This window comes from Ictalurus furcatus, chromosome 3, assembly GCF_023375685.1.
Source record: "Ictalurus furcatus strain D&B chromosome 3, Billie_1.0, whole genome shotgun sequence".
Taxonomy (NCBI): domain Eukaryota; kingdom Metazoa; phylum Chordata; class Actinopteri; order Siluriformes; family Ictaluridae; genus Ictalurus; species Ictalurus furcatus.
Genome location: NC_071257.1, coordinates 28718045 through 28862223, shown reverse-complemented (window position 1 = coordinate 28862223; position 144179 = coordinate 28718045). Strand labels below are relative to the sequence as shown.

General features: G+C 38.3%; 3 protein-coding genes and 1 pseudogene across 5 annotated transcripts in view; 1 reads left to right on the top strand and 3 right to left on the bottom strand.

The window, feature by feature from the left end:
* The first annotated feature begins 52551 nt into the window (after positions 1-52551).
* lrpap1 (low density lipoprotein receptor-related protein associated protein 1) lies at positions 52552-69525 on the top strand. The gene is made up of 8 exons (XM_053621931.1): positions 52552-53257; positions 56539-56683; positions 57921-58051; positions 58186-58306; positions 61698-61853; positions 62019-62101; positions 65699-65875; positions 66139-69525. The coding sequence occupies exons 1-8, from the start codon at positions 53096-53098 to the stop codon at positions 66205-66207; spliced, it is 1044 nt and encodes a 347-aa protein (XP_053477906.1). The 5' UTR covers positions 52552-53095; the 3' UTR covers positions 66208-69525.
* Positions 69526-69724: 199 nt separating this feature from the next.
* On the bottom strand, positions 69725-117331 carry dok7b (docking protein 7b). Its single transcript, XM_053621447.1, has 13 exons — positions 116735-117331; positions 116575-116620; positions 109353-109574; positions 105038-105238; positions 88964-89083; positions 80512-80619; positions 77807-78624; positions 74654-74705; positions 74481-74557; positions 72997-73066; positions 72839-72907; positions 71773-71940; positions 69725-70082 (listed from the first exon to the last, which is right to left on the bottom strand). Exons 1-13 carry the CDS (start codon positions 116786-116788, stop codon positions 69946-69948), a joined length of 2142 nt encoding a protein of 713 aa, XP_053477422.1. The 5' UTR covers positions 116789-117331; the 3' UTR covers positions 69725-69945.
* An 11722-nt stretch (positions 117332-129053) lies between these two features.
* LOC128605734 (embryonic polyadenylate-binding protein A-like) lies at positions 129054-130237 on the bottom strand (annotated as a pseudogene).
* A 494-nt stretch (positions 130238-130731) lies between these two features.
* The window catches only part of rgs12b (regulator of G protein signaling 12b), a 97346-nt gene continuing 83898 nt past the window's right edge, over positions 130732-144179 (bottom strand). Inside the window, exons 17-21 of one of the 3 annotated variants that reach the window (XM_053621930.1) lie at positions 143991-144087; positions 143165-143701; positions 140476-140482; positions 140150-140181; positions 130732-131660 (exon numbers count right to left, since the gene is read on the bottom strand). In XM_053621930.1, coding sequence (XP_053477905.1) covers positions 131248-131660; positions 140150-140181; positions 140476-140482; positions 143165-143701; positions 143991-144087 — 1086 coding nt within the window. In that variant the 3' untranslated portion in view covers positions 130732-131247. Of the gene's footprint in view, positions 131661-138764; positions 143702-143990; positions 144088-144179 lie in introns of those variants that run through there. The other 2 variants (XM_053621928.1, XM_053621929.1) reach the window with 2 other exon arrangements.

Genomic DNA, 144179 nt, shown 5'->3' with positions numbered 1-144179 from the left:
ATTGTTGACCATGTAAACGTACTTAGTGTAGTCAACTTAGATATGACTATTCCTACAGTAGCTAAAATTAAGTACCTCAGATTGTTTTCTTGATTGCAGCTGGATAGTACTAGAAATCCTTATGGAAAGTATAACAGAATTAACAGAATAACAGTACTGAATTGCACCAGTGTTCAAACTTTTAACAATATAGTGTATGTCTCATCCTTAGACCTTTATTGTTAGAAATAGCATGAATTTGCATTATGTATTCATGTATTTTAGACATTGATTATTGAATAGAAGCAGTGAATTATGGAATTATTCATATATGATTGTTACAATAATTTTACACATTATATACAGTATATATACACAGTCATAATGGAGGTATTGTTTTCTCATAGTGAATATTGTTAGCGCAATATCTAAACAACGATTGGTTGAATGTTGATAGGATTTACATTGACTTATTATTTTAACCAGCAGATAAACTGATATGATTTTGGAATTGATCAAAAGTAGGTCATCATCACAGCAAGGTCAAATATCTGAAATTCTTTTTCTTCAATAGCTTCCTCCATGTTTGAAATACACTTTAAAGACATTTGAGACAAATACAAATTAACAGCAAGAAGGACTAGGTGGAGGAGTCATCCTTGTCAGTGCTGTTGCCATCAAGTTCTACAGTACTTGGTTTTCAACAAGTAAGGCCTGGTAAAGACACACAGGCTCCATGCAACAACATGACCCTCCTCAGTACAGCAAAGTGCTTTCATTGGATATTTGACACATGTGGTATACCAGCCTTGCAGGGCATTTTCTTTTATAACAAAGGTAAACAGTTAAAAAATCTCCAATGCATTGAGGCATTTGGCACAACCTCATTCCTCCACTCCAGTTTAATCTATTTCCTAACTTTCAGGGTTCACCTTAGCAGATGTAGAAGCTGTTTCAGGGTCAATGTGAATGTTCCACTAACAGATTACTAACAAGCCCAATTCTGGCAGCACAAGCACATTTGGAGCATTTAGAGAAGGTTAGGTCATTTTCTTTAGACCTGAGGCTTCAGATCTGCCAAAAACAGCAGTGAGGCTTAAAGTGAATGATTGGGCAGTAATATTTAGTGTTCTGCAGAGAGATATACTTTCCAATAACCTGTAATTGAGCTTAATTTAGAGAGAATGATAGAGTAATAAGAACCCAATCAAAGTGGGGGTACCAATATCTGCAGTGGATGCAAAAGGTTCTTAAATGTTTCATTTATCTGGCATATATATATATATATATATATATATATATATATATATATATATATATATATATATATATATTTAAATTAATCAGTTTTGCAGTTTGTGTGAAGTGGTCAAATTATTCATAAAAAAATATTTGCGCAAGAAGGTGTGTCAGATGACAAGGATTGGGAGAATAGCTACACTTAACTGCCTATTTAGCTAGATTTAATTGAGAGAAAATTTTCGTGAACCCATTTCACAATGAAAAGAATGCCAAAATTAACCTTTTATTGCCAGACATCTTAACACATATAACGCATAACGCAGAAAAAGCACAGTGAAGCACCCTGTTAGCTATTTTAGGCTGGCAATTCAAAGAATATTCAATTTGTCAGGTTTTCTGAATAATTTTCAGGTTTTAAAGGAAAGTTTTTTTTTTTAATTTCAGAATATTTATAAACATTGATGCAACACAATGTTTGCATAATGTTAATTGTGTTGGAATTGGGATCTGGGAATGACGATCTAATAACGTTGTGAATAGAACCATTATTACAGAAGATAACACAACAACATGTATTTCTCAGGGTGCTGGCTCTGAGTGAGACCTGGATCTGAACAGAGAACACTGCAACACCAGCTGCCCTGGCCTCCAACTTCAACTTCTCCCACACCCTCTGCCCCACTGGTACAGGTTACCTGCTTCTCTCCAAAACATGGAAATTTACATCTCTCTCTCTACCCCTTGCTCCAACACTTACTTTGAATTTCATGCTGTTACCATTACTAACCCTGTCAAAATGCACTTTATTGTTATTTATCATCATCCAGGTCAACTGGGCAAGTTCAACAAAGAGCTTATCATGCTGTTGTCCACCATCTCAGATGATGGAACTCCTCTTGTGGTCCTTGGTGACTTAAACATCCACCTAGACAAGCCACATGCAGTTGATTTTCTTGCTTTTTCGCCCACATTTGACCTCAAGCAGCTCACCACCCCAGCAACTCACAAGACTGGCAAACAGCTTGACCTCATCCTCACACGTAACTGCACCACACAAAATCTTCTTATTACTTCTCTCCACACCTCTGATCATTTCTTTATCCAGTTTTCTATTTCTCTCCCCTCATCCCCCCCACTGCCTCCACCTTTAATCTCCTTTTGCTGCAATCTTCACTCCCTTTCACACATCTCCTCCATTCTTGCAACCTCACTTCCCTCTGATAGCCACTTCTCCTCATGGGACTTAAACACTGCAACAGACATGCTATGCTCTACTCTAAAATCTTGACAGCATCTACCCCAAAACATCCAGGCCAGCTTGTATGTCACCCCCTAGCCCTTGGCTCTCAGAAGCTCTTCATAACACCCAGACCAAGCTATGGGCAGCCAAAAGGAAATGGCATAAATCAAATGATCCAGCTGACCTAACCAATTACCAAACTGTTCTCTCCTCATTTTCACCCACAGTATCTCTACTGCTAAAGCCACACACTGCCACAAGAAGATTGGCAATTCTCCTAACATCCATACTCTCTTCACAACCGTTTCCTCTCTTCTCTGTCCCCCTCCTTACCTTTCCCTACCTCTCTGACTGCAGATGACTTTGCCACTATTTCACAGTGTTCTGAATTATTAAAGACTTTAAATCTGTTCAATGTCATTGAGAGGAAACAAAACATCATGGCAACTTGTCAGCAAACAAATAAACTGAGTCAGGTGAATGGTTTTCAACTTTGTTACTAATCTGCAGTGAAAATGTGCTGATGGTGTAGCACTGCTTAAATCCTGGGGTGAGCAAAATGGCAGTGTGTACCCAGCCTTGCGTTGAGTAAAGTGCAGAATGCTTATCACCTACAAGCAGCCTAGTTGTTAAAAGCTCTGTGGTTAAGATTCTGGACTTGTATCCAGATGATTGTAGGTTCAAATCCCATAACAGGCAACGGATTTAGCAAAGCCCATAACCTTCATCTACATTTAGATTGTGTTCAAGTCACTCTTAATGAAAGTAAATACCTGTAAATCAGTCCAAACTCCAAGTTAAAGGAAATGTCAGCTTCACTCTTACAGTGCTGTGAAGAAATATTTTTATAAGAAATATTCTGGTTTCTTCTGTTTTTGTGAATATCTCATACTAAATGGTTTTAGATCTTCAAATGAAATACGACATAACACAAAGCCTACCTGAGTTAACAGAAAATACAGGTTTTATTTATTTAGTTATTTTTATTGAAGCAAAAAAATTATCCAACATCTATCACCAATGTGAAAAACTAATTGCCCCCTTACATTTAAAATCTGGTTGTGCCACCTTTAGCAGCAATAACTGTAACCAAATGCTTCCAATAAAAGGAGATCAGTATTTCACTTACTTCTAGGACTAGGATTTACTCCTATGCTTTGGATCATTGTCTTGCTGCATAATGGACATTCTCTTTTAGGATTTTCTGGTAGAGAGCAGAATTCATGTTTCCCTCACTTATTGCAAGTTGTCCAGGTCCTGAAGCACCAAAGCATCCCCACACCATCACACTTCCACCACCATGAGTGACCGTAGGTATGATGTTCTTTTTTTGAAATTCTGTGTTTGATTTACGCCAGATGTAACAGGACTCCTGTCTTCCAAACAGTTCCACTTTCGACTCACCAATCCACAGAACATTCTCCCAAAAGGTTTGAGGGTCATCAAGGTCAACAAATTCAGATGAGCCTTAATGTTCTTCTGGGTTAGCAGTGGTTTTCGCCTCATCACTCTTCCATGGATGCCATTTTTGCCCCGTGTCTTTCTGATAGTGGAGTCATGAACAGTGACCTTTATTGATGTAAGAGAGACCTGTAGGTCCTTTGATGTTGTCCGTGGCTCTTTTGTGACTTGTTGGATGAGTCGTTGCTGTGCTGTTGGAGGAATTTTGGAAGGTCAGCCACTTCTGGGAAAGGTTCACTACTGTGCTAAGTTTTTCCATTTAGAGTAATGGCTCTCACTGTGATTCTTTGAAGTCCCAGAGCCTTTGGAATAGCTTTGTAACTCTTCCCAGTCTGATGTATTTCAATCACCTTCTTCTTCATAATATCTGGAATTTCTTTAAATTTTGGCATAGTGTGTTACTGGGTAAGATCTTTTAATTAACTTCATGCTGTGAAAAAGTTCTATGTAAGTTTTGATTTGATTGAACAGGGTTTGCAGTATTCAGGCCTGGTTGTGTCTAGTCCAGCTGAACCGCATTATGAATGCAGTTTCATAGATTTGGGGAATTAGTAACTACAGAGGCAAATACATTTTCACACAGGCCCAGTTGGGTATTGAATAACTTTTTTGCTTCAATAAATAACATTATCATTTTAAAAAATAAATAAATAAATAAATAAATAAATAAAAATAATAAAAACTGTATTTTGTATTTACTCAGGTTGCCCTTGCTTTATCTTAGATAAATTTATGAAACAATTTAGTATTATATATACACAAAAACAGAAGAAATCAGGAGAAACAGAAGAAAAATACTTTTTCAGAGCACTGTATCTCTTCTACAGCTTGGGCAACAAGTAACACAGAGGACTGAGTAAAAATGTCTTGGTCATATGGAGACATGTACACTATTTAGCTGACAAAGAAACATGATGAATCAAATTTGTTGAGAAGGTCCCCATGTTGTGTTTATTTAGCTAACAGACAGAGCAGTGTCTCATGCATGCAGCACTCAGCACTGTCTCACACATGCGGCACTGTGATCTTGTTAATATTTAATGTAACACCCACATAATCCCTATACAGCAGAAATGTATAATAGAACCATTAATTTGTTTATTGTACTCTTCCCTTCAACAGACATCAGTGTTAAATCATGTGAGATGTTTCAGGCTAAAAGGTTGCACCAGGCTGCAGTGAGGCTAATGAAGGGAGGAAAGAGAGGTTGAGAGCATAGATATGTGTGTGCTTGTATGAGACAGAGGCAAGGAATGAGAGAAAGAGACTGTTTCTGCTGTAGTATTTTAAATTTGCCACAAATTTTTTCCTCTTGCAGATGACATTTTTAATATATTGTGGCATTGTGAGGGAAGAAGCTTGACCAGGAAGCATCATAACAGCAATGTACTTGCTCTTTTATCTACAAACACACACTTAAAGTACAAAACAGTAGGTTTGGTGTCATCAATTTCCTGGTATGATTCCCAGCATTGCAAGTGGCTTTTGTTTATCCATCCATCCATCCATTTTCTATACCTTATCCTACAGTGTCACGGGGAACCTGGGGCCTATCCCAGGGAGCAGGGGCACCCAAAAAACCTGGGGGTGTGAGGTGAACATGCTACCCACTAAGCCACCGTGTGCCTGACTTTTGTTTATATTATGGCCATTATATTTGTTTTTTTATCCACTCGTGTCCTGTCATTGGTTTGTTTCCCAAATGTGGGCACCTGTTCTGTGTTCAACCCCAGAAAAACTGGCAGGAGGAACAAAACCCAGCAGGCTTAACAACCAAAGACAGACAACCAGACAATACATTTTTTCACTAACAATAACCAAAATGAGGTAAAATGTTCCTATTTCACACTGAGGAATATTATTCTGAAATTGTTCTACAAATTGTAGACAGTTTTTTGCAGATTGGTGAACTTCTGTCCATCTTTACTTCTGAAAGATTCTGCCTCTCTATGATACTCTTTTTGTACCCAATCATGTTACTGACCTGTTGACAATTAACCTCTAGCTGTTTCTTTTTAATAACACTTTCATTTCCAGCCTTTTGTTGCCCCCGTCCCACCTTTTTGAAGACCTGTTGCAGGCCATCAAATTCAAAATTACCTTATTCTTTTCTTACAATGGTACATTTCCTAAGTTTAAACATTTGATATGTTTTCTATGTTCTATTGTGAATAACATATGGGTTTATGAGATATGCAAATCATTGCATTCTGTTTTTATTTTACACATTTCAAATCTGATTGGTCAGAAAATTAGCTCTGAGAGTTTGGATGGTTTCTCACTAAAATGACTGGTTGTAGGTTTTTTATGTCTTACTAAATACTAAAGAATGAATAAAGAGAGGCTATGAGCAAACTGATGTTTATAGCTGCTGTAACATAAGTGATAATGGGAACTAACTTGTTTCATGGATGTTATATTAAATATATTTTTTTAAATGGATAAAAAGTACAATGTTATTCTTTAATTGATAATGTAATGTACACTTTGGCAAATTGCTGTCGTATAAGAGACATAAAACACTTCAGGAATTCAGAAAAATAATGTTATTGGAAAATAATAAAAATTCAGGGAGGGAATAGTCATGTTTCATTCCTTATATGTATTTACATATGTTAAGTATATATTTTTTTGGTTTAATTTCAGAGTCATTACTCAGCATAATGATTGTTCAGAAATTGGCAAAATCTTGAGCTGAGACTTTCCTACAGTTATTACATTGTATATTGACAGCAGGGTTGTTTTAGATATTATATGTCTATTAAAAACACTCCTTTGTTTGTGTATGGCTGTGTGTAACATTTGCATCAGAACTGCATGAAAACTTCTGCATAGCCACATTTGAAGATAAAAAAAAAAAAACAATCTGTAAAGCATCCTAATGAATATTCATTTCTCATTTGGCAATACACATGAAATTCTTTGTACTTATATATTTATTTTTTACCATTTGCTTGTGCATGAAATGTTTTTTTCTACAACAACAGAGAAGTCTAATTGGACTACAGATAGGGGACAAATTAAAGGAAACTTCAGCGTAATATGAGCTTCAGTGTACCTTGGCTTTGATGCCAGACAGCATTCTTCAAAAAAAAAAAAAAAAAACATTTCCCTCAGTTGGTGTTTTGATGAAGATGGACTTTCCCATATATCTTTAATTGGGATGAAACGGGGTGATTATGAAGGCCATGGAATATGATGTACATTATTTTCATCATCGTCATCATCATCATCAAACCGTTCAGTAGCCAATAATATAGAAATGTTTAAAGGTGATCAGTCAGAAGAAGTTTGATTTGATTTGCAGTAACACTTCGTTCTAGGATGAATGCAACTGGTCTGTAAGATTTTCAGCAATACAGGAAAAAAAAAATTATATATATATATATTTGATAGACATTTGACCTTCTTGTATATACATGTCTCGCTTGCTCTCTCTCTCTCTCTCTCTCTCTCTCTCTCTCTCAGTATAGTCTCTGTGAACTTTCTGTAAATTGATGTCTAATTTATTCACTACTGTACTGTCTGTTATACGTGAGCTTTAAAATTGATTATGTTTAAAAGTGATAATAACAAAAGAACTAAATGCAAAAAACACTGTTGCTGAAAGTTCTGATCATGATCATATATCTCAAAATGTATTTGCCTTTTGATCATTAATAAACTGTTATTAATTTGATAAAGGGTATTACATTTTTTATATTTACAGTTTTACTGAGAAGCAGACCTTCTTTTTTTTACAATAGTGAATAGATTCTTTAAACCTATTTGAAATGCTGAATCTAATATTTCTTGCATTTATGATGTGTCACTTAAATTATAAATGATACCTCATTAGATGATGTAACCGAGCTGCAATAGGTTTAATAATGACATTGAATTATTTAAAGATGAGTGATGCTGAGTACATTAATTTCATAGTCTCAATTTTTAAACTCAACATTAAAAAAATGTATAGAGTCATAAACTCTCCAGGTGCCTTGTCAAAGTCAGGAATAATGCTGTTTTTTTTAAAAAAGCTACATTTTAAGAAGAAGAAGACAGAAATAAGCTTTTATTGTCATATATACATGCACAGTACAGTGAAATTAAGAAGTTAAGAAGTTTATCAGAGAGCACAGTCAGCACTGATACAGGGTTAAAGGTACAACAGTTGCAGCTTTGCAGTGTCGAGGCTTGAACTCACAGAAAATGATATTTGTTTCTAAACCTAATATTAATTTCAACACTTAGTGAAGCTTGGATCATTTAATAAATCATTTCTTTGTCGTTCTTTGCAAGTGATTATAGTTCATAAGAAAAGAAAATGAGATGAATTATTCATCCTGATTATTTTGCAGTTCATCTATTTTATCATCTATTTTATCTATTTATTGTAAATTAAAAACCTGAGATGCTTTGCTTTGTATGTTATACACCATTTGCATAAACATCAAGCTGAAAATGAAAAATGAATTCTAGGAAAAAGATACTATGAACAGCAATTAATAATAAACTGTGTGCTTAAACTTTTTTGTGTGTTTATATCTTAAGTAAAACAAGTGCCTGGTTGTTACCTTGAAACCTTGCATATATATAGTCATGTGAAAAAATATATACACCCTATAGAAATTGTAGTCTTTTTTTCATATTTGGACAAGCAAACATTTTATCATCTTTGAAACAGTGCCTATGAATGAAGTTGATATACTTGAACAAAACCACAAGGAAAATTAGCTTTTTCAGTCATTTATTCAACAGAAATATCAATAGAAATGTTATTCTTCTGTGGAAAAAGCAAGTACACCCTTGGCCTCAGAAGCTAGTATGGCCCCCTTTAGCAGAAATAACTTCTTGTACACGTTTTCCATAATTGTGTACCAGACATGCTGGAATTTATGACCACTCACACACACACTCACTCTGGAGAGGATAGTTCTGCGACTGGGGACTGCCAGGGCAGTATCTTGATTTTGTGGTCAGTAAACACTTCCGTCAACCTTATAACAAGTGCAGTGGCTTAATGAAAACTTGAAAGAGCACATATGTTTAGAGGAATTTTGTACATTCCTTATGAATATGCATTGCCCACTTGTGCACTTCCCAGATGGTTTCTGACATTTCTGATGTCTAAAATAAAACCCCCATGTGGTAATTTGTTGTCTTGAGTGTACCTTCCCAGGCTGTATTTCTCAAATCTTACTGGAAATTAATCAAACTATATTCAGGTAAACAGCTGCATATCTTAATTCTGTTTATTTTTAATAGTCAGCTGTGTCAGTACCTCAATACAATACATCCCAGAAATTATCAAGGACAAGGAACTGTCACTCTACAATCAGCTTGGTCATGCAGATAAGTTGTTTTTCCTGTCCTAAATAAAAGTTCAGAGTATAAGCTCAGGAAATAAATCAAAGCCTAATCACAACAAAGTGCTCACCAGGAACAAAGTGGCCTTGAAAACTGTATAGCAAGTAGATCACTGCTTCCAATTTACACACTCAATTAAACTAATTAAATACTTCTCTGAACACAGTGAGTCAGCTTAAATCCACATTTATTATTGCTTTTGTGTTAAGAGTTAATGCAGTGACATTGATCAATATTGTGCAGAATAGTGTGCACTGCTAGTGCATTACATTACAATATACTGTTACTGTATTAAAAATTAGTTCACAGCATTCTCTCTTTATAGGAAAAATCCACCCAGACCAACTTGCCTACTGATCTTTATAACCTGTGATTTTTTTTCCGTAGCATGCAAGATTTATTTTGTAAAAAAAAATTCAGAGTTGACTTTTTTCTAGTTTAAACATTTTTCATTGCTGGCATATTTTCTTACATTACCATTCAGTGCCATTGAACTAGGTGTTAGTGGTGTCACTAAAATTTATCCCTTGTTTCATCTCTACTTAAAGAGAGCTCTCTCACCTCCTCAAAAGTACATTCTGCACAAATAGTTGAGCTTCCAAAGCTTCAACTTTCATAATAATACCACCATCAATGGCATCAACCTCATCCCTTAGGTAGCTAACTAGCCAAGCTGAGTCTCTGTCAAAACTCAAAGCAGATGCATTATATATGGTATCTGCAATGCATTCTGGGACTTTATCCCTTACTGTTAACCGTTATGTTTGAGATCACTTATAAGGATTTTTATTGTGTGAGTAAATGTGATATTCTCACCAGTTTGCTGGCAAAAACTGGCAAATGATTGGCCTGTGATGTGGGTCAGATGGCTTCTTCCTCTCAAAGTGGGCATTTCTTGGCCATGTGAGGAAATAGTACGAGCTACATTTCTTTTACCAGTTGGACTTGTATCACTGTCAGCTCTATGTTTGAATTGTATTTACACTTTAAAATACTTTTTAAAAGAATATGGCAAATAAATAAATACAACATATTAATGTGTAGTACTTGGCTGCAAATTTTTGTCTTTAACTGTGACCCAGAAATCACCAGACACAGAGTATCTTCTCAAGTGGTGCTTTTCCAGGGCTCAATGTTCACTTCCTGATTTTTAAGGGCTTTTTTGTCTCCACTCTTCTCTATACTAAGTGAAGTCATGCTTGTTTGGGTTCAGGTCAAGTGAATGGCTTGGGTAGTCAAGAACGTTCTGATTTTTAGACCAAAGTTGTTTCAGCACATCAGTGTTTTACTGTGAGATGTAGTGCAGTCCACTGTGTTTTGAGGCATTTGGTAATATCTTGGCAGTTCACCTCTACTGCACAGTGTTGCCTCCGGGATAAAGTAAACTTTTTAAACTCCCATGCCAGCTGTAATATTTATTTCATTATTTTTTTTATAAAAATCAAAACAATGGGAAAAGATCCTGAAGAGAAACTAAAGAAACTAAAGCTACAGCTTGATGCTCAGGAAAAATACAGCAAATTATGATGGAAGCAGTCAAGCTTCATTTGTTCATAACAAGGCAATGTATAACTATACAATAGGGTTGTTTTTTATTTTAGAAAATTTTCCAGAAAGGTAGCACCATTAACTATCCAAAGAACCTTTGATCAACTATTTTTTTATTTGAGCAATATGTTCAGGAAGCATAATTTTGTGGGCCCGTGGAGTGATCAAAAGTATGTTTAAACTGATAAAAGCTTGGCAAGGTTGCTCTAGGTTCCCCAATTCGGGTAGCCTCACTTAGTGAGCTTCACTTAGTGGTATGTTCCTCCTGAGCTCAGGTTACTTTCTGTATGGAGTTTAATCGAATGAGGTTTTTCTCCATGAGGTTTTCTTCCAGTTTCCTCCCAAACACATGCCAGTAGGTGGACTGACTATGTTAAATTGCACTTACAGTATCTCACAAAAGTGAGTACACCCCTCACATTTTTGTAAATATTTGATTATATCTTTTCATGTGACAACACTGAAGAAATGACACTTTGCTACAATGTAAAGTAGTGAGTGTACAGCTTGTATAACAGTGTAAATTTGCTGTCCCCTCAAAATAACTCAACACACAGCCATTAATGTCTAAACCGCTGGCAAAAAAAGTGAGTACACCCCTAAGTGAAAATGTCCAAATTGGGCCCAATTAGCCATTTTCCCTCCCTGGTGTCATGTGACTCGTTAGTGTTACAAGGTCTCAGGTGTGAATGGGGAGCAGGTGTGTTAAATTTGGTGTCATCGCTCTCACACTCCCTCATACTGGTCACTGGAAGTTCAACATGTCACCTCATTGCAAAGAACTCTCTGAGGATCTGAAAAAAAGAATTGTTGCTCTACATAAAGATGGCCTAGGCTATAAGAAGCTTGCCAAGACCCTGACACTGAGCTGCAGCACGGTGGCCAAGACCATACAGCGGTTTAACAGGACAGGTTCCACTCAGAACAGGCCTCGCCATGGTCGACCAAAGAAGTTGAGTGCATGTGCTCAGCGCCATATCCAGAGGTTGTCTTTGGGAAATAGACGTATGAGTGTTGCCAGCATTGCTGCAGAGGTTGAAGGGGTTGGTGGTCAGCCTGTCAGTGCTCAGACCATACGCCGCCAAGATGACCACTGCCTTGCTAAAGAAGCTGAGGGTGAAGGTGATGGACTGACCAAACATGTCTCCAGACCTAAACCCTATTGAGCATGAGTGGGGTATCCTCAAATGGAAAGTGGAGGAGCACAAGGTCTCTAACATCCACCAGCTCCGTGATGTCATCATGGAGGAGTGGAAGAGGACTCCAGTGGCAACCTGTGAAGCTCTGGTGAACTCCATGCCCAAGAGGGTTAAGGCAGTGCTGGAAAATAATGGTGGCCACACAAAATATTGACACTTTGGGCCCAATTTGGACATTTTCAGTTAAGGGTGTACTCACTTTTGTTGCCAGCGGTTTAGACATTAATGGCTGTGTGTTGAGTTATTTTGAGGGGACGGCAAATTTACACTGTTACACAAGCTGTACACTCACTACTTTACATTGTAGCAAAGTGTCATTTTTTCAGTGTTGTCACATGAAAAGATATAATCAAATATTTACAAAAATGTGAGGGGTGTACTCACTTTTGTGAGATACTGTAGCTGTGCATGAGTGTGCAAATATGGGCATGTGTGAGGTCCTATGATGAATTAGCATTCCATCTAGTTTGTATCCATGCCTCACACCCATTATTTCCAGGGTAGACTCCGGATCTTCCAACTCACAGCAATACTGTTCTGGAAGAAGTTCTTTTTCAAATAGAAAAATGATAAGTTCAGTGTTTTCAGTCAAGATATCAATTGCACTTTACAGAAAGTGGACATTAAAACCTCCTTTGGGGAAGAAAGATGATCCTGATTTTTTTTTTCTTTTCATTTTAGTCCAAACCATTTTTCCTTCTTAGAATAAGTAAAACACAAGGCCATTCCTAACACATACCACTTACCAGAGAGCAACCTGATGTCAGATGCAGACTTTAAAAAAACTGTTCATGATCCATCTCAAGAGGAAAATTGTGAAAAACACCCTGCTCCATCCAGTCAAGTGGCATAAAAATCATTCTGTGAGGCTCCTTAGTAATTTTTTTGAAGCATGTCCTGTTACTCAGGCTGTGAGACGAGAGGCGAAAAACTCTTCTATTGAGCGCCAGTCTCACTACAGATGGCATATGATTCTCTGAAAGCTCTCTACTTGTTCCTTGAAGTCAAATAAGTCATAACACTTATTTCCATCTTCGACTTCTCTTTAACAAAGTCAGATACACTGTACACACATACACTATATGGCCAAATGTTTGTGGACACCGGACCATCACACCCATACATGAGTCTTTCCCTATCTGTTGCCATGGGGTTGAAAGCACACATTTGTCAAGAATGTCTTTGTATGCTGTAACATTACAATTTCCCTTCACTGGAACTAAGAGGTCCAATCATGTTCCAGCATGAAAGCGAGATCCATGTTGACATGGTTTTCCAAGGTTGGAGTGGAAGATCTTGAACGGACTGCACAGAGCCCTGACCTCAACCCCAGTGAACAGGATGACCTGGAATACCGACTGCACCCCAGGCCTCCTCACCCAATGCTCTTGAGGCTGAAAGGACACAAATCCCCACAGCTATGCTCCAAAAAATAGTGGAAAGCCTTCCCAGAAGACTGGACGTTATTATAACATCAAAGGGCAAATAAATCTGGAATAGAATGTTCAAAAAACACATATAGTTGTGATGGTCAGGTTTCCACAAAGTTTTGGCTATATAGTGTAGATAAATATCGCATTATTAATATGTAAGGAATGAAACAAGACAGAGCATGCAGTTATAGGAAAGTAACCATTTGAAGTTAATTATTTTCCTATTACACCATGCCTATTAATTATTAATTAATTATCATTATTATGTCTCATCATTTTTATTGCACTTATACCATATCAATTTTCCAATTATTACAATTTTATTTATTTTTATAGTATAGTATTTGCCCCATCCTGATTTCTTCTGTTTTTATGTATATCGCATACTAAATAGTTTTAGATTATAACAAAATACAACATAAAACATAAAGTCAACTTGTTAACACACAATACAGTTTTTATTTATTTATTTTTTATTGAAGCAAAAAAAAGTTATTCAACACCTATCACCCATGTGAAAATTGCCCCCTTAATCTATGGTGTCAGTTTTTTGGTTAGGTATTACATTTGTCTGTATTATGTGTGGTAAGGCTGTACCTTAGCTATAAGTTGATGTACATCTATGGTCTCTATAGCCATAGTAAATTTCACTTTTTAATGTGTAAAGTGGGAGGAGGGGGGCACTTGAAGTGTGGTCACCCTAGGGCACCATACTGTGTTAATCCGGGCCTGAGCTAGTGGTGCCAGTTTTTATGCTAAAATGTCAGAAGACCTAGTACATGTGACAAACTATTTTGGAAAATTGGTGTTTTCTAATACAACAGGGTAGTTGAGACTATATTGCAGAGAAAATGTACTAGTCAAAGATGATGTTGACACTCTAACGTTACTATTATAGTATAGTATTTGGCCAATCTATCATTGTTTTTATAATTGTTGGAATTAACAATATTAACACAATACTGTCATAGTCTTTGTTACAAGAAAGATGTACAGAAGGAGTAATAAGGACATTTCAAGCTGAATGAGCCAAATGCTTTTTCTGGTATAATTTCGTGACATGTTTTCATGCCTTGGGGCAACTCTGTGCATGAGGGAACTAAAGCCTAAAGAAACCTCCTGAACTTTGGAAAAATGTATTTCCTGAAAAAAGGCAAGATTATCATATTAGAAAATCATCAAATGTCACAAACTGTTACCTAATAACGGATATTGAGTAGCTAAAGGACACTTTTAGATGTAATTTACTGTGTCAAGTTTAGTTCAGCTGTCAGTGTCATTGTGTTTGACCTTTCAAAAAGCATTTATTAGGTGAAAAAATGTGTGCCTTTCTAGTAGATGACCTTTGGTGTACTTGTACAATGAGGAACATTTCACCACCCATTCACATAATAAATCATGGCAATTTTGATTGAGTTTAAATCAGTGGAATTGTTTTTTGCCTCAGTCTTACAAGATCCCATCACTCTCTCACAGTTCAGGTTGTTGAACCTCAGCCACTGCTTCTCTGTGGACTTGGGGTTTAACAGACGCTCTAAATAAAACTGCCATTGGAGGAAAAATCCATTCAGGGGGCTTTCAAAGCCATGAAATGGATCTGGGGTGTCCATGAAAAGCCACTGGGGGAAGTGCACAGAATCCAATGCTGGCATGGTCATCCCAGCATAGTTCCCCTCTTGTCTTCTGCTGCATCCATGGCGAGGCACAGTATTCTGTCAGGTATCGGGCATGCAGGCAGATGCAAGTGCAATAAAAAGGCTTTTATTAATGAGGCAGACAGACAAATCCAAATCGTGATTCAAAACATTATCCACATAACACTTAACAAAACACACATGTCACAGTAAACAAAGTCAATGTAAAAAAATCCAGAAGTGCGTGCTGTCACGCTTTGGGCTGCTGAGCATGCTGAGCGGAGCATGTGTGAGGGGAGATCTCTGGCATGTATATCATTTCTGAGATGTGAAAGTATATAGTAAGAATCATTTTTGCCATATTATACGAAAGGATTATGAAGCTTTTGTACACTGCAGAATTCATCCTGCTGCTACTAGCTTTGGCAGTAACATCATTAAATAAAAACCAGTCAGACAGCTCCATGCACGGTCCACACCATGACACTACCACCATCCCATTTCACAGACAAGGTGCTGTGGCACTTCTCTGATCCAACTCTGATTTGTCTCATCTATCCATAAGAATGTCCCAAAACTCTACAGAATTCTTCATTTTTAGCATTGATCTCAGTGGTTTCCATCTTGTGGTGTGATGTTTTTTCTTCTGTTCACAGCAGTCCTGGTCACATCTTTGCCTACATGTTGGATATTGAGATTGATCAGTTTTATTTCAAGTCAAGTTGAGTCAAGTCAAGTGGGTTTTTATTATCATTCCTCTCTATAGCTTGTATACGTTGGAACAAAATGTCATTTCTTCAGGACCATGATGCAACACAACACAAGACTACAGTCACTGGTAGACTACAGTTAATCTAATGCTTAAACTATTTTTCGTCAGGCCCTACCATGGTTTTCAGTGGTCTACTAGGTTGTGTGCTGTTGCTAATTCATTTAGTTCGTAAATATGCCAGAGAGCAGATTTTGATATGCATTGTGTTTAGGTTATTTCTCTGATATTATACTGTATATATTTAATTTCTCAGCCTCTTTCACATTAAGACACAATAGTAACAGTTTTCCAGATGCAATTGCCATATCTGTAGTTAACACTAGACCTTTTGCATAAACTAAGCAGCTAATTGTCCAAAACCTTCATCCAGTCTTAACCCAATATAAATGTCATCTTAATTAAATATAACATTAATGTAATACCTGGGAAATTCTTTTTTTTTTTTTCCATGTTTACAATAATATCTGTATACTTTTGTATAATTAGTTTCCAGTATATTATTGCTAACTAAAACAGTATACCTGATTAACTGACACATCACTGTATATTCAGATGGACAACTAATTAAAGGAAAACTGGTGAGGTGGCTCTGTTATATTGTACACATTTTACATTACATTTACATTTACCTTTATTCACTTAGCAGACGCTTTTATCCAAAGCGACTTACAAATGAGAAAGATACAAGCAAAGCGATATCAAGCAGAGAACAATACAAGAAGTGCTACCATACCAGATCTATTAATTGAATTCCAGAAGAAGCAAAGTGCAGAGTAGAGGTGTAAGTGCATTTTTTTATTATTATTTATTTATTTTTATTATGAGTTGGTTAGGTGTTCATAGAAGAGGTGGGTCTTTAGCTGTTTTTTGAAGATGGTGAGAGATTCTGCGGTCCGGATTGAGATTGTAAGTGCATTTCACCACTGAGGAACAGTTAGTGTGAAGGTTCTGGAAAGGGACCTTGCGCCACACTGAGTTGGAACTGCTAAACGTCGGTCGCTAATCGATCGCAGATTGCGAGAGGGAACGTAGGCCTTCAGGAGAGAGTTGAGGTAGGAGGGTGCTGTTCCTGACAAGGTCTTGTAGGTGAGCATCAAGGCCTTGAACTTGATGCGGGCAGCTACAGGAAGCCAGTGGAGGGAGATGAAGAGGGGTGTGACATGGGTTCTTTTGGACTGGTTGAAGACGAGGCACGCTGCAGCATTCTGAATCATCTCAAGGGGATTGATGGAGCTGGCTGGGAGGCCTGAAAGCAGTGAATTGCAGTAGTCCAGTTTAGAGATAACAAGAGCCTGGACTAGAATCTGTGTAGCCTGTTTGGTGATGTAGGGTCGGATTTTCTTGATGTTGTAAAGGATGAACCTACAGGACCTTGCAGTTGCTGAGATATGGTCTGCAAAGGTCAAGCCGTCATCAAGAATCACTCCAAGGTTCCTGGCCGTCCTGGTTGGCATGAGTGTGAGTGAGCCGAGCTGTACAGTGAGGTTGTGGTTGATTGAGGGACAGGCTGGGATCACGAGAAGCTCAGATTTTGCCAGGTTAAGTTTAAGATGGTTTTCCTTCATCCAGACCGAGATGTCCAAAAGGCAAGCAGAGATGCGTGCAGAGACGGATGGATCGTCAGGCTGGAAGGACAAATGGAGCTGGGTGTCATCAGCATAGCAATGATATGAGAAGCCATGAGACTCAATCACCTGCCCTAGAGATGTAGTGTAGATAGAAAAGAGGAGTGGACCCAGAACTGACCCCTGTGGAACGCCAGTTGTGAGTTGCTGAGTTTCAGAAATACCTCCCCTCCATGATACCTTGAAGGATCTGTCAGAGAGATAGGATTCCACCCAGCGCAGAACCGTTCCAGTGATGCCCAGGCTGGAGAGAGTTGACAGGAGGATCTGATGGTTCACAGTGTCAAAAGCAGCAGAGAGGTCAAGTAGGATGAGGACAGATGATATTTTGTTGGCATGGTTTGGTTCCACTTGTCCCTTTAGCATCACTAATCACCTTTATTCTATGGTGATATCATCCACAGGGTGATTTATTAAACCTGAAGTCTGTTTCCACCAGATAAAATGATTCCATTCATTAATTTAATTTATCTTTATCAAGATTATACCTCATTATGTCAAAATGATGACAGTATAACCATAGCAGTTTGTGTTAAATGTGTTCAATTTAAATGCCAGCAGCATTAAAATAGAGACTGTAAAAAAAGGTTTTCATTCAGCCTACAGAATTGACAGGACATAGAAGCTTTTATTTTATGTTCATATTCTATTGTATAGTTTTCCAATGCAGCTCACAACAATTAAGTGGCACTATACTGGATGTGCAATAAATAACACAAAGTCATCATTTATATAGTGTCTTCTACCTATTCTAGCCATGATGGTCAGGCAGGCAGGTATGGATGCCAATGCAGGTATTCAAGGCTTTATTAAACTTAGCAATCTATATAAAGACATAATCTGAAAACAGAGTAAAGGTGCAGGCAATGGTCAGGCAATTAACAAACAACTTAGACTAGGGCAGGCAAGAGCAAGTCAAAGAAACCAGAAACAATATTGAGAACCAGGATAGCTATCAGAAAATCAAGGCTTGGTAATGACTGTGTCTGAATCATCCTACTACCCTACTAGGTGAAAAGCAGTACACCAAAGGGGTAGTATGCACAAATTCTCAGTATTCATAAAACAGTAGGCAAGAAATACCCAGATGACCTCTCCGCCGAGATTCTCCAGTATGGAAGCAATGGACACTGCTCTAGGACTGGCACAGAGGAGCTGTCAGAATCAAAAATGGCAAAAGGTAGTGCGACAGCTCTTTTTAAGTTAAAGGTTACATGACAGTGTCAACATGGTGGATGTAGTATGTCCAGATTGTATTCATGCTACACACATATACTGATCAGTATGTACTGTAACAATGGCCGAGTAACAGGTACTGTCACAGTATGCAGGCTGTGTCCATGAAGGATGGGAGTTGTAGTCACTGGTGGCCATGGTTGTAGGCCACGCTGTATTCTGGGAATTGGAGTTTGACACAGATTCTGGTATTGACATGACATTATTCACACAAATGTTTCTCCCTGTGCACATGCAAATTAGTACACATTATTTAGGATTAGTAAATCAGGACTTTAATACTTTTTATACTTTAATTTGGCATCCATCTGTATGTATATTAAGGATGTAAACCAATGCCATTATCTGTATCTGTGTAGTGATGAAAACATTTATATGAGTTTTCTTATTTGGATTTAATCTGGAAGTAGATGTGGTCTCTGGCGAAAAGAGGGTTTTTCTCGTATTGTTTTGTTTTGATTTTCGGAAACACTGGAAAACACTGAAAAATAAAACAGTGCTGCTGAAAAAAATGTCATTTTTCATTCACAAATTATAAAAGCAAAGATCTTCTGTCTAATGTTACTAAGTAGAAAACTAACTGTTTCAAAGCGGCAATGTCTTTCCTAAATTAAGAATCGGTTATTTATTTATAGCCACCTAGTAGTATTTTATTATATTTGCTTCAGTTTGTTGAATTCCAGAAAGATCAGAAAAGTTTGCTGTATGCTCTACATACTTCTTCATATCTGTATTCATATTCATGTAGGATCCATTAACTGTTCAATCTGAATAATGTATTTGTATTATCTACTGCACATCCATATTGTGTGCATATATTTGTGCAAAACTTTTTTGAGTTAATGTTATAAACAATTTATTTACATGACCCATAATATATGCAAGAAGTAAATAAGCAAAATATTGCTTATGTCACGAATTGAGGTTGAGCCAGAAGCAAGTGCAGATAATAACATTTATTTAAACAAACGTACTATGAGACAAAGACACTAAGACAACTTGGTATAACACTGTGGCATGAAACAAAACACCAAGACATAAACAACAAGAGTCTAGGACAAAGAAAGACCAGCAAACAGTGCAGACAAGGACTATATATACCCACACACACACACACACACACACACACACACACACACACACAGGAGTGCTCATTAACAAAACGTGAGTCAGGTGCAGGTGGTCATGTGACAGCTAGTGCAGTGCAGTGGCTGATGGGAAGTGGAGTCCAGAGTTTCTTGATACATGACAGCTTAAAAATACAAAATAATATAATTTAATAGAAAAGTTATATCTACTTTGACTTTGACTATTTCAAGTGATATTGCATGCATGCAAGGAGTTCCTTGTATAAATAATAGTTGAACAAATAGTGCACCATGTAGGGTCTAATGCCTTCATGGTATACTCTATTTATCACTCTGTCTGTGACAGTATAACATTAGATTAAATAAATATTTAATCATTTAAGAAATTGAAATTCAAATGCAGTTTAAGAATTAAATAGCCCTAGCATATAGAATTGCCAGTTTATTAAGTTTATTCTCATCTATTAAATAAACTGGCAAATCAGTGCAAGTTCAGTTGTGCATGAAACACACTCCCACACCTCTCCCACAGTTTAGTGTGAGCTGTCGTGCTGTCTGAGCCTTCTGCTCCTCTCTTGTTATATTAGCAGGTGGCCATTTCACCCACATGACGTGTGAACATGAGCCACAAGGTTCTGAAATGCCATATGACTTTGTAGCCAGGACAGTCTATCTATCTCCCTCTCTCTCTCTCTCTCTCTCTCTCTCTCTCTCTCACACACACACACACACACACACACACACACAACCACACATATTTCACATGTACTGCAGATCAGGGAACCGGTGCTTCATCTGAGTGTATACTGGACATCACACCCCACACTAGAGATGGAGCCAGAAAATTCTCTGTAACACTTTAGTTGCAGGGTAAATAAAAAGGTAAGGTGGTTATAACACAGTCCTGGGCATTCCATAGATCTTTTATGAAGCAGTTCTGGAAAATTTATGAAAAAGCTTAGTTCAAAACTCTTGAGGTGGCAAATCTTTACACGACAGACCGAAATGAGAAAAAGGCCTCAATTATCATTATGGATCAACTGAATGGGTTAAGATTTATGAGTTATTTCCATATTTTCATCCTTATCTTGCATGATATTTGTTTATTTTTACTAAAAGTACATTTGAGAAAGTGGTCAAATATACACATTACCCCATTACAGCATAAATGCTACAATTTGACTTGATTACCACTTTAAAAACAGGCAGCTCAACCACACGGATGCACACATATACAGTTGCAATCAAAATTATTCAACCCTCTTTGCAAATCAGGTTTATTGAGCAAATCAAACAAAAGCAATTGAAATAGTTCAACACAATGAATGCTTCAAGTGGTTTCCCCAAATTCAACTAAAAATGCGACTTATAATGATGAACATCTGTAAATCTTGACAATAAACCTGATTTGCAACTTTATCATTGTCATTTCAATATATAGTGCTCTCCAACTTTTCTAGTTATCTCACGGGATTACAATGAGTGTTTCATAATACATTCACAAGGGGCCACTTTCAGTTTTTGAAATACAGCTTTGAAATTGGGGTGAAAATCAGACATTGATATCACCAGTGCTATGCCTCAGTCCACAAGTTGCCAAACTAAAATGCTAAAAGTTAGTAAAAAGATATAACACATGTCTTGTTTTTGACTTTACAATCTCTACATAGTGAAAGTATAATATTACAGTCATGCCCCTGCAGTTCTGTATAAGTTGTAATAAAGCATGTGTTATCATCCTGTCACTAAGTCACTAAACTGAATTGACTTTGCAGGAGGTCACTGCCTGCTGTCAGGCAGCTGTGAGCTAGATAGAATAATGCATGAGAAAGGAAACACACATAATCATATCTGAAATGTATGTGATTCCTCCATACGGGCTGTTTGAAGGCCTGTGTGTGTGTGTGTGTGTGTGTGTGTGTGTGTGTGTGTGTGCGTGTTTGTCTCTCTCTTGGGTTCAGTCTGACCAGCCACTGTCACCATGTTATTATGTCTCACACTGACTCACAAACACCTGCGAGACCTTTGGAACACTACCAACACACACACACACACACACACACACACACATATCCACATGTACAGCTGACAGTGCAGAAAGAAAGGTGCTAAGCCCCAGGCTACACAGAAGACTGAAACACAGTGTACATGGCACATTGTCCCAGTCATGGGAAACATCTTTAAATTTTCAGTTTATATTGTTGTAGGAAATGTTCTCAGCATTGTGACGTCTGGCTGTCAGGATGGAAGCCTTTTCACTGAATGCATTATAAATGAGATATCTCAATTCACTCAAGGGCTTGCATCCCAAACATAGCCTTGTTCCTTTCGGCTTATGTAAACTTTTACTACTCAAGATTTTGACAATTTTTTAGAAGTTTCAACAGACTCATAGCATAGCGACCTCCACTGTACATCACGGATAAGCTCGCATCTCACTGCTAAAATGCTGGTTAAAATCAACACATATCTGCTGCAATCCACGTCTCAAAATGATTCACAAACACTTCAGGTGTTGGCACTTGCTTAACTAGGAATTAAATTCATGATGAGAAATGAGTAAATATATTAAATAAAATCATGATCATTCTTGTGATCTGTACAATTAAAATCATTTAATTGTAACATGCTCATGCAGTTTGGTAGATGTCAGACAGCAGTAGAAATGATGAGGCATGAACTTGTTAATTAATACTTTAAGACATCTACAGCCATATTAATAACATTGCCAAAAAATACTCTTCTGACAGTTCCACTGAAAATGACTAGAACCATGTTATTGGGGGGAAATGTCATCTTATCTTCTAAAACCTGCTCTGCACCACTAAAATTTCCTCCACCTGCAGTAAATCTCCAGTATTTAATTAGGTGTCACCTTAATATCTCTGCAAATAATGTGTTTGATACCCCTGAAAAAGACACTTTTCCGTGGAATTACTGATTGTGGTGCTTATCTGATGCATTGCACATCACAACAGGAACCCAATAGGATCACCACTGATTCTCTATTCTCATGTAAGAGGAGGCTGAGATTGATACAATTGCAGGGAAGCATCTTTAATGGGAGCTAGGCAAGCAAATCCAAAACGAGAGACAAGAGCAGGTCTCTCCAGAAGATAAGGTCAAACTAGAGGAGTGATGTCAGGAATAAACAGGCTTGGTAACATCAGGTGCTCGAAAACAAACTGAGCATGTACTTTGCCTCAAACAGATAAACACAAAAACATAAACAAATCAAGGGGCAAACTGAAAACAGGTGAGAGTACTCAGGAAACATGAGGGAGACAACCAATAACAGGACATGGGAGGAGACAAGGCATGAATCAGAACAAAACACACGTGGCAATGTAACACATTGCGGGATGCTATGCACGCTCAGCACCTCTGCACGCAGCGCTCAGTGTGAGTGGGGAAATACCTGAAAATATTATTTGGCAGCTAGATCATTCTTAACACAGCAGTGGCGAACTTATATATGCTGCAAGAAAAGAGGTATATACAGACCAGTAAACTCTAGCAGACTCTACTAAATTATGGACATATACTGGAATTTGCTGCTCAGAAACTTGATCAATAAAATTACAGATAGTTCCACAATATTGTGTGTGTAATGGGTATGGGTATGAAAATATCAGTCCCAGATTTTTAAACACTATCAACATTAACTGACCACTCTGTTAGACATGGCTACCTTGTTAAAGAGTAGCCATCCTGACTGACTTGCATATTAAGCTTTATAATAATCTATACAATGTAATTTTAAGTATGTTCCAGGATATATTTTATAATGAAATTCCCAAGGTGACTTTTCTTAGTTGAAACTTCTTTCATTGATTTGTTTGTCTATTTTTATTTTTGTTCAATATATTTAACATTACCCATAATGCTATTCGTCTACCTGCTGATCGTGACATCAGTAAGAATGAACCTATATTTCAGAAATACAGCAGCACTTTATGTAAGAGATAAAGTGCGTGTATGAATTACCTGCGTCTGTCCTACGTCTCTACTAATAATGAAGTGAGTTTAACTATTGTATGAAACGATAACTGTATGTTACTATGGTTACAGTTGTTTATTGGCTGTGCATTAATTTAGAATGGTGATTAAACTGACTGGAACTACCTGTGCATTATACGGTTTGAACGCACACCTTCCATCCAATCAGAATTAAGTATTCAGACAGACCATGATATAAAGTCCTTTAGACTATCCAGCTTGCTCTGCTTCCAGTCTGTGTACTCTGCTCAAACATATAAGGTTCCAAAATTGTAACTTTTATGCTAATTGCTAACTAGCCATCGTTATCCTCCATTACACTTTGGGTCCATTGTTTGCTGTCACCACTATAGCTATGTCGGATTCTCAGTACTGTGACACTGAATGTCACCGGAAAATGGTGAGTGATAAAAGAAGCTCTTGCTCTTTTGTGTTCTCTTATAAAATGTCATTGTATGTTCAATAGCAAAGACCCCCTACTATGTCAGTGTGGTACACAACTGCTAACCTCTAAAAGGAATAATGATAATACAACATCAACCAACAAATTGGTTTGAAGACCGTAGAATCTGTCACAATTTTCAAAAAACAGCTAAAGACCCACCTCTTCCGTGAGCACTTAACTAACCCCTAAAATACCAACCCCACATTATTACAAAAAAAAAAAAAAACAACAACTTACACCTCTACTCTGCACACTTTGCTTCTCTAGAACTCAATTATAAATCTTAGCACTACTTGTAATTTTCTCCGATTGATATATTGCTTTGCTTATATTTCCTCATTTGTAAGTCGCTTTGGATAAAAGCGTCTGCTAAATGAATACATGTAAATGTAAGTTACCACCAGAATTACTAAACACATCACAAATATTTCAGTATAAAAACATTTAATATGTTTCAGGTTGGAGTTTTCACAGTGTGTCCACTACCCCTCATCTATTGGCTAAATACAGTATATTGAGGAAGTCTTAAATAAATTGTTTACAGGTAACTTTATCGCTATGCAGGTGACTGACTACTGAGTAGCAAGGTACTAGGGCTGCTGCCATATGCTTTGGATATCTTTGAGCAGCAGGACTTAAATTAGGCAGGATTATAGAGGTGCGGCTCTTTGGATCTTTTTAATAGAAATTTCAATCATAGCTTGTCATGATAATAATGATTATGTAGCAGAGTTTCAAATTGGTTTATAGAGAAATGCTTTATTTTAGTATAGTAAAATGTGTTTATTTAGTCACAATGGATTGCTAACTGCTAAGTAAATCAATTTGAACATTCAATTAAGTAAGTAATTAATTAATTAATTAATTAAACAATTAAATTGACTGGGCTTCCAGATTTGTTCGGCAATTCTGACTCTTTCCTGTTAAAGATACACAATACAATAAAGCCTGTGAACTAGCAAAATGAATACATTTTATTTTAATTTTATTGTTACATTAAGCCATTAGTACGAATTCAGATATATCAAAATGTTTTAATTACATTTTCATAATATCAGTATTGCTAATGCCATACAATAATATATAATAATTAGTTCCATTCCACTAATTTGATTGGACAAGAAGCATTTCAAGAGTGTTGATATTTAGTATAACAGCACTGGGACTGCTTGCACTTTAGCCAGGTAAGTTTGTATTCAAAAAATGGTTTTCAAAAATGGTCTTCAAAAATCTTTTATTTCAAGGCTAATAAAAATGCTTAGAACTCAGACACCCAAAAGTGTAAATTTAGAGCAATGGGATGTAGCATTTTAGCAAATGCATTGAAATGATTTATTTTTCTGCATAGTTGTGTTTATTGATATATGCAGCCATGGAGTACTGAGCACCCTTGTGTTACATATAAGCTTCAATTCTTTCCTCATGACCTCTCCTCACGATTCCTGGACGTTATGGAACTTTTTTTCTTCATGTATCTAAATCAGAAGTAAAGTTGTAGCATTTTAAAGCTAAAAACATATATTTGATGATCAGATTCCTACTGCAGCAGAGGAGCATTACAGACATTTTGACAGCCAGTATCTGAGTACAAACTGAATTAATAGTTAATATGTCCAAGAAGTAATCACTCAAAAAAATTTGGAAAATGCAAAATAGTCAAGCAACCTGTATTAGACGACTTGATATGGAATGAACCAATGATAAAACATGTCAGTCTGCCTAAAAGATTGTCTAAAACCATGCTAGCTAAGTGTGATCTCTCACATGGTGAGAAGTTATTGAATAGCTACCCATGCTGTGGCAAAAATGGACATATTAACTATTAATTCCGTTTGTACTCAGATACTGGCTGTCAAAATGTCTGTAATGCTCCTCTGCTGCAGTAGGAATCTGATCATCAAATATATGTTTTTAGCTTTAAAATGCTACAACTTTACTTCTGATTTAGATACATGAAGAAAAAAAGTTCCATAACGTCCAGGAATCGTGAGGAGAGGTCATGAGGAAAGAATTGAAGCTTATATGTAACACAAGGGTGCTTAGTACTCCATGGCTGCATATATCAATAAACACAACTATGCAGAAAAATAAATCATTTCAATGCATTTGCTAAAATGCTACATCCCATTGCTCTAAATTTACACTTTTGGGTGTCTGAGTTCTAAGCATTTTTATTAGCCTTCAAATAAAAGATTTTTGAAAACCATTGATGTAATATAATGCATGGAGGTATAATCCATCAAGGTAATGCATGTGCTTTTCTGTTACCCTCCCTCTCTGTGTCTCTTTCCCTCAATTTCAGACTGCACAGATTTCAGAATCAACAGAAAGAATTCCCAAAGCTTGCAAATTGCTGCTGTCACACACACACACACACACACACACACACACACACACACACACACACACACACACACTCATTTCTGTCCTGCAGAGTTTTGAATTTGTTTTTTATCTTTGTATAAATTGAAAGTTGGCCCTGCCCTGTGTGATTTGACTCCTGCAGAGACCAACATGAATGAGTTTCTTTTTTCAGACTGTTAGGTATTTAAGTAAAGCACGTGCTGACTGACATGATTAAGAAAGAGCCCAGATGACATCACTCACCTGTGAATGATAACACTGCTGTGGGTGCAAGAGGGAGGGGTGGTTTTTCCCCGCTCTCTCAGACGCAAAAGGAAAAGACGCCATCTGTGTGGACAGGTGGATTATAGCTCTCGCCTCATTTCTTTGACCACTAGATAAATAAATATATAATAATAAAAGAAGAAGAAGAAAAAACTTGAACGAAAACCGTATCCCCGCTTGTGCTGGACGGAGAGCATGGGACATCCACGCTACACGTCGCCGGACCAGAGTGAGGTCAGGGAAAGTGCAGGTGAGTGGCCTCTCTCTGGGAAGTTGTTAGCTGATACACACACACACACACACACACACACTTGCATTCATGCATTTTGGTTATTACTGACTCCCACGTCATTTTGCATCACGTAGGGAAAGTTATTTTGGTGTTACAATGGATTATTATAAACCTAAAACCCCTAGGTTGTAGTAGAGATTCCATTTCTTTTTATCCGAGGTAGCGTGTATCCTAACAAGACAGAGAGACAGACAAATAATATAATCCAATTACTTTTAATAGGAGCCTTTGTAAATGGCAAACTTTAAAAATGATAGCCTTGTACACATGTCTGCTTCCCGTTCTTTCATGTAATTACTGAGCTTGTGTGACATTATTCAACAAATGAAGAGATATGATTAAAGATTAAGAGGAGCTGGTAAATAGCAAACATGTTGTGAATTATGTTTTTCATCCATTCACACCAGTGAATAGCCATTCTGTCATGAATGGTTAAAAAAGAAAAGAAAAAGATAAGAAACTTGATTTTTTATCAGCCTTTCAATTTAAAGTCCTTCAATATTCCTTTCAGTTTCACTGAGTGTTTTATCCCTGGGCCTCACTACAAGATATAGAGGCATACACTCCTAACTGAAAAAAATCCATGCTATAATGACAGATTTTTTTTTGTCCTTGAACATCTTTCAGTCATTAAACTTTTCCCACAGCAGTAACTTTTAATAGCAAAAACATTTTTTTTTTTTTTTTAAATGTACATAAGTTTAAACAATGTGCACTATTGCTTATACACCCTGAATCGGGCTCTATCATTCACACCTAGGGGAAATTTAGTGAAACCAGTTCACCTACTAGCATGTTTCTGGGAAGTGGGAGGAAACAGAGAACCTGGGGGAAATTACAGGAGAAGAACATAAACAAAAACTCCACACAGACCCAATAACCCACATTCAGGATCATACAAGGGAGCCTGGAGATGTGAGGCAGTTACCAGTGCAACCCACTGCACCACCTCTTTATTAATTATTTATTGATTAAATTCATACATGGCATCATGGAAACCATTAAATATCAACAGGTATTAAATGAAAACTTGACTGCCTCTGTCAGAAAGCTTAACAAAGATTTATCAATTTAACAAAGGTTCTTTTTTTTTGGATAAACCTGTGTTGTGTTTGCAATTGTTTCATATCAATAAGAGCAGAGTATTTTTGTGAATTTTTTTTGTAACAAAAGATCAAAAGGTTAAACAATAAAGACAATTTTTTACAGCCTTCTTTGCTCATATTTACCAATGGTGCCAATATTAGTGTAGAGCACTGTACACCAATACTAAGGTTATTGAGGATAAGGATGAAAACAACAATGCCACTCCAGCAGAGACTACCACAGTGAACAACACTGCAACCGAAACCGATCGAGCCCCTTCAGCAGAGATGACAGCAAGATCCATGCAGTTAGTGTTTGTTTCTTCAACACCTGTAATACCAGATAGGTGTAACACATGATAAGTGAATGCAGGATGAAAGTGCGTCTACTCAAAGTGTTGTTTATTAGAGCTAGTCCAATAATCATGGTACACAGCACAGATCAAAGAAGGAATATCCATCATTTCAACAACAAAAAAGAAAGAAAGAAAGAAAGAAACTGGTGAGGGACAAAACACAGAAACACAGAACATGGAAACCAATAACAAGACATGGATGTAATGACATATTGCATGACAAATTCATCATAAGACTTCGCAATTAGACAAAGATACAGGAGTATATAAATAGACAAACTAATCAAAAGCTGCACTTAGAATGGGTGCACACATTAGGTAACAGACCAGTGATTACATACTGTATATGTTTTTCTGGGTATTTCATGTAGTCCTTTGATGTGTTTTAAAATAAAAAGCATTTCTTACATTAATTTTCTATTATTTCCCCTCAGATGTCATATTGCTCTCTAGCCAACCCAACTGATGGTATCCTTTGTGGCTAAAATGGAATTACTGCTGTATGTAGGAAGTGAAAGAATCCTAATGCATGTACATAATTTCAAATTTCATTCTATGTCACACTGTGCAAATGCAGTTATGTTCAGGGCGCTTTTCATTTTCAGGGTTTTACTTAAAAACACACAGACCATCAAAAGGAAATTTTTACTCACCACCCACTTTTGAAGGAACATCTGTATAGCTGCTCATTCATGCAATTCAGCCAATCATGTGGCAGTAGTGCAGTGCATAAAATCATGCAGATACAGGTCAAGAGTTTCAGTTAATGTTCTTGTCACACATCAAAATGGTGGGAAAATGTGATCTCATTGACTTTGACTATGGCATTGTTGTTTGTAATAGACATGTATAGAGATGTATTTCAGAAACTGGTGATCTGGGATTTCCACACACAGCGTTCTCTAGACCTGTGGTCACCAACCCTGTTCCTGGAGATCTACTTTCCTGAAGACTTTAGCTCCAACCATAATTATTTATTATTTATTTATTTTATTTGTATAGCGCTTTTTACAATAGACATTGTCTCAAAGCAGCTTTACAGAAATATCAACATGGTATACAGATATTAAAGGTGCAAATTTATCCCAACTGAGCAAGCCACTGAGTGGCGACGGTGGCAAGGAAAAACTCCCTAAGATGTTTTAAGAGGAAGAAACCTTGAGAGGAACCCGACTCAGAAGGGAACCCATCCTCATCTGGGTAACAACAGATAGTGTGAAAAAGTTCATTATGGATTTATATGAAGTCTGTATGGCCTTAGGAGCAGCCGTAGTCCCAGCAGTCTGGAATTAGAGAAGATTTGAGCTCCATCCAGAGGCAGAAAGGATCTGGATCTCTAGTATCTCCATAAATTCATGTGGGGCTCGGCGAAAGGAGAGAGGGAGAAAAAAGATTATTATGACTGCGAAGTAGTAGAACAGAATCTAGTCAGGGTAGGCTTGAGTAAACAAATACGTTTTAAGCCTAGACTTAAACACTGAGACTGTGTCTGAGTCCCGAACACTAATAGGAAGACTGTTCCATAACTGTGGGGCTCTATAAGAGAAAGCTCTTCCCCCTGCTGTAGCCTTCACTATTCGAGGTACCGTCAAATAGCCTGCATCTTTTGATCTAAGTAGGCGTGGCGGATTATATAAAACCAAAAGGTCGCTTAGATATTGTGGCGCGAGACCATTTAGTGCTTTATAGGTTAATAAAAGTATTTTATAGTTAAAACCGTGCCCACCTGACCATCTAACCATTGCCTTAAGAAGTTATTAATCAACTACAGCAAGTGTGTTAGATTTTGGTTGGAGGTGAAACCTGTAGGAAGGTAGATTTCAAGGAAGAGGATTAGTGACCACTGCTCTAGAGATTACATAGAATGGTGTGGAAAAACAAAAAACATCAAATGAGAGTAGGTTCTAGAAGTAGAAATGCCTTGTTGATGAGACAGGGCAGGGGAAAATGGTCAGACTGGTTCTGACAGTAATTCTACAGTAGCGGAAATGATCACTCTTTACAACCATGGTGAGCAGAAAAGCATCTCAGATCACACAACATGTCAAAACTTGAGGTGGATGGGCTACAACTACAGAAGACCACATGGGATTCCACTCCTGTCAGCCAAAAACAGGAATCTGAAGGTACAGTGTGCACAGATCCACCTAAAATAGACAGTTGAAGATTAGAAAAAGACCAGGTGATGTTTTTTCAATCCACCCCTATCCTATCCAAAGTCACTCAGATCATGTTTTTCCCCCATTCAAAAGTTTGATGTGAATATTAACTTTAAAATCCTATTTAGATAGCTTGTGTTCATTCAGCAGGCTGGTGTTTTATAAGCTTATAGAGATTATCAGCAGCAGCGTGCCTATGTGGATGTGTGCTACCACCAGGGAACTCGTGTCTATCTACTCTGCTCAATCCTAAACGGATTCATTTCTATAATCAACATGCTGTAATTGCTGTGATTGTGCCAGCAAAAAGGACTATAGTATACCCTTTGATAAGGCTGTGTCATAAAGTGAGCACTCCTGTGGAGAACACTGGAAGAGAACAGAAAATGCAGTGAATAAAAATGCAGTAATAGCCTCAGTATTCTCAGACAAGGCAGCCATGCATCTCCAATTTGCAGCTTTCTCGCTAATGGTGTTTTTATATCTCATTTCCCACTTTCAACTGCGGCACCTGTGATCTTTTCCCTCTCTCTGATCCCTTTCTCTGCTCACATTACACACACATTCTTTCATATTGCCAAACAAATGCATTTAGAGCCCCGCTGTGTCATTCGATCCATTACATTTTCCGTTTCTCGCAGTTTGTTTGTGTTGGGTTTTTTTTACATTTTGTCCTTTCTTTTAATCCACCTGGACCTGTTTGTTTGCGACATCCCACTGACAGGTAATATGTTTGCTGGTGTTGAATAATACATGATCTGTTCTCTCTGTCTGTCTATCGGTCTCTGTTTCTCTCTATTTCTCTCCTATTGACCACTGCATGTGTGTATGTGTTCACAGCACATTGATCCCTTTCTCCTGCGATGGTAATTCTTGGCATAATTGCAGTCTGAGGGGTACTCAGGGTTAAACGCTCAAAGATGTAGAACTTTTTTTATTTTATTTTTTTGCCTAATCCAAATAAAATTGGGGGGGGGGGGTTTGTATGATTCAATTTCACACTGATAATGTTTAAAAGAAAAGCTCAAATCATTGACTGAGAGGCAATTGCAAAATGCCACTGACGGAAACATACTTGCAAAAGTGATTCAAAAGCAAGAGAAAAATCTTTAGAAAAGAACTTTTCCTCATGACCACCTTGGATATGGCAGTGTATCTGAGGCTAAAGTGATCACAGCCTCACCACATTGGAAAATGTTTCCAATCTTCAACTGTCCAGTTTTGGTGAGCCTGTGACCGTTGTTGACTCAGATTCCTGTTCTTGGCTGACAGGAGTGGATCCTAATGTAGTGTTTGCTAGTTGAAGCTCATCCATCTCAAGGTTTGATGTGTTGTGTGTACTCAGATGCTTTTCTGCTCACCACAGTTCTAAAGAGTGTTTATACAAGTTACCACAGTTTTCATGTCAGCTCATACAGTTTGGCCCATTCTCCTCCGACCTCTCTCATCAACAAGGCATTTCTGTCTGCAGAACTGCTACTCATTGGGTTTTTTGTTTGTTTGTTTGTGTTTTTGTTTGTGGATTTCTTTGTACCATTCTGCTTAAACTTGTAAGACTGTTGTGTGTGAAGATGTCAGGAGATCAGCAATTTCTGAAATACTCAAAGCAGCCCATCTGGCACCAAAACCTTTCCAAGTCTCTGAGATCACATTTTGTGAACATTAACCGGGGCTCTTGACCTGTCTCTGTATGATTTTATACTGTACATTGTGCTGCATTATTTGCTGATTGGATAATTGCATTAAAAGAGCAGGTGTCCGCAAAAAGAATGAATTTTTTAACTGAAATTATTTTTATTTTGTTCACTTTTAATATCTTAACCTTTAACTTTTTTTGTAACCTAATTTGTAATAATGAAGGAATGTGTGACAAACCTAGGTGTAAATGATTGTGCGAATATGTCTGAATATGTACATGGTGCCCTTCAATGTATTCCCATCACATCCAGTGTTCCCGTGAGGGAACCACTGCAACCCTGACCTTTGATTTAAACATCAGAGGAGGGGATGGTCTGCCTTGATCTCCACCTTCACACTTTACACATAACCACTAAATCTCAAAACCTGCTGCACTTCAATGAATTGAATTAGCACCTGTTTTACGTAAATTGATGCTATAAAATACTATAAAATAAAATAGTTGGTTGCTATAAAATACTTGGTTGTGGTTTTTTAAAAAAAATCTATTTTCTATGTTGTTTTACCTGAGCGTCATAACTTATGCTCTAATGATCATGCAGAAAGGTTTTCAATTCCAAAATGCACATACTTAAATGTTATTGTTTATCGTGCGCATGGAAACATGTTTGTTAACTTGCTTTGCTCTTGATAAATGCATTTATCCATCCATCCACTTTCTGTACCACTTATCCCACACAGAGATAGGCCTGAAGCCTATCCCAGGGGACTCGGGGCACAAGGCAGGGGATACCCTGGATGGGGTGCCAACCAATCGCAGGGTACAATCACACACACCCATTCACTACGGACAATTTGGAAATGCCAATCAGCCTACAACGCATGTCTTTGGACTAGGGGAGGAAACCGGAGTACTCTGAAGCACAGGGAGAAAATGCAATCTCTACACACACAGGGTAGAGGCAGGAATCAAACCCCCAATGTACAAGGCAAATGTCCTAACCACTAAGCCACCGTGCTCCTTATATCTAATGCTTTTATCTGTGGACCTCCACAATTCTGGTTTTTCCTTAGGAGGTCTTCCATCATTTCTTGAAGGTACCATGTGCAAATGTACAAACAATTGTATGCAAATATATAAATCTTGGGACCACACAGACACTGACGCTTTCAGAAAAAAAGACACAAATTAACTCCCAGAGATAAATAAATTTTGGTCCAAAAGGTTCAACTGAAACCTGAGATGACAACAAAGAAACTGGTGAAGGAGTTGGAGGCATCAGGTACTAAAGTTTGTACATCCACCATTGTCTGAAAGGATGCCATGCAATGAAGATGTCTTTGCTCTAAGACCCACACAGAAAAACAAGACCGAAGTTTGCAGGTGGAGGAGTGTTCTCTGGTCAGATGAAACTAAAACTGAATTGTTTGGGCATAATGAGCTATATGGAGGAAAAAGTGTGAGGCCAATCCCATCCGTGAAGCATGGAGGTGGTAGCATCATGTTGTGGCTGTGTTCTGTTGGAAAGGGGACTGATACACTTCAGAAAATAAATAGCATTATAAAGATTATGGGGATTACCTAGAAATACTGAAGCAAAACCTGAAGACATCAGCCAGAAAGTTCAAACCTGGTCACAACTTGGTCTTCCAGCAGGACAATGATCCTAAGCATAGTTGTAAAGTATTGGAGTGGCCATCACAAAGCCCTGATCTGAATCCCATAGAAAATGTATGGATCAAACTAAGAACCATGAGTCTTACTGAGTTATACCAGTTCTATCAGGAGGAATGGGCTTAAAATTCTTGTTAGAAGCTTGTAGAAGGTTACCCAAGCATTTGATTCAGGTTCAAGCAATACTAAGGCCATAGCAACTACTAATAAAGTGTATGTGAACTTGTGACCTACTAAAAATTTGATATAGTTAATAAAAGCTGAAATAATAAATTTGTGTCTCCACTATTATTTTTGAACTAACTTTAAAGTACATACCCGAATTGACTTAACACTAGTAATGTATTTGAAAAATTGAGCTTGAATGTCTAGATATATGTAATCTTTTGGTCTCAAGCCAAATTGGCTATTAGCATGTTTTTAGTTATTTATTTACTTTGCACATCTCAAAGATCACATCTGGGCTTTCAGTAATGTTCCAGGTTGAAAATGTGTTTAGATTTGCCTTGGGGGCACTGGAGGAGAATGTATAGCTGATCTTAGCTGACATCTTAGCAGCAATAAAACATTAATGATTACAGGTAATTTTGTTGCTGTTCTTAAGTATTTTTGCTCTTATCTCATTGAAGTAATTAAAATATTTATTTGCTGTACTAGCAGCTGTACTAGCTGTACAATGTACATGTAATATGTATATTGTACCTTTTATTGAATGGTTGTCAGAAGAAATTTACTTCCAGGCCACTACAATATCAGATATTCATGTATATATAATCAATCCTATCTAGCCAATCAAATGCTAAATTGTACCAACTTGTTCTCCAAGTTTTCCTTTTTAAAATGCCATCATGGCCATCCCATTACATTTCATTAAAATCATGAAGCCTGCAGCTGCCAGTGAATTGTTATGTATATATTCACACACTCAAGGGGTGCTTCTAATATCAATATAAAAAAGTAATTTGTTTTTAGCACTTTGACAGGTGTCTTTGTCATTAAAAGCCTCTAATAAATTCAGCCTCAGGTACTCTTATGCATCATCCAGGTATTTTGACAGAGTTTGGTTCCACTACTTGTCTTCAAAAAAAAAAAATAATAAAAAAAAAAAGTGAATTTAGAGCTTTAAGGAGTCTGGTGAAGAATGAAATGTTTGACAGTTCATTATTGCAGAATTATTCAAACTTACCAGGAGCGCATAAGGTTTATCGCAGTGCAGTGTGCTGTTTATCACTTTTTGCAAATGAAAGATGGATTTGGAAAAGTCAATACCTCAATGCCAGTTTAATCACAAGCATCAGTAGATGAATCCTTCAATCAATGAGAATATTTTTATAGGGAAGTATAACTTCATTACACTGTTTTCTTCGACTGATAACACTTGGGGGAAGAAAGTCTGTTTCAGTTGTAGCAAATAATTCCCAAAATCCAGAGAAACTTTCAGAGTTAACAAAGCTGAAAAAAACAGCTTGTGGAAACTTTCTAAAGAAAGTGAACACTCAGTGTTTCAACTAAACCAGCCTCACCCCATGTGCGAGGTGTATTTTCAAGTTGATATATTGTACCTATGCTCTATTACTGTTTGCCAGAAATTTACTGACTTCCTGCTAGCTTTGTCCTTCTCCATTAACGTTGATGGACCATCATCATCGCCATCACTCAATCAACACCATCACTGGGGTAAGTGAGAACCTCTAGTCTGTGCAAGAATCTCTCTCATCACAGTGCAAACATAAAACCAGGTGTAGTACTCTATTAATATTCTAATTAATCATCATCATTCAGGCTAGTGTACATTGTGACTAAAGATTGGTATGTAACGAATATTGCTTGTGCATCACGTTAACTCCACATATCCATATTGGTTTCAATTTGAAGAATAAGCAAGAATGTTATTGGATAGAATCCCTTATTTTCTAAATGTTTATGTGTATAAAAATACATGCAAAATTATTTACTTACAAAGGGCTATGAAGATTTTGTCTTTAAAATGAGTCAAATAACACATCTTGGTTTGTGGTTTGTGCCAGTGAAATGCAGTAGAGGTGTTTCTAATTTAAAGAGCAGTGTTAACACAAATACAGTGCTCTCCACTGACATTGGCACCCTTGGTGAATATGAGCAAAGAAGGCTCTGAAAAACTCTCTTTACAGTTTAAACTTTGGAGCTTTTGTTCCCAAAAAAAAAAAAAATATATATATATATATATATAAATGGATATCAAAAAATATATATATTTGTTAAATATAGGTGTGCAACAATTATTGACATCCTTTTAGTCAATACTTTGTGCTACCTCCCTCTGCCAAGATAACAGCCCTGAGTCTTCTCCTATAATGCCTAATGAGGTTGGAGAATACATGACAAGGGATCTGAGACCGTTCATCCACACAGAATCTCTCCAGATCCTTCAAATTTTGAGGTCCACGCTGGTGTACTCTCCTCTTCAGTTCACTCCACAGGTTTTCTATGGGTCAGGGGACTGGGATGACCATGGCAGGACCTGGATTTTTTGGTCAGTAAACCATTTTTGTGTTGATTTTGATGTATGTTTTGGATCATTGTCCTGCTGGAAGTTCCTACCATGGCCCATTTTAAGCTTTCTTGGCAGAGGCAGTCAGGTTTTCATATAATATCTGTTGATAGAGTCCATGATGCCATGTATCCTAACAAAATGTCCAGGTCCTCTGCCAGCCACCACCATATTTAACTGTGGGAAGGAGGCACTCTTCCATATGGCTACCTCTCTGTGTGCACCAAAACCACCTCTGGTGTTTATTGCCAAAAAGCTTTTTTTTGTTTCATCTGACCATAGAACCCGATCCCATTTAAAGTTCCAGTAGTGTCTAGCAAACTGAAGATGCTTGAGTTTGTTTTTTGATGAGAGTAGAGGCTTTTCTCTTGAAACCCTTCCAAACAACTTGTGGTGATGTAGGTGACTTTAAATTGTAGTTTTGTAGGTGACTGAATTGTAGACTTTCTGACCCCGGTGCTGTCTGGTGTCACCCACATGAGGACGGGTTCCTGTTTGAGTCTGGTTCCTCTTAAGGTTTCTTCCTCATATCGTCTCAGGGAGTTTTTCCTTGCCACTTCTTTTTCCTTGCTCATTTGGGATAAATTCATACATTTAAAGTCTATATCCAGACCTTATATATTTCTTTAAAGCTGTTTTGGGACGATGTCCATTGTTAAAAGCGCTATACAAATTAAACTGAATTGAATTGAATTGGTGGCAGGGCTGAGAAAGGCTTGCCAGGGAGGGTGGGCAGGACCAAGCTTGGGGGGCTGTGGTCTGAGGTTGCCACGTTGATTTCGGCTTTTCAGATTTTCGGGGATATCTGTGACTTCATAACTACAGTACATGCAGCCCAGGGGCATATCAGAAACTAATGGCACCCAGTATAATGTGACATCCTAACCAGAAGCTCATGACACTTGATAACACTCTTAAATTCCTAATCATTATTTCTTGCAATTTGTCTCTTCTTTTTCTCTCTGTGTGCCAGCCTTTTACAGATTATTACTTGAAACATGACATTTAAATGTGCTGAAAAGAGCAAGATCTGAAAAGAGCAACATTGTTCAAACTCAATTGTTCTGCTAATAGTAAACAACACACCCCAGGGATTTTATGAGCAGGAGTGCTGTTCATGTGAAAATTAAAAGGTGCTTACTGAATCAGGGACTGCTGAGGCGTCGGTAGGCGAGCGGAGGAGGTGAATGGAAAGGTCAGTGCCAGGGGGGTGAGAGGTGGGAGGTGGAGTGTGGAGGCTATTGAAAGAATAGAGGAGCACTGACAAACCTTTGCAGGCCTCCTACTGCTTTCTGCTAAAATTTTACTCCAAGGAGATTATATCCTTGTAGGACTTGAAGGTAGTGAATCCAGTTACAATGGGAACTGTGAGTTCTTGGAATTGTCCCATTAAATCAATGTAGATTTAAATAAAATTATTGTCAAAGGGCAGTTGCTGAATTTCCAAACTATACAATAGTTCATACAATAGCTATACAATAGCTATGTAACACAAATTCAAAACAACAACTATTACACTTAAACAGTAATTGTCTTAGAAAAGGGTGAGACATGAATGAGACACAACTAGAACTGTAGTTTTCAGACCAACTTCAGACCAAAACTCATTGTTCGTTGTCTTCTCTCTAAAAATATAGTCCAATCTCTGAAAGGACAGTTTAAAGATTTAGAGTAATTTACAAAAAAACTTTGACTAAAGATTTCATTACAGTTATCACATGTTATGAGATAGGGCATGACACAAAGTGGACTTACTGTTACAGCCTGTATATTTTAATTTTATTATAACAGCTTATCCTAAGCTGTTTTATTCCTCTTATACCATTATTACATTTTTTTATTTATTAAAGAATGCCACATTATAATTGTTATCAAGGTATCATTACATTTAATGTTTTTGTACAAGTTCCTTTAATGCCATGCGTCATATCTCCGCAAACCAGCAACTTTATTTCTCAGAATGCACCATGGACTACAAACATGGCCGACGACAACTACACTTCCCAAACACACACACGGACAAGTTCACCATCCCCAGAATTCCAATTAGAGACACATACTCACACGTCTCCTTTTAAGAAACTCTCATTCACTCATCTAATTTCGAAGTATACGCTCAGTTGCCTTGTATCTCTGTCTATACCAAGCCTTTATACCATCTCTGTTTATTCTGGTTTTTGACTTTGCTCACGTTTTCACCTAGTCTCTTTGCCCTGCCTTGTTTGTACTGTATGCCTGATCACCTGACCCCTGCCTGTTTATGATTACTGACTTCTCCCTTATCCTGTGGACTTGTTGTTGTTTTATTAAACTGCCATACCTGCACTTGCTTCTGTCTGTGCCTCCATTACGTGACACCATGCAGTTAAATTCTTGAATCTGATTGGTCAGAAGGTATGCATTGGGTTTCTATAACAGCAGCCCTGACAGTTGTTCCGGCTGTAACATGAATGATTGTATGATGGACATTTTATGTACAGTTCAGGTCATAAATTTACATATGCCTTGCAGAATCTGCAAAATGAAAAGTCGTATGTAAACGTTTGAACTGGTCCATTTGTGTAAATTCAGTTGTGAAGTTTCAGTTGTCAGCACATTGTAAGAGTCAATAAGTTACCTGACATGGAAGAGTTTTTGGGACAGTGGACTTTACACTTTCTGGGTTCTCAGTGAAATGACAAGCTGCTTTTTTTTGTCTTTTTAACTTCAGTGACAAGGGGGGAAAAACGAGAGGCAACTGAGGGAATTCCTCTTAATAGCTATTGTAATGTAACCAGTTACAGGAACTATCTTGCCAATGGATGTTAAATAACATTAAATATAAACTTTGAACAGTTAAAAGTGCAATATTTTCTACAGTAAAAAATTCTACTTGGTAAATCTCTATGGTAAATCTCTGGGCTATTTTACATAACAGAACGGCCTGTCATGTATTTTTCCTTACTTATACTACAGTTCAGTTGAATGCTGGAATCTGATATGGTCAGAAGGTGTGCATTATTTTAGTACAATATAAAAGCATGGCTCAGTATTTCCAGCTGTAACATGAACAATAGATTAATATTAATGCACTCATTGTAATGCATCATTGTTTCTATAGTAATCTAAGACTAAAAAAAACCTATAATCATTGATGTGATGACATTTTCTAGGAGACGTTTATTTAACATTTATGGAAGGAGTCTCAGTTGTAAAGGATTTGTAACATTCAAAGTTTCCCAGCTCAGGTAAGTCTTCAGGATAGAGGAGTTTTATGCTTTCCAGTTTCTCAGTAAATTGACAAGCTGTGTTTTGAAAAAAAGAGAGAGAGAAAGAGGCTGGTGAAGGAATGACTGTATATTATTGGTGTAATGTAGCTGAGAACAGGATCTAACTTGTCTCTTGGGCATTTCACAACATTAAATCTAACTATAAACTATTAAAATGTGTGATGTGTCATTCATTAATAAACATTGTATCCGTTGACAAATTGCTGTTGTTTACGTGGAATAACATTCTCCAGGCCATGCTGTTACATGTCATGTTTTATCACAACCCCTGTGATGTCCACCATATCACGCCCAATGTGGATTGTCCACCATACAAGTCCCTCAGCCATTACTATAGAAACAATAATGTATTTGAACAATGTAAACCTGTGATTTGAATTACAGCCAGTACTGCTGTTAGATTCGAGAATTCAGCAGTGCTGTGGTTATTAAAAAAAAAAAATTTAACGCATTAATGGACTGCTCCAATAATTCACTAATTGACTTCCATCATAAGTCGGTTTCGAATAAACGGGTTTTCTTTCTTTTCACGGTACTAGAAATCTAGCCAAAGAACTTGTACATAATAATCACACATATGGCACAGATGTGATGGATTGAAGTCAGGTTGAAATGGGCTGGAGTATCCCTTCAGCACAGGAGCCTTAAATTAGACACAAATTAAGGATCATGTGTCTTCATTTGCATTCACATTTAGCCATTTAGCAGATGCTCTTATTCATGAGAATAATGTGATTAAAAAGATGTGCATTAGGACTATACCTTATTGCAGTAGCTACTGAAGGCATTGTGTGTGTGTGTGTGTGTGTGTGTGTGTGTGTGTGTGTGTGTGTGTGTGTGATAGAGAGTGAGTAATAGTCTTCTAGACACATGTAACTGACTTCATCACTCATTGTCAAGAAGTTGCTGGTACCTTCACAAGAGTACAGCTTTCTGTTATATGTAGCCCTTTCCCTTATTTAATTCTTTTGTGACCTTTATAGGCCATTTGAGCACCACTCACAAGATTATAGGATCCTTGAGCCAAATTTACAGGTGTTCAGTAGTAAAATAGTACAAGACATGGCCAGTCAGACCATAGGATCAGTAACCAAACAGCAGAGACAGCAGACTGTAATCTAAAAAGATTGCATGACTTACGGTATATATACATATATTAAACATACAGTAAATACATACAATAAATACATAGACAACATATCACTTATTCAAATTCAAATCAAAATATGACCAGTAATATAATGCAATATTTCTATTAGTAATAAAGAACAGTATTTTGTGATTTTAGATGATCAAAGGACTATTCTTTTGGGATGGTGGTATTTGGGAAAAGACCAGATCTCCATGGTCCTTGATATTCAGGCAGTATAGCAGCAGCTTCCTCCCAGTGCGCTAAAGGCTTCAGCTGGGTATTGCTGAGATACCGGGGATTATCAGACAGCATGTCCTCCAGGAAAAGCTTCTCTGGATTTGGAAGAAACCAGCCAGTATGTTTAACTCTCCCATCTCCCACTGACTGATTAGAGGCTTGCTTTGTCTGGCTTGAGCTTTTGGTCCTGTAACTGCTGCGGAACCTCTGCTTGGGGATCTCAGATAACCTTGGAGAGTCCTGGGTCTAAAAGAAGGTTGAAAAGGATGGGGGAAAGGTTCGACAACAGTTCTTAGATTCTGGAATCCCTTGAAACACTGTTGTAACTGGGTTCAACAAAACCCTTAACCAAATTTAAAGCACTTCACTTTTTTCATTTATAGCTTTTATTTTCTCCTTATGTAAAGCACCCCCTAATGTAAATTGCCTTTGTGTATAAAATGTGCTATATAAATAAACTTTACTTAAGAGTTCTGGATTTAACCTTTCTTTCTAAATCTTTATTATTTATTCTTATTTAAAGGAAAATTGGCAAGATCTACATTTCTGACTAGAAGGCTTAATAATCTTATATTTGTTTTATTATCTCTTAATGAGAAATTTTAGATCAAATATAGTTCAATATTTTCATTTGATATTATTTTCTGCAGTGTAGGTGCAGTCATAGGGACAAATGGTTCCTTAAGGTTTAATGGTTCCTTAAGGATTACTGTATCTGCCAAAAAGGGTTCTTGGTTCTACTTGTAAAATCTTTGTTCTGGGGTTCTTTTCCACCAAAAAAAAGCCATTAATTGTGTTATATAGACCCTTTTTTCTGATTAAGATTATATCGCATTATACCACTTCAATACTGAATTCTTGCATCTGATTGGTCAGTAGGTGTGGACTAATTCTCAACAACAGTAGTTCTGGCTGCAAGGCAAATCACAGGTTATTTTTAATGCACTTGCTGTAATACCCTATTATTATAGTAACAGCTAATTCACAGGACTTGAATGATGGAGGTCAGAGGTCAAGTTGTTTAAGTTTTTTGTCATAGGAAAGTAAAAAGAAACTTGTATTTGCTGGCAAATTGCTGCGGTAAAAAATAATCAACTTTGAGCACTGTGTTAACTGTGCCTTTGCATCCGGCCACAATACACTATCCCATGGTTGATAATTTTCCAATAACAGCACCCCCCTAAGTGTTTATGTTGTACATAATGCACTGCATTTCATTCTGATTTTAGTCAAAGAACAGCCTAATTGTTTTGATCCATTATTTGTATTTAGTAGCTCACTTTTTTTTCTGTACTTAACTTCTAAATTGAACTGAGGTAGTCATGTTTGATTGGTGTGATATCTTGAAGCTAGTGAAGGTGTTCTGATTAAACACTGAAGGCCAGACATTGTTTCTTTCCTGTTTAAATGAAGATGAATGAGTTGGGGACAGCAGCTTTAAATGTTCTCATGAGAGATGAGATAAGATGTATCAGAGCCTTAATGACTCTGTTTTGTCTGTTACCTGTGATGGAGTACATTCATTAGGCTGACTGCACTGATAGAGGAATCAAACAGGAGCACACATAAGCCACACATGCGCAGTAAAGAAGGCAAAAGGTTCATCCGGGGACAGTATGGAGGCACATGAATAATAAAATAACCAAATCAGCAGGGGAGGCTCAGTGGTTAAGGTTCTGCATTAGTGACCTTGAGAGCCATGAGACACTATGAGGCCCTTGAGCAAGACCCTGAAGTGGCCACCTTTGTGTTTGAATTAATTTGTGCCTCTCTTTTGTATTGCATTTTATTTAGGCACTTGATAAATGAATAACTGTAAGTTAATGATTTAATAATATTAAATATAAGTGCTTTAGATAACCAAATTATATTTTTCATTTAGGTGAATAATTATTTTAAATACTTCTCAAAATTTGAACATCATATAAGGAATAAAACACTTGGGGCATGTTGTTATGGGAAAAGAATCAATATGGTGGGATGTGCCCAACATGAAGTGGAGTTACTGTTACCACCCCAAAGTTTTTCCTAAATTTTCCTATAACAGTACATCACAAACTGTTTCATCTAATACTACAGCAAGTCAACAATGATTATATTTTTATTCATTTTGTTGTTCTTAGCAAGTTACGGTGCTTTGCAAAGTTTCCCAGGACAGACGAGTTTACACTTTCTAGTTTGTCTGTAAAATGACAAGCTGCAGTTTTTGAGAAATAGAAAGACTGAGAGAGAGAGAGAGAGAGAGAGAGAGAGAGAGAGAGAGAGAGAGAGAGAGAGAGAGATGCTGTTAAGGGAACAGCTCTTTATCAAGGCTATAAAGTACACTGAAAAATTGAATGTGTTCAGTCAGATTTAAGAAATATATTATGTATAATTTACATAAAAATATCAAATTTCTCATCAAAGTACGATTTGTTGCTTATAATAAACTTAATTTAAACAAGTTTCTAATTACTAGATTGAATTATGTAGCAAGACCATGATCAATTCACATAATATTAACATAAAGAATTTACATAATGAAATCTCACAAGGATGTTGGCAGTGACAGGAACTATAGCTAAATTAACACAATTAACAGAAGTGCAGTAGAATAGGTCAGAGGTAATGTTGCTGTTGCAGAACCTCACCTGAATTTGATCTTCAGTTCAGGTGAGAGTGCTGAGTTTTATTTTATTCAGGGCTTTGAAAATACATGATCAAATGTCGGATGTACGAAGACAAATTGTGTTCATGTAAATCAACTCAGTCACATGGAAGCAATGTACACGTGAATTAATTAAAGTCAATTAACTTTTTTTTTCAGTGTATTTGATAATAGGACCACTTGTCTCTTGGATGTGTCACAACATTAAATATTATCTATGAACCATTAAAATGCATGATGTGTCATTAATGATATATTAAATTAAACATTTTATTAAACAAGTCCCAAAAGATGATACAGAGACCCCAGTTAAACAAATGAGACAAAAATATTACACTTGGTCATTTATTTATTGAGGAAAATGATCCAATATTATATATATGTGAGTGGCAAAAGTATGTGAACCTCTAGGATTAGCAGATAATTTGAAGGTGAAATTAGAGTCAGGTGTTTTCAATCAATGGGATGACAATCAGGTGTGAGTGAGCACCCTGTTTTATTGAAAGAACAGGGATCTATCAAAGTCTGATCTTCACATGTTTGTGGAAGTGCATCATGGCATGAACTTAGGAGATTTCTGAGGACTTCAGAAAAAGAGTTGTTGATGCTCATCAAGCTGGAAAAGGTTACAAAAAAATCTCTAACAAGTATGGACTCCAGCAATCCACATTCAGACAGACTGTGTACAAATGGAAGAAATTCAAGACCACTGTTACCCTCCCCTAGAGTGATCAACCAACAAAGATCACTCCAAGAGCAAGACGTGTAACATCCACAACGTCATAAAGGAGCCAGGTAACTTCTAAGCAACTAAAGGCCTCTGTCACATTGGTTAATGTTAACATTCATGAGTCCACCAGCAGGAGAAGACTGAACAACAATGGTGTGCATGGCAGGGTTGCAAGGAAAAAACCACTGCTCTCCATAAAGAACATTGCTGCCCGTCTGAGCTTTGCTAAAGATCACAGGGCCAAGCCAGAAGGTTGTTGGAAAACTATTTTGTGGATCAATAAGAACAAAATAGAAGTTTTGTTTCATTGAGAAGGGCTGTGTTTGGAGAAAGGAAAACACTGCATTCCAGCATAAGACCCTTATCCCATTTGTGAAATATGAGGGTGGTATTCTGTTTTGCTGCATCTGTGCCAGAGCGACTTGCCATCACTGATGGAACAATGAATTCTGAATTATACCAGCAAACTCTAAAGGAAAATGTCAGGACATCTGTCAGTGAACTGAATCTCAAGAGAAAGTGGGTCATGCAGCAAGACAATGACCCTAAGCACACAAGTCATTCTACCAAAGAATGGTTAAAGAAGAATAAAGTTAATGTTTTGGAATGTCCAAGTCAAAGTCCTGACCTTAATCCAATAGAAATGTTGTGGAAGGACCTGAAGCAAGCAGTTCATGTGAAGAAACCTACCAACATCCCAGAGTTGAAGCTGTTCTGTACTGAGGAATGAGCTACAATTCCTCCAAGTCGATGTGCAGGACTGATCAACAGTTACCGGAAACATTTAGTTGCAGTTATTGCTGCACAAGTGGGTCACACCAGATACTGAAAGCAAAGGTTCACATACTTTTGCCACTCACAGATAGTGTATGTAATATTTGATAATTTTCCTCAATATATAACCCATAATATTTTTGACTCATTTATTTAATTTGGTTCTCTTCATTTACGTTTAGGACTTGTGTGAAAATCTGATGATGTTTTAGGTCCTATTTATGCAGATATATAGAAAATTCTAAAGGGTTCACAAACTTTCAAGCATCACTGTATGTTAAATTAAACATTGTAATCAAATCACTGTGGTATAAGCAGAATAACACATTCCAGACCACATATTTATACAAAAATGATCCATTTCATAGTCATAACAGCATTACAATTTGAATTGTGCCACATCATACCACCCTGCGTGGATTATTTTCATATCACTGCACGGTCTGTCGTGAATTATTACTTAATAAATAAGATATAATGTTCGCAGTATATCGTTTGCTGTTCTCAGATGACTTGTCCCTAAATAAATAAACCTATAGTTACATCCTCTGTAGAGTCTTAATTTATGGCTGTGTATGCATGCTTTTTATAAGTCTGTCTCAAATCACACATTTTGACTACATACTATACAAATCACACTCTAGCATTGTGTGCTAAGCAGAAATCAGATTTATGAATCATGACATTTGAATTCACAGCCTTCACTGCATCAACTGCCAATTTTAAAATTGAAAAGCATAAAAATAACATACTACCAGATCTGAAAGGTAATTTTCAGAAAGCAGTCACCCCTGATGGCCACTTCACCTCTATTACACAGTGTAGGCTTCACTTTTAGCTTCTAAAGGTGGCCTAATATATAGTCTGAGATTTGAGAGGGGCCACTGCAGCTTTATTAACAGCTTAACTGTAATTTTATCTTATCTGGTTAGTAACCATGACAACTGCTGTTTGGATCTCACTTAGCACAACAGCTCTTATAACAGTTCTTAAGTGTTTGTTTTATTTTATCATATCTCAACTCCAGATAAAAGAGATTTACAAAGCCATCCTATATTTGATATGATTTCTAATTTAAGGGTTTTTTTTTTGTTCTGTGTGGAACAATACCGTGTTTACTAGCAACAACTTGCATTATAATATTACATTTATTTATACCACAGCGCTGTTGAATTCTCAATTCTGATTGGTCAGAAGGTGTTGATTAATTTTAACAGCAGTTCTAACAATAGCTTGTGTCATATCACAGCAAACCACTGACTACATTTCCCATATTGCACGGTGGCCTACAAACATAACCGCCATGGACTGCAATTCCCAGAACACTCACACACACACACACAACACTCACACTTATTCTAATCACACACACCTGCATCCAATCTCACACACACTCTCACAACCACAGTATATAAGAGACTGTTCCAACACTATGACTTTGCGAAGTATTACGTGAGTTTTCCGTATATCAAGTGTTTGTTATCGGGTCATGTGTTATTGTTTTCATCTCGATCTCGATCTCGCCCTCGTTCCCGCCCTCGTTCTTGATTCTGGTTTTGCCTCATTTATGCCTGTTTGCCAATCGCCTGACCCATTGCCTGTTTTTTGACCACGCTATTGTCTGAATTTTTGGATTTGTCTGCCTGCCTCTCTTAAAGTAAAGGTCTTATCTGCACTTCCATCCTAGTGTCCTTTACGTTTATTATGTGACAGTTTGGCTGTAATTAAAATCAGAGGCATAATAAACTGCTGTTATTTAACGAAGAACAGCTTTGTGTCAGGAGATGTTTATTTAGCATTTTTGGAAGGAGTCTCCAGTATCAGCACTTTGTGATAGTTTACATTTATGGCATTTGGCAGATGCCCTTATCCACAGAGACTTACAGAAGTGCTTTGAAGTCTTTATCTATAATAATAATAATAATAATAATAATAATAATAATAATAATATGTATATACACATACATATGATAAGCAAGGGTAATGCTGTTTTCCACCATGGTAAAATCTTCAAGACAGAGGACTTTACACTTGCTTTACACTTTTTAGGTACCATGCTACATTTAGTGTCTTATTAATTCTAGTGAAAGTGAAGGAGCAACTCTTTATAGCTCTTATAATGTAGGTGACAGTAAATTGACATAACTGGAACTAACTTGTTTTGGGGACTTTCTACATGGAACTAAAAATAGATAATAAAAAAATTATGGTTTGTATTTCTATAATGAGCAAAAAAAAAAAAACATTGTTGATAGAGTAACTCTAAATTCACACAAACTAATATGGTGGACACGCCACATAACTCATGCTCGACGCAAAGTAATGCTCCATGTGCCTGTACCTCATGTTACAAGCCATTTACTCTGTGTTTTGATATTCTGGTTCTTGTATTTTGTATTTTCCATGATATTGTTTGCTGATCTCCTCACCTCTGTTTACTGTTGATGTATTTGACTCACATTTTGGATTTGTTTGCCAGTTGCTTTAATAAAACACTATACTGCATTTGCATCCCTGTCAGTCTCTACACTACGGCAAAGGCATGTTGATATGTTTTATCAATTTATAGTTACATTTAATCTTGTGGAACAGCTGCAAATAAAAAATATTTTTATTTTTTTTTTTTTTAAAGCTAGTTCTTGTTATCATTGTAAACGTTTGTTGCCTCACCAGCAAGCCTCTCTTTTGTATTCTCCTTGAGAGAATAAAACGCACACAAAATGCAGCTTGTCATGTTACTGAGAAACCACAAAGTGCAAAGTCCTCCATCCTGAAGACTTTCCCATGTTGGAAAACTTTAATAAACAGCTTTAAATCTGACTGTTACAAAGCACTGACAATCCTAAAAGGGTTTTTTTTTTTTTTTTTTTAATTAATAAAAAATAAAATAAAAAAAAATCTACTTGCAGAATATCAACATTTATATGATTTTTAAATCAATTTATATGGACCATCTACCATACAGCAAAATCCCCAGGGTTGATTTAACACCCAGAGTGTTGAATTTACACCCTTCACTGTTTATATAGGAGACAAATGAACACTCTGGGTGTTAATTCAACACTAGGCATTTTACTTTGTAGCTGCAATACCATTAGAATGAGCGCATTAATATACGCCTGTGATTTGATATAGATTCCTTCGGTATTATGAATTTGTGAAATATCCTCTCTTCACAAATCTATTTATATTACATAACATAGGATAGGAGCTTTCTTTAATAGAATTTAAATTTTAATTTAAATCCCCTAATTTTTTTTAAATTGTGCCACCTTTTAGAAATGTTGTACTAACCCAGAAGAAAAGAGGAGCATAAAGAGAATGAAGGGGTGAGAATGATGGAAAAATTGAAAACACTCACACCAGGTTTAAATGGTGCTGGCTGCAGCTGGCCTGTCAGCAGTAATTTGGTCACTCCTGTTCTAAAGGTCAGGAAATGTGAATGCTGTGGAACATTTTTATGAAGTAGACGAATGTTAAGTGTTAGTGGTTCTTTTGTCTGTGTACATAGTGTCCTGCGCTTTCATGCTCAGAAAATGCTAAAGACTTTGCTCAAAACACTGATGTCTCAATTTATACAAATATACATTAGGTTAGATCACTTATTGCTACTTACCCCACCATGGTGCTATTGTTTATAGTAATTACAATTATTTTAAATTATTACAAGCTACATTAAGCTGTGCTGATATAATTCTGTAACATATAACTAATATGATTGCAGCTATAATCAGTACCACTGAGGGAATTACCAGTGATAAGTGTAAGTTCAGTTTACTTAGTTTTTACTTTTTCTGCATTTTCTTGGCCCGAGCAGCATCCACCATGTTTAATGTAACACATTTTTGGAACTGAGTCTTTGTAATATAGTCCTTACAAATATAAGTCTAACCATCCATCTTTTGTACTGTTTATCTTACACAGGGTCGCGGGGAGCCTGGAGCCTATCCCAGGGAACTCGGGGCACAAGGCAGGGGACACCCTGGACGGGATGCCAATCTATCGCAGGGCACACTCACATACACATTCACACACAACGGACAATGTGGACATGCCAATCAGCCTAAAACGCATGTCTTTGAATGGGGGAAGGAAACCAGAGTACCTTGAAGGAACCCCCTGAAACACAGGGAGACCATGCAAACTCCATGAATACAGGGTGAAGACGGGAATCATACCCCCAACCCTGCAGGTGCGAGGCAAACGTTCTAACCACTTAGATAACCACTAACCACTAACTTAAATGAAAAAGAAAGGCATTAAAATGCCTCAGACTCACTGTAGCTGTTAATCAGTAGTAGAAGAGATGCAACATAAGACTGAAGGTTAACTAAAAGTAATGTTAGCTTTTACAGAGCATTAGACATTTGTGTATGGCCATGGTCATGTGTGTGTGTGTGTGTGTGTGTGTGTGTGTGTGGTTAGGGGGTTGGCGGTGTAGCAGTGGAGGTTAGGTGTATCGTATTTTCAAGCAAATGAACCTAACAAGAAAATTTACCCTTAGGAGGTTACTCATTAGCTCAGTCAAAGATTGTGTTAAATCAACTGATAAAATCTTATAATTAAGCAATATCACATGAGCAAGAGTGCAGTTATACTGAATATCGCACAGGTGTGATTCAGCTTTAGTCCACAGGTCATCACAGCCATGCCAATATTCAGTATAACATATCCAGAAACTAACATTTCGGACACAATATAGCCAATTAATTTGTTTATTTTGGCTTCGCAATTGGAAATAGATCCCGAAGAAGCCACACTCACTGACAGCCTGTCCACTAGCTCACACTGATTTGTACATTCCTGTTAAACCTGCATCCAGTGAAATTGGCTTCCCTTCTTCCTTTTCATCTTTATCTGACAAGCTTTCATATTTTAAGTCAGAAGTTATATTCATTTGCCATGTCTATTGATAATGTCACTACCTCGACTGTAGTAACAATTTCAGTGGGACTAGAAATGCTAGATTTGGAATTTTAAAGATAAGCGGCATGACACATAAGCACTCCTGGAACTCTGCTCGTACAATCAAATTAGTGGACTGGAACTAACTGCTGTATAATACAAGAAGATTTCACCAGAAACATTACCAGAATGTGTATTCATTTATTCATCTTTGTACATTTTCATTTAGTTTTATTCATTATTTTATTATTTATTTAAACACCCAGAACCACATTAAGATACTGTAAATAAATTAATAATAAAGCGGTAGTCTAAGTAGTTTAAATAGGTCTGTCTGTCCATCCACCTATCCATCCACCCATCCATACCTCCATCCATTGCCCTTTGTCAGTTCCACTTTTCCTGATTCTGAAGGATTAAGTACGCAGTAGAGCTTACTATATGTTTTAACAATAAAGTAGATGCTTTTGTCACTAGAATATAAACTTAACATTTAGAAATTTACTTTTTTTTTTTTAATCTGACACCTTAACTTTACCTTGAGGAGATCTCTCACACACACACACACACACACACACACACACACACACACACACACACACAAAAACACACTTTTTTTTTTTTAAAACAAAAGAGAAACAGTGAGAGAAACAAAAGAAAAACACTAGCAGATGTGCCAACTGAAGCTTAAAAATAAAATGTATCACTAATGGCATCTCTGAACTCAAAACAACATTAATCTACACAGATTGTAGTACAAATCTAACTCCCCAAAACTATTCAGATTCATATTCAGAAGGCAGATGGAGTTACAGCTATCACCCTGAAGTGTTTTACACAAAGTGTTTCAAAAAAGTGTTGGACATCCCTACATAATTCAAACCATTTCTTTCATGTAAACCCGCCTCAAGCTTGACTCCATTATGATGCGCTCATTTTACTGTGATGAGAAAACATCATACACAAACATCATTGGATGGTGGATTACTTTCATAATTTACATTGATCCTCCTTATCGTACAAAGACGCACTAATAATAAACACCAATGATTTCATCTCAACGCCATCCAGTGATGTTTGCGTATGCAGCTGTATATGCCAAATTATGTTTAAAAAAAATGTAATTGTGCAGGTTTAATTTATATTCTTTTTTACAGCACGTGTTTGATTTAGTTTACCCCTATGTGTTAAGTAATACATTAACTAATCGACACGTACTAATGTGTACTTAAAGTGGTCATTATTCATGCATGAATTCATAAGACTCATCTCGTAGTTAAGGTCAGCTCTTCATTAGTTCATGATGAGTACATGCCTTAACTCCTCATTAATTCATATTTAAGTAAGTATTAATTCAGGTATTAGTGCATGATTTTTCATGTAGTTATTGTAAAGTGTTACTCTATTACTTCTTTAATACTGTTAGAAAATGTATTTTGTTTGTTTTAAAGCAACAATGCCATTTTTTTAAATGAATCTCTGTAAGTTTGCAATATTTAGCTAGAACTCGAATCACCGACTAGTCAATTATGTTCGCTACTGGAATAATTGCTAGTCTAACCTGGCATTCGAAAAGAAAACAGGCTAGCTTAGTTAATATATCCAGTTAATGTTAGTAAATTAGTGAAACTTACTTCAACATGCTTTCTAGGGAGGCAAAGGAGTATTTTTTAATAGTGTTTTTTTAATAGTGCTATATTGTGTAGCATGAGAAAACAAATTGACGCACTTTTTGATAGTTGTTTTTTTTTTTTACATTGATGAATTTGGATGGATGCTAAACTGAAATGATTTAATGTTAAGCCCATTTGTTTGCTATACAGTATATAGCATATTGTGAGTGGCTTGTTTGAAGGATGAAATAAAAATATAAGAAGTAAAAAGTTTGGGGGATTTTTTTCCCTTGGAAATGTAACTAAGTAAGAGTATTCAATTTCAATAATACTCAAGTAAAGTATAAATACACCAAAACAATACTTAAGTACTTAAGTAGAGTAGCAAAGTACAATTACTTCATTACCCTGGTTACTGACCGGTTTGCGGTTCCTTGTTCTCCTCCCTGTCCTGGGGATCCTGTGGCCCCTTGAAGCCCCAGACTCTGCTGTGTGTGAAATCACTGAACCTGTCCACTTTTCATCGCTGTCCTTATCTAACATAGATTTAGTCTCTCTCTCCATTAGTGAAAGTTTTCTTAATGTTAATGCTGGGTTCTGCTTGTGTTATCCCAAATGTAAGTTTTCAAATGTGTGTTGTCCTATTTGTGTATTGACGTAATTCCGTTATTGTTATTATTCAAAGTGGGTGATTTTTTTTTTTTTTAAACACCTTAAATTGAAAACTGTAATTGAATAGGAATGCAGTAGTGTGGTTAATGTCCATCAACAGAATTCGCTTTTAATCCTTTATTAACGTGTACATACGTTTATATTTCTGTTCATGTAAACATTTCTGCTCATATAAACGCATAATTATTGTGCAAGAGCAGTTTCCCGTTACTTTTAGTGCGTGGATTCTTCTCATTTGCCCAAATCTCGGTTACTTTCAAACGGCTGAGCCGAGAGTTATAGGAAATGTAGTATTTCCTCCTCGATCGCGCAATATAAAAGAATAAGGCGCTGGAGATTTTGAACTACATTTCCCAGAATGCAGTGCAGCCGGGAAGCTGGGAAGCATGTGATTGTTGCGCTTCCTGGATGCAACTGGAGTCGGAGATGAATGTATAAACCGCACAGCTTTGTTTAACCGTGTTTTTTTGTGCGTGTCTTAGCTGTTTGTAATTATTTTAAACATGAAGGTGTGTGGTTTGTTTTTGAGCTTTTGCCTCAGTGTGGGAGTAATGGCGGGGAAGTACTCTCGAGAAGTGAATGAGCAAAAGGTCTCGAATGACGGGGGAAATGCCGTGGAATTTCGTATCGCTAAACTGAACCAGGTTTGGGAGAAAGCGAACAGGGTGAGCGGCTTGTGTCAGGAAATACTGTTTCAGAGAATCAATGTTTATTATCAAGTTGCACAGTAGCGTTGACCTGTTAGCAGTGTTTGTCTCAGTGTTTGTCTCAGTGTTTGTCTCAGTGTTTGTCTCAGTAATTGTCTCAGTGTTTCTCAGTGATTAACCTTAGTACTCCTTACACAGTAAAGTACACTGTATAAAGCAGGGGTTTGGGAACCACCAGGGGTGTCACTATGGGGTGTGTGAGATTAAATTTTATTTTTTATTTTTATAAATAAAAATCATAACCTTCATAGGCATACACACATATAATGTATTGTATTTATTACTGGGTTCTTACACTCCTGGGCAAAATAGTAAACCTTTAATGCTCTTAAAGTCCTCATGAAATCAAAATGAAAGTTTTGTGGCTTTTAGTATGAATATGTCAGCCTTAAGGTTTTATTTATATACATATATAAAAGCTCAAAAACAATGGAAAAATTCACATTTAGAAGATATATGCATTCAAAATGTACAGTCTCTCCTTACCACCGATACGGATCAGCGATTTTGATGACATCATTCTGCACTTCAGCTTCTCATCAGAGTTTCTGTCCAATCAAATGCTTTCTAGAATCTGAAGTGTCCCGCCCCCAACATTATAAAAAAAATCACCTTGCCGAAGTTACCATTGTTGAATGAGAGAAATCATATCAGCAAGCATGGGTCATAAATGTGACTTTGGATGTTCTTAAGTTGGTTAAGAAGGAAATAGCTTGAATTCATTCGCTTTGAAGAAGGATGTTTTGGAGCCAGCTAAGGGCTTTGTGACTAACTGTCACGTACAGCATAACCTGGGCTGTGATGTAAGCTGAATGCTATTGGCTATTTAAAAAGGGGGAGGAGCTACTCAATATGTCCCGCCCAGACTTCTTGGTTCAGTGGAAATTTCATCACGCCGTGTGTTTCAAGGCACTTCACAGGGACTTTAATAACAAATCATTGGTCAGGAAATGAGCAAGACAAATTAAACAAATGCACTCCTGAGACCTGTGCCACCATTTGCTCATTTACTTTTGCTTCAGTGAACTGTTCAGGGAACAGCTAGAAACAGGGAAATTCACTTATATAGTCTTCTAGTTCGCAAAGGTAAAACCATGATAATTAAAATGTTTGATGCAAAATTCAAACTAGCACATGTCTGGGTGTACAAAATTTAAATAAATGAAAATAAAATGAAAACATTAGTAAAATAAAATAAATAGCTGTTCGGTAGTTTACCCAGAAGGCTTCACTATGTAAAGAAATCAAAGGGAAAATATATCCCATACTAAGTTACTTTACCTATTTGATTAATCCTTGATAATTTTCTGACCAATGATTTGTTTTTAAGACCACAGTTTTGGGCTTGGCCCATTTTTCTTCCCCATCAGCGTAGGGCTGCAACTAACGATTATTTTCATAATCGATTAGTTAGCCGGTTATTTTTTTCGGTTAATCGGATTGGGGGGCATACTTCCAGTACTATTTTTTCATTTATTTAAAATAAAATCCACAAACAGTGTTACAAATATAAACTTAAGACTAAAACTTTACACAATTGTTTGTATATAAGACTGAAAAGAACCCAATACACACACACACACACACACCAGAATATATTTTATTCATTTAGGACTGTAGTTTAATTCAGTGCTTTTTTTGCATCTGTAAAAAGTAATACATAAATACTTTGTCTATATATGTATGTGTGTGTGTGTGTGTGTGTGTGTGTGTGTGTACTCTCCGAAGCGTGTTTTCGGAACAGAAGTAACGTAATGAGTAAATCTCCCCTGTGCCGCCCGCAGACCAACTAATCGATAATGAGATTCCTTGACAATGCTTTTCATAATCAATTATTATCAATTATTTGTTGTAGCCCTACATCAGTGTATAGTTGTTGGCATGTTTGACTGGATGCTTGAATTGAATGAGTTGAAGCTAAAACTCAAAAAACAAGTAGGGCTGATATTATTATTATTATTGTTATTATTATTATTAACATTAACATTAACATGGATCTGATATGTTTTGTCTGTAAAGAGTTCAGAAATTAAACAATGAAATCTTGAATATTTGAATAGCCTAGTTGTTCATATTATATTCATAAAAGTTCTGTATTTTACAGTTAAAGGAGTTCCTGGCCACAAAACAAATTGCAATAATCTTTTTCATTCTCCTTTAACTGTATAATTTCACACAGTCAGTGCACTCAGAACAGATTTATTCTCTGTATGAAATCCAATTACATGGGTCTCCATATATAGGGGACTGTGTGTGCCAGCACCATAGTTGTGTCTTCATCAGTGGATGTTGGTGGACGTACACGTCTTTGTTGGTCCGCAACACTTCCAGTCTTTTTGAATTTGGTAATAAGTTTGGCAACAGTGTCGCGTGTGATGTACTCACCATGTTTCCTGTTAAAGTCCATCACAACCTTATGAAAGCTTCCCGATCCAGCCATGAGAGTGATCTCAATAAGTTCTTCTTTTCTCAAAGGCATTCTTAAAGGCTATCTTTAAATATAAAACATATATAATATAAACCAAGTATGAAAATTTTTGAAAAATTGATAACTTCCCCTATGTACTTTTGGGACACCCTGTATTTAAATAGGCTCATTATTCAAATGTATGTTATATATTGATATTCTGTGTATTCATTGGAATCCTAGAGCTTTATTATTATTATTATTATTATTATTATTATTATTATTATTATTATTCCTGATCTTTCCACTAACAATGCATTAGGCTAAAGTTGACATGTACTTGTTTTTGAGTTGTTGAGGTTTGTGTGAAGTTAATTCATTTCAAGTGACCAATCAAACCAGATGAAAACTATGTTAGCTCAATAATAAATATAATAACTGTGCGGGGGGACAGCTCCCCCACGCTATGCCTCACACTTTAATAACCACTGAATAGAGTATGAAATGAGGGATGTAATGCACTATATATGTATGTAGCTATCTATATAGTGCACAATATATTCTATACAAGTGCTCATCCTGGAGATTGTACTTGTCAAATATAACACATCCAATATATAGGGGACTTGAGAACTAACTCATGAGCTGAATCAGGTGTTTAGAGAAAACCTGAGGCTATGCAGGACAGTGAAACTCCAGGACTGGAGTTAAGAATCCCTCACTTATCGTGCCAAGCTTTCATAATTATTAGACTGTATATTTTCCTCTGAGAGCTAATCTGGAGTTTTTAACTCCTCATGGACTTTTGTTTGTCTTCCTTTTCCTCCTACAGATGCAGCTTGCCCCAAGGAGGCTATCTGAGCTCCACAGTGACTTGAAGATTCAGGAGAAAGACGAGCTTCAGTGGAAGAAGTTAAAGGCAGAGGGACTAGACGAGGATGGCGAGAGAGAGGCCAAGCTCAGACGCAACTTTAACAGTAAGACCGCACAAATCAGGTGTTTCAGTGTTGTTTTTTCTTAGGAGGTGGAGACAATTCAATACAAGGCCTCGAAATAGCCAGTGACTCCAGAAGACCTCTGGAATGACAACTCCCCGCAGTAGGGGACGGTGAGGGAATCAACCTGTCAGGGAGCCCAAAATTTCTACTGACCTCTCAGGTTGAGTTGACCTAGTTGTGTGATCAATTGTTAGATTTCTGTGGAATCATTTGAGAGGTGTAGAAGGATTAATCAGTAACTCTCAATACCAGCTTACCCACAAGCCCAGTAAACCTCTGGCCCATTGCAATAGTAGAATAAATAATTAAGTCATCACTTTGGCTACAGAGGTTCCAACATCTGTGTGTTAACCATAGCATTTACAGGAGTTACTTGAAGTGACCATTTTCTGCATTTTCACATAAATAAGCAGAACAAACGAATAAACTTTGCAGCAGGGAAAATAATAAATAAATAAATATATAATAATAAAACAACCAATATATTTTTCTGATTCTGTTGTCAGACAATGGAAGGAGTATGAAATAGAGCACATTTTAAGCACCACTAGATAGAAAATGGATTTCAAAGATTCAAAGTTTTACATTACTTAAACTTCAAAAAGCCAAATTCAAGCACTTCAAGCTGAAGTATGAACCCTGCTTTTAATATTTAGACGCATAACGTTAGCTCACTTACTAGCAAACCCGGCTAATTTTATTATTTACACACAGTGTTTCGCATAATGTTAGCTTGCTTATTATCTATCAAACAAGGCAAATTTTATTATTTACACACATCAGTTAGCATAACGTTAGCTCGCTTGGTAGCAAAGAGTATATCTTTATAGATTAAGGTAAATAATTGAGGTTAAATGAAGTATCACTAACCTGTGTATTCTGCAAAAGCAGTGAGATGTGTCGTTTTAACAAAAATAGTATTAACTGCCTCACAACATTACTTACAAAACTACTGTATTGACGATATGACCGTTTAAAAAAAAAAAATACAGTGGCATCAGCAGTATTTTGAAGCTTTAGTATCGCGATACTACTGTAGTACCGGTACACCATGCAACCCTACTTGGTGCAAATCTGGACACAAGCCATGTTGTCCACCAATATTTTAGGATTTGCATGTTAGAACTGTTGGCAAATCTGTGGCTATGAAGTATCCACTAAGTAAAAGTAAATGTAACACCATAATTGATTAATTCCAGAATATTTGCTTTCATAGTCATCCTGGCCAAGTACGGAATGGATGGTAAGAAGGACAACCGTGCCATGGACAGCAACAACCTGAAAGACCATGACGTGAAACTGGGAGAAATGTTTGAGGACCCCAGACTGGACAAACTGTGGAACAAAGTGAGTCATGATCTCCTAAAGCTTACTTCCTCACAACGGTTTCGTTTAAAGTAGATCAAATGTCTCTCACATATCATACTGAATCATGCTGTAGGAAAATGTTCAGTTTGTATGTTATCCGTTCATTGTTTCAGGCCAAGACTTCGGGAAAGTTCTCTGAGGAGGAGCTGCAGAGCCTGCGCAAAGAGTTCGAGCATCACAAGGACAAGATCCATGAGTACAACATCGTGATGGACACAGTGAGCCGGACTGAGGGTGAGCTCAACATTAACAAAACACTTCAAAGGCAACAGAAAGTTTCATGAAATGTGTAACAAAAACAAAACAATCTCTTATTTTGAGCATTTATAACTTTAAAGAAAATAAGGTAGCAGTACAGTTAGAACATTTTAATGAGGTTTTAGCTTTTAACTTTAAAGGTGTGGATGGCATCCAGTTTCCTGCAGCTTAATGAGTCGAGATCTGAAGTCTGAAGATGTTTTCTTTGGTCCATTGAAGTTAGCCAAACAGCTTTCGCTACATCTTCGCCGTTTAGCCTCCAATGTTAACATGCAGATGAGGAACCTTGGTTTCTCATGGCTTCCTGTTGATTTTAGAGTGCAAAACAAGGTCTTGCTAATGGTTTTTAAAGGTTTACACGGACTTGCTCCAGAATATATTTCCAGCTTGTTACAGCATCATCATGCTGCTAGACCTCTTAAGATCATCTCGGAGTTTCCTTTTAAATGTCCCAAAATCTCGATTGAAAAACTAAAGGAGATTGTGCCTTCTCTGTGGCAGCGCCACGCCTCTGGAATAGCCTCCCCCTACATACTAGATCCTGTGACTCGACTGAAAGTTTTAAATCCATGTTCAAAATGCATCTCTACTCTGTTGCATATAATCGTCCTTAGATGTATGGAGGTTGAATAGTGATGAGTTTTGTGTGTTTTATTGTATGTGTTTTTGGTGTTTTATAATTTTGGGAGTGTAAGGCTCAACTTGTGTTATTTTTAAATGTGCTATAGAAATAAATGTTGATTCATTGGTGCTTAAAAAGAGCTTGAATTATAAAAAGTCAATTAAACTTTACAAACTTGAAAGTGTTTATTGTCGATTGAACGCAAATACAATCCTTTCACTTAAAATATGACACCCCGCTGCAGCCCCTCCGCTTCCTCCCGCTATTCACTCACTCTTTGTGACGGAGACAGCGCCGGTCCACCTCTCAGACCTTTTTTGTGACTTTTTTCTTTCAAAAAAGCACCTAGCCACAAATCTAGCAACTTTTTTGGGCAAACCTTGGCAACTTTCCATAGAAGAGAGTGGCCAGTACTGCCCCGCGAGCGCAAGGTGATGCTTTCCCGCTGCAGGTACGCCTCTCTGAGCACATTCATTCGCTTCTAACTTCGTCTCTGAGTGATCATTGTACATGTAAATATAGCTGAAATCACAGTACAGCTGTTGTATTTAACTTATGTGTATGGTGATTTTGTCAGATGACGTCACGGTTATAATTTTATCAGTGCAGAGCAGTAGCTTGGACGTGACTGCTGGTGAACATGCAGTCTCTTAATGGGCCACGATTCAGTCACTATTTTATACTCGTTCCATTGTCTGACAACAGAAATAGAAAGATAAATAAATGAGAACAGCTTTATTGTGAATTAAAATACAGTATGTGGGCACAAAGTAGGAAAGAAGCAAACGGAAACAGCTCACATTAGGCAGAACGCAAATACGACGCGATGCCATAAAAAATATGCTAATTAGCGCATGATATCATCTAGCAACATTTAGCGAATTTCCACAGAAAGTAGTTGGCAACAGTGCTCCTGTCACTCACCTGGAATATACTGACGTTATGGTGAAGATGAAGCAATGCCTGGGAAATGCAAATTTAGCACCATATAAAAATTGATTGTGTTTTTTTATTATTATTAATAAAGAATATGTTTGAATGACATCTCTTGTGGGAGGCATGGTGGCTTAGTGGTTATCATGTTTGCCTCACTCCTCCAGGGTTGGCGGTTTGATTCCCACCTCTGCCCTGTGTGTGCTAAGTTTGACTATTCTTCCCGTGCTTTGGGGTTTCCTCCGGGTACAACGGTTTCATCCCCCAGTCCAAAGACATGATTGTGTGTGATTGTGCCCTGCAATGGGTCTGCACCCTGTCCACGGTGTCCCCCCACCTCATACCCTGTATAGGATAAGCGGTGCAGAAAATGGATGGAGGGATGGATAGATAGACACCTCTTGTATAGTCCTTGGAAGAAGAAAAAAAACAGTGCTTGAAAAGTCCTGGAATTTGATTATGAAGGATCTGTATGAACCCTGCTTTTTGTAGTTGTATGTGGGTTTTTTGTTTGTTTGTCTGTTTGTTTTATTTATTTATTTATTTTAAATAGTTACATGCATTTATCAATACTGAGTTCACTTTTTGAAAATTCTTCACAGTTAGCACGACAGCGGCCTATGTGGGCTGAACTGTGGATCACGTTTCATGCTTTGAAACTCAAAAAAAACACCGAAACACACTTTTTTTGTATCTAGTCCACTCCTCTTTTTACTCCTGTTTTTTTTTTTTGATTGTTTTATTTTTTGTTATATGACATTCATTTTTTCCACATGAATACAATATTACATAAACTTTTATTTGAAAAAGTGAAGCTCTTAGTAGATATCTTACTTGTAGATGTTTATATCAGAGGTGTAATGATATGTAAAATTCTAATTCAATGCAATACAGTGGTGGTTTGATGTAATACATATTCAGTACTGCAAAAATAAGCATTACTTGAATATATGTCTTTGGTTTCCATTTTCAATTGATTAAAATATTCAGCATTATAAAAGTACAATAAATTACTAAAGTTAATAATGACAGTGTTTGTGAGATCCATTCAGACTCTTGATAGGATATAATGAAATAAAAGCTGCACATTAGAATTTGGCAAAATTAAACGTGGCTAATTGAAGTTTATCTCTCTGCACAAGTGTTAAGCTAGAGTGCAGGGTGGTCAGGTCTCAGAATCACTCCTGATTAAACCTGTAATGTGTTGTACCACAGCACTGTTGAATTCTTAATTCTGATTGGTCAGGAATTGTTGATTAATGTTCCACAACAAGATCTGTGACAGTAATGCTGACTGCACAGGTTTAAGTTTTCCAAGAGCTTTAACGGGGATGAGTAAAGAGGATTCGCCACATAAGCAGATTTAAAAACGTGTAAATATTGATATGGTGAAGTTTTCGGTGATGCAAAGTTTGTTTAGCATTTAAGGATGGAGTCTTCAGTGTCAGCACTTTGTAATAGTTAGAGGTAACTCTGTAACTTTTACGTTTTCTGCTGTGGGAAAGTCTTCAGGATGAAGGAATTTGGATTTGTTGGTTCAGTAGAAAACCAAATATCATGAATCAATCTGGATCACAGATATTCTTACATGAATCCATGGATAAAATATGCAGGTTGTTCTAGTTGTATGTAGGATAAGAGAATTAAAACACTTCAACATGTGCTGTTATAGGAAAACATTGGGCTGCATCACACCACGCTGTGGTTAATTATTTTCCTGTAACAACGTGCCCCATGTGTTCTATTCCTTATGTAATAACGATGTCTCTTTACATCACTGTTATTTTGCCTCTGTCTTTCTTTCTCTGTCAGAAATCCATAAAAACGTGATCTCTCCACTGGAGGGAGAGGAGAAGAAGTCCAATCTTCATGAGAAACACACGGACCTTAAGCAGAGGATGAGGGACCTGAACCAGGGCTTTGAGCGTCTACGTAAAATCACACATGAAGGCTTTGACACTGACAACGGTGCTATTCTTGTTCTATTATATTATTACTCTGTGTAATTAAACCACCCTGTCTGTCTGCCACCAGGGTACTGGTGCATTAACTTGCAAGCTGTTTTATTTTTTGACATTTATGTCTGCTTACATCATTATTTTATTCTCCCTTTTTATATGTTTGTTTCCACAGAGTTCAAGGAGCCCAGGGTCATAGAGTTGTGGGAAATGGCCAGAAGATCTAATCTTAGTGAGGACGAGCTCGACTCTCTCAAGGTAACATGTTTCTGAGGACACGCACACTTACGCTCACACACTGTGAGGTTCATGTCAGGGCCAAGACTTCTGGAAAGATCTCCAGGGAAGAGCTACAGAAAATGAATCATGGGTGTAAATAGAAGGAATCGTTATTATGCATATTGTTGTAACCAACGTTTTTTTATTATGAGAGTATTCAACACTGGGGTTTAGACTGTTCCAGACATTCAGTAAGAATGACCATGTCAAAATAAAATGTAAAGAGTCTACACCACAATCTGTGTTCCATACAAACCAGCACACTGGAGGTATCAGTTAAAGTTACAGTTAAATGTCAAGTAACTGATGAATTATTAGGGGTCCAAGCACTGAAGGTGCTTTGCTCAGGTTTTTCTTATTCTTTAAAATGATTCATGCAGAACAAATCATAAGTCGTAGAGCCGTAAAACTTTGTCAGTAGGTAATCCTTCCTCCCATTACTCAGGCAAGCAATGGTTGTGTTTAACATTTTGGCCCATGAGTCATGAACTGTATATCCCATAACCAACATTGTCCCCAACACAAAAGCCTCAAGAAGCAGTTAACTCCGCCCACTAAAAATGTAATCTATTTTTGCATAATATCAAAACCTACTTTTGCAAACTAGTCCTAGGATTTTTCACAAAATTGGTGTCAAAATACTAAGTAGATTCAGATCATAAACATTTATAAACAATATGGCTGCCACTTGCTAATCAGTTCTCTAAGGGCAGAGCCTAATTTACTCAAACAGCTGTAACTCATGATTGGTTGATGCATTCGCGCACAGCAGAGTCTGGGGCGTGGTCATGAGTAAGGGCCAAATATGAGTTCAGATAACTGTTTCTTGAGAACTGTAAGTCAGATCAGTTTGAAATTTAGGGTACTGCATCTCTGTGCTAATATGTACGTGGATTTTTAATGATGTTCGCCATCAAAAACGTAGTTGCTGTCAACCAATCAGAATTTTGACACAGTTGGCACTGAGCTACAAAATGTGATAATTATAGCCACTTTTCCACTGCATGGTACGACTCGACTCGATTCAACTCTGCTCGCTTTACTTTTCTGAGCTTTCTTTTCCACTGCAGGTGGTACTCCACCAGGTACTGTCCCGAGTGGAGTCGAGTCGAGCCATAACGTGCAGTGGAAAAGTGCCATTAGTTCATCTGTGGTCTCTTTATTGCCAGTAGGTGGATTGGTGACTTTAAATTGTCCAATAGGTGTGAATAAGAAAACTGGCACAAACTGAGCCATGGGATAACTTGTAGTATCTCTTCAACAGTTAAGACTGGTAAATGAAAAACACATTTTTACAATGAGTTAAAACTGTTTATTTCCAGAAGAAAAAATCCCAGATTTTCAATGTGGCCTCAGACCACTGTATATAATGTTATTAAAGTTCATGTGGGTCATTTGTTTTTGAAGTATTAAATGGACCAGATTTCTGGGCTGTTTGTTAAATAAACCTCCTGGACATTCTCAGAGGAGCAGAGACAAGTGTGTGTTCACTGGCCATTTTGATCATAGACATGAAATAAACTGAATGCCTGTGAGTTACTATGAGATACTGCCAGACTTGTGATCAGTGAATAGAAATATTGCTTTAAAAGCTTTCAAAGTGGAAAATGAAAGTGGCAGATGAATGAATCAAGTTGGCTAACTGAGTGCAACAGTGTAACAGCATTGCATTATTGATAGGTTTTCTTTCTACAAGCCTCTGAATGTGGCTCTTTAATGAAAGTTGATCCAGTATCCAAGGACAGCAGTAAATGTAGAGAGGGAAAAACAGGGTTCGTTCAAGGTGCTTGGAGTACTTGAATTTGCCTTTTTTTCTCTCCCCGTTTTTTTAATCTAGTGGTGCTTAAAAAGTACTTGAATTATAAAAAGTAAATGAATACAAAATCGCTAAATAACTGTAGTGTTTATTTTCGATGGAACACAAATGCAATCTTAGCTACTTTCCATAGAAGAGAGTGGCCAGTACTCCCCCACGAGCCTGAGGTCCTCCTTTCCTGCCGCAGGTACACCTCTGTCTGCGGCTACTCTGTTCAATGAGTGTCAGAGAGGAGCAGCACATTCAGTGTGAGAGAAAAAATAAGAAAGACATCCTGTCGCTGCTAACTTTCTCTCTGAGTGATTATTTTATATATAAATATAGCCAAAATCACAGCACAGCCGTTGCCTTTAACTTATACGTTTGATGATTTTGTCAGACGATGTTGCGGGTGTAAAATCAGGATTTTATCAGTGCAGAGCAGCAGCTTGGAAGTGACTGCTGGTTAACATGTAGTCTCTTAATGGGCCACGTTTCAATCACTATTTCATACTCGTTCCGTTATCTGACAACAGAGACAGAACAATATGTAAATGAGAACAGCTTTATTGGGAATTCGGCTGTATTAAAACAGTATGTGAACACAGAGAGTAGGAGAGAAGTAAACAGATATAAAGAGCTCACACTAGGCAGAATGCAAATACGACGCAATGACGTAATGAGATGCTAATTAGCGTATGACATCTGGCGACATTTAGCGGCTTTCCATTGAAAGTTGTTGGCAACAGTGCTCCTGTCACTCACTTGGAGTACAGGGTGTCCTAAAATCTCCATACATAGGGAAAATTAACACTTTTTTGCAAAATGTAACTGTATTTACAAAACATCCTCTACATGATTGCCATTTCTTTGTAAACACATATGGAGACGTCTCTCCCAACTTTGGCTCCCAGTTTGGCAACAGTGTCTTGTGTGATGCGCTTGCCATGTTTCCTGTTAAAGTCCATCACAACCCTGTGACAGCTTCCAGAGCCAGCCATGAGAATGATTTCAATACATTCTTCTTTTGTCAAAGGTATTCTTAAAGGCTATCTGAATTTTTTTTGTTTTGTTTTTAACTAAGTATGAAAAATTTTGGAAGACATTTTTCTAAAAAATGTAAATTTCCCCTATGTATGGAGACTTTTGGGATACCCTCTATACTTACGTTATGGTGAAGATGAAGCAATGGTTGGGAAATGCAAATATAGTCCAGCATGGCTGCAAAAGGTGTCATATAAAAATGTGGTTTATTATTATTTTATTTCTTTTTAATTATTTATTTAATTTTGGAATTTAAAAAGAAGAAATAAAAAAAAAATGTTTGAAGGATATGACTTGGATAGTCCTTGAAAACAAAAACACACAGTGCTTGAAAAGTCCTTGAAAGTCCTGGAATTTTATTATGAAGCATCTGACGAACCCTGGAAAAACACGTTTCATGAGAAATGTTTGTATAAGATTCATAGAATCACAGTTTGAGAATCACAGTTTTTATGATGGTTATCAATGAGTATAGCAGTGTACCAGTTATCCCATTATTATCCATACATCTACTATCTATGGCAAATCAATAAAGGACTGGCAGAAGATTGTAGATCTTGAGGTTGTACAGTCTAGATGTGCCTAACTAGTGTACATAAAGCTTACAAACAGACTTGATTGCATGATTGCGTTTGAATTTGATTGCATGTAATAGTAATTTTTCTGTCGAATCATGTCTTATTACTTAAAGCAGCTGCACTGTTAACTTTGTAAGATATGATTTATCTCGGGTTTAGGAGGAGCTGAAGCATTTTGAGACAAAAGTAGAGAAGCACCACCACTACCAGGAACAGCTGGAGTATTCACACCAGAAACTGCAGCACATAGAGGCCCTGGGTGATAAGGACCACATCATGAGACATAAAGAGAAATACAACACACTTGCTGAGAAAGCACGAGAAATCGGATACAAGGTAGGGCTGAGTTTTAAGGGATAAACAGCAAATACACACCCGGACACACACATTAGCTTCTATATGCCTTAACATTATTGATTAATAAATGGGAAGTTTTGTTTTTCTCCTCTTGCACACTTTTTTTGTAGAGTTTATAATGATTAAATAATCATTGCTTTCTTAAGTCATTCTTAGCCAGTTCAGGACTATTACATTTGCACTTTACTTCTTTAAGATTGAATGCAATATGAAGGCAGTACCACTCTTGTCTGTTTTTCCAGATGAAGAAGCATTTGCAGGATATAACCAACAAAATCTCCCGAAATGGATTGCAGCACAATGAACTCTGAGCATGACCTCAGCTTCTCACCATGACAACACTGAAAATCCTTTATTTCCATATGTATTGATTATAGTATGGGTGCAGTCACTTATTTTCTAAATGTTTGTTTAAATCATTTCAGTATTCACAGGACATTTGCTAATCCACAGCACTGATCTTTTTAAAAGATATTGCATGGTTTGTATTTAGTCCATTGTAAGTGGTAGCAAACCCTTTTCAATGGTTTAGGTACGAAAGGATATGTGCAGTATGGTTTAGGTACGAAAGGATATGTGCAGTATGTTGCATTTTAAGTCCAGTCGTTATTCTTGAGTATTTGAGCTGCTGATTCCCACAGGAGGGGTACAGGTTGAACTTTGAATGCAAGATTTTATACATCGGTACCGTTCAGAGTTTTAGAAATCTTTTGAAATGCTCATCATTTTCATGAAATTTCACTTATTTGATAATGTAATCTCTGTAAATAAATGATTGTCCATTCAGTCTATCAACTCTAGACTGTATAATCGATTGATGCATCTGAAGTGACTGAAAATCTTTTTATCTGAAGAGACTTACACATGGGGCAAAATCAATTTAAGCAGTTGAGAAATTGAGGGTTAGGGGTCTCACTCAAGGATCCACTTGCAAAACTGCCATCAGCCAACTGGCTTTTATAAGCATGTAAGTGTTAGCATTGAGCCGTTCTCTCAAAATGTAAACAGCATATTCATATGAGGTGCATACTTGTGTCAGGTCATGCTGTATATTTTATATTTAATAACCCTCATTTGCTATGTGAGTTATAAGTATAGGGAAGGGGAGACTCCATCATTATCATCCTTGTTATAAAAGTTTATTCAGATAGAAAGGTTGAACTACTGCAGTCTTAATAAGAATATGTTTACAAACTAGGAGGTTCTTCCAGGCTAAAGGTGGCTTACCAAATGGTTTACCACTTTTAAGTCTGCCAGTCTTGGCAGTATTTGGGAAGGGGTCTATTTCCGCTCCTGCCAGCTCGCATGTCCTTTTGGCAGACTCTGAGGAAGCTGTGACAACCACCCTGCAGATGGCTGAGTAGGGTTGGATGCAACTGATCCCACAACATGGAATACATGATCAATATGCCAACCATTGATATCAGTGATCACTCCCTAGGGCATATGTTATTGCAATGAGTGTGGCATTGGAGCAGTCTCTCCAATCTGTGTGGTAGTTTATTCACGCCTCATTCCTGACCGTGGGGCACCCGAGCCAGTAAATTGGGCAACTTTCTGCCAACTTGGTTTATAGACATCATCGGGCGTGGTTGCTTCAGTCTGCCCAGCCTTTTGTGTGTAAATGAGCTTTGTGGAACCTGGCTTGTGTTCCAGGGTAATTCTTTTGCCCTGCTGCAAAAGAAATCCTGAACAGGAGTATGCAAAGCCAGCATGCCAAACAGACCACACCCTAGTTCTGTCTTCCAAAGCCTACAGGATGTACACCTGTGTCACACATCCTTTAGGTTGGGAACAAGCATTTTAGCACCCTTCATCTACACTGGGGGGAGGCCCCAAGATAGCACCTTCCAAACTAAACAATAGCGCAGAGCCTTAAGTGTGTTGGCGACGAGTCATTCTACATTGTTTTTTGGATGGTGATTACTTCAGATCAGTAGTACCTGATGATCGTACCACAGGAATAAAAATTACACTCTTGCGCCCAGCTTTTTGCGGCTTCACAGCCTTGTTGATTATAGACCCCATCAAAGCATTCCAATTTAAAGTTCTGCCTTTCCATCTCTCCCTAACACCACAAGTGTTTTCAAGGTGCATACAGGTGGCTATGTCTTATCTGTTTACCACTGGCATCAAGACACTGTCATATTTGGCTCCTATGTATTTCCACTCACACTGCAGTGCTCAGGCCCACAGTGAAGTTTGAGAAGTGCTCCCTAGACCAAAGTAGGTCACACGGTTAATTGGCATGAGGCTCTATAACTCCAAAATATGGTATATGTTAGTACCCTTGAGCATCCTAAAATTTTTTGCCAGTTCTCAGATATTGTCTCATGCTTGTCACCTGAGACAACACTGTAATGCAATAGTGCAGCAGATGCACTGTCAAGATTGTGCATACATTTAGAGGAGTGATATTTGCAGCTGAATATGGTAGCCCAGATCTGGGAGAGATCACACAGATGGACCTCTTTGCCAGTGCCAAGTAAACACATTGCCACTTATGGCTCTCATATGGCGTTTTAGAGTCGTACAGCCCTCTACGACTATATGGTCTGGCCTGCATCTGGCCTTATCACTTCTCGTATGCTTTTCCCCTCTTTACTGCTGATTCTTCTCATTCTGTGCAGCACCTAGGCCACAGAGTCCTACTTGTGCTCCCAAGATGACGAACAAGATGGTTCCTACTGCTTTGTTCACTGGTTGTTTGAACACCCTGGTGGGTTCTTCCATGAGCAGATCTGCCATTCCAGGTGAATGCAAGATTTGCCTGCGTCTGTGGGTCTGGTCGCTCAGACTGAATTGCCTGAGAACTGTCATCTAGCAGTCCAGTAAACACTTCTCAATACAAGAGTCCCTAACACGCCAGCTATGTACAAGTAGAAATCGGATAGAGGATAGTGTTCACCTTGGACCCTGTGCATTATTGAATTCCTCAATTTTCTAAACAGCCTCATCTATCTGCAAAAGCCTTTGAAACATGCCACAGTACAGTAGATTGTAGATGTCTCTCTAGGGCCCTATGTGCTTATTACTGCCTTTCTCAATGTGTTGAGGCACATTTATTGGCCATAGTCGCCTTGGAGTCCTGTGTGGAGTCTCCCTCTTTTGTTCCTTAAAGATCCTCCTTAAGCACCTGTGTGAGAAATTGAAATGGGTATCTTTGCAAACAGCCTTCATCGCTTCGGTTAATAGAGTTGTGGAGTTGCATGCTGTGGTGACAAGGTTGTCTTGCATGCATTATGGCTCTGGAGTGACATTGGGCTGAATCCAGGTATTCTGCCCAAGATCATATCTCCTAACTTTGTGAATCAATCTATTGTCCTTTAATGAGTGTGAGCCTGCAGAATGTTACTTGCTTTGCCTGGGGTTTTGAGGAGTTATTTGGACCAGACTGCAGCCATCCGATTCTCAGACCTGTTGTTGCTATGGGAGTATGTGACTTGGATGACTGTTGTTTTGTTTTTTTTCTTTCCACCTTGTTTCTTTTAATGAAGACTTACCAATGAACAAATCTGGTTTATACTTACAATGTTCACTTTCTGAATAATGAATATCAAAATTATTGAATAGATTGTTTATTGCACTAAAGATAGAAATGTCAAATGAATAAATAAAAAAATACAGGATCTATTTCTCATGTGATGTACATTTGAGAATTAAATCTGTAAATGTACAAAGTTGGTCATTTGAAGAAAAAAGGTAGACTATTTACAAGTTATCAAGAGTACTTACATCAAATCCATAACTAATAGTAGTGTATATGGACTCTGTATTTTATAGTCTTCGCATACTTCAATAGTAAGTAATAATACAATAAAATATATAAAACCACAAAATCAGATGAATTTGCCCCCTTTTAAAATGTTTTTATGTGCAGTTAATGCAGTTACTGTCAGAATATCCAAAACTTTATTACTTACTAGTAACCTTGCATTTCGTAATAAAAATCAGAGGTTTATAAAGCTAAAGGTAATATCCTGTGTGGTGATGAATGTCATGAGAGATGCTGGTACTTCGTTTATGGAACATGTTAGTTCAGTGTGTGTTTAGTTCAGCGTTCCTCGTCTCCTTTGCTCCAGTTCGTGCAGCCTCTCCTCTCTGCCCTGTGCATGCTGGGCTCCAACTCTCTGAGCCGTCTCTGTAGCAGCGTGGTCAATCTGTGCGTATTTAGTGTTGGAGGCCCCTGTATACACACAAACAATGGCAGTCTTATACACTTCTAATCAACAGCACTTTCAAACAGCAAGTAAAAAGATTACATTGAATATCTTCTCATCGTTGAGGACGTGCTGATGTAAACTCATTGCACAGATAACTGTGCTAAAATGCAGGAGAGCAGTGGACCACAGCCAGAAATAAGCAAGAAAAGGATACCATAACAAGGAGAAATATACTTATACTGGTAATCTTATGCTGTAAAAGTATAGATATAACAGCGTCACATCAGGTCTGGATGAGTAAAAAGAAAACAGCTGCTTTCATGCATAAAAGTTTTTATTTTTTGTAGTTTTTTTTAGTTTTCAGCAAGTGTTGAAGGATGATTGAAGAAAGAAAAATGCCACCAGACTTTGTGTGGTTCACAAAATTAAGACAGATAAAGATTACTTTGAAAAACTAGTTGCAAAATCTAGTGATATTCAAGAAAATGATAAATTTTCTGTCTAGTCACACTTCTTAACATTTGCCTCGCGCCTCCAGGGCTGGGGGTTCGATTCCCACCTCCGACCTGTGTGCACGTAATTTGCATGTTCTCCCTGTGCTTCGGGGGTTTCCTCCAGGTACTCTGGTTTCCTCCCCCAGACCAAAGACATGCATTGTCGGCTGATTGGCATCTATAAATTGTCCCTAGTGTGTGAATGTGTGTGACTATGCCCTGCGATTGGTTGGCACCCCATCCAGGGTGTCCCCCACCTTGTGCCCCAAGTCGCCTGGGATAGGCTCCAGGTTCCCCGCGACCCTGTGTAGGATAAGCATTACAGAAAACGGATGGATGAAATTATATTTTAATAAACTACTGTAGGGTAAGTATCTATATAAAGTCTCTAAAATATTCCAGCTGGTTCCCACACCAAATATAATAGCTGGCTTTTAATTTCTCCTTCTTTAAAATGTAAGCATCGATATTACATTATTAAGCTGGATGGTTAACATACTTTGAACTTTTCATACAATTCCAGCCTTAATTGGCAGCTATATAGTGCCTTGCATAAGTAATCACCCTCTTGAACTTTACCACTTTTTGTTGTGCTACAACCTGGAACTGAGAGAGACTTAATTGGGATTTTTACCATTTGATTTACACAATGTCCAATATTTAAAAATCCAATGAATTTTTACACAAAGGTTAATTAAACAAAAAGAGCAGACATTTGTTGGTTGCATAAGTATTCACACCCTGGATCAATACTTGGTAGAACCAAGGCTGCAAATATAGTTACAAGCCTTCTGTGATATGTCTCTATAAGATTTACACATCTGGATCTTCATAATTTTTTTTCAAAGGACTGCAGAGACTCAACATCAAGAAAAGTCATACTGCATTAACTGTAATATGGCACAGTGCAGGAAGTTGGAGTGATAGACAATCTAATAGATGGATGGTAATGAGAAGAGGTGGGTGATCATTTGATGAACTTTGGAAGACATTTCTCTAAAAGACTATGTATTGCTATATTTAGGTTTGCATAAAAAATGAGGGATTTTTTATTTATTTCTGCACAACATTGTAAAGATTCAGTACAACACTTTAACATATATTCAGCTGCTTCCAGTCATTACTAAAATATTGACATTGCTTGTGACGTAATTTATCACAATATTGATAATATATTGTCCCAGCCACAGTAATGATAAAACAAGACAGGGTAGCTCACCTCTGACAGTGTGGCCAGTCTCCTGTACGTCCTGCAGGTCCAGCTCCATGTAGTGTAGCTGTCGTTTAGACATGGGACTAACAGGGATGTTGACGTAATTCACGGATTCCCCCTGAAGCCGGTCTGAGACTGTAGACCCTGATTCACCTGATAGAGCTAATGATCTCCCTGACAAAATACACACAGCGCTTCATTGCTTTAGACAAGTGAACATGCACCAAGCATTAACTTGACTGGTCTGGCTATGAGTAAGCACCTACAGTATACAGCAATACAATACAAATAAATATTCAGCTTCAGCTTCAGCTTCGACAAGTTGGTCTCTTTTCACTACATTACCCACAATGCTGTTCAACTACCAACAGTGCTTTAATCCTTTAATCTGTAATACACATTTTTTTTTACCTCAAATGTACACTCAACTCAAACAGATCAGCTTCAACTTACATGATACCACCATCACCATTGTCATCTCCTAGATCTTGACTAGCTGAGCAGACTCTATGCTATAACTCGGTACAACTGTGTCATATAGCTGCATTGCAATCTGGGAAGAGTCCAACTTTTACACCAACATCTCCACTATATTAATGGCTCATTAATATGACACTGAACATGGAAGGAAAATGGTGAGGGGGGTGCTCTTGCTCTTTTGTTTTTTGGAGCTAACAGCAAACCATTATCCCTTATGTTTGAGATTGTTGAAATATTTTCTCCTATTAAACTTCATTGTAACTTTTTAATCTTTAATCAGGGTGGAGCTTTCCTCTAAGTAATACAAGATGGATTTAGGGTCAACATGTTTATACATGTATCAGAATGCACAGTCCTCCACTGAATTCTGTTCTTCTGAATGGCTCCATGGGAAAAGCCACACACTCATAAATGCCACTGGGATCTGACAGGCAGAATACAACAAGGTCGGACATTTACATCTTGCTTGAGCGCTTATAATAAACTCCCTCTTAAGCAAGCTCACACTCCAGTTAATGATCTGTCAAAGCTGACCTTTTGTTCTATTAACAAACAGAAGTTGTCAAAGTACTAAGCAAGTCTTGAGACGTACCAGACAAGGATGAGTGTCTGAAAAGCCTCAGAGAGCTCATGGGAGACGTAGGCACTGCTGATGAACATCCTGATGAGAGGAAAATACAGGGCTGTCATTCCAGTCATACTTATCTAAGAGCAGGAGACACTACAAACTCGGTGGAACTCCAAACTCACCCTCAGTTTCCCAAAAGCACTTCTGCGTTACTTGGCCGCTTATCAGCTCGCACCTGCTCAACTGCTCGGCCTGTGAAGGTAAATCAAATGCTCAAGATGAAGTCTAACACTAATCCTTATGCCTTTCGTTAGGGTTAAACCTAACTCTAATTATAATGTAACCACAATAAACCAAGGATCTACTTGATCCACAATCCCTCAACCACAACAAAGACATCAATATACAGTATATTTACATTTTTGGCTGTTAACAAAAGTTTAAAAGCAGGTTATTTGGGATTTTTGAGGAGCTGCATTTTGTGGAATAGCACAACCAATGGTCAGAGAAATACATCAAATGGTATCAAGAAGCGAGGCTGGGGTTGATTTCTTTCTAGTCCAGATGGTAGATTCATACAAATCCTGAAACATCTTGATTTATCTGATTTAGCTGCCCATCTGTGTTTGTGTGTGTATAAAAATTGTTTCTTCATTCCTATTGTGCCATCAATTAGACCTTGCTCAGCCCTAATAGCTTTACTGTATCGGTACTGAGAGATATCAGATAGCCCTCTCATCTAATATCATGACTAGACTGCATTTGCAAGTGTGTTACCCCTATCTCTAAAGCAAAGCTTAACCCTAGTGCTTATTTTAGCCCTTACCTTAACCCTAACGTTATCTTGTGTTCATCCTAGGTCCAAAAATATCATTTTACTTGCAAGCTCATACAATGATCTCAGCCGTCAACCAAAAAAGTGAATACTACAATCAGGGCCACCAGAGCAACAGGGGCTAGCTGGCATTTGACCCGGCATTTTTAAAATACCGGTGTGGTGACCCATCACGTCAGGCAATAACAGACAGGTCTGACACAGTTGAAAAACCAATCAAAACTTCCAGTTCAGCTGGAGGGTTTCTCTTAAAGGGGATCTCCTATGAGCGATAAAGGGGTAACTGTAAACTGTATTTGGCGCTCACTGGCACATAATAATCATGTATTGAATCAGTATCGTTAAGGTTTAAACATTTTAAGTGACATATGCACATATTCTGTATTCTGAATCGATTCCTCAAATGACATTCTTTAAATATTATAAGTAAGGCTTGCTGGGAAAATACAGCAAGTAACTACTGTAGACAGACAGACTATTGCGTGAACATGTCTTCGATTTTTAAAATATATATTTTAGAATTTGTGCCATCTAACTTTGTGACCGAATTTCTTTGCTGTTATTAGCTTCCTGACGAGTAAAATGCAAAATGAAGCATGTGGGGTCGAAACAAACTACCCTGATATTCATGAAAAGGTGTGTTGTGCTCTGTTACTGTATTATACTCAGAGCCTGGCTTCATATAGCGCTAAAAGCAAAACACATAGTTAGTCTGTATGTCTTTATAGACTAATAACAGATGTACAACTTCTCTCAGACAAAGATTTTACCCCACCACTTTTGGAGTAGTGGTGCCACCCCTCACTAGAATAATTAAAATATTCTGTTTACCTCTGTGGATTGGCCCACGCTCACACCTTCAGGACCTTCAGATATGGTAGCGCTGCTCGTTTCAGGCCTTGATTTTTCTAAAAGATTAATGAAGACAGTTATACCCAATAACAGCCTAAAGCCAGTAAAAAGACATTATATTTCTGCAGTAATAAGGAAATAAAAAGCCTTACCTAGTCCAGCAAGGACATGAGAGGAACGTGTGTGTGTAGAAGGCATTACCATCTGCAGAGAGTAACATCACGGGATTTGAGTTGTCTCTAATTAGAGTACATCAGCGCGCATTACATTACAGCCGTGTGTGGGAGCAAGAAAAGAAATTCATTGTGCATATTATATGTGTAGATTAATACACCACTGCACTGTTGAATGATCAATTCTTGATTGGTCAGAAGGTGTTGATTATTTTTTTATATAACAGTAGCTTTATATTAACAACAGGTTTATATTAACGTTCTTGTTCTAACATTTTATCATTTCTATAGTAAAAGTTCATTTATATGGACTTGTATGGGGGACACCCAACATAATCTAAGACTAATAATAAACCAATTTTCTTATTGTTATTTAACAAATCAAAATGATAACCAATGAAGTTTACTATAAAGGGGGTGTTTATTTAACATTTATGGACATTTTCCGTCACAGGAAAGCCTTCAAGACAGAGGAGCTTTGCTTTCCAAAAGACTGTGCATTTTTTTTTTTATCTTATTAACATCAAGAGAGCCACTATAATGTAAATGATTACAGCAACCTGTTTGGCATATATTCTACAATATTTTAACAGAGCTACAGTTGAGGTCATTTAATGAAGGAAGTTATTTTATGCCTTGCAGAATCTGCACACACTCATGCATAACTGTTATAAAAGTTGCAAACATTAATAACATAAATTGTTATTATTTTGTTTAAAGATGTTATTTTGTTCATTTAGTACTGCCCTTCAGAAGCTATGTGCCCTTTAGAAGCTTTACACCAATCATCCTGTTCAAAAGTTTACACCCCCCTGGCTCTTAATGTATCGTGTTGCTTTCTTGAGCATCAGTGAATGTTTGCACCTTTTGTAATAGTCGTGTACGAGTCCCTCAGTTGTCCTCAGGGTGAAAAGATGGATCTCAACAACATATAGTCACTGTTGGAAAGGGCTCAAATATGCAGAAGATGCAGGAAAAGCAAAGAATGTGCAGGACCTGGAGGATTTTTCTGAAGAACAGTGGGCAGTTTAACTTCTCAGGACAAACAAGGGACTCATGAATAACTATCACTAAATATAAACACAGTCGATGATCATCCAGGTAACGATACACAGTATTAATAATCGAGTGTATATAAACTTTTGAACTGGTTCATTTGTGTAAATTCAGTTATTATTGCATCTTGTGGATATATGTAAACATCTGTTGTGTGAAATAACTTATTCAGGGTAGAAATAAATAAAAAACGAAATGCATTTTTTTTTTTCAAAATGATCCCTCGTATTATTATTATTTTTTTAATCATTAACATTTTGCACATTCTGCAAGGCGTATGTAAACTTAAGACCTCAGCTGTACAGATAGTTGAAGTATGATGTGTTCATTAATTCATTTAAAAATTACTATGGCAAAATAGGAGTAAATCACGTTGGGATGTGGTGTCATAGGAAAATAATTAACAGAAGTAGTAACAGTAACGCTTCAAGTCATTTATTATTTTCCAATGACAGCACATCTTATTGTGTTTTATTACTTATGAATTAGACGGAGAGAAGAAGACACCTAGCGTGTAATCAGCTTGTTTTGCCAGAACTTGTTTTTATGTCTAAATGTCCTGTAGTTAGTTAGCATAATTACCTGACATGCAGCATATATAATTTGTTAAGTTGTGAAGTTCGCTATGTTACATGCTCTTGTCAGTAAAATAACATCACAATTGTTATACGCAGCATCTCCAGTCTACTTCAGGCAAAAATGCTAATCTGTTCTAATGATGACGGGAGGCATAAACGGGGCCATAATTGTATCTGCTGACATCGGTTCATCGGCTATAGCAGCACTGGTATTTTTGTATCTGATGATAAGTACAGCCATATAACACAACTGCTTACATGCATACTTATATAGCAGGTCAACTGGAACAAATGAAAAGCCGGCAGGAAGAAAATCCGGACAACTAAATAGTAGCAGGTTGTCAATAAGATCCACGATCTTATCTCGATTAAGCAAGATAAAGATACCCTTTATCAAGAGGTGAAAAATCAATGGTTCAGTATCTTTTCGCTAATACTTGGTGTCCGGTCTTATCTGCGGTGAGGCGGTGTGGTTGCACATTTTCATTCCAACCAAGCAGGATTCAGTAAACATTTCTTTTTTTAATTTACCACCTGTAGTGTATTTAGCTATTTGTGAGACACAAGTTCATTTCTGAGGCTAATTAATGTGTGTTTTGATGCTGGCAAAGAAAAACAAGCTGACAACCTTCTTTAAATTCACACAGCAGGTTTGTTTTGCTACACCTCCTGATGGGCCGTCGCCAGAGTAAAAAGCAGGTGCAACGAGTGTGAAGTTTTAAGATTTAATAGGAAAGTGCATTAAAGTAAAGAATTAAAAGCTGTGTAGAGAAACATTTCTCACTCCCACTCACTCTGCAGTGTGCAAAGAGAAAAGGCAAAAGTTTAACTGAAAAAAAACAAAAACAATATCTAATAATGCTTAAAATCAATTCATTACAAACATATGGCGCATGGAGAGTTATTTTTCACTGAACAATTGTTGAATAACACATTCATATTTTAAAATTATTTTAAAATGTTCTTTAAAGTCAAAGTGTTGCCAGATCCATGTTTTTCTTGCATATTAACAATATTTTTTTTTACTTTTTTGCCTGCGAGTTGTGCATTTCACATTCATTATTTGCGTTAATTATATTAACCTTTAGTGAGCAAAATAAGTAAGTTGGAATTTTATTGATGCAAACAGTCAATGCTTAGTCTATTTTGTACTGACTCATGTTCATAGCTAGTCTTTATTTATGAATATTTGCGACACAAGACCATTTAGGAATTTGGTGAAAAAAGTACTTAAGAAAAGTGCATCATTTTAAAACCGTTGTTAAAATGTATGTTGTGATTTCACTTTGTAAATATTACAAAGTCATGATTTTGCATGTACAACGGTTTTCAATTTGAAGTTTTGGTATCGCGCTAGTTTTGTTCAACTGGGCTGCATCCAGACCTGGCAGCCCTGATTAATGGTTTCTTCATTCTCATGATGACTGAGTTAAAGTGGAATTTAATGTGCACATAGAAAGACAGACAGGATGGAGAAAATAGAGGGAAAAAACACTACCTTCAGTCCTCCACATACAGGACAGAGAATGTGTCGCTGCAAGGTCAAGCCTCCAGGGGGTAGTACTCCGTCACTGCTCACACTCAGCCTCAAGGGTGCAGTCAGTTTGGGAGAAGTAGGGCTTCCCTGTGGCTCTAATAGGCCACACTTGGGCTTCTGAGTCGAGGACGAGGTGGAGGGGTGGGGCTGGATGAGTCTGCGAGGGGTGTCGTAGTGCTGCAAGAGCTGAACAGGCACCTGGTACTCCATCTCCTGTGCTTCAGAGACCTCAGTGATGGGGCATACACATGGTCTGTGCCCTGGTGGCAAGACAGCAGGGCTTGCTAATATACTGGATGTTTGTAACTGTAGAGGAAGTCTGGGGTTTGTGTTAGAAGTGGAAGTTGGAGTGTTGGGGTTTGCAGTCAGGTTTGTGCTGGAATTTGTGTTCAGTGTGAGGCTCATCACTGAGCCGAACTCCTCAATCTCTCCCTGCGTGGTATCTAAGCTGCCTGTGTAGGATGAGAAGCTTCCGGAATAGGACGAGTGGCTTCCTGTTGCGATGCCACTGTCAGTTGAGCTCTGTCGCCCGGCCTCCTGAAGTCCTCTGTGGCGAGGCGGTTTAGTCGGTGGGCGAAGTAGTCCTTCATGATGCTCCTCACTGGATTGCCTGGACCCCGTCACTCCTGTTACAGACACAGAGGGCTCTGTAGGAGTGGGGTATCGAACTGGATCAGCCCATGTTGCTAGGCGACTGCTCAAGCTGGCATCTGAGTGGCTGGTCTCAGAGGAGGAGCTAGAGATGCTGCGAGCATCTCCTGTGGAGCTGGAGTGGGAGGCTGGCCAAATAGAAGAAAGAAGAAATAACAGATCACGAAAAAGCACATGCAGAGAAAACGATATCAGGGTTGCTAGATTGACTGTTTCTGTATCAATCTTATTATCAACTGAACTGTAACCTCCAAAACTGTTTCCAAATTCCATCTACACTAAATGACCATAATCCCAGTGACTAAGACATGATCTGGCAATCTGTTTAGAAACGCACACTTCATTGGTAAAGCAGTGGAGTGTTTAATGGTGCAGTGTTATGTAGTTTATTTATTTACTTATATCAGGGAAACTTTTTACAGATAAGCACCCCTTTAACTGTAAAAAATTGCACCCACACCATCAGTACAGATTTTTAAACACACGCCAACTATTCAAATATTGGGCTCATTATTTAACTTTACAGTATATGATAATATTTTGGTTATTTTCTAGAGCCATAGTGTTTCTATTCAATAACTATCCACTGACAGAACACATAAGACTTTCGGTCATCTTCGGAACCCAAATGAAGACATTTTGTATGAAACCTGGAGGTTTCATTTGTGTTGAATGAAAGTCTTATGGGTCTGAAATGACATGAGGGTGAGTAATTGATGACAGAATTTTAATTTTTTTGGGTGAACTATCTCTTTAATTAATGTTTCTGTCAGTGGATTATCGCTTTAATAATCTAACATTATAAATTATAAGCGTAAAGGTTTTTGAGTTCTTGAGATTTGGATTAAACAGATTCAATTCAAGTGGCTGGTCAAACAGTCTAATAATAATAAAGTACAACTTTGATAATGGTTAGCTGTGATTTCCACCATTGTAAATTTTTCTCTTTTTTTTAAACAACAACACCACAAATTTCCTGGATATGGTTCATGGATCCCACTTTGACAACCACTCTCTTATATTCCCATGATGCATCAGCAGGTTTATACCTACATTCCTCTCTCTAATTACTATATGATTTCCCTACTGGTTGCACTGTGCTTACTGAATAATATGCTTTCATGTGTATATACAGTATCTCACAAAAGTGAGTACACCCCTCACATTTTTGTAAATATTTGATGATATCTTTTCATGTGACAACACTGAAGAAATGACACTTTGCTACAATGTAAAGTAGTGAGTGTACAGCTTGTGTAACAGTGTAAATTTGCTGTCCCCTCAAAATAACTCAACACACAGCCATTAATGTCTAAACTGCTGGCAACAAAAGTGAGTACACCCCTGAGTACTGTGACATACTGAAGCAGAGCATGATCCCCTCCCTTCGGAGACTGGGCCGCAGGGCAGTATTCCAGCATGATAACGACCCCAAACACACCTCCAAGATGACCACTGCCTTGCTAAAGAAGCTGAGGGTGAAGGTGATGGACTGGCCAAGCGTGTCTCCAGACCTAAACCCTATTGAGCATCTGTGGGGCATCCTCAAACAGAAGGTGGAGGAGCACAAGGTCTCTAACATCCACCAGCTCCGTGATGCCATTATGGAGGAGTGGAAGAGGACTCCAGTGGCAACCTGTGAAGCTCTGGTGAACTCCATGCCCAAGAGGGTTAAGGCAGTGCCGGAAAATAATGGTGGCCACAAAAAATATTGACACTTTGGGCCCAATTTGGACATTTTCTCTTAGGGGTGTACTCACTTTTGTTGCCAGTGGTTTAGACATTAATGGCTGTGTGTTGAGTTATTTTGAGGGGACAGCAAATTTACACTGTTACACAAGCTGTACACTCACTACTTTACATTGTAGCAAAGTGTCATTTCTTCAATGTTGTCACATGAAAAGATATAGTCAAATATTTACAAAAATGTGAGGGGTGTATTCACTTTTGTGAGATACTGTACATACTATGTGTGCGTGCGTGCGTGCATGCGTGTGTGAGTGTGTGTTAGTTACGTGTGCTGCTCTGGCGGCTGCACACTGACAGCATGCTGAGGCGTTTCTCCAGCTCGCTAGCTTCTTGCGTAATCCTCTCCTCCACAGAGGACGCTTGAGCGCTGAGGTCTGAAAACACAAACAGATAATTACCATCAGCCCAAATGAACAAAAATGATACTATTCCCTTTCGCTCTTGTTTTCTCTTTCTCTCTCGCTCTCTCTCACACACACACATTTGGCAGAGTGAAGTCTGGATATTAGATGGTAATACATCTATTTTTTAGATGTTTATTATTTTAGCCTCTGTTCTGTTCAGAGAATCACTGGAGCCGCACACACACACCTGGGTAAACTGCCTGTGAGTGTTCGATGCACAAGTGGCAGTAATCTGATGAAGATGACTATCCTGGGATAATGAATTCATCATAGTATTATTAAAGCCTTTTGACAGCTACGATCAATCATGAAATGTTAGTCAATGTTTCAGTGAATGTTTTTTTTGCTCCATTTTTTCCATTTCATTAACATCTTAATCCAGTGAATTTGCATCTTTAGACCCAGATGTACATTAAAAGCCATAATTAAATATTAAACCAGGAGATTTCAGAGTTAAATTCATCAAAACATAGAGTATGTTGCGCAAATTTGATGAATCAAAATGTTCCCCCATACATTTACATTTTATAAATAAAGACCTGATTTCAGTCTCTAGGAGCCGATCAAACCTTGATTTCTGATGCATGCTTCCTGGTAATTGGATGGCTTTCCAATTTTATTTTTCTTTCCAAAATCCTTAACAGATGAAAGTGCACCTTGTTTGGTCCATATCACTGTCTAAACAAGTTGTTAATGATGTTGATGTAAATACATAGAAACCTGGCAGACTAGGAATTAATAGAAAATATACAATTTTCAGCTTTTCCTGTTAGTAAAAAAAAGATCTTTCAGCTAAAAACATTCCCAGACATTTCCTTGCCTCCAAGAATAGGTGCACAGTTCCATCATCACACATGAATATTTCAATTCATTTCTTGGGCAGCTGCTTTTATCTTACTTAACTTACAGGTAAGGCAAAATTCAATCCAACAGAGCTTTAGACTATGTGCTGGCTCTCAGGCCTTGTTACACACACTTTCACAAAGCAGTCCGTCAAACTACACATGATGCAATCATGAAATAGAGTAAGTAGCGCACATTAATACAAATAAGTAAGTAAGTGAGGAAGACGGGTTCAGAGTCAATCATGTGGGAGAACACACACACACACACACACACACACACACACACACACACACATAAATATGGTTGTCTTTCTTTATGAGGACCTTCCACATTATTAATACAGCTAAATATTCATATGCTAGACCTAAATCTAACCATAGCCTTTACCTCAGTAGCCAAAATATAACATTTTGGCTATTTTTTATTTATTTTTTTTTTGCTTGTTTTTTTTTTTTTTTTTTTTTTTGGCTGCAGTTTTTTCTTCATGGGGACCAGCCAACGTCCCCATAAGGTCAAAAGTCTAGTTATTCCTTGGATTCTTCTGCGTCATTAGAAATCTTTTTTATTCCCCGCAGTAGCATTAGATATAGAACACACTAAAAAATCAACTTCATGGCACCTTTCTCACACCCAGACTCATGTAAATGCTTTTAATGTTTTAATTTTATATATACTCCAAGTTTGATTGTGTATATATATATATCTGAGATGCTTATTTTTGTTTTTATTTTATTGTAGAGGCTCAGTTTCACTTTATGTGAGCTGTGTGGACTGTGCCAGAGTTGGCCATCAGTGGAACTGTGATTAGCTACACCACTGAAATTCAATCATTACAGAACTTATAACTCATAACCTCTCTTCAGCTGCTGAAAACTCTCAGGTTCTCTTAATCTGTACTGCCATAATGTTTTGTTTTTTTTTGCACAGGCTCTGTTTATCACTGTTATATATCTTGGTATTAATGTATCACTACAACTGCACATGGTTTCAGTCCATCTATACTACTGCAACTGTTTTCACATGGTTTTCACTGCTGAAATTTGTATTGACTCAACATTAAGGCACATTTCAAACATGTGTTGTCTTGTTTTCTTGCCATGTACTTTGTTTAATGTTAAATATATTGCTCACTGCTCAGCTATACTGAACCCAATTATGGTAAATGGTCTGCACTTATATTGTGCTTTTTTAACCTTAGTTGTTCCAAAGCGCTTTACATTGTGTCTCATTCACCCATTCACACACACACTCACACACACACACTCACACACACACACACACACACGGTGCTAGCTTGCCATCGGGAGCAACTTGGGGTTCAGTGTCTTGACCAAGGACACTTCAGCATGTGGAGTCATGTGGGCCAGGAATCAAACCACCAACCCTACGATTAGTGGACAACCCGCACTACCACCTGAGCCACAGCCACTCAATTACCACCAACACTGCAGTGTGGCAATAAAAAAATCTTGATCTTGATCATGGCAACAACTTTTGGACTCAGCTAACTGATCTTTGCTTTTAGTACTAGTTTCTGTGTTTCTTTTTACAAAATTGTAAAGTGACCTTTACAGATAAGACCTGTTAGAAAGGTACTAAATAAATTAAACTTCTTCTCCTTGTTGTTGTTGTTGTTGTTATTATTATTATTATTATTACTGATCAGGTACAGGGTGGATGTGACCAGAGTTACTGCTGTGTTCTGAAGTGTGTTATTCAATTTGTCAGCACTTACAATTTTCATTGATTAACCCTCTGTGGGTCCACTTCATTTACAGATGACATAAATCCCATCACTTGCTTCCACTTTCATAATAACGCCTTACTTACTTTTATCCAATTATGCCTTTATTTTCTGCCATGTTGGTAAACTTTTTGGTTACCGAGTAAACATGCACAAGCACTGCCAGCTTTTGAAACGCCTGGTTGAATTACAGTATTGTAAGCATATTTTTAAGTATGTAAGTATCTCCAAGTCAATAAAAAAGATAACTTAAATGCCTATAATATGTAATAATTAAAACAAATTGGCCTCCAAATGAATTGAAAATGATTTGTCATGTATACATTTTTAAAAACTTTCTTGTGGTGGGAAAGTTTATGTTTTGACTAGTACAAATTTCTCACACTGGAGACTCCTTCCACAAATGTTAATAAAAATATCCTTACAGTAAACATCAGTATATCAGTGCTTGTACATTTTCTTTGAGAAATAACAAAACACTTTTATTTATGAATTTATTATTCTTAGGATTAAGCAGAATGTCTTCCTTGAATGAGTTTTTACTACAAACAATACTGTACCCAAACTATGGCATTAATATAAACCTATCAGAGCTGCTGTTATAGAAAATTAATCAATACCCTTGGACCAATCAGATTTGGGAATTCAAAACTCTGTGCTATAATTAAAATCTTACCAAATCCTATTATGTGTTATGATGTTTCTGTTTACAGTTTGAAACTAGTTAGTTCATTGATTATTGCTAACATCACTAACATAAAGTCTCACACACACGCATCAGCAGGACCACCCTGCTTAGTAACAACTAAATGTCAAATTTTGACTCCACCTCCTGTCCAGCTTTGCACAAAATAATTGCGTTAGTGGTGCCAGTCTACTGAGCTGAGGGTGTTGTGACTCATATCTGTAAGCAGATACAAGTAACTGTAAATAGATATTTCTAGAATTTCTCTCCAACGCAAACATCAATGATCAGCTTTATCCAGCGGCCCTCGTGGCTTTGATTCGGCCTGTGACATTCGACACCTGATCCTGTTAGAGCACACTGAGCTATGCAAAGTATCAAGAGAAGGTTCTGCCTGGCAAATTTCCTTCATCACATCATATATTAATACGTAAAGCTGGCAGTGTGCTAATCTGACAAATAGAATATGAGATGACCTGTGAGAAGAGAACAAACACACACTCGAGCCAGCGTAAGTATTTCCCTCTGCCCTAGCTGACGAGTCAGTGTCAGTGATAGTGCTATTGCTACTTTTAGCTGTTAAAAAAAAACCACTGTGAATGTCTCAGTTTCACAATGTCGCACAGTCAAAGCCACAAAAAAAAACCCACAGCTTTAAATTATGCTACTAATTAAGTACAATATGTATTGGCAGATCTCCCACCACCAAGTGATCATCCATTAACCAAGTGATTAAAAATGCAAACCACTCACTTATTTTTACTACAATATCAGGACTATGTCAGAATTTGAATTTGAGAGGAAATACAGCATCCAATTTTCCTGAAGTGTGCTGAGGAGACCGGCCTGAATCAATACAGACATATTGTCAAGTCAGATGAAGCCTGTGGAAACCTTTATAAATCATTTAATTACCATTCATTAACACTCATTAATGATAATTAACGTGATTTAACAGTGTATAGTAATGAAAGACACTGCAGCTGCGTGACATCCAACCACAAGTACACTCAATAAAATTGTAATTTCACAACCTATTAACTGCTGCTATAAAAATAAATAAAAAAAAGGCTGATTCTGGTTTGTCCCCTCCAGGGCACGACTAATGATACACACACTAGTTTCTTGTCTTAATGTAATGGGGGCAATATAGCCCAAGCACAAACTTGAGTAGGTTGATAAGGAAATTGGAAATATGTACTCTATGAGTGCAAAAGTGTGCTTTACAATGAAATACAAGAAATTTTATTTATTTCAAATTAAAGTGCCCTGTCATGGTTCTGGGTGCATTCCCAGTGTTCCCGGAATGGGCTCCGGATCCAACATGATCCTGCCCAGGATAAAGTGCTTACTGCAGATGAATGAATAAATCATGTTCTTTGACTTTGGTTCTTTTCTTTTCAAGCACTTTTTGTTGATTTTGCCTTATGTTTTGTATTGTTGTCTAATCCCAGGTTACACCCACATTTCACTTCTATCGTTCATTCATATCCAAGTAACTGCTTTATCCTTGTCAAGATCCTTGTTTTTGGTTTCTGACCATTTGCTCCTCTGTTTTAATCTTTTATCCCAATAGCCTTGTCTAGATAATGCAGGTTGGCCAATCGCCTTACCATTAGCATGCCTTCATTTTGAGTTTAGCCTAGCCCTTTGTCTGTTTGCTTCAGTGGTTTTAATAAAAACCATAAACCAGCATCCATCTGTCCGCCTCCATGACAGGTAGATAAAGTTGAAAAATCTATATATTTTCCATTTTCCTCCAGAACAGTTGTATTATTTTAGGCTGCTTTCACAAGGACATTTTTGGCATCCATCAGAAAAAAGAAGTGATGTGTATGTTTGCATATTTTTGGTTTTAAAACAAAAAAACCTACAGCAACACTAGCCAGATAGGAATTCTTTCTTCTGGATGCAACCGTTTTAACTGTAACAGCGTCAGAAATCGACTTATTATGATAAGTCAATTATCATAATTTCAATATCATCATTTTCAGTCAGAATAAACAAATTAATTATTTTATTGCTGCAAGTCTGTTATAAAGTAAGTCAGGACACTGTTGGGTTTCTGTGTATAGAGTATTGTGATTCTGTGTGGGGGTGGGGTTTGAGCCCTCTGCTGGGCAAACAATTCACACCTCTCCACAATAACATGGGTACAGAGATACCAGACAGCACAACTATAGCATTTTTGATAGTAAAACACTGTATATAACTGCCACAATAAATTTATCACATTTAATTCTAGCAGGCTAAATAAAAATAAAAAATAAAAATACTTTTTTTATTTTATTTATAAAAAATAAAGAAAAAACTGCAAATTCTTAAATCCCTGTGTCTACTTTCATATGAGCCATTAACCACTACTGTGGAGTGTGATATGAATAAATTCAATGATGAACACAGGAACCTCCAAAACAGGGGGAAATTCAGATTTTTTGGCCTCTGGTAAAAAGAGTTAAATATCTAGAAACATTTTCCAGCAAAAGTAAATTTATATCATTAAGCTAAGAATGCAGACTTAAGTATGATGCAATAATTGTTAAATTCACTATCCTAGTATAATATCCTATAGTGCTACATTTTAGACAATTTTTAGCATTTCATCATTGCTAACTAGCGCTGTTTAGACTAGCCTTGGAACCAGCTCATACAGTTGACTAGTACAGCTCTGGATTCAGTTTAATTTTATTTGTATAGTGCTTTTAACAATGGACATTGTCACAAAGCAGCTTTAAAAAATATATCAATTCAGAATATTACATTTAAATTTATAAATTTATCCCTAATGAGCAAGCCAGCAGCGACGTGGCAAGGAAACATTCCCTGAGACGATATGAGGAAGAAACCTTGAGAGGAACCAGACTCAAAAGGGAACCCATCCTCATGACACCAGACTGTGCAATTTTAACTAATTCCCTTCTATAGCTGTGTACTACATGGTCAAAAAGTGCAGTTGTGTAACCAGGAAATTCATTACAGTTTTTACATGAAGTCTATTTTGTTGAACTTATCAACTGTTCACTGATGGAGACTTGAGTGCAAACCTGTTTATGGCAATTGCAGTCCTAACACTATCATAACAATTGTAGTCGTAAGCCACCTTCATGGTTTTTAAATGATACCATCCTCAGTAATCTAATTGATCTTTAGACTGGATATTCGTTAACAACCATGACTTGTTTCTCCTCCATCTTGCTATACATCAAGGTGAACGATTAAAACCCCTTCCAAGATGATCTACTGGCTATTGCATAATTACATCAGAGTAGAAGTAAAAGTCTATAAACTTTAGAAAGTTTAACTTTTTAAGCAGATGTTATTGCCATCCATTAGTGCTTGTTGTCCATTAACACGGTGTTCCTAGTGAAATTGTACACTTACATTGCTGTACAGTATTAAATGTCATTTCATTCCTTCCACTTTAAAAATGTGAGGTAATAAAGCAGATATTGAGATATTGAGTGAGCTTTTAGACATGACACAAAAACAACACTCTCTAAAAAGTTTTATACTCTGCCGCTTTTATACCCAGTTTCATTCTCTGCTCACTCATCTATAGCCCATTCGATTAAGCTGTCAAGCTGCTTCTCCACATCTCTTTCTGAGCTGCACTTGAATAGTGACTTCCACACTGCTAATGCACTGGCTGAGAGTTTTTCATTACTTGAGAAGTCTTAAAGAATAATAATAATAATTCCGAGACGTATGCAATATATCCAAGCTGAAAATATTTTTCTTTTTGAGGTAAAATTGTGAAATATACAAAAGAGCTGAATGGTGATAAATGGTTGTTGGATTTTAACATGGGAGAACGAACTTAACGAACTTCTTAATTTCACCGTACTTTCGAGAACTCCAGGAGTTACTGAGTGTGAAACTAGTTTTTGGTTTGACATTTTATAATTATGACATTATGACCATTGATTTTAATCTGCTGTAGTCTCTGTGCAAAATAAAGTATCATTGAAGGAATCAATGAAAGTTAATTAAAGCGTGATTTTATAAGAACATGAAGCAATTTGTGGACCCACTGTCTGGGCTGCATCAATACCATTTGTTTCAGACTGAATATCAGAACATTTGGGGGGTTTTTTTCGATCGATACAAATAACAAAACAAATAACCAACACAGTATTAAGCAGTCAGGGGCATCAAGGAACATTTGATTTAGCTCTGTTAGTCAGTTGCAGTTAGTGCAGGCAGTGATAGCGGTAGCTCAGTGGTTAAGGTGTTGGACTACTGCTCTGAAGGTCATGAGTTCAAACTGCCACTGTTGGGCCCTTGAACAAGGCTCTTAACCCTCAACTGCTCAGAAGTATAAATGGAATAAATGTAAGTTGATCTGGATAAGAGCGTCTACCAAATGCTGTAAAATGTAAACATAGTGTGCTACTAGCACTGAACTCCTCATGCTTAGTTTTATGTTTAAGATGTTATGCTGTTGAAGCATTATCTTTAATATAGAGTGCAAGGGAATCCAATCTGAGTGCGCTGAGCAGTATTACTGAGCGTGGTCATTAAAAATGTTTGCAATATTAATACACTCGTCGTAATGTTATGGTCAACGTGCCAGATTGTGTAATCGTCCAATATGTGTAATTGTTGATATGGTTAAGTTTTCTGTGAAATGACATTTATTTATCCTTTTTGGAAGTCCCCAGTGTCAGCGCTTTGAAACAGCCAGAGTTAAAGCTTTAAATTTCCAACACAGAAACACACATCTTAAGGACTGAGGGCTTTGATAGCTGTATGTTGGTGACAAAATCACTGTTTATAGCTGTTATAACGTAAGTGATAAATGAACTAACTTATTTTGCGGACGTTTCACAACATTAGATGTAAGTATAAATTGATCAAACGTATGATGTGTCCTTCTTTAATTAATAGGAAATCGTTAGTGTTGGAAAATTGCTGTGTTGTAAGAGTGTTAATAATAAATTAGCTTGAGAGAGAGAGAGGGAGAGTGCAGAGTGTGAGAATGAAGAATGAATATCACACACACACACACACACACACACACACACACATGCTGTATGAACCTGGTAGGGAGGGACGCAATCCAAACGGTGTCCTGCTTGGAGAGCTGCCTCGAGCGATACAGTCAAACAGAAAGCTGATCTGTTCCCCCTCTGTACAGGCCAGAAAGAAGACCCCAGTCCCTTGAGATAGTGGACAGAGACAAAGACAGAGACATATCAATCCTTTAATTCAATGACATTAACTCACCTCAGCTTTCAATAAGAGATTAATGTAAATCAGTAATTCTATTCAAATAATTATCAGCTACTGTATGCAAGAAAGTCGCTTTTCATCATTCTACAGAAGTTGGTTTTTTAGTCAGTCCTCCATATAACTTGTACACATTGGAATGAGGTTTCGTTTGTTCAGGACCATAACACTACAGCAGCCTGATACACAGGACTAAATAAAGTGCAAATACAGTGTACTCAGAACAATAAATATTCAAGACAATAAATATTCAGGGTATATATATATAAGGCCAGTGAATGCTAACTAGACAGAGCACCAGAACAATATATGGCATGGATGCAGAAAAGCTGTATAGTTATTCAGTTGCAGAAAATTACTAGAAACCAGTGTAAAGAGTTGTATGTAAACTGTAGAATCTACACTATCATGCATTTTGGATGCAAAACTTTTGCAATGATGCCACTAAGAAAAAACAACAATGTCAAAAATGACACCTTCTTTATTTGTATCTGTATCTATTTAGTGCTCCAAATATCCATATCTGTATTTGGATTGAATGGGTTTAAAAACACAGTGGGTGTGGCCTAAACTTTGGGTTTTAAAAAAATTTTATTTTGAACCCTACCATTATGCATCTGAAAACACTGGACCAACACTGAAAACAAAACCTCTGGAAATTAGTTGTTTGTACTCCCCCAAAATACAAACAAACTAGCTTCATTTAAGCCACCACGCTCATGATCAGGCAGTTACTAAGGACGAATAAATGAACTCATCGCTTGTGTGACTTTTTTGTTGCATCCCAGTCCAAGTGCACATCTCTAGTCTCCAGCAAATGCCCTGGAAAGCTTTCTAAAAAGAACAGTGCCTCCTATTTGTATCTCTTTATGAGACATTACCTGTTCATTTCAAGTAATGTATCTGTATTTATTATACATTTCAAAGAAACAAAAAGCTACTTAAAAAGGTTTTGTCAATTTTGAAATTTAGAGGTGTAGACTATGGATTGGAATCCCAGTTATACTGTGCACCTCAATTCCACAGTTCAAAGCATTGGCCACATTACCAGACAGTGTCCACCATTAATATTGGCACCCTTGGTAAATATGAGCAAAGAAGGCTGTGAAAAATTGTCTTTATTGTCTAACCTTTTTGTTAAAAAAAATTCACAAAAATACTCTGCTCTCAAGGATATCAAACAATTGCAAACACAACACAGGTTTATAAAAAAAAATCTGTTAAATATAGGTGTGCAACAATTATTGGCACCCCTATGAATTCATATGAGAATAGTATATTTGAAGTCTATTCCCATTGATATTTAACATTTTTAGTACACCTGGTTGACTCGGAACAGAAAATTGTTTGACCATGACTTCCTATTTCACAGGGATATAAATATGAGGTGACACATAAACCAAATTCCATTAGTCATTCATAACAATGGGTAAGACCAAGGAATATAGCTGTGATGTGCGGCAAAAGGTTGTTGAGCTTCACAAAATGGGAAGTGGCTATAAGAAAATAGCACAAGCATTGAAAATGCCCATTTCCACCACCAGGGCAATAATTAAACAGTTGCAGTCAAATGGAAATGTTATGAATCATCCTGGAATGGGACGCGTGTCTATATTGTCTCAACGCACTGTGAAGAGGATTATTCAAGTGGCCAAAAAATCTCCAAGGATCACAGCTGTCCTGTCCTGGTCCTGGAAGAACATTGTTTCATTTCACTGTGTACTGTACCAGCTGTATATGGTTGAAATGACAATAAAAGCCATTTGACTTGACTTGAGCTGGAGAACTGCAGAAGTTAGTTGCGTCTTGGGGTCAGAAAGTCTCCAAAACTACAATCCGAAGTCATCTACATCACCACAAGTTATTTTGAAGGGTTTCAAGAAAAAAGCCTCTACTTTCATCCCAAAACATAATCAAGCGTCTTCAGTTTGCCAGACACTACAGGAACTTCAAATGGGATCAGGGTCTATGGTCAGATGAAACAAAAAAAGCTTTTTGACAATAAACACCAGAGGTGGTTTTGGTGCACACAGAGAGGTAGCCATATGGAACCGTACCTCATGCCCACAGTTAAATATGATGGTGGCTCTTTAGTATTTTGGGGCTGTTTTTCTGACAGAGGACCTGGACATTTTGTTAGGATACATGACATCATGGACTCAAATATCAACAGATATTAAATGAAAACCTGACTGCCTCTGCCAGAAAGCTTAAACTGGGCCATGGTTGGATCTTCCAGCAGGACAATGATCCGAAACATACATCAAAATCAACACAAAAATGGTTTATTGACCACAAAAGGTCCTGCCATGGCCATCATAGTCCTCTGACTTGAAACTCATAGAAAACCTGTGGGGTGAACTGAAGAGGAGAGTCCACCAGCGTGGACCTTGAAATTTGAAGGATCTGGAGAGACTGTGTATGGAGCAACGGTCTCAAATCCCTTGTTATGTATTCTCCAAACTTATCAGGCATTATAGGGGAAGACTCAGAGCTGTTATCTTGGCAAAGGGAGCTAGCACAAAGTATTGACTAAAAGGGTGCCAATAATTGTTGCACACTTTTGAACAGGATGATCTGTGTAAATTGTTAGTATTTTGTCTTCTGGGAGACATGAAACTATCTTATTTAGTGTCTGACGGGCAGTACTAATGAAAAAAAAGATCTTTAAACAAAATAATAACGATTTACACTGATCATCCTGTTCAAAAGTTTACACCCCCCTGGCTCTTAAAAACAGTGGCATAAATCTATATATGGGCTTATTTTATCCTCCACCTGCACTTGCTTTTAATAAGGATAATTAGAATCTAAGATGTTCTCAGATAATAAGTGTTTAAACACAATGATTTAGTGGACATTTGCTTAATATTTTTGTTACTGAATTGCCATTCATGTGCTTTTCATCTGTGGCACTAATATTGATTAATGAAAAAATATTACTGGTAGCATGCCACATAACTATAAAGTACACACTACATGTCCAGCCCTGTACAGTATATGATACTATACTGCAAAATAAGTAGGACCAATGATCTGGAAAGCACTTTCCAGCTGAGATGAGAAAAACTTCATAGGGAGGGAACATGGTTTAGTTGTATAGTTTCACTCAGCAGATTCTCAGCGCAATTATGACTCTGCGTTCCTCTCCCAAAGCCTAATGAGGCCCCGGGCTCCAGCACTCTCGTATGTAGTAAATATAGCTGTGCCAGATCCCTTATCGTCACTATAGAGAATGCAAGGCCTTGGTTATAGGAGCGAGAGGCCTTTACGAAAATAACCGTAACGTCCTGAGCCGGTTTCATAGTCCATCAACAGTCTATAATTACATGTGATCCCTTCTTGCCAGCATGTCCTATTCTCTTAACGAGGGTATCTTTCTATATGCAGAGGTCATGTAGAGACATATATATGATTTAATATCCAGTGGTGTCCATATGGTGTCAGTGTAATCTAGCCTTGAGTGTTGTTTTGAGAGGTTATGGTGATGTCAGATGGAGAGATATATGATGGTGATGATCAGGATGATGTCAGGTAGGGAGATATATGATGACAAGGCCATGATGATGCATGCCCTTTGGAAAATAAAAATACAAGCAATAGGAGAGGTGAAAAAGTGATGTGTTTCCATTTGTGTGGAAAACCTTTGTATTGTAACTAGGGACGCATTGAAACCATTTCTTTTCAAGAATGAGTATTAATACCTACTTAGAGTAACCTACATACTTAGTATTAAGCAATCCGGGTGTCATGGAACACTATTTACTGTCTATGTTGGTTGCTGCTATGTGATGGCAAGGAACTCCTTGTGCTGAGTTTCATTTTTAAGATGTTTGAATAGTATCTATAGTAGAGATTGAGAGTGAGAGAGCAGTGCACAGAACAGTATCAGCGAGCATGATCACTGAAAATGAGCACAGGGTGCTGTGAATTGCTGTGAAAGTGTAGACTCTGACAAGCCAGTGTGTCTCAGTGCTCACACATGAAAATTGGTTGTTTCACAGCTCCACACTCACCAGTGCATGGCACCTTGCACTTATTTTTATGACCGTGCTCATTGATACTGATTTTCACGATCAGGTCAACCACCTTCACACATTCTATTAAATGTAGTGCTGTGAAAAAGTATCCTGATTTCTTCTGTTTTTGTGTATATCATACTAAATTGTTTCAGAAATTAAAAAAATAAAATCTAAGCTAAAACAAAATCAACCTGAGTAAACACAAAATATAGTTTTTAAATGATAATGTTATTTATTGAAGCAAAAAAAGTTATCCAATATCAACTGGGTCTGTGTGAAAATGTATTTGCCCCCGTAGTTACTTATTCCCCAAATCTATGAAACTACATTCATAATGGGGTTCAGCTGGACTACAGTGGCGCTTGAAAGTTTGTGGAAATTAAAATTTTCTATATATCTGAATACATATGACCCAAAACATCATATGAAGCCCTAAAAGTAGACAAACAGATCCAAATTATACAAATAAGACAATATACTTGGTCATTTATTTGCTGAGGAAAATGAGCCAATATTTCATATCTGTGAGTGGCAAAAGTATGTGAACCTCTAGGATTAGCAGTTAATTTGAAGGTGAAATTAAAAGTCAGGTGATTTCAATCAATGGGATGATGATCAGGTGTGAGTGAGCACCCTGTTTTATTTAAAGAACAGGGACCTATCAGAGCCGATCTTCACAACACATGTTTATGGAAGTTTGGCATGAACAAAGATTTCCGAGGACTTCAGAAAAAGAGTTGTTGATGCTGATCAGGTTGTAAGAGGTTACAAAACCATCTCTAAATAGTTTGGACTCCACCACTCCACAGTCAAACATATTGTGTACAAATGGAGGAAAGACCATACTTACCCTCCCCAGGAGTGGCTGACCAACAAAGATCACTCCAAGAGCAAGACATGTAATAGTCTTTGAGGTCATAAAGGAGCCAGGGTAACATTTAAGCAACTAAAGGCCTCTCTCATATTGGCTAATGTTAACATTCACGAGTCCACCATCAGTAGAACACTCAACAACAATGGTGTGCATTGCAGGGTTGCAAGGAGAAAACCACTGCTCACCAAAAAGAACATTCAGCCTGTCTGCAGTTTGCTAAAGATCATATGGACAAGCCAGAAGGCTACTGGAATAATATTTTGTGGATAGATGAGACCAAAATATAATTTTTGGTTTAAATGTGAAGTGATATGTTTGGAGAAAGGAAAACACTGCATTCTAGCATAAGAACCTTATCCAATTTGTGAAACATGCTGGTGGTAGTGTCATGGTTTGGGCCTGTTTTGCTGCATCTGTCCAGGATGACTTGTCATCATTGATGGAACAATGAATTCTGAAATACAGTATACCACAGAATTCTAAAGGAAACTATCAGGACCTCTGCTCAAAAGAAAGTTCTGCTCTAAACAAACAAATTGTTCTATCAAAGAATGGTTAAATAAAAATAAAGTTAATGTTTTGGAATGGACAAGTCAAGGTCCTGACCTTAATTCAATAGAAATGTTGTGGAAGGACCTGAAGCAAGCAGTTCATGTGAGGAAATCCATCAACATCCCGGAGTTGAAACTGTTCTGTACTGAGGAATGGGCTAAATTGAAAGGGTGTTCCGGGGCCCCTTCCCTACGTGCTCTTCGCTGTTCGAGACACCTCTCAGGCCTCCACCAGCTTCACCCCTTTCAAACTCCTCTTCAGACCATGACCACAAGGACTGCTGTACATGGCCCAGGAAGCATGGGAAGAACAACCCTCCCCATATCGCTCCCTAGTGTACTACATCCAGGAAATGCAGGAGTGGATCGACAGAGTGATGCTGATTGTCAGGGAGCACATAGAGGCCACCCAACGAGACCAGCAAAGGGCCTAGAACTGGTCGGCCCAGCCTAGGGAATTCCAACCAGGCAACCAAGTGCTCCTCCTGCTCCCAAATACCTCCTGTAAATTCCTGGCCCGCTGGCAGGGCCCGTACACAGTCCTGGAGAGAGTAGGCCCGTGAACTACCGCCTGCAACAGCCCGGTAAGTGCACACCCACTCAAGTATATCATATCAACCTGTTAAAGAAATGGGTCCCACCAGCTCTGGTAGTCTCTGCATTTGCCACTGTCTCCTCAGGCCCCCCTGAGTGTACCTTGGTCCAGCGAGGGGAAGATCTGAGCCCGACACTGAAACAGGAGATAACAGATATAGTGGATCAACATGCAGACATCTTCTCCACCATACCGAGACTGACCCACCTGGTGCAGCATGAGATAAAGACCCCTCCAGGAGTTTTGGTTAGACAGTGGCCCTACCACATCCCGTCAAGCTATTGAGGAGGAAATCAACCAGATGATCCTGGACGGTATCATTGAAGAATCCGCCAGCCCCTGGTCCAGCCACATTGTGGTGGTGCCGAAGCCTGATAGCAGCATCCGACTGTGTAATGACTTCCGGAGGCTGAATGCAATCTCAGATATCGATAGCTACCCCTTGCCCACAGTCGACAACCTGGTGGAGCGCCTGTGGAGAATCCGGTTTATATCCACTCTGTACCTGAAGAAGGGACACTGGAAAGTTGCTCTGGCCCTGGAGGCCAAGGCCAAAACCATCTTCAGTTCCACCAGCAGCCACTGGCAGTACCAGGTTCCCTTTCAGCCTGGAACAAGAAGCCCTCGCAATAAAGCAGGCCATAGAGGAGCTCCAGTATTATCAGCAGGGTGCCACTTCACCCTGATCACCGACCATGCAGTAGATGTCCTGGGCAAAAGACACCAACGCCAGAATAACCTGGTGGTTCCTCTCATTACAGGACTTCTCATTCCAAGTCCAGCACCGAGCGGGAGCCCAACATGGAAACACTGATGGCCTGTCAAGAGGGCACGCCCTCTGGGCTCAGAGATGAGGGGGGGTACACTCCCCATGCTCTCCACTGGCACGCACGCACTGCTCCCATCACTTTGGGCACCACCTCTACACTGCTGCAACCCACACGCTGTGATCCATGTCAGGAAGGCCATGCCCTGCTCCTACACACTCACCTCAAGCACACCTCACCTCCACACACTGATTTTCAGAATAAATAAAAGAGTACTTACTCCCCACATCTGCCTCCTGTGTGTCTGCGTTCTGCCTTGCTTTTAGCTCTGAGTAGCCACAGTGTACATATGTAGTTTAAAGAGAATAAAATCCACTATAGTACACAATTCTGCACCTTGTCCTTTGTAAAGACAACATCAGGCCTTGGAGCACAAAACAATTTTGAACAAAACACCCAGCCAAGATTCCAGCACAGAAGCAGAATGCTATTTGGCTATCAGCAGTGTGGATGTTCTGAATGACTGGTGGGCAACATCTTTGCTGAGCTATGGGCATTAAAAGGTCAGTAAGGTAGTCTCTGGAGACTGAAATTTGGAAAGGGATCAGGAATCCTACTCTAAGTTGGCAAAAACACCAAGCATGCCTGCTACCATATCTCTTGCACAATCACCACCATGTCACACTGTGTGCGTGTGCATGTGCATGTGTGTACAGTACGTGATGAAAGGCACTTTCATCTATACAACCAAACACCCTGTTTGATTTTTGCTGTGCAGTTCCTCGAATAGAAATTTGACATTTGATCACAAGTTGACTTAAAATTTGTGTCTCATTGCCTGTAAGAGTGTAACATCAGTGAGGTAATGCCTTTATTAAGTCATGTGAGCTTTTAGAGAGAATACAGATCAATATCGAGAAGCATTAATTAAGCATTAATCAACCGTTTAAAAAGTCAGGGGTGAAAATGAAATGGCAATTTTTTAACCAATTTTTGTATAAAAGTCTCTTTGCACATACTTGTACATATATCTATCTATCTATATCTATCTATCTATATCTATATATATATATATATATATATATATATATATATATATATATATATATATATAATGTGTGTGTGTATATATATATATACATACATACATACATACATATGTGTGTGTATATATGTGCACATATACATACAAACACACACACACACACACACACACACATATATATATATGTATGTGTGTATATATAAATGTGTTTTTGATAATGACTTCACCATAAAAACCCATACACTGTCAGTATTTATCACACTGTCATTATAAGCTAAAAGAAAATTAAAATCTATGTAGCATGGCAGTGTGCAGAGCTGCTCCGCCAAATATAAATGGTTGTTTTATTTAGTTCTGGGCAGCAATAGATGTGGCAGCAGAGGAAGCAATGTAACATGTTTACACAGTAGCGGATGAAATGGCTTAAGCATTTTCAGTGCACTCACGTTCCCTGTCTGAAGAAATGGAGGTTGCTGTAGTATGATTTGGTTGAAGTCCAGAGAGGGAGGTTAATTAAATCTTTGCTCTGTCAGCTGGACACAAAAATGGATGAGAAACACTGGAATAAGGAACTTAATTCGGTAAAAAAATACAGGTATTTGACAGAAATGCATTTCAACCGGTATTTTGAATGCTGTGAGATAACCAACCGGATGTTATGCAGAACTAACCGCAAAACCATGATGCTAAATATACAGCAATATATATAATATACGGCTTGTGAGCACAGATTATGGTAGGGCAGAGAGTGACAATAGACTCAAACAAAATCAGGTTGAGGTGCTATCACGCTAGACTTACTATCTAGTGAATTTCTAGAGAAATGCATGCATAGGCATTTGATATTTGACAACATACAGTAACATGCAGTACAGTCTATCAGCTTGTTTTGAGTGCCTTTAGATATACCTTCAACTGTGTTTGAGATAATGTTTTAACTTTAATCAGGGTTGACAGGTTTCCAGCACAAATACATCTCAAAAACCAAAAGGAAAATGAAGACATGTTCCTTCTTCCCCTCAGCCTTTGCATGGGGTAACAAGTATTTCACACATATTTCAGATGTACAGTGGTGCTTGAAAGTTTGTAAACCCTTTAAAATTTTCTATATATCTAAAAGTAGATAAAGAGAACCCAATTAAACAAATGAGATGCAAATATTATACTTGTTCATTAATTTATTGAGGAAAATGATCCAATATTACATATCTGTGAGTGGTAAAAGTATGTGAACCTTTGCTTTCGGTATCTGGTTTGGCCCCCTTGTATAAGCAATAACTGCAACTAAACGTTTCTGGTAACCGTTGATCAGTCCTGCACATCGGCTTGGAGGAATTTTAGCCCGTTAGTCAGTACAGAACAGTTTCAACTCTGGGATGTTGGTGAGTTTCTTCACATGAACTGCTTGCTTCAGGTCCTTCCACAACATTTCTATTGGATTAAGGTCAGGACTTTGACTTGGCCATTCCAAAACATTAACTTTATTCTTCTTTAACCATTCTTTGGTAGAACAACTTGTGTGCTTATGGTCGTTGTCTTGCTGCATTATCCACTTTCTCTTGAGATTCAGATTATGGACAGATGTCCTGACATCCTTTAGAATTCGCTGGTATAATTCAGAATTTATTGTTCCATCAATGATGACAGGCCCAAACCATGATACTACCACCACCATGTTTCACAGATGGAATAAGGTTCCTATGCTGGAATGCAGTGTTTTCTTTTCGCCAAATATAACCCTTCTCATTTAAAACAAAAATTTTTATTTTGGTTTCATCACTCCAAAAAATATTGTTCCAGCAGCCTTGTGGCTTGTCCACATGAACTTTAGCAAATGCAGACAGGCAGCAATGTTCTTTTTGGAGAGCAGTTGTTTTCTCCTTGCAACCCTGGCATGTACACCATTATTGTTCAGTGTTCTCTTGATGGTGGACTCATGAACTTTATCCAATGTGAGAGAGGTCTTTATTAGCTTAGAAGTTACCCTGGCTCCTTTCTGACCTCACAAACTATTACACATCTTGCTCTTGGAGTGAGCTTTGTTGGTCGACCACTCCTGGGGAGGGTAACAACCGTCTTAAATTTGGTGGCTTAGAGGTTAGCACATTTGCCTCACATCTCCAGGGTTAGGGGTTCAATTCCCACAGCTGCACTGTGTGTGCGGAGATGGCATAATCTCCCCGTGCTGCAAGGGTTTTCTCCAGGTGCTCCGGTTTCCTCCCCCAGTACAAAGACATGCATGGTAGGCTGATTGGCATGTCTAAAGTGTCCGTAGTGTGTGAATGTGTATGTGACTGTGACGGATTGGCACCCCATCCAGGGTGTACCCCCCATGCTCCCTGGGATAGGCTCCAGGTTCCCCACGACCCTGCAGGATAAGCGGTATAGAAAATGGATGGATGGATGTAAACAATCTATCTGACTGTGGATTGATGGAGTCCAAACTCTTTAGATATGGTTTTGTAACCTTTTCCAGCCTGATGAGATCCTCAGAAATCTCCTTGCCATGATACACTTCCACAAACATGTTGTGAAGATTAGACTATGATTGATCCTTGTTCTTGAAATACAACAGGGTGCTCAGTCACACCTGATCATTATCCTACTGATTGAACACACCTGACTCGACTTTCACCTTCAAATTAACTGCTAATCCTAGAGTTTCAGATTCTTTTGCCACTCACAGATATGTTATATTAGATCATTTTCCTTAATAAATAAATGACCAAGTATAATATTTAATTTCATTTGTTTAATTTTTTTTGTTTCTTTGTCTACTTTTAGGACTTTTAAGATTTTATGTTGTTTGAGGTAATATTTAGGCAGATCTATACAAAATTCGAAAGGGTTCACGAACTTTCAAGTGCCACTGTAGAGGTTTATCAGCATTATGGATGTGACATCACATACAGAGATTAGAGATGCACTTATCTAATGATCAGTATTTGAGCCTTTTTCATAATCTTTGGGGGAATGTGAACATTTTCAATGGCTCATCTGAGCAGGTCCTGACTCAAAAAAATGAATAATAAAATCCAGGATAAACCTACAAAGTCACATCAGCTCTACTACTGTCATGTTGAAGAATCATCATTTTGCACAGGTATAATTCAATACTGTATTCATATTTTCACTTCCATCATATTACTTCCCTACAGTTGTCTTCACTAGCAAAAAGGAAGCACCTGGAAATTCTCAGCATAGTGACTGCTCATAAGCAGCCAAACATACCCATGTATGCTTGACACAAATGAAACATGATCGCTGACACGCTCAGCTATGATATGAGCCGTATGGGTTTTTGATGGCGCTTGGAGCTGCTTATGTTTCCTCAGTGGATTAGAAAGATAGGTACATTTGCATTTTAATACACTGTCCTGGATCCAGAGTATTCACAGGCATACTGTGCACTAATGAATTAAATGAGACATGGTCCTCAATCCTGCCTTGACTAATCTATCCATACAAATTCTATATGCTAATGTAGCAAGACAGTGATTGGTTCTTGATGTAGAATTATCTTTGTAGGGTTTGAAATTTTAACACAGTAAAATCATTCATAATCCTATATTTTAATATTAATCTGCATTTGGAGAAGCTAAATATTGATGAAAAAAATACTGTGGGGTAAGACATCGGCAATGAGGTAAATATGTTTCAAAATGATTTGATTCACATGAACCATTAGCAAAGACCCCACAAGAATTCAAAACTCCTCCAAGACCTCTACTTTTTTGCTCATGTAAATTTACCTGTCCTATGAGAATCATGTATTGGGAAAGTGAAGAAGTTTGATGCATATTCTATATGAGGCAAAAACTTTTTCTGTAGTAATGTTTTCATACATCATGAACTATGCTAGAATTTGTAGCAATTAGCCAAGAAGATTTAAGCTGAGCATAAAAATGTGACCAATATGATGGTGTGGGGTTTTTTTTCATGCTCCCTTAATTGTTCCCATATAAAGGAGCTTTGATGTTCATGACCGGTTGTAGTCATTAGAGTTTGCTTATTGAACCAAGATGAAAAACTACACAAAATGAAGACAAGCACCAGATGGGAATTTTTGCAGAGCGATCAAGCTTCACAAACGCCACTGTGTGAAATATCGCGAAAAAAGTATGCAATGACCAGGTCATCTAAGCAAGACCACCACAACTGTGGTGCATAATTAGTGCTATGAAGAAAAAGCTCCAGAAACAGGCAAACAAATCTCACTGTGTACACGGGGTCAAAGCATCATGCTTCACCATTATCAAGAGGGCTTGTGAGGTCAGACAAAGAGGTAACCAGTACAAGATATAAACCTCCCATTAGCACCAAAGGCAGAAATGGCAACACGTAACTTGCAGAGAAGTATAAAAATGAACAATGTTTTGTGGCAAAGGTGGGAAAAACAAACTTTATAAAATGTGTAGAGGAAAAAAAAACTACTGCACACTTTTCTGAACAGAACAACTAGTTTAGTGTGATATGCCAGGATACAAGGATCTTGATTTGATAAGTCAACAAAAGTTGAACAACAGATTCAACAAACTGTATAGTAAAGCAGGCTACTGATCATAAAATAATGTGAAGTGAAATAAACATTTAAATTTAATCAAGCTCACACTCCCTCTGAGAAAGTAGGTTCATCTTTATCTTGTACCTCCGAATCACACAGCTGACACGAACTGGAAAATTCCCACATAAAAATGTAAGATCTGGATAACTATGGCTTCATGGTAAGACATGACACTGACAGCTAATGAGTAATATCACAAACGTGTCCATGCATGGGGGCATGGTGCTTTAGCGGTTAGCACGTTTGCCTCTCACCTCCGGGGTTGGGGATTAATTTCCTGTCTCCACCCTGTGTGTTCAGAGTTTGCATGTTTTCCCCGTCTGGGCTGGATTACCCAATGGGCATTTTAGGCACAGGCCCAGGGGCCCATGTGCACTTGGGGCCAAAGCGAGGGGAAGAATTTTTTTTTCTTTTTTTTCTTCTTTTCTTTTCTTTTTTTTTTTACATTGCTGAAAATGGAGGGCAATGTCTGGTTGGGCCACACAAGACGAAAAAAGTCATGCGCCACTGAACGTCTACCGTAGCGTAGGCCGTGGGGAGTGTGGCACTTGAAAGTAGCTTTTGACGAGTTCAATCCGTGTTCGAATCTGCCTTTTGCAGAACTTGCTCTTCTCCCTTTTCCCATCACATATCAGATTGGAAAGATGTTTATTTTCAATAAAAATGAAGAAAATATTTGAAAAGTAGAAATAAAGTGCCTAACGCCTGTTTAATAATAAACTGTTTATCGGTTAGAGGTAGGTGTAGGGAGGGCTTTATTGTCCCAATGAGGTGGCATCCTCACTGGGACACATACGAATCATTCGCCGCTTGCTAGCTAATGTTATCTACATTGAAACTCCGACTATGCCAAAATGATGTGGAGGTGGGCTAGTTTGTGAACAAATGCAGCAGATGCATGTATACCAGAATAACCCTTCTATTCAGTATTCTATTCAGAATATCCCTTCGGTCACTGCTTGCTAGATAAGAATAGCTAGATTGAAATTCAAATAGCTAGACTGCTCATGTTTGTACCTTTCAACAATGGGGGTCAGAGAAATCACAGACCCCCTGGCTATGCTTCATGGAACCCATTTGAGAACCATGGCTCTATGTCCCTCTATATTTGAGCATCTGCAGTTGGTAGAAGACTGTTAACACACACTATAACATGCCAAACCTATAAAATTGTCCCAAGTCTGTTACATAGCCATCTGCAACAGCTGAGCATTCCCTAAATGCACCACATACCACTTCCATCACCAGCACAAAATTAATTAAAAAGATTCATCAATTGGAAAATCTGTTTTACTTTATTACAGGGTTTTTAGGTCTAACAGAGCTTCACGAACAGCTGCATTTCATTCTGCCAAAAAGACAGCTGGTGGTTATATAGTGCTAATGCACTTAGTTCAGATTAGACCAGATCACACATTACCCACCACTGTGTGAGCATAAGGGTGTATGAGGGAGATGCTGAGAAAGAGAGAGAGAGAGAGAGAGAGAGAGAGAGAGAGAGAGAGAGAGAGAGAAACTGAGAGTGTGTTTAATTTTCACACTGGACTCTTGGCAGGAACCCTCCATGACTTCCACTTCATGGAATCTCACTAACACTGCGTGAAAGTGAGAGAAAGGGGTGTAGAGCCTTGGAGAGACTTAACCCTTTTACAAAGAATGTTAAACATCTTAGAGCACTGTTCAAATTTCCAATCTGACTGGTCACAAAGATTTATTGCCGATAACAGCAGCCCTGACAATAGTTCTGGCTGTAATTAAAATCGCAGGTTTTCTATTAATGTACCCATTCTGATATATTATCATTCCTATAGTAACAACCTAAGCTAAATAATAAACAGATGAACATACATCTAAACAAAACATAACCCACACAGAAAAACATATCATCAATGACTTTCTGAAATTTGGTGAAATTTTCTCTTAGGAGACATTTGTTTAACACTTATGGAAGGAGTCTCCAGTCTCAGGGCTGAGTAACAGTAAGCTTTCCGCCACGGGAGAGTCTTCAGGACAGGTGTGTGCACATTCGGTACAGTTCCTCGGTAACATGGCAAGCTGTGTTTATTTGTCTTATTAACTTCAAGAGAGAGAAAAAAAGGAATGGCTCTTTAAAGCTACTATAATGTACACGATAACAGGAAATAAATTGTTTGGGTTTATTTTGAGAATTTGGAAATGCCAATCAGCATACAGCGCATGTCTGTAAACCCCTGAAACATGAGGAGAACATGCAAACTCCACACACACAGTGTAGAGGTGGGTTTTTAACCCCCAACCCTGGAGGTGCAAGGCAAACGTGCTAACCACCACTAACCACCAAGCCACCGTTCCCACCGCAAAAAGACACCATACATTTCTAGCCAATCATAGAGCAGGAGGCTTGATGGTATCATAACAAAGCAATCAGTTGAAGCAGTTGTGATAAATATCAAGATGCAAGAGACCTGAAAGTAGTAATAACATTCCTAAAGGTAAACAAAGAAAAATAGACACCAAAGCCAAGAGCTTCAGAATATTGCTCAATTCCACTCTGTCAATCACTGTCTCATCCGACAAGTCAATTCTGCTCTTGGAGTAAAACAGTGCAAGCTCTCCACTGCAACGCTAGTCTAAAAAGTTATCAAACTTCAGCCTACATTTTCAATAAAATATTCTGTTTCCTAGTAGGAGTGTTCTGTACCAGCTATCTGTACCAGTCTCTGTCATTGCTCGGCATTAGCTAGGGAAGCAGCTAGCATTAAATTAAAACAGTCCACCCATAAATGTCTACCGCCAAAGTCCTATGACATTTTAATCACAAAGAGGATTTCCCAATATTCCCCAATATTTTGGTCAAAGTTAAAAGTGAATTCAATAGTCTAAAGATCAGGCCATGGTGATTTCCCTGCTTCCAGCACACAGTCAGCTAATATCAGCCCTTCCTGAGTTGAAGTGAGTGTATTAAAGCAGGGCAACATGAAAATCATTCCGTACAGGATTTCTGCAGAGTTTTTTTTTGCAATTGTTGAAGCCTAAAATGCTTGATTTTGCTGCTGCTTTTTTTCCCCCTAAATTTGCGTTGCAATTTGTGGACATTTTTTGTGCTTTTTTGTGTAAAACTACTTGAATTGGTGATGATGTTGGTAAATGAGACCTTTTAGCTGTACTCATATTCGACACACGTGAATCAAAGAGAGCTTTGGCTGAATGTGTGTTCTGATGATGTCACATGATGCGTCTTGGCCAAAATCTGAGGAAAAATCTGCTGTATTTGTGAAAAAATAGCAAGCTCCGAATATCGTGGAGTTTGTTTGATTTTCCCGATAATTTCTGCAATTGCAATATCGCTGAATCCTGAAGGGACTGTAAAATATACAGGACAGGAAGTACTCCAGGCACAGGGTTGGGAACCTGTGCTGTAAGCACGAACAGCACTAGCAGTACTACAGCACTGCCATTTGTACATAAAACCCAAAAAGAGACTCACAATAGCCGCATCGTGTCCCTCCCTCGAAGATAAATCCATTAGGCACTGCTCCATAACGTCGCAGGTCAGTCAATCTCCAGTGCGCAATAACTGCTGGAGGGATGTCTCTGGCTATAACGAGCAGGTTATTACACAGATGCAGTGAGGCTGCACCGCTCTCCAGCTTAGTGCCCGGCTGGACGTTTACACTGAACCTGTGGACTGAAAAAGAAACAACCTTTCAGTTTGAGCTAGTACAGTAGTTTAGCATTTACGTTTAAGTTATCCTAGAAAGAGAAACAGTTCCCTTTTTAATAGACATATGTTACATAGATAGTACATTTTAAGTTACTTGCTTGCCTTTTATGGTAATTTATGATATAATTAACATCATTTATATATGTCTGTTGACAGGAGTAGCATGTTTGTGTCAAAGTATAAGGAGCTTGTTTGATTCTTTCATACATCTTTAGTAAGTGCTTTATCTTTGTCAGAGTCTTGGTGGACCCGGAGCCTATCCCAGGAACACTGGGTACGAGGCAGGAATATACTTTGGATTGGATGCCAGTCCATCACAGGATACCATGATCACACTCATTCACACACTCATTCACAATTCAGGCAATTCAGTGTAGTCAGTCCACCTTCTGGCACATTTTTAGGAGGTGGGAGGAAACCGGAGAACCCAGAGGAAAAAACATGCGAAACTCCACACAAAGAGTAACCCAATCTAAGGATTGCACTGGAAATCCTGGAGCTGTGACGTGGCAACGTTATTCTGTGTGGCACAAAACATAGACTACAAAGATAATGTTGTGAAGAAACACACGATGCAAGGAATTGCTAAATGGTTATCCTAAAGATGCATCTTTTCTATGGACTTTTCTCTTTTCGCTGAGTTTTATTTTAGATTATAACTGCTACTTACTACTCCTAATAAGAGGACTCCTACAATACTGTTTGCCTTTTTCAAGAACACTGAGATGTATTGTATTTTGTCATCAAACAAATAAAAATAATGCATTTTGGTGGCCAAATTTCTCTAAAGCAATATTTCTGTCTAGCAGGGTTTTTTTTTTTAAATAACATTTATAAAAACTGGTGAGCAGATTTATGAGCTTTTGACACTTCTAATCCCCCCTCACCAAAAAAAAAGGAAATCTAAAAAGGCAGCTTCCCTTATTCAGCCATCTGAATTGGTTAGATCACAATAATGCACATGAATGCTGACCATCTTACTAGGCAGCTTCTTCCCAAACGAAACACAAGTGGCAATATTTCAATGCGTCCCCAATGACAATGTCGTAGAACTGAGTACCATCTCATTCTGACCTTACTGTACGGCTATATTACAGTACCAGCTCTGTTCCAATCCTACACAAAGATGATTAATTAATTAATCCTCACTTTTAAGGCTTTGTATGTATCAGGAGAGATGACATTTTAATATGCTGCAGAAGTCTACCAAGTATGACGCTATTTCATGTTTACAGGAGCTAATTTCTTAAATGTTGCATTTTGAACTACGCTAATAGCTAATCTCATTAAAAGATAAACCCTCTGCACAAATGGGAACTGCGTGCCGGAGCAATGTTTATTCAACCCGCAATGCCGACATTTAAAGCATTTGCATAAATGGCGCTGTGATATTCATTTAAATCTACTAAAGTAAACAGATTGATAAAGTAATGTGCTGCGCTAGCTAGAGGCATGAAAGCCTAATGAGTTCCCTTAAAAAAAGGAATAATAAAGCATCTATTGAAATGATAAGTAAGCAAGTGAGGAGTGAACAGGGTGTGTGGATGTGTTCATCATAATCGGGATGATTACTCAAAAAAGTATAATCAATAACTTTGATGTTTTAAAGTGCCATTATCAGCAGTCAATGATGAAGCTTGTTTCCTGATGAGGATTTTGTTGTCTGCCATTCCACACAGAGAGAGAGAGAGAGAGAGAGAGAGACAGAGCAAGAGAGAGAGAGAGGGAAACAGAAGTCCTCTATACTGACTGACTCATTAATCAGGCTCAATGTAAGGCGAGTTAGCGAGCCGTCATACAGTGAGGGAGCACAGCAGAGGGAAGGAGAGTGATGAGAGCGTTCAAGCATCATGGGGAAAATTCACCGCGCTTCACTGAATGCAATCTATTATCGCTCTGTCAGCATGGCACACGTACGCAGACATATAAACAAAGGGAAAGATGTGGAAATTGAGGACGCAACAGAGCAGGATAGAAACACTCATTATCTGTGATGTGCCTTAGGCATGTGCTGTTGTTATGTTTCTATGTCACAATAATTATTATAATCATTTATTACAGCTTACGATATTACCACGATATCCGGTTGCAAAATGGATGATCATCATGAGAGTTATGAGTTTGGCTTCACTGAGAACAATTTGTCATCCTGCTGCTTATACCACAGTGCTGCTGAATTCTCAATTCTGATTGGTTAGAACATGTTGATTAATTTTCTATACTGGCAGATCTGCAGGTTTATATGAATGCTTTCAGTGAGTCAGTTATCTTTTCTATGGTAAAGGACAGCTCCATATCATCCAGGCCTAATAATAAACAGAACAGATAAAATGTGTTGTTATTTAACAAAGAAAAGTTTATATAATTTCCATCCATCCATCCATCTATCTAGGCCTGGAGCCTATCCCACCGAACTCAGGGCACAATGCGGGGGACATCCTGAACAGGGTGCCAACCCATCACAAGGCACACTCACACACACATTTACATACTATGGATAATTTGAGAATACCAATCAACCTACAACGCATGTCTTTGGACTAGGGTTTGAAACCCCTGAAATATGGGGAGAGCATGCAAGCTCTGCGCACACAGGGTGTAGGTGGGAATCGAACCCCCAACCCTGGAGGTGCAAGACAAATGTGCTAACCACCATGCCCCCCATATATATAATTTAATATAGGAAAATTTTCCAGGAAAGACTTCAGGAGAGAAGTTTGTGCTTTCAGTTTCTTTGTAAGGCTGGTAAGGGAACTACTGTGTATAGCTGTTATAATGTAACACTGTTTTGTGGATGTTCCACAACATTAAATGTAGCTATAACGGTACAAAATGTATGATGTATCATTCTGTAACTGATCAAAAAAAGTATCCATTGGCAAACTGCTGAGGTTTAAGAGGAATTAAACACTTTTAAACCACTGTAGGGTGGTAACAATAACCATTTGCATCAGGCTGCATCACATCAATAGGCCATTGATTATTTTCCTATATCAGTATGCCCCTAGGTGTATTATCCCATACATAATGCTATTTAGAAGATGGCTGTTTCAATGTGGTCTCCTAAATAAGGCACTCTACACTACATGGCCAAAAATATGTGTACATCGGACCATCACAGCCATATGTGTCTCTTCCCCATTATCTAGAATACTACAGCATACAAATACACAATTCTAGATAATTGTGTGCTTCCTTCTTTGTGGGAAGCAGCGCATATGAAGAACTATGCTCTTACCCTGATCTGCCTCACACAGTCCCTTACACTCGGCTTATCTAGAATGTCTTTGAATGCTGTAGTATTACCATTTCCCTTCACTGGAAGTAAGAGGCTCTGAAGAAGACATGGTTTGCCAATGTTGGAGTGGAAGAAATCAAAAGTCCTGCACAGAGCCCTAAACCCCACTGAACACATATGGTGTGAACTGGAATGGCAACTACGCACCAGACCTCCTCACTCAACATCAGTGCCTGACCTCACTAATGGTCTTGAGGCTGAATGAGCACAAATCCCCACAACCATGCTTCAAAATCTAGTGGAAAGCCTTCCCAGAAGAGTGGAGGTTATTATAACAGCAAAGGGGTACAAGTCAATATTAATGCCCATGGGTCAGTTCTGGAGAAACTTACAGGATTGCTGGCACCTCATCAGACCATATTTAAACTTCAAGAGTTCGTTCTTGTCACACACAACCTGACTGGCATTCGGTGGAGTGACTTAATATAGACCTCTCAACCACAAATGATGTTTGCTATGTGCTCCATCTTTGTGTGTGTACATGTGTTCTTTTAGAAAGGAGCGTACATGAGGGTGCAGGGTCAGAAGCTTGTGTTGTGATAGCTTACCACCAAACCCCACTTCCATTTTAGCATGCATCTCATGCGATGCAGAACTTTGAGATCATTAAAGAATTGTTACCAGTAATTAGCAAAAAACTGAAGAAGAAAAATAAGTATTCCTTCAAGGCATGGCTCGTAAAAAGATTTTTGGAATCATTTTGAAATAATGTGGTGTGTCTTAATGAAGAGAGCAACTTTATATGAATATTTAATATATATCAGTGCAGAGGTTTCTCACCTTCCCCGAGGCTGTACCGGATGCGTGCGTCCCAGGCCAGGAGGTTTTCCCTGCTGTCGAAGCCAAGTGTAAGGGACTGCGTGATGCAGAGCAGGGTAAGGGCGTAGTTCATGCCTTCAAAACTCTGCAGGAGCTCCAGGCCACAGATATCACCCAGAGTGAGCTGACTCTTCTCCCGCTGGCCTTTACTGCGCTCCTTGTAGACCAGCACACACAGGCAGTCTGACAAACACACACACACACACACACACATAATTAAACAATAGGCTATACAATGTAAAATATGCAAATCCTACAGAAATGATTTACTGCTATAATAAATTACTGTTATGCAGTGATGTAGTGAAATGCTAATAATATAGCGATACAGACAGACTGTCATTTAAATTTCAATTTCATTCACACCTTATTTATTTATAAAGTGCTTTTAACAAGTTGTCGCTATCTAGACTTCTTTTGGCACAATTTAGTACCTTTTTTTCTTTTGCATCTAGACTTTTACATCTAATGAGCAAAGCAAACATGACAACAGCAAGAAAAAAACTTATTTTTTTTCCCTTGTTACTGTCATCTTTGGCTTGCTCATAAGAAGGAATCTTACCAAAAAAAAAAAAGAAAAGAAAAAAGAATCCATCCTCCTTTACTGGAAAACAGTTTATGAAACTATCAAATGCAAGATTTTAAAAATTGGCAAAAAAAAAACAAATTTTAATAAATAAAAATGAAAAAAATCATATGATGCCTTCAGAACACTCTGCCAGCACTTGTTGGTACAGTACTGCGAGCTTGTTAGCACCTGTAGTGTTAGTCTATAATTATCCACTCCTACACAAATGTCTTGTGCAGGCCAGCATGCAATTAAAGTGAAACCAATGAGACATCACTATAACGTTGGGCTGATGGTCTATATTTACTGTGTGTGTTTGCAGTTATACTTCAGCATGAACAGACATACAAGCAGCTGCCACATGAATCACCTCAGAGAGAGAGAGAGTGATTTATTGCAACAGCTGGAGACTGACTGTCTCATTACATGTCAGCCTCTGACCAAACCCCAAAACTTTTGTAGACTTCAAGCTATAACTAGAGATTCTGATACATTCTGCCATTAAAAATGGCCAGGAACCGCCTACTTGTACAGGAAGAGGCCATTTGACCGACACTATAAACAACCACAGACTTCTCCCATGGATCATCAACAAATACGTTTGGGTCCCTTGTTTTCCTCAAATAAAAATCTGGAAGCGCTTTTAAATACATGGTGTTTATACCCATCCATTTCTTGCTCTGAAATGTTGAGTTGTCCGTTTTTTCCCCATTGCAAAATGGTGTCTCTTTGTGGTCATCCGTGGATGAAGGAGCCAATCAGAGGTGAAGATTTGAAGTTGAAGTTGAAGTTTGATACCAGATAAGTGTACAATAAGTATCCAAAACCTCATGGGCTATTGGGGGTAGTGCTAAAACTGAGACTGGCACCAACAGGAAGTAATGATTAACAGTTTTCACTATTACTCACAATACTGTTCAACTACCTGCTGAACATGGTGATAAGATTTAGCCCTTGCTTCAAGTCTACCTAAAGAGAGAGATGCAGCGGCGCTTTAGTCTTCATCTGTACTCTCTGTTCAAACAGATCAGCTTCCAAAGCGTCAACTTTCATGCTAATACCACCATCAACTCCATATGCTTGTCATCTCATAGATCACTAACTAGCAGAACTGAGTCTCTGCCATAACTAAGGTCAACTGTGTCGTGTAGCTGCATTGCATCCTGGGACTTTTGCGTCCAACTCAGGTAGTAGCTATGTCTCTGTGGCTGCTATGTAGTTGCTAGTCTCCACTCCTTATGTGTTGGATTTCTCATTAATATGATATTGAATGCTGCTGGATAATGATGACAGCGAAAATAATTTCTTGCCCTTTTTAGGTGCTAACAGCAAATCCTGACTGTTATCATTTATTTTAAAGATTTTTTTCTCCTTTTCTCCTTTAAATGTCATTGTAACTGCCCTAGAAATGTCCCTCTGTGATATCAATGCACTACACAACTGCTAACTTCTCACAGGAATAATGAAAATACATCATCAAGCAATAAATTAGAACTAGAATTGTTAAAGGCATTATAAATATTTAAATATAAATATATTTAATGTGTTTCATCATCAGTGTAGCTAGGTATTTTATGTATAGTATCTTATCTTAGTATCTTAGTATAGTATCTTTGTAGGTATTTTATGCAAATTGTTTCAATATTCGGACATCTACAGCAACTACGAAGCCAATTCACTAACAAATATCAAAGGCTTCATATTGGGCTCATTATAGGATTTCATTAATGCACTGGATATTCTCCAGTATGCATTCTGACATGGCTATTAGGCATTGCACTATTGAAAGTGGATAGGGGACAGTTTTGACAGGTGTGTGCTTTGATAAGTGCACTAGATATTATCCCGTATGCTCCACTTTGCCAGAACTCCCACAATAGTGCACTATGAACTTCAGACATACTAACTGACAGATAAATCTACTATTCAGAGAGGATAAGATTTTCATACATATAGTGGGGGAAATAAGTATTGAACATGCTAAAAAAAAGCAATTCTCCAAGGCAAGGTAAGGCAAGGAACGAGTTGAAATCCGTAAGTAATTATACCTCCTATCTGTGCAAATTAATATCAGCTGGGTTAGTAAATTGATGGTCTAAAATAGGCTTTTCGTTACCAAGGTGTCACACAAGAAACATCTCATGATGGCTAAAAGCAAAGAGCTCTTCCAAGACCTTCACAACCTTATTGTTGCAAAACATATCGATGGAATCGATACAGATGTATTTCAAAACTTCTGAATCCTCCAGTAAGCATCATTGGGGCCATTATCCACAAGTGGAAGCAACATCACTCCGTCATCAACCAGCCACACAGAGGAGCTCCAAGCAAGATTTCTGTCCAGGGAGTCAGAAGAGTAGTCAGAAGAGTAGCCCAAGAGCCAAGGACCACTCGGAAAGAGCTCCAGAAACACTTGGAGGCAGCAGGTACCATCGTCACAGAGAAAACATTAGGCAGTGCACTCCACTGCTCACGCTCACCCTGCAAGACTCCATTACTAAAGAAAAGGCATGTCGAAGCTCGTTTAAAGTTTGCTTCAACTCAATTGGACAAGCCTATGAAATACTGGGAGAGTGTAATCTGGTCAGACGAGAGCAAATTTTAACTTTTTGGCTGTCATACTACACACCATGTTTGGAGAAGAAATGGCACTGCACATCACCCTAAAAACACTATAGCAACAGTGAAGTCTGGAGGTGGAAGCATCATGGTGTGGGTGGTTTTTCATCGCATGGTACTGGCAGACTTCATATAATTGAAGGAACGCTGAATGGAGCCCTTTACCGGGAGATTCTTGAGAAGAATCTGCTGCCAACCACCAGGATGATGAAGATGAGACATGGATGGACCTTCCAGCAGGACAACGATCCAAAGCATACAGCAAAGGAAACTCTTAATTGGTTTCAGAGAAAAAAAATCAAGGTGTTAGAATGGCCCAGTCAATCACCTGACTCGAATCCAATTGAACAAGATTTAAAGACAATATGTTTATAAGAATGGGCCAAAATTACACCTGAATACTGCGGCCCATTAATTTCTTCATACAGGAAGCATATTGTAGCTGTCATTACAAAAAAAGACTTCTCCACTAAGTATTAAATAAATTTGAGTTAGAGTGTTCAATATGTTTTTCCTGTGTCATTCCACTTTATTACACATAACTTCATTTATGTGTGTGGATTTCTTTAGTTAATACCAAAGTCTGGAGAAAAATTCATGTGAATAGTCTCATTGGAAATATATTTACTGAAAACAATGTTGATGCGTTCAATACTTATTTCCCCCACTGTATGTCTGTTAAGTAATGTTACTAGAGGACCTCTGTAGGAATTATTATTGATTAACACTAGATAAGCGATCTCTGTATAAATCACAGAGATGGGAGTGTCTTCACAATGTACACATGTTTGTTACTAAAAGCAACCATGTAAATGCACACTACCTACATCTAATTTTAATACAAACTGGTTGTTTTGAACATTATTATATACACTGATCAGCCATAACTAGAGCTGCAACAACTAATCGATAAAATCGATAATAATAGATTATGAAAATCATTGTCAATGAATCTCATTATCGATTAGTTGGTCTGCGTGCGGCACGGGGGAGATTTACTCATTACGTTACTTCTGTTCAGAAAACACGCTTCGGAGAGTAAATGCTAAAGTTGTGTCCCAAATGAAGTACTGCACAATTACACTATGCACTGTGCACTACCGTCTAGTATGTGGACTTTATAAAATTAATATCATCACAAATATGTATGTGTGTATGTATGTATGTGTGTGTGTGTGTGTGTGTGTGTGTGTGTGTATATATATATAAGTATATAATATAAGTATTTATGCATTTTTTTATGGCACTGAATTAAACTGAATGTATAATATATATGCTGGTGTGTGTCTGTGTGTACTGGGTTCTTTTCAGTCTTACATAATTAGACAAACAGTTGTGTAAAGTTTTAGTCTGAAGTTTATATTTGTAACACTCAGTTTGTTGATTTAATTTTAAATAAACGAAAAAATGGTACTTGAAGGTTTGCCCTGCCCCATCCGATTAATCGATTAATCGATGATAATAATAATAATAATAATAATAATCGGCGAACTAATCGATTATGAAAATAATCGTTAGTTGCAGCCCTAGCCGTAACATAAAAAGCACTGACAGGCGAATTGAATAACATTGACTATCTCATTACAATGGCACATGTCAAGGGGTGGGATAAATTAGGCAGCAATTAAACAGTCAGTTCTTTAAGTTGATGTGTTGGAAGCAGGAACAATGGGTAAGCATAAGGATCTGAGCAACTCCGACAAGGGCCAAACTGTGACGGCTATACGACTGGGTTAGAGCATCTCAAAAATGGCAGTAATTTAAGGGCCCATGCTGACCCCTGTCCACTGCCGAAAGTGCCTACAATGGGCATGTGAGCATCAAAACTGGACGATGGAGCAATGGAAGACGGTGGCCTGGTCTGATGAATCATGTTTTCTTTTGCATCATGTGTATGGCCGGATGCATGTGCGTCACTTTGGAGATGGCACCAGGAGGCATTATGGGAAGAAGGCAAGCCGGCGGCGGCAGTGTGATGCTCTAGGTAATGTCCTGCTGGGAAACCTTGGGTCCTGGTATTCATGTGAAAGGTACTTTGACATGAATGTACAACCTAACTAAACATTGTTGCAGACCAAGTACACCCCTTCATGGAAACGGTATTCCCTAATGACAGAGGCCTCTTTCAGAAGGATAATGCCCTGCCACACTGCAAAAATTCTTCAGGAATGGTTTGAGGAACATGCTTGATGTTGAGGAACATCAAGGTGTTGACTTGGCCTCCAAAATCCCCAGATCTCAATCCGATCGAGCAGCTGTGGGATGAGCTGGAAAAACTAATCCGATCCATAGAGGCCCCACCTCACAACTTACAGGACTTAAAGGATCTGCTGTTAACGTCTTGGAGCCAGATACCACAGCACACCTTCAGAGCTCTTGTTGAGTCCATGCCTCGATGGGTCAGAGCTGTTTTTGGCAGCACAAGGGGGACCTACACAATATTAGGTAGGTGGTTTTAATGTTATGGCTGATCTGTGTATATCTGTTCTATGTTTTAAATTCATCCAATATTCAGCTTTGTTATAGTTTTTGCAGGAGATGATAGAAAATATAGCTTACTTGAGTGGCGCTAAAATAGAATATTTTAAAGCAGAACTGAGATGAATCTTTGTCAGGATGTTGATTTTTATGGGATTTATATTACCTGGGGTAACACCACAGTGCTGTTCAGTTCTGAAAGCTAAAGGGGTGGGAAAATGTTCATAACAACAGCAGCTGTTACATACACGTGAGGGTTATATTAATGCACTCATTCTAATCTGTTATTGTTCCTATAGTGACAGCTCATATACACAGAGCCTTGTATGGCAGATGCGCCACGTATTCTAAAGGCCTGTTCACACCGGGACATTTTTTTCAGCGTGTTAAACGGTCCATTTTTCAGCAAATATTTTGTGTTCACACCCACGCGTTAAACACAAGCAACGTGCTGAATGAAAGTGCAAATTCACTCCCTTACTGGGGGCTAATAAAAACTGATGAAAATGTGCTCTTATTTAAACAAAGAAAACCATATAACTGCTGATATGGTGAAGTTTTCTGTTAGGGGATGTTTATGTAACATTTATAGAAGGAGTCTCCAGTGTCAGAGCTTTGTAACAGTCAGTAAGTTCTTCGGGTTCAGAGCACTTTGCATTTTCCAGTTTCTCTGTAACAAGAAAACGTGCTTTTTTGGGGGTCTAATTAACTTCAAGTGAGAGAATAAAAAAAGGCTGGCGAAAGAACAACTCTTTATAGCTGGTAGACCATTGCATAACATTAAATGCAACTATAAATGGTGAAAAAGTGTGACCTGGAATTCATTAATAAATTATAATCATTGCTGGGGTAGAAGAGGAATAACACTCTTTGGGCCATGCTGTTATAGGAAAGTAATCCAATTGAACTGTCCATCATGTGTTATTCCATATCTATTGGCTTTTCCAGACGCAGGAATACGTAGTCCGTAAAAAAAAATATATGACTGATATGATTTGGACAGGACTAAAATCCTAGAGATACACCAGGAATACAGCTGTTTATGTAACATTAATCTAATTCAAATACTGTAGGGCTGAAGTGACAGGAATACCCCTCACATTGTTGATAATTTAATAGTATAAAACAGCCCAGTAGTGCCAGTACAAACCCTACACTAATATTACATCATATAATATTAGTTTTACCGACTAATTAATATATTATGAATTTCTCTTTAGTTAGACGTTCATTTAAAGCTCGACCCGTCGCGCGTGCCTCGATTTGTCACAGTCTTGCGCTTGCTTTCAGTTGCGCGTGCTGCTGCCACAGCGGCGGTCTGACGTCACTAGGATGGTGAAAATACCAGTCAGGAGTAAACATACTTCTCCAGCGATGAGTTACATAATCTTTGGTTTCAAGCCGCTTAGTTTCTTAATTCTTTTTTAAGAGCCACGTGTTTATTTGCTAACGCTTGACTGACTGACACACACACACACACACACACACACTGTTTTTTAACGTGTGCCGTTAGCCTACCTGCTACTGGAGACGGTTTTCTCAGGACCACCCATCTGTTCTTCCACTGTGGAGACAGAAAGACAGTGTAACTCTCACCTTGGCCAGGAACTCTCACTCACACAACAAAAACAGCAACTAATTCCACTCCAAAATGAGGTGTTTAATAGTTTAGAGAAACCTTTCTCCCTTCTCGGAGTCTCACTTGTCCCTCGACGACCACTGTATCGGTCATCTTGTGTCATGGTTCCCGACAGCTGTGTGTGTGTGTGTGTGTGTGTGTGTGTGTGCGCGCGCGCGCGTGTGTGTGTCCAGTTAGTTCAAAATAACTTTAATGGCTGCACATGTACACTCTTCCTCTCCCGCACTCCCCCTATGGATTTATATATTTATTTGTTTGTTTGTTTGTTTGTTTTATTTTTTTTTTTTACAAACAGTACTTATAGCGCACATACTGTATGATCTGATCTGTATGATCTGATCTGTATGATCTGTCTATAGCGCCGCACTTCTCTGATATTCTATTGAGTACAGAAGTATGACTGTTTCCATGACGACCACCGAGCACGCGAGCAGTATTATTATGGGTTATTTCTATTAACTTGTGTTGTTTATTTATTTGATTGATTGAGAGGGGGAAAGCAAAAGTCTCTGAAAATGAGTCTTATTCAACAGGGTATCCCAAAAGTATCCATATATATGGGGAAATTAACACTTTTTAGCAAAATGTCTTCCAAAATTTTTCACATTTAGTTTATATTATATACAGTCATGTGAAAAAAAAAAGTACACCCCAAGGAAAATGTTGGCGCTTTTTTATTATTTATTATTTTTATTTTTATTTTTTACATATTTGGACAAGCAAACATTTGATAATCTTTGAAACAGTGCCTATTAATGAAGTTGAACAAAACCACAAGGAAAATTAGCTTTTTCAATCATCATTTCAATCATAAGTACATCCTTGGCCTCAGAAGCTAGTTTTGCCTCCTTTAGCAGAAATAACTTCTTGTAGATGGTTTGCATAATTGTCCACCAGGCTTGCTGGAACTTTTGACCACTTTTTCATTTAATATTCTTTCAGTTGGAAGATGTTTGATGTTTTCTTGCATGTACTGCCCATTTCAAATCCCCCAGAACATTTCAGTTGGGTTCAAATCCGGGCTTTGACTAGGCCATTCCATAACCATCCATTTCTTCTTTTTGAGCCATTCTTTGGTGGATTTGCTAGTGTGCTTAAGATCATTATCCTGTTGAAAGGTCCACTTTCAGTTCAACTTCAACTTTTGGACAAATGGCCTCACATTATCTTCAAGCACTCTTTGATATGATGCAGAATTCATAGTTGAATCAATAAATGTAAGCTGTCCAGTCCCTGAGGCAGCAAAGCAACCCCAAACCAAAACATTTCCACCACCGTGCTTCACAGTTGGTATGAGGTGTTTCTCTGTCTTTAGTCTGCACCAGACATTACTGCTCTTACTGTGGCCAAACAACTATATCTTTAATTCATCTGTCCAGAGCACATTATTCCAAAAGGCCTGGTCTTTGTCTACATTCTCACTGGCAAACGGTAGCCTTGCAAAGGCTTTTTCCTGGCACTCCTTATGTGTTGGATTTCTCATTAATATGTTATTGAATGCTGCTGGATTATGATAACAGGGAAAAGACTTTCTTGCCCTTTTTAGGTGCTAACAGCCAAACCTGACTGTTATCAGTTATTTTTGAGATTTTTTATATATTTTTTTTCTCCTTTTAAATGTCATTGTAACTGCCTTAGAAATGTCCCTCTGTGATATCAATGCAGTACACAACGGCTAACTTCTCACAGGAATAATGAAAATGCATCATCAAGCAATAAATTAGAACTAGAATTGTTAAAGGCATTATAAATATTTCAATATAAATATATTTAATGTGTTTCATCATCAGTGTAGGTAGGTATTTGCTTTGCAGGTATTTTATGCAAATTGTTTCAATATTCAGACATCTACAGCAACTACGAAGCCAATTCACTAACAAATTGCAAAGGGTTCATATTGGGCCCATTATAGGGTTTCATTAATGCACTGGATATTCTCCAGTATGCATTTGGACATGGCTATTAGGCATTGCACTATTGAAAGTGGATAGGAGACAGTTTTGACAGGGTGTGTGCTTTCATAAGTGCACTAGATATTATCCCCTATGCTCCACTTTGCCAGAACTCCCACAATAGTGCACTATTAACTTCAGACATACAAACTGACAGAGACAGAGTATTGCCCCCGTTAACAGAAATAACTTCTTGCAGGAGTTTTGCATAATTGTCCTCTAGGCTTACTGGATTTTTGATCATTCTTCTATGCAATATTCTTTCAGTTGCAAGATGTTTGAGGGTTTTCTTGCATGTTTCAAATCCCCCACAAGATTTCAATGGGATTTAAATCCAGGCTTTGACTCGGCCATTCCATAACGCTCCATTTCTTCTTTTTGAGCCATTCCTTGGTGGATTTGTTAGTGTGCTTAGGACCATTATCCTGTTGAAAGGTCCACTTTTGGTTCAACTTCAACTTTTGGACAGATGGCTTCACATTATCTTCAAGCACTCTTTGATATGATGCAGAATTCATAGTTGAATCAATAAATGCAAGCTGTCTAGTCCCATCTCTATATTTGATTCGTCTGTCCAGAGCACATTATTGCAAAAGGCCTGGTCTTTGCCTATATGCTCATTGGCAAACTGTAGTCTTGCAAAGGCTTTTTCCTGGCCCGCCTCCCATGCAGGTCAAATTTGTGCAATCTCTTTATGATTGTTGAAGCATCTTTGAACCAATAGTTGTAAGACTTACTACCAGATCCTGTGATAAAATTATGGGGTTCTTGGAGACTTCTGTTTGCATCAGATGGTCTGCTATTGGGCTGAATTTGCTAGGATGGCCAGTCCTGGAAAAATTGGCAGTCATTTGAAATCTGTGCCACTTGTAGACGATTCTCCTTACAGTGGAATGATGTATTTAAAATGATTGAAGATCTTTTTAAATCCCTTGCCAGACTCATAGGCATCCACAACCTTTTTTCTGTAAGCCTTACAGAACTCTTTAGATCTTGGCATGATGACACCACACACCTCAATAACAAAGCAAACACCAGACACTAGATATGAGAGTGGTATAAATAAGACAGTTTCCACCTGCTCTCCCTAAGCAGGTTCTAATCACTGGCACCCAATCTTCAATACCTGATTGTAATTTTATGGACTTGAAGGTGTGATAAATGTAAGGGTGTACTTACTTTTTCCATGTGACTGATCTGTTTTTTGTTAATTTAAATAGTGAAAATTACCACAAACTGTCATTTTTATGTGTCATTTGACAGAGTGTAAACTTTATTAATAGGCACTGTTTCAAAGAGGATCAAATGTTTGCTTGTCCAAAAATGTCAAAAAAGCCAACAATTTCCATGGGGTACTTATTTTTCACATGATTGTATAGGGGGCACGGTGGCTTAGTGGTTAGCACATTTGCCTTGCACCTCCAGGGTTGGAGGCTAGATTCCCACCTCTGCCCTTTATGTGCAGAGTTTGCATGTTCTCCCAGTGCCATGGGGGTTTTCTCTGGGTACTCTGGTTTCCTCTCTCAGTCCAAAGACATGCGTTGTAGGCTGACTGGCATTTCCAACTAGTGTCTGAATGCGTGTGTGAGTGTGCGTGTGATTGTGTCCAGTGATGGGTTGGCACTCTGTCCAAGGGTCTCCTTGGATAGGCTTTAGGCTCCCTGCGACCCTGTATATGATAAGTGGTGTGTGTGTGTGTGTGTGTATATATATATATATATATATATATATGCCAACTTACTAACAATTTCAAAAAGACTGGAAGTGTTGCGGACCAACCGAGAAGTGGACGTCCACTGATGAAGGCACAACTGACGTGGTGCTGGCAAACATAGTCCCCTATGTATGGAAATTTTTGAGACACCATGTAGACTACAGCAAATCTGTCTGACAGAATTATTAATTCATTTATTCGTCTTTCCTCACTCACTCACACTCACTCACTGAACACGGGGCATGAGGCGATAATACTGCCCTCGATGGGATGCTGGTCCATCACAGTGCAACACACACACTTTCACAGAGGTATTCACACCTAGGGGAATTTAGTGTAGCCAGTCCATCTACCACCATGTTCTTGTGAGGTCAGAGGAACCTCAGAGGAACTGAAGAACCCGGAGGAAACCCACACAGACATGAAGAGAACATAACAGAACAGTAACAAAGTAAACAGTTCAGGCTCAAACCAGGGACCCAACACTATTCACTGTGCCACACTGCCACCCCATTTTTAACAACTAACTAATTAATTAATTAATTAATCGATTACGTATTGAGAAATAAAGTAATGTTTCTACACATGAGTCTTTTTATAGGCCAGACCAAGTAGTACTGAAGAACTGATACAGAAGAAAGATTACAGATTTCTGTTACCTACATTTGCTTCTCAGCTCAAATGCAAAAATAAAGAATTAAAAATCCAGCAATAAACACATCAAGGCAGATCAATTACATTTGAGGTTAAAATGAAAAGGTTGTGTAAATGAACTTTAATAATAATGTGATATCTGATGTCAAAGAACATTTATGATATGATAGAATAATGTTTACATTACTACATTAACTCAGATTTTCTCATCACAAAGTATGATACTGTATCACAAATATCTTTTGAAATCAGAGCAAATGTTGTGGCTGTAAGAGTATTTTTTTAATAAACATTGATTGGAACCAGACGACGTTTCCACATCATCAAAACTGTCATGTATTTGTATCATTTTGGACCCCAAAATGTTCTGAAAATTTGGACCCCACAAAAAGATACCACACATACACACACACACACACACACACACATCCCTCCTCCCACTGTGGGGTCTAAATATCTGCACACTAGAACAGACAGCTAGGCGAGGGGACAGAAGTTTTCACAGTTGTTCCCTTGGGTTAGGGTGTCGAGGTTGAGGTTTCAAATTGAATTGAAGTCACTTAACCCCTCAGTCAGCAGCCCATTAGTGTAAACATTCCTCAAAGTCCCAGACAGTGGTGTCTGAAATCAGTACAAGAGTCCACATGCAACTACAGTATGTGTGATATCTATGTGGATATGTTCTGTTACAAAATGGAGAAAGTGAAATCTACAACAGGTGCCAGACTCACATCCTTGGCTTTTAAGCTAAACACTTGCTGATATAGTTGTACTGGAAAAGTGACCAGATGTTACATAACTAGATCATGGCTGAACGTTCTGAAAATTGGTTGTTTTTTTGTCCTCACTCTTGTGTAACGACTGACTCCACTCAGTTGGCTCCTTCCCCGTTCCAGGTGACCTGAGATTGTAAGAGGACCAAGACATTTATATTGCAATATGTAAACGGATGGTTGAGTTTTATGGAATCATTTTCCCCAGGAGGACTTCTCGTCCACCATGTCATCTCAGGACCTCTTTATTTCACACTCTTGCTGAACAAATCATTTTTCTTTAGTCCTGCAGGCATCAGTGAGCAATGACTCAGAATTTCACCCTGCTATAAACCTTAAAACGTACATGTATTCGATGCTTTTGCCCAAAGTAACTTAAATTAACTTGCTGCAGGAAGCATTTCCCTGGAGGAAATTCGGGTTAAGACCTGTATTCAAGGACACAGTAACCATAAATTAAAATAAAGAACACAGTTCAATCAAACTGATTAAACTTAGGAGTCAATGTGGGTGTGTGTTTATAATTTTACATCATTTGGAATGATATTTAATTCATAAACATTGCCTGGTCTTTTTCTAATTTTCAGCTGCCCAGTTTCAGTGAGCTTGTGCCCGCTGTAGCCTTAGATTCCACTTCTTGCCTGACAGGAGTGGAACTCTTCTGCTGTTGTAGCCCATCCACCTTAAGGTTCAACAGGACATAAGCATTCTGAGATGCTTTTCTGCTCACCACGGTTGTACAGAGTCATTATTTGCGTTACCATAGGGTTCCTCAGCTTGAACCAGTTTGGCCATTCTGTTCAACTGACCCCTTCTCATAAACATGATGTTTCTGCCAGCAGAACTGCCACTCACTGAATGCTTTAAAAATATTTAACTCAGTAATATTTAATGGTGAAAATGGAGTCAGCTCTGATTATGAAAGAATGGAAAGATAGCATAACAGAGACTGAAATTAGCAATTGATATAGTAAGCATTCCGCTTTGTGATGTTTTAACTATGACACAGCAATGTGGAGCTCAGAAAAAAACTTTAATCCTATTTATGGCTCTGCTCACAGTTCCAGGGCGTGTGGTTTGACCCTGGGCTCAGGTTACTGTCTGTATGGAATTTTACATATTCTCCTTGTGTCTGTGTGGGTTTCCTCCCACCTCTGAAAAAAATGGCAGTAAGTGGATTGGTTATTTTAAATAGTCCCTGTAGTTATGATGCCCTGTGAGGCACTGGGTCTCCCATCCAGGGTGTATTCCTGTCTTTCCGGGATATAGGCTCCAGATCCAGAGCACCCCTGCCCAGGATAAAAGAGTTACTGAGGATAAAAGCTTTGGGAGGTCAGAAGACAATACTACACTGATTTTGTTTGATTACTCTGAAGTCAAGAAGTACGTCACACTAAAGCCCTATCCAGGTCAGCAAATCTGTGTGACATTATTGATGAATTGGATGAGGTTCGAGACAAACTTCTACTAAACTCCACTTGTTTTGCAGCTCCAGTGCATATAAAAAGAAGAAATCAGTCAGTAAACATGCTTTACATTTTTGAACAACTAAATTTGGGGAAAATTATGTAAATAAAATATTTTTTGTCCATTACTTTAATGAATAAAGTGACATTATATTGGGGTTTCTGTGTTTCTTTTTGAGTGACAGTATATCAATACGTCCTCATCCATCCATTTCCCATACCGCTGATCTTACACAGGGTTGTAGGGAGCCTGGAGCCTATCCCAGGGGACTTGGGGCACAAGGCGGGGGACAATCACACACTCAGTCACACACTACGGACAATTTAGAGATGCCAATCAATCTACAACACCTGTCTTTGGACTGGGAGAGGAAACCGGAGTACCCTTAGGAAACCGGAGTACCCTTAGGAAACCACGTCCTCATACACTTACTGTTAATATTACACTTTGGTATAATCATCTGTCAGCATAAAATTGTATTTCTTCACTAGTTTCTGATAAACTACCAGTGTCTGAGAGAGAGAGGTCCTTCGAACAAGACCATTTAAAAAAATATTCCAGTAATTATCCAAACTGAATAATTCAACACTCTCACCACTGCCACAGCTTGATATTACATATTGTCCACTTTTTAGGTTATTATACTTTGAATTTTTTCCACAGTGCACACATTGTGGACATTCTGACAAATGTGTTCAGTCGGCCATGTTTCTCTGCAGTGAACACAGCGCATAACCACGATTATATAACTGATAATGATGCCAATTATGTACAGCTCTACATTCCTGCTGACTTGCTGTAATGCTGATCTGTATTTGTGATATAGGCTAGATATGCCACTATTTTGCAAGTGCAGCAATGTCTCAGATAACGCACACACACATATACACACACATCAGCATAGAGTGTGTGCGAATTACATCTCAGTGAACTCTCATGCAGTTCATTTGTTAATTGGAAATACACCACTGTTTATGTATTTTCTTAATATTCTGCTTTTTCCAGCTTTAAATAAGTTGGAATATTTATTCAGTTGTTGACTGTAGACAGTTGTCTGTTTCCAGCTAAATAAAATAATTAAAAATAATCAAAGACAGACTTGTGTGATGCAGACAGATGGAAAGCAGAGTTCCTGTTATCATGAACAAGTTGATTATTTTCCAATAACAGCATGTCACAAAGTGTTTCATTGTTCTTATAAGACAGCGATTTGCAAATGATTACAATTTATAATGAATGATGTCATACTTTTTTTCCATTTATAGTTAAAAGACTGTGAAACAAGACATTATAGCGGTGCTATTTACAGTCAGTCGTTCCTTCACTAACCTCTTTTTTTTTGTCTTTTATTCATGCTACAGAGAAACCTGAAAGTACAGAAGCCATAAGCAGCCATGATCATGACTTAATTTTTCGGTGTACTCGACATAACACCGTGTTGTTTTTATTGTCCTGGAGACAGAACATTGACGACTTCCACATTAGTGTCCGACACTTGAGAAGGGGACACCCCTCTCTTAATGTGGAGATAAAGACAATGTCTACAGCGGGCAATTATTACATTTATGGTGGCGATGATGAAGATGCCAACGTGCATGGAAAACCAAACCCATTCACAAGACGTGAGATTTTCTCGTGATAAAATTACGCTGTGAGAAAACAACTTTTTGTGACGTTGAGATCATGAGAAAATTAAGTCGAGATCACAAGAAAACAAGCAAGAAAAATAATAACGCATGGCCTCTTAGGGCTTCTGTATGAAAGCTCCTCTGTCCTGAAGACTATCCTGTGGTGGAAAACCTACTGACTGTTACAAAGCACAGACACAGGAGACTCCTTCCATAAGTGTTATATCAGCATCTTACAGAAAGCGCCACTATATTAACAATTATACATTTTTCTTTTTTAAATACCACCATTTTTTATTATTAGGCTTAAATTATGCTGTCAAGTAGCATTAAAGTCCCCATCAGTGAGTTTCTGCAGAAATTATATACATATTAGAACAACCACATTAATATAAACTTGTGATTTGAATTACTGTCAGAGCTGCATTTATCTTCAGTACCTTCTGACCAGTCATCATTGAGAATTTCACAGCACTGTCGTACAAAGATTATTAACAAACCCCAGCACACAAAATAGCATTTGAAACAGTTTTTAAAAAAATCCATCTTCATTGTGGGATGTCGCTTTGTTGTTACAATGACTGAGTATGTCCTGAAAGGCAGATACCCAGACAGACCTGCAGAATCTACTGTTTTGACAGAGTGAAAGTGATAACACCTACATACAGGGACCATTTTTCTCAATTATCTTATCTGTACTTCCTCTCCCTCCCTAGCCAGTACATTTCTTTATTGTCCCCCTCGCTCTTATATAAGACTTATTACTGCCATCTTTCTCCCTTGTATCCTTTTATCTCATTTGTACATCTCAATCCATCTGCATGCCTCCATGATGTCTCTCTTCATTTCTCACTCTCCATCCCTCTTTGTTTTCTTAGTTACTGCTGTTCTAAGTCTTGGCAGGAGCAGTTTCTTCTCATCCTGTGCCCAATGAGATGTGACTGATACACAACAGTGGCGGTTAGAATGCAGTGTGTGACTAAAGGAGGTGAATATAAAAAGCCCACATGGCAGAAGACTGACCTCTGACACAGTCCAGAGTCCCTGCAGCTGAGAGAGAGAGGGAGAGAGTATTAAAAGTATTAATGACATTATCATTATCAAGGTTGTAGCATTGTATTCTTATCCATATATAATTTAACATAACACCAGGCTTAATGCAACACTAAAGTACTGATATGATCATACCATAATGATTACTGTGCATGCTGCATTTGTAATTGTGTGTGTTTGTGCATGTATAATTATACTTCACCACATAGTCCTGGTCCATGATTCCGTCCAGATATCTCAAGTTAGAATCCTGACAATGCTACAGCCTTATGTGTCCAATATAGCAAATTTGCCAGTGTTCTCTAGGTGGGAGGGACTCTCTCTCTCTCCCCTGTCAATCATAGTGACGAGCCAGTAGTGTCTGCATTTTAGCTCATGTATGCACAAGAGAGTAGATAGTGCTTTCCTCCCTGTGATGCAGCATGAGCAGCAGTTTTAAAATATGTGGTTGACTGGCTTTACATGTCTCAGAGGGAGCACTTCACATTCCCCAGTTGGTAACTGTCGTGTTATAGGGGAAAGTTGGCTAGTGGGTGGGAATTGGCCAGGACTAAATTAAAATTAATCTATGAATATGCATGAAATATGGGATTTGAAATGCCCTCAGGTCCTAGTGTCATCCCCAATAGCTAGCTGGCTAGTTATACTCTAAGTAAGTAATAAACTACACTATATGGCTAAATTTATGTGGAAACCTGACCATCACACCTATATGTGGGCCTTCTCCAACCTTTTGCCACAAAGTAGGAGGCACACAATTATCTAGAATGTCTTTGTATGCAGTAGCATTACTATTTCCCTTCATTGGAACTAAGAGTCCCAAACATGTTCCAGCATGATGATGCACCTGTGCATAATCTTGGTTTGCCAAGTTTTGAGTGGAAGAACTCAAGTGGCCTGTACAAAGCCCTGAACTCAACCTTACTGAGCAAGTTTGGGATTAATTGGAATGGTAACTCTGTGCCAGGCCTCACATCAGTGCCTGACCTCACTAAAGCTCTTGTGGCTGAATGAGCACAAATCCCCACAGCCACACTCCAAAATCTAGTTGAAAGCCTTCCCAGAAGAGAGAAGGTTATTATAACGGGGTGTGTGGTTGTCATGGTCAGATGTCCACAGCGGCCGGCTGTGGCTCAGGTGGTAGAGCAGGTTGTCCACTAATCGTAGGGTCGGTGGTTTGATTCCCGGCTCCACATGTCAAAGTGTCCTTGGGCAAGACACTGAACCCCAAGTTTCTCCCAATGGTGAGTTAGCACCGTGTGTGTGAATGGGTGAATGAGAACCAGTGTAAAGCAGTTTGGAACCACTAAGGTTAAAAAAGCACTATATCAGTGCAGACCATTTACCATACTTTTGACTAGGTTGGCACCTGATTTCTGTAGAAAAATTTCTCCCTAATAGAGGACATGATAAGTAAAAAGCTTGAATTTAACTTATTTTCGAGATTCAGGGATTTTTTTTTCACAGAAGTACTGAGAGAGCCTGTTTTTGAGTGGAAAATTATGAATTTACAATTATGTTATAAAATTTGTCAATTCTATATAATTGGAATGAGCCAGGAGTTAACCATTTTATATATTTTTATATACCATTTTATATGTTTTTATTTACATTCATTGAATTTCATTTTGACACAGTTTTTGACTCAAGTAGTGCACACACACACACACACACACACACATATATATATATATATATATATATATATATATATATATATATATATATATATATATATACGCGAATCAATAAATCAATATATGTCGATCAGCCATAACATTAAAACCACCTGCCTAATATTGTGTACAGTAGCTCTGACCCATCAAGACAAGTTTTCTGAAGGTGAGCTGTGGTATCTGGCACCAATATGTTAGCAGCAGATCCTTTAAGTTCTGTAAGTTGTGAGGTCAGGCCTCCATGGATCAGACTTGTTTGTTGAGCACATCCCACAGATGCTTGATTGGATTGTGATCTGGGGAATTCAGAGGTCAAGTCAACACCATGAACTCTTTGCCATGTTCCTCAAACCATTCCCGAACAATTTTTGCATTGTGGCAGGAGGCATTATCCGGCTGAAAGAGGCCAATGCCATTAGGGAATACCCTTGCCATGAAGGGGTGTACTTGGTCTGCAAGAATGTTTAGGTAGGTGGTAACATCCACTTGAACATCAGGACAGAAGGTTTTCCAGCAGAACATTGCCCAGGGCATCACACTGCCACTGCCAGCTTGCCTTCTTACCATAGTGCATCCTGATGCCCTCTCTTCCCCAGGTAAGCTATGCACACATCATCCACATAACGTAAAAGAAAATGTGATTCATCAGACCAGGCCACCGTCTTCCCTCACTCCATGGTCCAGTTCTGATGCTCACGAGCCCATTGTAGGCACTTGCACCTCATCGATTTACCAGTTACTTACCGTAACAAAAATAAGTTTGGATTCCATTGCATTACTTTGCATTAACATCAGTCTTCAGAAAGAAAGAAAAAGTCTAAAGCTAACATAGCTATTATTATTCTCATTTAAATCACAGAGGTTTCAGTAGTGTTGACAATTAATACATTTATTATATTTCTATTTAATTTCTCATTTTTTAAAAATCGGAAAGTCAGGAAGTTAAGGTGCAATTTGTGATTTTTATTGGAAGTGCTTCTTCTTTCTCCTCTTCTTATTCTTGTTCTTGGGTGGAGGAAAACAGACATGCTGACCAGCTTCCCTCAGCCGAAGCAAAGCATCAATCATGCTCGACCTGGGAGCACAGAAGCTTGGGGTCACCACTCATATTTAGCAGTTCAAAGTTGTTCTCACCTTGTATTATCATCCAGGTGATGTCCTTAGCTCGCATCACATGGATTTCCTCCACCAGTGGTAACATGTACTCATGAAACATCCTGATCTGTTCATCTCCATCAGCTGACTCCAACATGTAGATGGTTAGTGGCGTTCGACTCAGTGCAGGCACAGCAGTCTGTGTATCCTGGGATTGGTGTGTGTCTTGTGTGTTCTTGGTCAGCTACTCATCTCTCAGAGGGGTTGGAGATGCATCTGGACCTGCAGCCAGTATTGCAGTCAGTACTGCTTTTATACCTGCAGCCGGAATTGTAGGTGGTACAGCTTAAACTGCAGCAGGAACTGCAGCCGGTACCACTTTAACTGCAATGGGAACTGCAGCCAAACCCATACCTAGCACCTGGTTGGCCTGCAGATGTGTCACTGCAGGTGCAATCACTACCAGCATATTCTGGAAACTCTGCAGCTGGACGTCCTGCATAGCCCTGTGTATACTTGGGCGAGGCTTGACTTGCTGGATGCTTGTGTTATTGGCAGTGGGGTTCTGAGCCTGAGGAATAGCATTCAGGACTTTGCCAGAGGGTGGTGCAGATTGGTGGTGGTTCAGTACAGGCTTTTGGGCAGCCTGTGTCCCCTGACTGGAGAGGGGAGCCTGTCTCTCCTCTTTGCGCTGAATCAAACTGATGTGCAACGGCTTTCTGTCCAGCATCCTTCCTTGCATCTCGCTCATGGCCTTTGTGGCTTCCTCCGAAGAGGAGGAGCGCACAAACCCAAATCCTCTAGAGCAGCCATTGACCCTCATCACCTTTGGCGTTGACGATAGTTCCAAAAGGTGAACTCTTTATGTAGACGCTCATCATCCACAGAGACATCCAGATTCTTCAGACACAGGTTCACACACTTGTGTTGAGGTTGAGGATGTCTCTATTCCTTCTGCTCTTGGCTGTTATGCACCTGCTTGCTGTTGACATCCTTCACAGTCATCTTGTTTTCAGCCTCGTGCATCTGGCAGGACTTGACGTGTGTGATAAACACTTTGCGGTCATTAAACACCATGTCATTCAGCCTCTTGATGGCAGTCTTGGCACTCTCAAAGTGCACATATCCATATCCCCTGGACCCATTTTCCTCACACACTACCTTGCATGAGAGGATGTTGCCAAAGGTGGAGAAGGTGTCATAAAGGGCCATGCTGTTGAAGGACTCCTCCAGGTTCATGATAAAGATACTTCCCTCATTGCTGTTTCTGAGGGATGAGTCCCTCTGGGACCACATGATACGCACAGGCTGACCCAAAAGGATGTCAAAATTGAGCAGCTCCAAAGCGCGCTCCGCATCGGCCTGATGCAGAAAGTTGATAAAACCATATTGGAGTGATGTACCAGTCCTCTTGTTCCTGCAGAGGCGGAGAGAATGAACTCGCCGAACAGAGCTGAATTTATCCAAAAGCATGGACTCTGTCACAGCAGGGTGAAGATTGCCAACATAGAGTGACGCCATTTGGAAACTAGCACTCTTCATTTCACGTAGAAACACTGAACAACTGAAATGCTGATCATTGAGCAAATTTCCAAATGATGAGTTTTCTCTTCAGAATGTGCAGATAAGAAGCAGTTGGTTGTGACACTATAAAGGCAGGTGATGTGATGGTCATTACTGTATCACTGCATTCTGGAATTTGTGTTACACAAATTATTTGTTTTCTCTTCTATATCTTTCTTATCTCTCTACTCTGTCTTTTTTATTATTTAATTTATTTATTTTTATATTAGAACAAAATATGGGAATACATCATAAATACAGGACAAAACAAAACAATAACCCAAAAACAAACAAAACAGGCTTTTACATGAGATTATGTGAAGTGTACACATAATCAGGTTGTGTTGTGCGTGTGTACCTCGCTATTCAGTAAATATATTTTTTAAAAACGTGTGTAATCGTTGATATGGTTATATTTCGTGTGACCAGACATTTATTTGGAAGGAGTCTCCAGTGTTTCAGGGTAAAGTTTTCAGGATGGAGGACTTTTCGGTTCTTTTGTTTCCAGTTTTTGTTAATGTGACAAACTTTATTAATAACAAAATAGTTTTTTTTACACGTGTCGGTATGCAAATGCAGGTCATTTGGGAACCATTGACTCGGGGAAAGGGGAAGGACATGTGTATTGATGACGATGTCTCCATAAATTTGCATACTCATTCCATTTGGTTTTATTAATGACAGTGAAAGTATAGTCACTGTTCTGCCTATCAAGTTTTTTTTGTGGAAAATTAGTATTCAAATATGGTCTTTAAAACAAATGAGTGGTTAAAACATCTGAGAAACATAATAAATAGGAATGAACCATTACCCCCTTTTTTAAATGCTGGACGTGTTTTAGAGGTCTTTTGTAAGCAAAATGTTATCGTGTTTATCAGTTTAATCCAGTCAAGTCAACATTCCTTTCAATCAGAAAAAGGAAGAGATATAACACGACTACGGGTCATATACTCGTCCCACTTGTCCTGTGTGTGAGATCAGACGAAAGTAGCTTTGTGCTTGCTCCCAGATGAGGGTGGAGTGTTGGCCGGTTCAGTGGCTTTAACAGGCAGTGGTTTGTTAGGGAGGTGTCCTGACGTCTGCCGCACTCCTCTTCTGATTCTCACCCTGCGATTCCTCACATCCCCCGTCTGCTTCTGTACACCAGAGTTCATCTCTCCATCCTGAGGCCTGGTGTCCTCTACACACACTCCATCTACATCCAGCACCTGTCGACTGGGGAGAGGAGTGCGTTTAGACCCGCCTCTGACTCGTGGAGGTGGAGGAGGAGGAGCAGGTTTAGGAGCAGGGGGAGGAGCAAGGGGAGGAGCAGAGGGCGTTCTCTTCTGGGACAGTTTAGAAACGCTGCCTTTGTCCTTCTGCCTTCTTCGTTCTCGTCCTGAAGAAAGTAGTCATGAGTAGACAGACAATATATACGGGCTGTTTGTGCAGAGGAAATAGTATGCGCTCAAAAAAAAAAAAAGGGTACTAAGCTGAACCTTTCCTTCACTGTGGTGGGGAAATAAGTTTGCTCTGTGTAACATAAATAAATTTTAAAGGTATACTATACATATACACATGTCCAGATGAAATATACACATTAAAGGTACAAAAGATGTAGCCTTAATCATACCACCCCAGTGACAAGGAAACGTACAATTTAGTACCCTTTTTCCAAGACTATACAATGTTCAGAGGAATATAGCATATACAATCTAGCAGCACATCATTAGGCCTTAATGATCTAATGTTTGATAGAAAAGCAATCTAAACCCTTCTTATTGAATGCAGGGTCACACAACAGTGAAAAACATTTGAAAGCAGTATGAACTTTGTTCAAATTTAATATGAAATTTGTATGAAAATCATCTTTTTCAGGAGGGATGGACCGTAATATGCTCATTAACATAAGAGCAAAGAGATTAAATAACACTGCACGACTAAGCTAGTAGGCCAAAGAATGAAACTTCAGAATAATATTAAATACAAACTATCTCTGATATTTTACAGAATTGTTCATTTAAAACGAACAAAGTAATTTTAGGCAAGTTAATGAAGATTTGGGCATGTAATTATGGAAAAGATTGTGGATATTACACGTCCTTTATTTTAAGCTACATTAGACTTATAACTTCAGAGCAAAACTGAAGTAAACATCAGACACCAATGTCTTGGCTAATGGTCTTTGTGGAAAGTTGTGTAAATCTAATTATAGCTGAAATTACTTTGAAACTTGTCCATGTAATACATATATTTATCTGGCAGCACTATTTTGGTTTTTGTTGCCAATATTACAATATTTTTGGCATTTTAAAAAGCACTACATGCTTCCAAAGGTTTGGCCCACAGTGCGTGTATAATTAAAGTCTCCACGAGAAATAAAAACACTCACCTCACACAGAAAAGCAGACATGCAGGGATGAACGCATTCATTCAGACAGGAACATAAACACGCTCCTAAACATGATGTGCCATAAAGACTGAATAAAAGCTGAAGGAAAGGGCAGAAAGAACAGAAAGAACTCTGATGCACAGATCCATTTCAGTGAAGTTGGACATTTCATTTAAATTTACTGCAGCATATCACTAAATGGACTCGGGCACTGATTAATGACTGTGCTGGTTCAATTACAGAGCCATCGCTCTCCCAGCCATGACATGAGAGGTTTTACATCACAGACTGATGGTAAAGATGGCGCCAACTTCTATTTATTTTTTTGGCATGTGATCCATATACTATGTATGCTGTACACATGCAATGGAATTAAATATTATACCTGTAGGGCCACTGTGGGATCAGTGTAGAATCATGTGTGTTTAGTGTTTAGGTCTGAAGGAAAGTCTGTGTAAATTCAGGTGGGCTCATGTATTACAAAAAAAAAAAAGAAAAAAAAAAAGAAGAAAATCTGAAAGTGAAATATGATTTAGATTTAGTCACACTGCCCCCTTGTGGTGTGTATCTTTTATACATGAGTGACACTTGAACATAAGAATAAAATTTGAGAAACCCCAAGAAGAAATTTCACTCTTAGTCCTCAGAAAGTAGTGACTGAGTTCATGTGAAGAGCACAAGAGGAAACAGATTGCAGAACAGAAAAACAAACAGAAGCACAAACACGATGCAACTGTGCTAAAGGATGTAACATCGTGCATGGCTTTTAATACAGAAACAGTCTACTGACAGTCAGCTGATGTGAAGAAGTTAATCAGTCCACACTTCCTGCCATGTCCATTAGGTGGAGCCATGTGTCTGCTAAGCGCCTACCTCTCACATGATGATACTATGAAACGCCTTTTTGGATTGTAGCATGTGTTTGCTGATGCCAGATCAGCCTGTATTTATACGAGAGCCTCTACAAGTGATGTATGTAGTGGTTTGAAGGATTATCTGATTCTTTTTCTTGATAACAATTCAATCAGATTAGCAAAGTTAGCAGAAAGAGGCATTTTTTACTCTCAGCAAGAAATCCACATCCTTATCTTCAGTAAGCACTTTATCCTGGTGATGGTCATGTCATGGTGAATCTGGAGCCTATCCTGTGAACACCCTGAATGAGCATCATGCACACACACATTTACACCTAGGGTGTCAATCCAATCAAGTCGTCAGTCCAACTACAGACAGTAAACCAGGCTCAGGATCGAACTGGGGATCCTGGAGCTGCGATGCACCAACACTAGACACTGCACCACTGTGCTGCCTCAACAAAATATAAAAATGCATTCTGAAACACCTTCAATCCTACATACCCAACCTTCTTCCCCTGATAATCATTGTAATGTTTGATTTGCCTGCATTTGCATACTGGAAACCTGATCAGCTCTTATATTTTATAACTTAATAACACATGCCCATCACATGTTTAATCCTAACTCAGGTTTCCAATGAGATTTCAGCTCGTTTTCTATATCTTAAAACAGCATTTTAGGGCCTGTGAGGAGAACTGCATTACAAATGAAACAAAGTGACCCCAGTGACTGAAACTGATGTGGAAGGAACGAGCAAAAGGAGCAGGGCTGAATTATGCTGTTGTAAACAGGGGCAGAGAACATGGTCCACAAAAAGATCAATGTAATTCACAAAACTTTGTGAACTAAAAAGTTCAAAAGGTTGAAGTTATTTGATTATTGTACCGAATGTCTTGAAACACTTTTCAAAATTACAAACAGCACCTTGAAAAATTGATCAAAAAGAAATGACTGCAAAATGTTTTGACATTTAGGGAGACATAATTACATGTACATAGTTTACATAGTTATAATTATTGTTATAAGAGCTTTGATTCACACATCTGTGATGTTTCTGACAAATAGGCCATTTAAATGTCATAAGGGGCATCTAAGCAAAAAGAAGCCTTGTGACAGCTCCTGGACTAAAAATACACACTGTATGAACAAGAGCAAACATTCAAGATCTTCTCTGGGTCTATCACAAGATGTGGCATGATGTGACCAGCATGTATTTAGAGTGTTATACACTAAAAAGGAGCTCACCTGACATTAAATCATTTTCTGGAAAAAGATTGGTAATACATATGGAGAAGCTAGTAAAAGAGAATTGCCATTTGACAGCGCAGTTAATCCAAATTATGGATTGAATGTGTCTGAATGGCATTTAATAATTAAACAGGAATGAATTAGGAATGTATTATTTAATTAACTTTAGACTTGTGTTAGCCCTGACGATTGATCTGTGGATCGAAAATTAAATAGCAACTGTTTGAACAAAAGCAGAATGTGAAACCGGCTGAAATAGGCAAGGTCATCGAGACAAGCTCAAATTCCTCCCTGAATAGTATCTGTACTCACACTAGAACCACTTCATTCAAAATTCAGGCTCGGAGTTTGCTTAGTGTTACTCTCGCTCTCTTCCATTCAGCACAACAGCTCAGAACAAACAGGCCTTGTTGAGAGTAATGAGAGAGAGAGAGAGAGAGAGAGAGAGAGAGATGACACCACAAATGAAGAAAGTGAGTGCACAAGAAAGATCCAGCAGTCATGTCATCATCTGGTGTATTACGACAGAGCCCAGAGATTTCTGCCTTTAGAGGATTTGCTTCTCTTTTGTACCATGAATAGAGAAAGAAGGAGATACAGTATGGAGGATGAGAGTGGCAGTGAGGAAGGAAACAGGCCGGTTTTGTTTAAGCCCAATTCCAGCATCCTAATAAAACAAAGCCTGTCTAAGCAGCCATTCACTTTAACTGGGCCTCTGTGCATAGCTAATGCACTGAGAGAGAGAGCGAGAAAGAGACTATAATTTTTGTGTACTATAATTTTTACTCTATATAGATATACTATGAAGAACATCAGTACATGGGTTATTAGAAGTGAGGTTTTATTAAAGCTCTTTCAGTTGGATAGTTGATTTAACCAACGGTGTTATCTGTTCTATGTATATTTTTAGGCTAGTCACGATAATTAAGTTATTGACTTATCGTACAACATATGGCCATACGAAAAATGACACACAAGATATTATCAATGCACTCAAAATAACTCAACACACAGCCATTACTGTCTAAACCGCTGGCAACAAAAGTGAGTACACCCCTAAGTGAAAATGTCCAAATTGGGCCCAAAGTGTCAATATTTTGTGTGGCCACCATTATTTTCCAGCACTGCCTTAACCCTCTTGGGCATGGAGTTCACCAGAGCTTCACAGGTTGCCACTGGAGTCCTCTTCCACTCCTCCATGACGACATCACGGAGCTGGTGGATGTTAGAGACCTTGTGCTCCGCCACCTTCCGTTTGAGGATGCCCCACAGATGCTCAATAGGGTTTAATCTATCACCTTCACCCTCAGCTTCTTTAGCAAGGCAGTGGTCATCTTGGAGGTTTGTTGGGGGTCTTTATCATGCTGGAATACTGCATACTGATCATGCTGTGCTTCAGTATGTCACAGTACATGTTGTCATTCATGGTTCCCTCAATGAACTGTAGCTCCCCAGTGCTGGCAGCACTCATGCAGCCCCAGACCATGACACTCCCACCACCATGCTTGACTGTTGCAAGACACACTTGTCTTTGTACTCCTCACCTGGTTGCCGCCACACACGCTTGACAACATCTGAACCAAATAAGTTTATCTTGGTCTCATCAGACCACAGGACATGGTTCCAGTAATCCATGTCCTTAGTCTGCTTGTCTTCAGCAAACTGTTTGCGGGCTTTCTTGCGCATCATCTTTAGAAGAGGTTTCCTTCTGGGACGACAGCCATGCAGACCAATTTGATGCAGTGTGCAGCGTATGGTCTGAGCACTGACAGGCTGACCCCCACCCCTACAACCTCTGCAGCAATGCTGACAGCACTCATCGTCTATTTCCCAAAGACAACCTCTGGATATGACGCTGAGCACATGCACTCAACTTCTTTGGTCGACCATGGCGAGGCCTGTTCTGAGTGGAACCTGTCCTGTTAAGCCGCTGTATGGGCTTGGCCACCGCGCTGCAGCTCAGTGTCAGGGTCTTGGCAATCTTCTTATAGCCTAGGCCATCTTTATGTAGAGCAACAGTTCTTTTTTTCAGATCCTCAGAGAGTTCTTTGCCATGAGGTGCCATGTTGAACTTCCAGTGACCAGTATGAGGGAGTGTGAGAGCGATGACACCAAATTTAACACACCTGTTCCCCTTTCACACCCGAGACCTTGTAACACTAATAAGTCGCTTGACACTGGGGAGGGAAAATGACTAATTGGGCCCAATTTGGACATTTTCACTTAGGGGTGTACTCACTTTTTTTGCCAGCGGTTTAGACAGTAATGGCTGTGTGTTGAGTTATTTTGAGGGGACAGCAAATTTACACTGTTATACAAGCTGTACACTCACTACTTTACATTGTAGCAAAGTGTCATTTCTTCAGTGTTGTCACATGAAAAGATATAATCAAATATTTACAAAAATGTGAGGGGTGTACTCACTTTTGTGAGATACTGTAACAGCTGTGAGTCTTCTCCTATAATACCTGATGAGGTTGGAGAATACATGGCAAGGGACCTGAGACCATTCCTCCATACAGAATCTCTCCAGATCCTTCAAATATTGAGGTCCACGCTGGTGGACTCTCCTCTTCAGTTCACCCCACAGAATTTCTATGGGTTCTAAGTCAGGGGACTGGGATGGCCATGGGAGGATCTTGATTTTGTGGTCAATAAAGCATTTTAGTGTATTTTAATGTATGTTTCGGATCACCGTCCTGCTGGAAGATCCAACCATGGCCCATTTTAAGCTTTCTGGCAGAGGCAGTCAGGTTTTCATTTAATATCTGTTCATATTTGATGGGAATCCATGATGCCATGTATCCTAACAAAATGTCCATGTCCTCTGTCAGAAAAACAGCCCCAAAACATTAAAGAGCCATCACCATATTTAACTGTGGGCATGAGGTACTTTTCCATATGGCTACCTCTCTGAGTGCACCAAAACCACCTCTGGTGTTTATTGCCAAAAAGCTCTATTTTGGTTTCATCTGACCATAGAACCCGATCCCATTTGAAGTTCCAGTAGTGTCTGGCACACTGAAGACACTCGAGTTTGTTTTTAGATGAGAGTAGAAGCTTTTTTCTTGGAACCCTTTTCAAACCAATTCTCCAGCTGTGATCCTTGGAGATTTTTTGGCCACTTGAACCATCCTCTTCACAGTCCGTTGAGACAATATAGACACGCGTCCCACTCCAGGATGATTCATAACATTTCCATTTGACTGCAACTGTTTAATTATTTCCCTGATGGTGGAAATGGGCATTTTCAAAGCTTGTGCTATTTTCTTATAGCCACTTCCCATTTTGTGATACTCAACAACCTTTTGCCGCACATCACGGCTATATTCCTTGACCTTACCTAATGTTATGAATGACTAAGCGAATTTGGCCTATGTGTTACCTCATATTCCTGTGAAACAGGACGTCATGATTGAACAATTTCCTTTTCCTAGTCACCCAGGTGTACTAAAAAAAGAGTAAAATATCAATGGAAAAATGCTTCAAATACATTTTTCTCATATGAATTCATAGGGGTGCCAATAATTGTTGCACACCTATACTTAGATTTTTTTTTTAATAAAAAAATCAAAAGGTTAAACAATAAAGAATTTTTAACAGCCTTCTTTGCTCATATTTACCAAGAGTGCCAATATTTGTGGATGGCACAATGAACACAACATAAACCTAATATTATAACTTGCTTCTGCACAAAATGACGCGACTGCACAAGTGAACTTAAACTTAAGTAAGGTGCTAAGTAGAACGGTAAGTCACATTGTGAGTATGCTGTTTCCGTAACAACGCACTAAAACACGGAAAATGAATAACTAAAGCATAAAGAATTCACAGTATTGTATTACAGTAATGTACTCATTATAATGCTATTATTTCAGGAGATCAGGTTTTCACAGCAAGGGCAGTTTTCACATGTTTTTGTTGATACATGTTTAAGTTAAATTATAAAAAAGTGTGAATATTTGGTTTAATTTTTGCATTTTTGCAGAGTAAAATTGACTAAAATTAATAAATATGACGATGAAATATTGACTAAATTTAAAGGATATTTTCGTCAGAAGACAAAAACTATTTTTTTTATTATGTATAAATTCTAATGTCTAAATATTCTGTAGATTTAAAAGTGCATTGCTCTTTGAAAGGGTGTACGTGCATTATTATGTTACTGGAATTATTATTATATCAGTGGCATAAAATGGTCTTAAAATGACAACAATATCCATCCATCTATTTTCTGTACTGCTTAACCTACACAGGGTTGCCTACAACGCAGGTATTTGGACTGGGGGGAGGAAACCGGAGTACCCAGAAGAAACCCCAAAGCACAGGGACAACATGCGGACTCCGTGCACACAGGGCAGAGGCAGGTTTCAAACCCCCAACCCTGGAGTGCGAGGCTAAACACTAAACCACCATGCCACCAATAATAATATCATTTATCGCAATTATTTCTGGGAAAATATATCATCCAACAAAAGTAGCTAATCATGGCAGGCCTATATATACACAGTATATTATATTTTAATGTACTGTTTTCTAAAGGTTTCTGCAAAAAATGTCCATCTCTCCATACATTTAGTACATATGTTTTTATATTTAGACCAGCTTACATCTAATGAAAACTATGAGAGGATATTGCACAATACTTTTAGTCAAAATAAACTCAAAACAATAAATATAGTTATTTATCCTATAATAATAATTATTCCCAAATACTTTATAGTTGGTGAGATAGCTACTGTATAAAACTACCAAATTACCAAAAATATGCACAATATTTTCATGGACACTTAAAAATGCCGCCACTATTTCTTCATCCCAGTTGGAAAGTAGCCTGATGCAGCCGCCAGATAAGAATTCTATGAAAATTGGACAAACATGGAACTGTGGAATATATTCGGAAATTCAAATTAACCTTCAGACTTGTAGCTAACAATGACTTATCAGATGTGTTCGTAGATTGTCCGAAAAATTCTGGTTCACTTTAGTTGCTAATGTAACACAAGCTGACAGGCATATTCATCTTGATATTAGGCACTTGTTAGCTAGCAAGCTAGCTTTGTTAGTCAGATTGCACTCGGCTGTAAGAGATAACGCTAACACAAAAAAACATAGTTGTGTTTTTATCTGGGCTGAGAAATTACTTAATGATAGGTCAAACCAAATATTACACACATACAAGCTAGGAGCTGTGGTGTATATGACAACACAGAAGTTTCCTATTCAGTTCAAATGTTTTACACAAGCAGTGCGATATAAACATTTATTCCAGAGCGGTATTGATTTCTTGGTTCTGATTGGTCATAAGGTGTTGATTAATATTCTATAACAGCAGCTCTGACAGTAGTTCTTGCTGCAAGACAAATCACAGGTGTATATTAAATGTTCTGTGCAATATGTTATTGTTTTTATTAGTAACAACTGATTTACAGGGACTTGTCTGATGGACGCTCCATGCAAAGAGAACACAGTCGTTGTTGTTTTTAAATAAAAGTTTATATGACACTTTTCTCCAGTGTCAGCCTTTGTAACTGAGTTATTTCTTTAACTTTAACAAAGTGGGTCTTCAGGACGAAGGGCTTTGCTGTGTCTTCGTAACATGACATGACATGCTGCATGTTTTGACTTATTAACTTCACGAAACAGGAAAAAACACTTCGGGACATGCCGTCATTGGGAAATAATCTTCTGGGCGGTAAGAGTAACTCCAGTTTGCGTCAAGCCATAACACACCGCCTCGTTATTTATTATTTTCAGTACACAGTGTCATGTTTTCTTCCTTTCTTAATATACTGTGTGTGAACAATGTGTCCATAAGAAACTGGAGAAAGAAAAAAAAAACATACATAGAAAGAAGACAGAAGTCAGTAAATAAGGACACATCAGTAAATAAGAGCAAAAGATGTCCGCTCTAACATTTATTTAACTGTATATACAGAAATGCAGAGATATGGCACAGACCGGAGTGGATCGTCAGCGGAACAAAACTGCTACAGGAAACGTGATTGGATCTCATCTAGAGCAAAAATAGCAGGCAATTCAACAACGCTGGTATCTAGGATACAGCGTACACAGTTAGTATTTCTTTGTCATTTAGTAAAACATACTTTGCACACAAATTAGATAAATTAAGGTTGTGGGGATTATATTACATAATACCATATGCAAGATGACAGAGTGGATGTTAACTGCATAAACATTGTTGAATTGCTTGTTGAAAAGAAACAGATTGAAGATTTCAGGATGAGTGTAAAGGATGGCACAATGTGGGAATCTGAGATCCTGTAGGCATTCAGAACTGAATTCATGGAACTGCTCACCACAGAGAGGTAAGATCTGGCCTGTGTGTGTGTGTGTGTGTTTATGATGAATATGTTCAGATACAATCTAGGAAATGCATTTGGTCACATCTCACCAATAAAGGTGCAACAAACAAGATATTTCACATGAAATGAATGTTTCTTGATGATCGATGAGACTGGGAATGTTTTACAGTGGACTGAAGGCTAATGGCAGTCTGTAGGCTGAGACTGCAGTCAGCCATGTGATCATCAGTGAGGCAAAGTGGAGGAATAAAGCTACTAAACTGTACCTGGATGCTCATATTTAATGTTCAGGTAATGCTTTTGTGATGCACGTTCAACCATTTAATAACTGTAGGCTGCAGTGCTTTGAAGAACCTCAGCATTGATCTATTTTGGTATCTTTCAAAATTTTCCCCCTAATGCATTGCAACACCACTGGGTGTAAGAAAAGATGTAAATACAGCATCTGTTGCCTGAAATGTGGCTAGTACTACTAGACTGCATTTAGAAAAGTAAAGAATAACCAAGCATTAAACTCTAAAATAGTCCTGTCCTCTGTTAAGGTGAAATGGTCAAATTCAGCAAGTCAGAAATTTTTACCTGGTGACTTGTTTCTGAGGCTTCCGCTTGTTATTATAACTCTAAAACAGGCTTTAAGCCAGGAATTTACATTTGCAATAACTCATGAGGACAGCCTTTGTCACTGGTCTAGTTCTGCACCTGTTAAGGCTTGTCACGAGATTAGGCAGGATGGCAGCATGGTATCATAGGTGTCAACTCGTATGAATTTTCCAGTCCAGCTTATATAACGTTCCCAACGGTTAATCCTTTACACTCCCAAGATTTGTTCTTGGGTCCAATCGTACATTCCATGATCTCATAACTACATACAGTACTGTGCAAAAGTTTTAGGCACCCTACTGTTTTTAGTACAAATGACTTCTACATTATCGAGTCAGTACAAAAACATTTTAGATTCCCAAATATTAGTTTTCCAGCACAAAAACATTATTGTTTTTGTAAATGTTACAGAATAATGTTTGTATGTAAGTAAAGAAAGCAGCATATTACGTAGGAGACACTTTTCAGATAAAAAAACAAAAACAAACAAAATGAAGGCTGCTGGGTTTTGCTGCCAAAATAAGAAGCAAGTACGACAGTCAAAGTCTAGAGAAGAACCGTGACTGGTTCTGCAAGATGCTCAACAAAACTTACAGCTCATTTCCTTATAAACGGCACTAATCGTACCGGAGACAACTATTTTTATTTTTATATCACACCAAATATTGACTTTGTTTCATTTATTCTTTACTGTATTTTTTTTTTTAAATGTAGAAACATTTAATTTCATTATTATGAAGGAATCTTTGCTCTTCAGCATTTCTTTGCATGTGCCTAAAACTTTTGCACAGTACTGTACATGTCCTATTAGTTTCACTGTAATTATTGAAGAATATGTTCTAAGATATCAAGAACTAAAATTTCTAAGCTGAGATTTTGAGAGGTTAATGTTAGGGTCAGAGCCAACACTAGCGTGTAACTTCATTCATGTGAAATCACTCTTGTGTGTTGCCGTTGTAGGAATTTTGCATCAGATATCAGAGCACCAATATGGTCTTAGGTCTCATGACTGTAAACTCATAATGGTTAATGCCAGGAGGTGGTGCAACGGTTGTTGCTTTTAATTCCTGTGGTTTTTTGAGGGCGTGTGCACTCCCAGACAGAGCATGATGGCTGTAGTTAATCACTCACTGACAATCACACACACTAGAATCCGCTCTACTGAGCTTCCTATAATAGTGAAGCTTGACGACAAACAACTCTCATGTTGAATCATGAAATGTGACTGGACATACAAAACCTTTCTAACAAAGACAGTAAAAGCTTGTTAGTTAGCATTTGTATATACCTCTATGTCTCTATTCCAATAGTTCAGTAAAGTGCTCTTAGAGGGTGACGTATGTACAAGGGAGAGTCGCGGCTTTGACGAGGTTTGGCAAAGAGAAGAACAACAGCAAGTCCACAGCACTCGATAAAACACACACGCAGATCTTCAGGAAGAACATGAGAGGAGTGAGCATGAGGGAAAGCACAGGTCACACAGGAGAGGTACCTGGCTGAGCCCAGCTGTCCTGGTAAGCGTCCTCTCTGAGGAGGCGGGGCCGATCTGGGGAGCGTGGGAAGGGTACAGGGGATGGAGGGAGGAGCAGACTGTTAGGAATGGCGATATCGCCTTCACCCACTAGCGTCAGGTCCGTACCATGCTCCTCTTCCTCCAGTGCCTGGGCCCCGCGCTCTCGCTTCCACTCGCCATGACTGTGTGAGAGGGGTGAGAGAGTAGGGCCAAACGCCGCCTGTTTACGGGGAGCGGGGTTCCTATGGAGTGGCATGAAGGCTCTCCTGCCACCTGGTCCTTCTACACCTGAATCCAAGCTCTGTGTCTGGTGGCTGGCGCTAAGGGCAGAGCCGTTCTCTTTACAGCGTGGACGGGATTTGCGGGGATCGGGGGTGGAGCTGATGGGGACGTCTCCGGGACTCATGTCAGGGTCAAGGCGCAGGAAGTCAGGCAAGACGAGGTCGGATTTGTTCAGCAGACCCCGCTGGTCGTCAGCTCGGTTGCTCTGTGCTTTGGATATGAGCTCGAAGAATTCTGGTTAGAAACACACAACACATTCAAACCACCATCCAGAAAACAAACGACACCAACACATGTTTGAGAAAAGCAGTGCTCAAGAGGAAGAGAACGAGAGAGACAGAGAGAGCATTCTTCTGTGAAAGAACATTAGTATTAGGTTTTTTGTGGTGTGCTAGTATTAGCTGGATCAGCCAACTCAGACTGGTTAAGCAAGAGATGTAGCCAAGCAACTTAAAGTTAATTTAAACAACAATTTGGTATAACGAGAAGGAAAAAAGGTTAGACAGAGGGCAAGATTCTTTACCTTCAGCTTCATCTATATTAAGCTTTTTCTGTTTTCGCTTTTCCACCTGGGCCCTGGTTTTGACAGTCGTAGCCTTTCCTGATGATCTGTCCTCCGCCTGGGTGGTCACAACGAGAACGGGGCACGTTAGGGATGGGTGCATGAGGGCTGAAGTTGCTTAGGGACTTTTTCCACTGCACAAAGTACTAG

Excerpts from the sequence above, each read along its gene's own strand:
- lrpap1 (XM_053621931.1), top strand. The coding sequence starts at position 53,096 with ATGAAGGTGTGTGGTTTGTTTTTGAGCTTTTGCCTCAGTGTGGGAGTA. Across the intron at positions 56,684-57,920 it reads GCTCAGACGCAACTTTAACA|TCATCCTGGCCAAGTACGGA; the intron begins GTAAGACCGCAC and ends TTGCTTTCATAG. Across the intron at positions 61,854-62,018 it reads AGGCTTTGACACTGACAACG|AGTTCAAGGAGCCCAGGGTC; the intron begins GTGCTATTCTTG and ends TTGTTTCCACAG.
- dok7b (XM_053621447.1), bottom strand. The coding sequence starts at position 116,788 with ATGACCGATACAGTGGTCGTCGAGGGACAAGTGAGACTCCGAGAAGGG. Across the intron at positions 73,067-74,480 it reads GCGTGGGCCAATCCACAGAG|GCCGAGCAGTTGAGCAGGTG; the intron begins GTAAACAGAATA and ends TTACCTTCACAG. Across the intron at positions 71,941-72,838 it reads CAGACACTCATCCTTGTCTG|GGAGATCATTAGCTCTATCA; the intron begins GTACGTCTCAAG and ends GTATTTTGTCAG.